Source organism: Chaetodon trifascialis, chromosome 20 (assembly GCF_039877785.1).
Source record: "Chaetodon trifascialis isolate fChaTrf1 chromosome 20, fChaTrf1.hap1, whole genome shotgun sequence".
NCBI classification, from domain to species: domain Eukaryota; kingdom Metazoa; phylum Chordata; class Actinopteri; order Chaetodontiformes; family Chaetodontidae; genus Chaetodon; species Chaetodon trifascialis.
The window spans coordinates 17,546,569-17,677,418 of record NC_092075.1 but is presented as its reverse complement, the minus strand read 5'-3'; the positions used below and the strand labels follow the sequence as shown (position 1 = coordinate 17,677,418).

General features: G+C 42.5%; 5 protein-coding genes across 7 annotated transcripts; 2 read left to right on the top strand and 3 right to left on the bottom strand.

Annotated features, from left to right (window-relative positions):
* The first annotated feature begins 14,886 nt into the window (after positions 1-14,886).
* akna (AT-hook transcription factor) lies at positions 14,887-27,914 on the top strand. Its single transcript, XM_070989081.1, has 21 exons — positions 14,887-15,505; positions 15,736-16,519; positions 16,634-16,937; positions 17,166-17,240; positions 20,012-20,162; positions 20,425-20,525; positions 20,637-20,696; positions 20,780-20,898; positions 21,012-21,162; positions 21,265-21,440; positions 21,566-21,727; positions 21,820-22,051; positions 22,998-23,104; positions 23,264-23,526; positions 23,653-23,803; positions 24,370-24,522; positions 24,674-24,810; positions 25,081-25,266; positions 25,469-25,585; positions 25,798-26,014; positions 26,336-27,914. The coding sequence occupies exons 1-21, from the start codon at positions 15,115-15,117 to the stop codon at positions 26,592-26,594; spliced, it is 4,296 nt and encodes a 1,431-aa protein (XP_070845182.1). The 5' UTR covers positions 14,887-15,114; the 3' UTR covers positions 26,595-27,914.
* Positions 27,669-56,870, bottom strand: stxbp1a (syntaxin binding protein 1a). Of its 2 annotated transcripts, XM_070989082.1 has the most exons (20): positions 56,756-56,870; positions 45,176-45,225; positions 44,350-44,431; positions 44,169-44,245; positions 43,556-43,634; positions 42,662-42,765; positions 40,830-40,978; positions 40,047-40,131; positions 39,784-39,914; positions 39,523-39,630; positions 39,341-39,401; positions 38,939-39,004; positions 38,779-38,859; positions 38,395-38,533; positions 37,615-37,724; positions 37,342-37,443; positions 36,748-36,833; positions 34,524-34,678; positions 32,896-33,053; positions 27,669-29,514 (listed from the first exon to the last, which is right to left on the bottom strand). In XM_070989082.1, the coding sequence occupies exons 1-19, from the start codon at positions 56,790-56,792 to the stop codon at positions 32,944-32,946; spliced, it is 1,812 nt and encodes a 603-aa protein (XP_070845183.1). In that variant the 5' UTR covers positions 56,793-56,870; the 3' UTR covers positions 27,669-29,514; positions 32,896-32,943. The 2 variants fall into 2 exon arrangements, with proteins under 2 accessions (XP_070845183.1, XP_070845184.1); XM_070989083.1 differs by lacking the exon at positions 32,896-33,053 and having other exon boundaries at positions 56,756-56,867.
* Positions 56,871-58,164: 1,294 nt separating this feature from the next.
* On the top strand, positions 58,165-88,395 carry niban2a (niban apoptosis regulator 2a). Its single transcript, XM_070989389.1, has 14 exons — positions 58,165-58,375; positions 64,544-64,674; positions 66,850-66,978; positions 67,069-67,174; positions 67,314-67,481; positions 75,748-75,863; positions 80,775-80,879; positions 80,977-81,139; positions 82,472-82,659; positions 83,887-84,042; positions 84,305-84,418; positions 85,007-85,114; positions 85,754-85,865; positions 85,985-88,395. The coding sequence occupies exons 1-14, from the start codon at positions 58,321-58,323 to the stop codon at positions 86,887-86,889; spliced, it is 2,556 nt and encodes an 851-aa protein (XP_070845490.1). The 5' UTR covers positions 58,165-58,320; the 3' UTR covers positions 86,890-88,395.
* Positions 88,396-88,877: 482 nt separating this feature from the next.
* slc31a2 (solute carrier family 31 member 2) lies at positions 88,878-94,601 on the bottom strand. Of its 2 annotated transcripts, XM_070989390.1 has the most exons (4): positions 94,221-94,601; positions 92,052-92,118; positions 90,971-91,199; positions 88,878-90,209 (listed from the first exon to the last, which is right to left on the bottom strand). In XM_070989390.1, exons 1-4 carry the CDS (start codon positions 94,227-94,229, stop codon positions 90,044-90,046), a joined length of 471 nt encoding a protein of 156 aa, XP_070845491.1. In that variant the 5' UTR covers positions 94,230-94,601; the 3' UTR covers positions 88,878-90,043. The 2 variants fall into 2 exon arrangements, with proteins under 2 accessions (XP_070845491.1, XP_070845492.1); XM_070989391.1 differs by lacking the exons at positions 92,052-92,118; positions 94,221-94,601 and adding an exon at positions 91,324-91,454.
* Positions 94,602-95,330: 729 nt separating this feature from the next.
* arrdc1b (arrestin domain containing 1b) lies at positions 95,331-128,384 on the bottom strand. Its single transcript, XM_070989399.1, has 8 exons — positions 128,196-128,384; positions 111,493-111,603; positions 106,287-106,337; positions 101,957-102,111; positions 101,373-101,555; positions 100,687-100,863; positions 99,268-99,730; positions 95,331-97,998 (listed from the first exon to the last, which is right to left on the bottom strand). Exons 1-8 carry the CDS (start codon positions 128,311-128,313, stop codon positions 97,934-97,936), a joined length of 1,323 nt encoding a protein of 440 aa, XP_070845500.1. The 5' UTR covers positions 128,314-128,384; the 3' UTR covers positions 95,331-97,933.
* Between the last annotated feature and the right edge of the window lie 2,466 nt (positions 128,385-130,850).

Below are 130,850 nucleotides of genomic sequence, written 5' to 3'. Positions count from 1 at the left end.
TTGATGATATTACTTTGTAATTTAGATTTAATTATATTCACCTTGGGGGTCTTGCTGAAGCCATGCTCAATGCAGCAATTATGCCCAAGAGGGGAGTAATGAGACATTTAGAGGACGACACTGCCAAAGACTTTTGCTACACTCCTCCACGCATGCTCACGCATGGAACGTGTGTGTGCATACACACACACATTTTATCCATTTATAGAAAAGCAATTAGGAGATAAGCAATCAGGTAGAGTGAGAGCTGGAGCGAGAGAGAGGAAGAGTGAGAATGAGAGAGATGACTGAGTAACGAGTGAGATGCGATTGTTGTTGCATTGATGATTTGCTTCCTCTCAGGAAGAGTGCAAGCGTGGAGAGGATGTACCGCAAACATCCTCCATGTGTCACTCCAGAGACTCCCATTAGGCTGCAGGTAGAAATATGAAGTGATTTGAGTAATTAATCAAGGTGTTCTGTGTGTTTTGTATGTGTGTTTAATGTGAGTGTTGTGCGCTTGTCTTCAGTTAATGGATGAAAAGAGCAAAAACACACTCTTAAACAAGGAGACGGCAAATAAAGAAGAATGTAAATGTCATCAAGAGAGCTGCTTTATGAGGCACACGAGGAAATGAACTGGTAGTCTGGGCTTTTTGAAGAATGCCAGCAGAGCAGCTCTGTGAGAAATTGCTGTCAAACACTCCTGAATCATTCTGGTGACAATTGAGAGAAGAGCGCAACACATCCGTGCTTTGTTTTTACATCATAGCCCTGCTGTCTGTCTTCAAAATGTCAACCTTTAATGAACAAAAAAACAAATGTTAGGGATGCACTGGTTCATTTTTTTAAAGGTCATACCCATATCCAGTATTTTTTGAACCTATAATGCCCCAAAGTGACCCCGAGAGAAGGAACCAGACTTTCTGGTGAGCTTTGAGTTTAACCGTTCAGTAAATGAGCTGTGAAACCAAAACAATGAGCTAAAACGGGCTATAAAAGTAGAGCTGCAGAGTTGGTGATTATTCTCTGTGGGTTCCCACATCAGATTACGTGCAGTCATTTGATTCATTGTTGACATAAAAAACATTTATTCCTGCAGCCTTAAGGAGTGACACTAGGCTGTAAAGCAGTGTTTTGCTGCCCTCTCTGGTCAGAAGTTTGCTTTGTTGCACCTGTTGTCACTCCCAGTGAAGTCATATGTGTACCTGATTGCATCAAGCCAAGAACTTAAACCACTAGAGTTTAGCAAAAACAGTGTTTTGCAGTCCCAGAGCATCCCTAACAAATATCCAAACTGGGCTTTTGTGAGCTTTCTCGATCAGTAAACACTGAATTTCTCCCTTCATCTCCTCCCCTTTTCAGATACAGTTTCAAATGTCTTTTCAGGATTAGGAGACAGATCTATATTCAAGGACCACAAAAAAATTCTTAAAATATTTCCGTCTGCTGTCAAAACCAGACAGAGTTTGATGAATGTTTCAGTCTCCCTCTGCCTCACAGAACAAGGAGTTAAAAGTAGAGATGCAGCGATTTCACTATTAAGAGCACTTAAAAAGGTCACAGCTTTTAAACCTGTTTTCGATCTCACTCTAAGACAAGAGACATTATGGTATATTATTTTTGGTATATTAGTGTTCTATGAACAACAGATGTACAGGGAGGAAAGTAAACCAGTATAGACGACTGCAGACTGCAGGCAGAGTGAAACATTGCATCAGCATAAAATGCTGTTCAGGTAAGCAAAGGTACGTGTGCTATCCTGAGAGGGACTCCCCTCAAACACAAGTAACAAATGGCTGACTATGAAATGTGACGTCTTCATCAGCAGGAAGATATCTGTTGAGAGCTGTTCTTTACTGTATATGGGCATTTGCCTTTCACGCGTATGTTTTCCATTTCTGATGTTGATGAAGTGGCAGATAACAAATGGCCGGTGACACTGACAGATGATGATAGCTACTGCAGCTCGGTGCACTGTCCTCCAGAAACAGTGTAGCCGACCCAGAATGCTGTGCGATTCCCTACAGCTTTTCCCTATGCTCAAAACAAACCCAAGATTTGAAAAATGTTGTGTCTTATTTAATCTCTAAAGACATGATGCCATTTCAGATTGTGGAAAAACCTGGATTTTGAGACAATGCCACAATATCAAGCTCTGAAAAGAACCTCCTGTGGTTTGGTGCAACTATAAACCAGTGGACCAGCTCTGGTTTTGAACCCAGTATGAGCTTTACAATTCACTGTCTCCACTCTGATTGACAGCTTAAGTCTCACTGTCTTCAGACACTTTATCATCCAGAAGACCATGCTGCAGAAATGATGAAAATATGCTCCAGGACTGGAAGATAAAGAAAGCAAGTCTGTCTGGGATTACAACAGACAATGCCAGTAACATGAAGACAGCATTGAAAATGTCACTTGTGTTTGGTTTTCTTCCGTCACTATTTCAATCTGGGATTTTACAAAGTCTTCAAGATGCCATGGGTGGAATCTGCAAACAAAGCATGTAATGGAGCTTAAAAAGGAGCCGGCAGAAATGACCGTCCTCGAGCATGTGCTAATTCACAATGTGGTCACCAGGTGGGGATCCACATTAGAAATTATTTCCAGGTTCTTGGAGCAGCAGCAGGCCATCTGTGGGGTGCTATCAGGAGACAGAAGCACATGGCTTCCCATCCCTAAAAACAATGACATCACTGTCCTGGAGGAAGCACGGCACCTCTTTTGCCATCTCCAAGATTTCACTGACGCCCTGGCCTCAGAGAGACAGGTCACACTTTCCTCCCTGAAGCCAGTCTTGGAACACATCAACAGTGAGACACGTACTTCAAGATCAATAGGAAGACAGCATTCTCACTAAACAAGTGAAACAGATAATGAGACAAGAGCTGCTGCAGCTGAGAAATACACAGGAAATGAAGAATGTGCTGAACATATCCAGTTTTGTGGATGCCAGGTTTTAAAGGAAGCTTTGTTGAGAATCTGGATGGCACAGTCAAAGCATGCAGCAATGAAAAAATGGCACTTACAACCCAAGAACACCCAGACACAGAACAGCCTCCAGCAGCAGCTCCAGCAAGAGGAAAGAGAAAAGCCTGTCTGGATTGTCACCATGAATCACCACCTCAAGGAAGAACAGGTCAGCAGCAACAGGAAGTGCCATCGTTGTCCCGTCCATCAGGACAAGGTGCATGTGGAAGAAATGCCTTTGTTTTTCAAAGTGGCTGGAACGTACAGTACCTGTGTATCCCTGCTAAAAGCGTGCCTTTGGAAAGGGTGTTCAGTACAAGCAGCCAATATGCTGTTTCCTCAGAGGTGAAGACACAGCACTGAAAATGTGAACATGCTCACATTTCTGCACGAGCATATGAACTGTAAGGACCTCAAATAACTGCAAGTTGTGGACAGACTGACAAACTGACAGAGGTTCTGCAGCCTTTGCAAAGCAAAGAGATCCAGAATTTTTTACTTTATTTTCACCGTTCCTGTATTATGTATAAGTCAAATGCAGCAAATGTTTAAGACAAAAGCCAATGAGATCATTTGTTTAACCATGTTTTGCAAGTTCTTGACTCAGGTCCAAAAGAAATGTGGAAAAACTACACAAATACCAAACAATTATTTTAATATAGCTGATCAAAAGAGGCCTGATGGTCGTGCGGCCTTTGACTCTGATTTCTTCAAGAAGGAAATACTGACATGGATGTTAACAGAAGTAGCTTATATTTAATTCCAAAGAGAGATACATATAGATAAAGATTGTGCAGATAAAATACAATAAAACCTATAATCAGAAATGTGATCTTAGACATCCAGAGTGTTGTGAAGTAAATTAATGCATTATAACTGTGAAACTGGGATTTTTTTCCCCCTTGGATTATGATTGTACCATCAGAACCTTTAAGTGCTGCATCGTTAAAAGGGAGTCAACCTAAAAGTAGTGACATGATACAACTAAAGAAGTGAATCACATGAGATAAATCCACTGTGTGACTCATGTTTTAGGGTTTTAAATGACAGCCTGGACCTCTAAATCAAAATAATGTTTCAACGGTTAAGGCTTTAACTGTAAGTCTAGTCCTGTTGCAGGATTTATATAGCATTTTTGTAGGTGATATTGTCCACTGTATTAAATAATGTGCTCACTTCAACTGCTAACAGATTTAATATGCAGGATGCATCAGTGTGTGTGTGTGTGTGTGTGTGTGTGTGTGTGTGTGTGTGTGTGTGTGTGTGTGTGTGTGTGTGTGTGTGTGTGTGTGTGTGTGTGTGACAGAAGGTGCTAGATAAGAAGACAGAGAGAGATGTTCAGACAGATGAGGAGCTGGAGTGCGTCCTCTCAGTGGAATTACTCTCCGTTAAACAATCTAATCTAGGAGGAATCACAGCCTCACGGATGAAGGCCTTTGTTTTCGGAGCTGAGCATTTAAGCATCACATGCGACACCTCCCTTCAAAGAGGAGACGAAGAAAGGAGGAGGAGGAGAAAAACAAGAACATCTCACCGAAATAATAATCTATCTTCCAATATCAAAGTAGACTTACTTATAAGGCACATGAAGGTGCTTTTCTGCCTCCAAAAATGGAAAGTATGTCAACAACTCCCATGAAAAGGCTCAAACCAGCAACGTGTTAGTCAGGCTCTCAATGCTTTTCTACCCGTCTGTGGCGCTTTTGTTCCTGCTGAAGACTTAAATCTTAAAAGAGTGACAGATATTAAGTATGGGATGTAGTTTGATTTTAAAAGGCTCAGTAACGTCCTAACACAGATGGCACTGTTAGTTACTCAAACAGGAGTAAACAGTGCATTTATTGGGGACTATTTTCTGCTGCAGAACAATACACAATTTGTTGTTCTGACGAGTATTTACAGCAGTTGGACAGCAAGTGTGAGACTGAGTTAAAATGAACTACAATGTGTGAGTTTGTGGTAATGAAGGAACATGTATCCCACCTATGGGTGGCTCAATGTGGCTTACAGATGTGGTTTTAATAGTTTTTGGACAGCAGTGAAGCTGTATGACACAGATGAATAAGATCCAAAGACAGTACTTAGAAGGATCAATTCATTGTTTTGTTGACAAAAAAGAAATGATATAATAATCTTATCCTTCAATAAAAGAAGCCAAACATCCCAAATGAAGAAAAGTGCATTTCTAACCAGTTGCCTCCATCCTGGTGACTTTTTTTTTAAGGTCCCAGAAGGTCCTTTTCCAAGCCCTTACCAAGCTTCAAACCATGCAAAAGATTGATTGATTGATTGATTCTGCAACAAAATGCTACAATAATCAAGAACAAGGTGCAACTGCAAACGTACTGCTCGCTGGTTCAGTCTCTGCAACAGCTGCATGTGTTCATTAATGCCAAAGTTCCCTTAAGCAAGACACTGAGCCCCTGCTCCCTGCTGCTGGCTGTATACTGCTCAGGTGAAATGTAGATAAAAACAAACACGTCTCAGAGACAGTCAACGCTGAATGAATGAAGCTGTACGGGAAAAGCAACAGCTATTGTTACGTTAAACCTGCATTTATATCTTTAGACACCTGTGAAGCAAATGAGAAGTGTCAAGCCATCTCTCCTCATCACAGAAACTTTTTGAGCGTTAACTCCATAATGACCCCATCTTGTAGACACATGTCGATAGCGGCTCGGCCTTCTCTTTGACCTGATATTAAAGGGCCGTCCAGGAGGGAGGGATGATGGAGGGAAGCGATGGAAGCTGCTGACAGTCTCATTAATCAGATGCCAAGACAGAGAGGTGCTGGCCTTGGCTCTGACATGAGACACGACAGCTCAGATGCCGACTTGTTGCTCGTGCTGTGGCAAGGTGCAACAGTATGCCCCTCACCCCCACACCCCCAGCCCTGCTTGCCCACAAAGGTCAGACTTGTACAGCAACCAGCAGCACCTACTGACTCCATTGATAATGTTGTATTGTTTCACTGAGTGTGCCTCCTGCTTTATTAGCTGCCATGTTTTGCTTTTGTTTTCCTGTCACTCAGTCAGTCCATCTGTCTTTTTGCCTGCTTCCAGCACATTTTAACAAGGGATGTTGTACAATGACATGCTATTTATACAGAAAGTGTGTTTAATTTTTCAATAAAGATAACTGCACACAAAACCAACAAGCTGTCTGCTTTTATTTTGAAGTTGTTGCTCACTTAGATGGTTAAAAGTATGTGGACACCCCTGTCCACATTATGTTGCTGTCAAGATGTTTCTCATAGTTTGGACGTTTTAGTTCAAGCAAGTGTTCTTCCAACTTTATGTCAACAGATTGTGTTGGCCCTTTCCTGTTTCAACATGAGAATGCCGCCTCACACATAAAAGAACTGGTTTTCCCAGTTTGGTGTGGAAGAACTTGACCGGCCAGCACAGAGTCCTGACCTCAACTGGTCACTTTTAGACTGAACTGGAACATCGAATGTGAGCCAGACCAGATCACCCAATATCAGTGTTGGCCTCACTAAAGCTCTTGTGGCTGACTGGGAGCAAATCCCTGCAGCCAGGTTCCAAAATCTTGTGGAAAATCCTTACAAAAGAGAGGAAGCTCTTATAGCATTATCACTATTGTCCATGGTTTTGCAATGGACTAACGTTCAAGTGTCCACATACTTTTGGCCACATACTGTAGAAACCACACAAACAGTTCCCTGCCATGCACATTATTCTGTTTGGATTCATTCGTATACTTGCCTCTTGTCTGTTCAGCCTCTTCATAGATTAATTTCAGTTCAAAATGATCTGTTATTGCTGCTTCTGAATTTTCTTCCTTTGCCAAATCAAAGATACAAAAGCAGCTTTCATATTGGAAGTGGTTTATACTCCACTGAATTGTACCATTTTCCAAACCACTTATCTTGTTCAGGGTCACACTGGAGCTGAAGGAGCCTGTTCAAGCACGCACGGGGTCAGAGGCACGATATGCTGGACGGGTCGGCATCCCATCCCGTCTCCAAATGGACTCATGAGTTTGTAGGCCACAGACGACAAAAACACTTTGTTCCTCTTTTTAAAATGGTGAATGTTTTTCTTGTGTTTATGTTGTTTTTGTTGTAAAGCCCTTGAGGCAAATTGTTATTTATGAATTTAGGCTTTACAAATAAAGCTGACTGACCTTATTTATGGAGTAAAAAATGCTTCTGGGTCAAGCCCCTCAAAAGTGAGGGTCCTCTGCTTTACTCTGTTTTATATAGTTAAACATTTAATGTATTTTAATTTTGGCCTTCGGTTGGATAAAGCACTGTCAAGACATCCACTTGGGCTCTGGGAAATTGGAATGGCCATGCAAATTCCATAGATTCCTGGATAATGAAAATATTATTTGGCTGAAGGCCTAATTTCAAATTCACTTAACCTGCGTGTGGTCCAGCTGGACCACTGTGCTGCTTCTGAAATGCTCTATGATTAAAAACCAGCACGTCACCAGCTTGTCTTTCTGACGGCTGCTCTCAAGTGATGATTATAGGCTGCTAATTTTCAGTTGAGTTTGTTTGGTACTTTTCACTTTTTTTGTCATCAGAAAGCAGCTCTGACATGTATTTTTCCTACAGCAGCAGCAGCAGCAGCAGCAGCAGCAGCAGCAGCAGCAGCAGCAGCAGGATCTTCAGCTCTGTCTTTGTATTGTAGTGAAAGCAGTGAACATACAGACTTCTGCCAACTAGCTCTGCCAACAACACGCTGTTTCAGCCCCCAGGCAGTGATCTCTGAGACATGCAGACCAGGTTTTGGGTCAGTGCCAGTGACCATAAAATACTCTGCCAAATAGCAATCGACTGTTTCCTTGGTGAAGGAAAAGTTTGAGATTATTGCAGGAATGTCCTGAGACAAGAGAGGCCTGATTGATGTCAGAAGTCATCTCTGGGCTTCTTTCAGTTCTGTTTCACTATCATTCTGATAGTTGACATGTAATTCAAACGTATTGTTCCAAACCAGGACAAGCAACACATGAAGAAAAATGGGAGTAATAATAAAATATGGTCATGCAAATGTTTTTTCATCATTAAAGTCTGAAAAAATGATGATGAAATATGCACAGCGCTTCCTACATATCCTGCTAACAAGATATGTGGGCACCTTGATATTGTGCCCACATGTAAGCTTGTTGCTCTATTCTTAATCAGCCTAATGCACTGAGTCATTACAAAGCTTCAACATGGGACTTACGTTTTTACTACACAGATTTTGTTAGGCCATGTATAGTGTAGTGGAAGTGTAATAATTTTTGCAGATCATTGACCTTGAGATGACATGAATTACTTTGCTCTCCCTTATACTGTAATGGAGCAATATTGTATGAAATAGTCTGCCAGGATGGATAAGGTTTACTTTTCAGGGTGACTTTTTGTATAATTGTGCCTAAAAATACAGCTCACCTCTAATCTTTTCTGCCTTTATAAAGCAAATGATTTAAGTTTGGCAGTACATTTAATTTTCCATTTAAATACTGAGAACAGTCTGTGTTCTGGTTCACAACGGTGTAATTAAAACATCTCTACCGGCATCTTGTGAATGTGAACCAGTGTACCAGAGAGCCAACACTACATGGGCAAAAACATGTGGAGTCCCAGACGTTACAGTCATGTGCTCACTCTTAAACCATGGCCATTAATCTGCTGCTGGAACATCTCACAGTTGGCCCTACACTCCTCTGAGAAGGTGAGGTCATCCACACAAACCTGGGTAAAATCCTTTTTTCATGGATTCATACTTTATGCATGAGGTCACTGTCATGTTTAAACAGGAAAGATCAAATGATGATTTTTTTATTTCTTTCTTCTGTTTTATAATTTAAAGGTTTTGTCTGGGGAAAAGTAAGGTGGATTGAAGAAAAAAGTTCTTTTTTTTTTTTTTTTTAAATGGTTGTAAAATATGTATCTCTTTGATAAAAGCCAGAATCAAAACTCAAAACTATTTGGATGTTTAAAAATGACCTATTTCTTGTACAATCCCCCTACACAATGTCTTAACAGTTCCTTTTTTAAAAAAAACAAACAAAACAAAACTGATTAAGTAATTTTTTTTTCCTTGTCTACAAACAATTTCATACACTATATCTTTTGTTTCTTTTTCTACTGTAAATGTGTATGTGTACAGATGAAAATCTGCGTTGGACATCCATAAAGATTACAATTGTAAAAAAGAAAATTTCCTCTTTTGAATACAAGCAGTCGAGATGACCGGCCTCTTCTCCTCAGTGAATGATGAAGAATAATTAGGATATGGTGCCCCCTTGTGGCCACTTCTTCAAACCGCAACCGCCCACTGTTAGATTCCCAGTGATCAATCGCTACGTCCTGCCCCGGAGCAACCTTACAACCAATCAGCACTCAGTTCTTGACTTCAAGTGGGTATCAGAGATTTTTTGTCCTGAACTTGGCTTGTCAGGTAACACCACCGTAACAAAATGCACAAATAAATGACTTTGTCTACATTAACTTTAGAGACGGTTAACTTTAGAGTCAGGGCAACTCTCGGAAAAACGAAAAAAATGTAGTCGGTCTGTTTGAAGGAAAAAAAAATGCCTGCAATACCAAGCTCAGGATCTAAAGTTTCTTAAAACTTTGCCTTGGGAAATCACTGAAATCAGTGCCACACTGCTCAAGACTGATAATTAGCCTAAATTAATCTGAAACACAACTTTCTTAGAAGAAATTAACTCATGTAACTCCTTCAGAATTACGGTACCAACACGACGTAGCTGAAAGTCGTCTGAATGCGGGCTGTTTGCGTTTGTTTTGATGTCTAAACGGGGAGTCAGTGACGGTAACGATAACTAAGTTTGAAACTGGCATCTTGTGTGTTAGCTAGTTAGCTTTACGTTGCCGTTACCCACCGTTTCCTATGCGCTACTCCGCAGTTAATAAAACATGCCAATTTCCGTTGTTTAATCTGTAACGTTAGTCTTAAAAGTGTTTAAGTCAGCGGCTAACTGTTGGTGGTGGTTTGTTGTGGGGTGTGTGCCATGGTGACAGGGGTGGGTCTTCTGTGTTAAGTTTTGCGGTTTTCAAGGCAACCGACCCCTGATGCTGCGAAGTCTGCCAGTGAAATCTGAAAATCCTGCTGCTGAATCGACGAAATAAATGCGTCTGTCTGTATCATGAGGTAAGTTTCCTATGCAGTATTGCTGGTACATGTGTTATCAAAGTTACTTTCTCTCCACAGCAGTGTAAATTAGATTTTTCGGCGTGCATTGCTTTGCTGTGTGTTCATACCGTGAGCCCACCAGCCCGGCTGGTTGGACGAGCTTCGGGAGCTACTTGGATGTTGCAGAGCAAGTATCTGTTGGTTTTCTTGAGTTGAGGTTACAGGAGCTTCTGATTGTTTCAAAGCATGAGACATGCGTTTGAGTTCAGCATACATGCCTGCTCTGCTTTTCTGAACGATGTGTGTTGTTGCTGTAGCTGCTCCTCCAATGCTTGTTTGAAGCTTTTTTTTGGAAACTAGATACAGCAGCTCAGAAAATCCACTCCAACTGGCTGCACAGATTCATACAAAGCAATGTGACCTCCAGTGAATGTGCAAGAAGAGAAACTGGAACAAGCTTCCTGTCTGTGTTTTGTAAGTTGAACAGCATTTTGTATGGTGCAGTGCCCTCACAGCAGAGTGATCCAGGTATTTGTTTTTGTTTTATTATTTTTAAGATGTTCACTTCAGTTATATTTTTCCTATTTTAGTCTTTTACTTAAGTTCCAGTCCAGAAGGGACTTTTTTCATAACTGCTGCCCATACCACACCTGGATTAAAAATGCAACGAATAATAATAATAATAATAATAATAATAACAATCATGATTGTTTTCAATACCTCATATTGATGATTATAGACTTTTTTCTTTTCTTTTTCTTTTTTTTTTTTACGAAAATCCAATTTTTTTTCCCATATAACAAAAAATGCCAAGCATCTCAAATGCAAAATTTAATTTTGTCTTAATCTGAAGTACCTGTAAAAGAAGGAATTCTAATAAAGCATAGTCTAAAATCATCAGTTACTTAAATCCGAAAGTATCTGCATAGTAAATGAATATTGATGGATCAATTCATTAAGTCTATAAGGTCTTTAAAAAAAAAATCAAAGTTTCCCAGAACCAAAACGAGTCTTGAAATTGTTTGTTTTGTCTGACCAACAGTCCAAAACCCAGAGATACTGAATTTACAAGGACAGAAAATCATCATAAAGCTGGAACCAGAGAATGTTTGGCTTTCAGGAGTATTTTAAATACTTGTACAGCTTTATACAGTCACTCCTCTCACCCGTCCTCTTTGCGCAGTATATCTCGTGTCCTCAGCTCTTGCTGTGCCTGCTAAGCAGATTAGCTGTCATATCTTAGTCACCAGGCCATCCTGAACAGCTCACTGTAACTCTTCTGTTCGCTGCACTCAAAATTCAGCCCATATCACCCTGTCAAAATCCTTGTAGTGCCCCTGTTGGCAGGGCTGACTGGTTTTGTGGGACAGGGAATGACAGCACAGCAGGAATTCTCCCTTTCTGTCTTCTGTCTCTCTCCCTCTGTCTCCTGTCCCTGCACCTCCACTCCACCTGTCTAGCCTGGATGCAGCCTTAGCTTGCCTGGCAGTCAGGTGATTACGGCCCTGCTGCCTGCCTGCCTGCCTGCATGCCTGCCTGTCTGTCTGTCTGTCTGTCTGTCTGCGAGGAGCTGAGCTAGCCTCCCGTGTCCTGTCTGGATGTATACTGATGATGATTGTTTACAATAGCTGAAGCCCCCTCTGAGGGCTTTAGAGCAGCTTAATTCCCCCCATCTGGCAGCTGAGATAAATCCTTAGTTCCCCCAGGAATGAACAGGGAGCATGAGCAGAGCAACAGGTGAGTTGTTTCTATGCTTTATTCTTACCGAAGAGAAGCTCAGAAATTCAACAATTATGGAAAACCAAGAAAGTTTTTGAATTTGAAAATGGCTTCGATTTCACCTCATGTTTTTTAATGTCTGCTTCTCCTCTGCATTTGCTCAAAATCTAGTGACTATCGGCCACACACTAAATACCTCTGTGTGAGCACCACCCAATGCTGAAAGAGTTTGTGAAAGCTGGCACAACTGGTACCCCAGTTACTTGTAGCAATAGAACAAGTGTTCAGAGCCTTTACTGAATGTTTGTATTATTAGCCAAATGTGTGCAAAATGCCCCCATATTTTAAAATATTGTATATTGTGAGTTTAAAACAGATGGCTGGGTCAGGTGTGTGTGAAAACTGTGAAGACAGTTTAGCATGTCAGTATGAAAAACACAGGTGTGAATAATAAAATGAGCGATGGCTGAATTCCATTTAGCTGCTTCAGTTTCAGGGTCCTGGTGGCTCATTGTCACACCATTATTTACTGGGAAACTTGAGTAGAATGGAGCCGTTCCTAGTCTTATTAGTAACATGCATTTTTGGCCTATTGTATGGCATTACTCCTATGTTTTGGTGCAAATATCAAAAAGATCCTGTAAAGATATCTTACTTGTACAGACATAGACACACATGGTTATAAATTTGAGTCCAAAAACTGCTCAGATTGTCATCCCGCTCTCCTGGCAGTGGTTTACAGCTTGTCTTCAGACCCTGGAGATCCTTGTGTGTTAGAGGAGGACGACAGAAATGAATAAATAATCTCATAATTCTGAGCTGGAACTCTCTCTATTCTGAAGCGACTGTTTTTCTGAGCCTGCCTCTCCGGTTGTTTCTGTGAGTTGTGTGCTCTCATTCCTTGCGGTCTGTTTTAAATGCATGGTGAGTTTGCCATGTCGGCCAGCGGAGACTCGCTGCTGATTTGTGTATGAAAGGGTTGTAGAGGGAGCACGACGTGAGTCTGTCAGTCCCACACACTGGGCCCTGTGTTTGTTTCTAACACAATCAAAACAAGTGTCTGGATGCACAGGAGTGTGTCTGGATTTGTGAGCAGAAACATAGTCTCCGTACGGGTGTGTGTATGTGAGGTTTGTGTGTCGGATACACACTGGAAGAAGCACCAGGCTAATAATCTTCTTGCAGTAATCTGCGACATTGATGAAAGAAGCAAACACACTCGGTGACCACTTTTCTTAATGAGAATCTGAGTGCTGCTGCACACAGTGTACGTCGCTGTCTGCTTGTTTTAAATGCTAATGTCCTCGTATGGTGTTGACAGCAAGCCTCTCTGATAACAACACTTGTTTCTGTCTGTTGCTTGTTATGTTGTTATTATCTTTACCTGCTGATACTGCCTCAAGAACCAGAACAGAATAATGCAGAGTTTAGATGCATACCTTGTTAAATAACTTATTTGTGTGTGATCTGTGCAGCAGATGATTTGTCAACCACCATCAAAGGCATGTTGTAATAGAAAAGTATACATGTGTGCAGTGTGCACATCTCTTGAATATATAGTTAATAAAGACTAAGATAATAATTACATTATGTGACGTTAGTGTTGAAGCACGCTTTTTGTATGAATTCATCTTTGTAGTGTTGTGTAACAGACTGTTCTTGGGGTGAGGCACTGGCAGTGTAGCTGTAACAGTACGTTCAGACTTGTCAGAGATGTTTTATTGCAGATGCTGAAAAGCACAGCTCTCATTCATGGCGTGGAGTTTCCATAGTGAGCGCTGCAGCTCGAGGCAAATACGTGGGGGACTTGATTTGACGTCAAGAACTAGCAGTCTAATCCGAGCTCTGTCACATGCATGATATACTTGTCTGCAATAAAGAATAGAAATGCTGAGTGGTGTGACCTGATAGCGCTGGATTTAAGCAGGGGACAGTAAAATGAATGCTTATCTGTTGTGGAGACTAACACAGAGTTCATGTCACCTTGGAAACGAGTCCTTAAATGCTACGCCTCACGCAAGACATCAGACAGAATGTAACATCAACACCGCAACCCCGTCCAAGTGCTTGATGAATCAAGTAACTTACATGAACGCGCCAGGAGGACATTCAAACACATTTGTTGGCTTTTGTAGTGCAGCATTCTGTCGTCTACAACAAATTAATAACTGCACAAGTAAAACAATTGTCAACACGTTTGAACCCTTTGAAAGTGGTTTGTGTGGCCTGTGAACTGCCCAGTCCACCTGATCCACTTCCACAGCTCAGGATGGAGGCCGAATGGTTGAAGGCTGCAGCATAAATGATATAATTGCTTGTAAATGAAAATGACTTATGTGCTTAATAGGCCAGGATTCAACCTGTCTTGAAAAATTAAGTACTAGGGGGATTTTCTGTGAATTAATTTAATTTTTTTTATGTCTGCAGGATGACTAAGTTGATGTGTTGTGCTTTGATTGCTATGGATGGCATTGCCCTTTTGTTTGAAACGATTGCTGTTCCTTGTGGTAGCGTTTAATCCTATTTGCTGCCCCCTGAGGACTTCACACTGCAGCCATTCATCCTGCTGGAGAATGATACACTCAGTATTTATGAGAAATGCAGTGTGCACAGTGGGACATAGCTAAGAACTGATGTATGGAGTGTAGGTGTTTGTTTACAGAGAAGAACAGCTGTGTGTGAGTAAAAAGTCACTCCATTAATTTAGGAGCAGCTCAGTCTTAACTGCTGGGCTTCTGTCATTTCTGACTTTTAAGAAGTAGTAGTGTCAAAGATCGTGACATGCATATTCAGCAGAAAGTCAATTCATTGGACTATTTGCTGATTTGTTTTTTTCAGCTAGTTGATTAATTCATCTCAGGTTTTAGTCTGTTGTATTACAGCACAGTGTATCTAGATGTAGCTAGAGTTGGACTTGAATCCATGTTCTTTTGGATTATGGTATATTTCATAATGCTCTGTCTTTATGTATTTCTATTCACTTGTTGCTGTACATGCTTGTTTTTCTTGTCCGATGCATTTACTCTGGACACCTCTCTCTGACAGTTTGATGTTTACATAGTTGTAGATACTAAACAGCTGGTACTATTCAGTATTTCAGGTGCTGCACCCAAAGAGACTGGAGACTGAGCGATGAGTCCTCCTTAGCTGTACCTCTGGACCGACATGACCTGCACTCTGTAAGCTTCTGTAGCCATGGCTTTGAAAGTGAACCTCGCTGCAGAGCCAGATCAGCAAGAAACGATGCAGAGGGTTCCTGTGCCTGGCTGAGACAGTGACCGAGGGCAGAGCTGCGACCTGAAGGAGGCGACAGTCAGCTGAAAGGTGAATGGAGACAAGGAAGAGCACCAAAGCGGGGGTTCTGTTCTGGACCCCAGCCCCGGTCCGCACCTCACCCACCAGCTCTGTAATATCTGACGATGTGTGGGAGGAGGAGGATGAAGAACAGGGAGAAAAAGATGATGACTTTGTCAACCAAATGGACGAGAATGGCATCATTGGACTGTCTGAAGCACTGGAGGATGTAGAGTTTGGGGGAAGTCGTGGTGATGCAGATGCAGAATGTAATCCAAGCTTGTACCCTGGACCCCTCACCCCAGAGGAGGCTTATCTTAGTGGGCATGAGAGGGACACACCACCTGAGGAGCTGAGTTACAACCTGAGTGAACTTCTGTCCCACACTGAAATAACAGGAGAGGATGAACAAATACTGTCACCATGTGAGTCTTTGGTTATGTATCATTTAATTTCTTAAAAAGTTTTAATGTTCTGCTTTAAGTACAGACCTCACCACTCACTTTGCATGTTTCAGCTCATGAGCTACAAGTGACTATATCACAGCTTTGCATAAAAAAAGTCAAATTAGAATTGAATTATATGTATTATTATTAAGACTATATTTATGCCTGCACTGTGTTCCCATTTCCACATCTCTCTCTGTCTTTGGCAGGTGATGACTTGATTGACAGCTTAACAGTACGGACAGTGGGTGAGGAGGCGAGGCAGAAGACAGAGGGAAAGGGGACCGGTTGTCTCCCTGAGGAGAATGAAGTTGGAGAGCAAGCGGGGAACTTGAGTGACAGGAAGAGAAAGAAAAAAGAACATGTAAGAGAGCTTGGAACTATGCGTGGCTTGGCTGAGAGCTGTATTTCCAAAGAAGAGACTAAGAAGATGAGCTTTACTCCATCTCGTGGTGCTCACCTGCAAGCCATGGAACCTGCTGGAGCCTCCAGTCATCACTGCCCAATATCCCAGCCTGCCCTGCCTGCCACAGCCCCCACTCTCCCCCACCTGCTCCACTTCACTGCTGAGGAAATAGCTGCTGCTCCAGGGATTGAAGCTGAAACGCTTCCAGAGATGAGCTTCATAGAAAGTCTTCCAGAATCACACAGGAGCCATGTAAGCCTCAAGTCCAGTCCGCGTTGTCCCGACATAAAGCTCAGGGCTTCTTTTCAGCCAGCAGCCACGTTCTCTGAAGAAGTCATGTCCAGTCCTTACAGTGGAGTAAGTAATGGGCTTTTAAAGGGATCAACTAAGTCACATAAGCGTCATGAAGAGCCCACTCCCTCACCAAGGAAGATGACGCAGCGCTCTCCTGAAGCTACATATTCATCTCATTCCCTCAGCACAGTCGGGACAGATTCCTTAAAATGCAAACATCAGAGCACAAGTCCTCACAGAGAGCAGAGGACCCCCAGAGCCAGGAGGAAGGCTGCTGAAGCAGATGAATCCAGGTGAGCCTCACTCACATAACCACAGATTTTTACCACGCCTTATATTGTAGCTAATGTTTGTATGTCATGTTTTTTCATAACAAACACCAACCATGAATTCTATTATCTTTCCAGAAAAGTGCCTCTGAGTTACCGCACACCAGACTTCTCCAACGTGGAGCCGAGGGTCCGTTTCCCCAAAGGTGGCTACAAGCCCCCACAGAGCAGACGTTCTTCCAAGAGGGAGTGTCTGGCACCTGAGCCCCCGCTGGTGTTTAAATCCCCTGCTGACATTGTGAAAGAAGTCCTGCTGAACATCCCTGACGGATCTGCTGCCCCATCAGAGCCTTACAGACCAGCAGCCAGCGCCCCCGACTTCACTGTGCCTCAGGAGTTCAGATGCCGCCAGCATGCCACCACGCTGCTCGAACAGCTGCAGGTACAAGTAGAGACTGAGAGTATATCTACAATAATAGAACTAATAATATCGGGACTGTAATACTAAACCAAACTCCTGCTCCATTCTCTTTCCATTCTCCCCCTTCTTTGCCCAACCCAACCCAACCCTCTTCCCTTTCCTTTTCCTTTCACTCTTCCCTTTTTTCCTCGCTCACATGCCTTCTTCTCTTCCCTTCCTCTTACTTTCTTGTTTCTGCTCTCACTGCAGGAGGACTACAACACACTGCTGACTAAGTATGCCGAAGCAGAGAACACCATTGATCGTCTCCGTCTGGAAGCCAAGGTAATTAATCTAGAAAGGCTGTAATTTATCCTATTTAACGGTGTGTATGAGTGTGGGGTTTTAAAAAACAGTCCACATCGTTGGCATGCAGATTTATTTTTGATCTTTATAAGACACTAACACTTCCATGTTATGAGAAAGCTTCAAAATGATCGATAGTTTATTTTCTCAAACACTATAATTAAATTATTCAGTTAATTTTCGAAACACAGACAGCATGTATACATGTTTAACAGAAATACTGGACTTATGCAATACTTTGGCTTTCACTGAATAAAGGAACAGTCGTGAAAGTGTGAAAGTGAAAGTGAACGGAGTTCATATGTAGTGAGATTCCACTTGCCATAAAAACTCATCACACAATGCGAAAACTTATTTGTCCCATGGTAGTTAAATGCAGATTAGGGTTGTGCACCCCGGGGGGCATCAGCAGTCAGACCTTGCGGTCTTCCTGATAGGTGTACAAGTTATGAGCTCTGTCATATTTCATATTAATTACTTTAATTTTAATATTAAGGGGCGATTTAAGTTGTCTTTTCTAAACATATAGCTCCCGTAAGGTTGAGCAAGTCCCTTTTTCATAAAAAGTTGACGGTGTTTTACCTTCACATTACATACATTTTACATTTTATAGACATGTATGTGTGTGTGAGAGGAAACCAAGACTGACTGTATGTTGATCCTTCTGCCAGATGTTCGAAATAAATGGCGAATTTGCCATCAGTGATGGTCTTCGTCCTATGAGTTACACAACGTAATGAGAGAGTATAACTCCGCTACAAAACTTCTATTCTTTTCAAAACTTAAAATGAAAAGTCATGTAAACCAGAAGCGTTTGAAGTGTGATATTTCTGTGAGAGGCATCACACACAACTACTGCTGAACATGCAAACACAGGCTACAAAAAACAACACAGGGGTACTGTGTGCAGTGGGGGCTCCTCTATAGTCTTTACAGTAATATCTGAGAGCAGAGGCACTCCGCATGCCTGCGCTCACCCTGTAAAGTACATACAAAAAGGGACCAGAATAAAATTCCAGGGTGGTACAGAGAGTCCAAGGAACCAGAGAAAGGTTCCTCTGAAGTAAACCAAGGCCACAGGCCACATCTGTAGAGAAGGCCCTCTGTGACCAAACTATCTGAGCTGATCACAGTCGTCCCTTTGTGTGTGTTTTCTGCATGTGGTTGGTGCCATTTGAGCATTCAGCTAAACAGAGATACTCTAGCACAGCTTATCACTGCCATTGTAAGTTTTTAGCTCGAACATTATCCATTGGTGGAACAGACCATTATTGTATGTCTCTTTCATTTTGGGGCTTTTAAACAGGAGCAACAGAAAGAAGTGCAAAGAAGGATCTAATGAAAGCACATTTAAAAAGGACAGATCATAAAACAAACTGTTCATTCAGATTTCTATTCAAATATTTCTTCGTTTCTTGTGATCCAACAGCCCAGACATTGTTCGCACATCACAGACAGAGGAGCAGTGTGTCAGAGTGAATGATTGGAAATCTCAGAAAAGTGGGATAGGAATGAAATTGATGGGAGGGGTCCAGGAGTATTGGAGTGTTCTGAAGTAGCTCCTTTTGAGAATTATTGGCCCATTTCTGTTGGAGCAGCAGTGCTCCGCAATCAGCACCAATTAAAATCAGCTTACCAGGCTCTCCGCCTCTCCTCCATCTCCTTCACCACAGCAGTGAACCACCATCTGTCTCCCCCTCCCTCTGCATGTACACCATGGCACAGGCAGGGTGGGAGGAGTGGCTTTACACTCAAATGTACTGCTAGATTATCTTTCAGTACAGCAGGAAATGTTCTTAGACTTGAATCAAGGAGTGCCACCGTTTTCTTATTACAGGGTGAATTAAAAAACGAGAAATAAATTCTAGTCGATTTCAGCTCCAGTTCAGTTTCTTTAAGTGGTTTTGCGTGCATCCATTTTCTCAGAGATTTAATTTATTCTTGTCTGATTTATGATCTTAGTCTAGATCTTTTCCTTCTCTCTGACCCATTTTTCCAGTGTCTTGACTCTTCACTGTATAATTAAAGTGAAACAGCAAGTGGCTCACTGGGTTAAACGCAGTTCATGAGCATTTACGTGTGTACATGTGTGCGTGTGTGTGTGTAAAGGAGCTGTTAAGGTCACTTTAAGGTCATTATGATTTACTGCTTCGAGGTCTTACCATGGAGGGGTGTCCATTCATTCTCATGTTAATGAGTTGTGTGTGTGTGTGTGTGTGTTGACAGGGAGGGGAGGGGCGACCAGTGTACGCCGTTATCACTCAGTCCACTTCCACTGTTGGTCTTTTGTGCACTGAGATGGCCTGTTTGATGTTGTGTCCTCACAATTTGCTGCTTCATAAACACTAAAGAGAAAACAGAGAGTGAAAGCACATGATTGTAGGACACTAGATGGGGGTGTTGGCCTTCTGTTTGTTTAGCAAATCCAACTGAATCTGAATCATCTCTATTTTTAGAAGTGGTGTGATCAGATTATTGTTCTCCAGAGTGAGAAAGTCCTTCTAGAGAGTAAATTTCTTATTTAAAACATGTTATATGAAGTATTCTCATCACCAAATGTGCTGTACTTGGTCTAAAGTTTGATCCAAAAATGCTCAGCTCAGTTCAGTGTCCAAAAAGAAATCGGTGATAAGTTGTGCGAGTATATCGACAGACACATCAGTGTAGAAGTGATAAGGTGAGTAGGTGAGCCAATAGTGACATGTCTCATGAAATGTTCATGCTTTTTCTTCCTTCTCATCTCTGATCAGGTGAACCTGTTCTCTGACCCTCCAAAGCCCGGCCACTCGCTGCAGTCGGGACTGAACCAGGAGGCCTCGAGATTCATGATGCTGGACTTTCCTCAGGCTCAGAGAGCAGGGGTCGAGCCAGCTTCTCTCCATCCACACGGCTCTCATCAGAGTACATTCATCCTGTTCAATATTTAGCACTTTGCTGTCAAATTCATCACGTCATGGATCATACATCATTTAAATCAATGAATCCGCTTTCCCTCAGCTGTCTGAGTCTCACTGCTCTCCTTATTTATTGCTCTCCTCGTAAATATTATCACTTCAGATTGTTATCGATGTGCACTTGCAAGCAGATCACCTGGCTTTCATCTATCATTCAGCTGCTGCTAACGTTGCATCGTTGCATCTGTGCCCGTCTGTCAAATAAACAGGAAGTTCATCTACCTGTCCTTCCACAATAAGCTCTGGTCCTGAGGTGGCACAGCAGCCGGCCAAGATTCTCTACAGTCAGGCCGACAAGTTCCTCCAGCAGGTAAAGCAGCAGATATTGAATTACCAACAGGGATGGGCATCCACACAGATTTGCTGGGTGATTGACTGAGGAAAGTAATCAGAGATAAAACTTTTGATGTTCTTCATTCAGCTGCAGATTTTTGATGATCTCCTGAAGTGCAAGAAACTCAAACCCTTTGAGCAGCTGCAGGTAAGGTTTAAGTTTGTAATCGTATAGAACTCATTCTAATGGCCTCCTCGTATTCAACCTAATGAATTAATGCTCTCCGTCAGGCTGTGTCACAGCTTGCTGAGGGGCTGGACTCTTTAGAAAGGGGGTACCTGTTAGCGAGGGATGAGCACAAACTCCTGCTGCAGGGAGGGGCAGAAATCCGTCACTTTGACCCTGAACGGTGAGAGGTTCAAAGATAAAAACACAGAGATTTCATTTTATGTTCTGCACTTATACGCACTCAGTTGTTTCTGTGGGTTTTTTATCATGTCTGTGTATTTCTGTATGTATCAGGGAGCTGGAGGGGCTCATCTTTCAATGTGGGCTACGTGTGGATGAACTGAAGGAGCAGGTAGAGCAGATGCAACAGGAGCAGCCCACCTGTGAGGCTCCACCCTCTCCACCTCCTCAACCCTCCCAGCCATCTTTCCCATCTCGCCCACAGGTGCCATCAACCAGCTCTGTCTCTGTTAATGCTGCGTAATCTGCGTAACTTTAGTGTCTGTAGCGTGCTATGAAATGACAGCAAGATGATATCTCCTTCCAGAGCCCACCTGTGCCTTCGCTGCTTGACCCAGGAGAGGCGGCGGCGGTGGAGGTGAGCTCAGCCAGCGAAGAGAATGACGACGAGACGGAGGATGAAGAAACTCTGAATTCTCTCTACCTCAGACCTCTGAATGACAAACACAGATGTGAACAAGACTTAACCAAACTAATGGATCAGTGAGTGCTGCTGTTTGTCTTTTCAATGATTCATGTGAAAAAAATGATGATCTCAGCATCTTTGCTGTGGAAACAGTTTTATTAATGTCAGGAGATATTATTTTGTTTTTCCTCTTCCTGTGTAGCTACCAAAGCTTCGAGGAGCTTCCAAAAGTTTTAGACCATAGCCAGAGAGAGGGAGCTCCCCTTCCTGCTGCTGTTAGAACCAACATGCAGTGTGGAGATGAGAAGGCGAGAAATGGTTCAAGAGCTGATAACCTGGGAGTCCAGAAGAGTTTTCCACAGTGGTTAGTCTTCAGAGAAAGAAACGAGCTGAGCTGTAGTTTAATCAGCAGCACAGTTATGTTCTTCTGAATTCTCTCTACTTCTCTGTTGACAGTAAATCAGACCATCAGGACTCTCACAGCAGTACACATCGGACCAGCAGGTCCAGTCCTCTGTCACGCAGGGCCTCCAACCCATTCACCATGCTCCCCAATCATCCTCCCAGTAGCAGAAGGAGGTTAGAGGCTGGAAAGTCCCACAGCAGCAGTCTGAGCAGTCTGGGAGAGATCACTGCATTGGAGAAGAGGAACTCCAAACTTCAAGCCCGGAGCAGAGTGCTTTCTCAGGTCAGTTCACATCATGAGATAACAGTCTGTTGTTGATTGTGGGCAGAGTCTATGCCTCAGAAGGTTTTATTTTAGGCTTTTGTGAGTCAAAATCTGCAGCAGCACAACTAATCATGCATTTGCAACAGTGAAACCACAAAACACTGCACCCCCTGATATATGTGTTAGATGTATTAGGAGAGCATGGACAATTTGGTGATAGTATTAGCTTATTAAATCACACCATACAGTTTAAAAGTCAAAACGCTGTGCTAAGTACCTTTCAAGACTCCAGACAGATCAACTGACAAGCAGTCCTGTACATTTGCACATCTAATTAATTTGATTGTACAAAAAGTACTGATGTATGCCGAGCAAGTCAGTGATTGGATGCAGCAACATTTTCATCAACTAAACAGAGATAAGACTGAGATAATTGTCTTTGGAGCACAGAAGGAGAGACAGAATGTCTCACTTTGACTCTCTGTCTCTCATAAAAAGGACTGAAGTTAGAAATCTTATCCTGGAGTCAAATTTGAATTTCAATAGCTGCATCAAATCAGGAACTACACCAAAAAAGACCTAGTAAGGCTTACCCAAGCCTTTATTTCCAGTAGATTGGATTACTAGTGGTCTGTTCAGAGGACTTTGAAGAAAAGCTCTTCTGCAACTCCTACTTATTCAGAATTCTGCTCTGCCTTGGTCCTGACAAAAACTAGGAAATATGACAGTATTACACCAGTTCGAAAATCCTCACACTGGCCACCAGTCACTCAAAGAATTGACTTCAAAATCCTTGCTGCTTGTGTTTACAAGTCACTCTGGCTCTGGGTCCAAATACATCTCTAACATGCTGGTGCCATGAACTTTTTAGGACCCTTTGGAGTATTACAAACAAAGCTGCATCTACATATTGTTGTGCGTAGATAAATGTTACATAATCTTTGTTCTGTGCTGTGTTGAGCAGGATGGGATCATCTCTCCAGAGACTGACAGCGGCTTTGTTGGTTCAGAGAGCAGCCGTCTGACTCTTGCAGCAGCTCCCAGCCCTCTCCACCAGAGGGCCTCAGAGAGGTGAGGAGGTCCAATGCTGCTCCTGTGCCTCCACACAAATTTACTGCACCATAAATTTTACCCCATGTGCCATCCCCCACCCATTACAAACACACACACACACACACACCATTTCTGATCTGTCTTAGTATGTTTGAATATTCTTCCACATTGCGACAGGGTTTCAGCGCCTCAGGAGGGGAACCCAGGGAACTCTCAGACAGGCCCAGTCTCAGCACCATTTCCTGCCTCCTCACCATCACACAGTCGCACGGCTACAGAGCCCAGCGGGAGCTCCCAGCCTGGCCCCAGCCAGCCGAGGAGAACCAGGCAGGGGCAGAGGAGACGCACCTTCTCCTGCCCTCCACAACACTGGGTCAGTCAGACAGAACAAAGCAGGGCCGACAGTGGGACCAGTGAGCTTGAGCTGGAGAATGACAGCAGTAAGTCTCCAAGTTCTGTCCATCAGCTGAGATTGTTGTTTAAAAGAGACACTCAAGTCATTTGTTTTTATTCATGAGTTCTTTCTGACACTGTGCATTTGACCTTCTGCCTGCCCCCCCCCCCAGCTAACACTGTGTCTGAAGACGGACAGTATGACCAGGACACAGAATCTATCAATTCCCTCCACAGCTCCAGCCCAAGCTCCTCCCCCTCTGCACGACATCACCATGGCGATTCTGTCAGAGCACTGAGCTCCAGTCAGGTGGCCAATCGCAAGTGAGTGTGTGTAGGAGGCGCTGCAGTACCGATAGCTGCGCAAACAAGGCCAGGTTTATGTCTCCCTGCAGAGACTCCCAGACAAAATATTCCTCTGATGGATGAAATCTTATTTTCAGATATTTCCTGAAACTGACTATCAATTGAAATGCTGAACCATACTTAATGTTTCAGTCATTATATTCTTTTATGGATTGTATTACAGAGTCGGCTGCTGTTGAATGTGGTTGCGTATTAGGAGGTATTGTTTCGTGCGTGGTGTGGTGTTGCATGACTCATTTCAAAGATTGTGTGCATGTATGTTTGGACTGACACCTGCACATTTTGCAAGCCACCTGGCAAGTTGGTCCCCCGAATATTTTCACACTGCAGCACCACAGCAGTCACGTTTACTACTGTTTTACCTTGGATATGTGTGGTGATGAAAAAACAAAACACATGCACTAACTATAAACATGATCTCCAACTGGATTGTTTCATGTGATTTTAAAGATTTTTTCATATGTGTGTGTGTTTTTTGTTAATTAATTAATTTTTATTTAAAAAATAATTAATTGTTTTTGTAGTGAGGCAATGCAGACTCTGCAGGCCGAGGTGAACAGACTGAAGGAGAGACTAGAAAGGTGTCTGAGACATAACAATCCTCCGCGCTCTGTGAGAGCAGCTCCTTCAGCTCAGGAGAGCTACACTCACCACAGCACCTCTACACCTCGCAGCAGGTTGGTTTTTATCCTCTGGTTGTAGCCACATAGTCCAGCTGTCCTACAGGAACACTGAGCTGATTGAAGCCACAGGATAGAGCTAACCAGTTATCTGCTTTCTCACATCAGCTTCTTATTCATTTGGTTTTCTCCCGTTGGTTACATGTAGGTTTGGGGAGCAATGGAGTGATTTCAGCAGGGGAAGAAGAGACAGACAGACGGTCGATGAGGTTGAGTCTACGCTGAGACGGACAGCGGGAAAGAGAACACCCTCTGCACACAGACAGAAACCACAACATGACATCTGTGAGCTGATCTAGTGATTTATTAATGAATTTACACTTGACCCCTGACTCAGAGCTTTGCTTGGAGGATCTCCATTAATCCAATTTTTACTAATATCATATGTGCAAAATGTGTCCTCCGTGAAGGACAGAGTGAATAAACAACTAACAGTTTAAGAGACATACATGAGCCCTATATATGGAAACATGAGCAAGCACGTTCATCTTAACAAAGCATGTGTTTTGAACAATGCAGCATATCCTTCAATGCATGTAATGTTTCTGTTTTCAGTGACAGTTTCAGAGCCCTGTACAGCCCAGCCTCAGCCTCAGCCTCAGCCTCAGCCTCAGCCTCAGCCTCAGCCTCAGCCTCAGCCTCAGCCTCAGCCTCTGGTGTCCAGATGTACTCAAACATCCACCACAGCACCGACCAGCTGCTGTTCACACACAGACACTGTCCACAGCAGAACACAGCCCAGTAAGTCCTGACTTGAAAACACAGCAATAGAAAGTTGTCTGACAAAACATAGAATTCATTTTATTTGATTATTACACAGTGTTTTCCCATTTCTGATTGTTTGCAATGACGTGGCTGTATTGAGCACACTACAGCAAGATCAAATCTGTCAGAACAGACTGTGTCGACCCTGCTGGTGACTGTGTTTGTGTCTCTGTTGTAGGGCAGCATCCTAGTGTGTCTGCACGAGTGTGTGGGACAGCAGATGAACCTGACAGCAGAAGTGGTCCAGCTCTTCTTTGTCCTCAGTGTGAGTCACGTTACGGAGGGCGACCTGCAGGTACGGAGTTTCCTTCCATCCTGAGTGGGAAATTTGTGTTGTGTATTTTCTTCCATGTGTTGGTTCTTCCTTGACTTTCTTTGAGTTGAGGCAAAAAGGCTAAAATCCACTTTTGTTTGTAATTCATTTGGAACCAGTGTTGCAGTTTTGTCTTGCTTGACTTGTTGTCCAGCCTCCTTAAAGTCTACTTATATTTGTCTTTTTGCTGTCAGTGCCAGTTGGTGGCACTAGAGAGCCGACTCAGTCTTCTCGCTGTCGTCACTGTCCTCTCTGTGGATGCCCTGAACCAAACCAAAGAGTCTCAGACTCCCCCTCACACACAAGCCGCCATCCAGAGTCCCCAGACGGAGCGAGGAGGAGCAGACACTTTGCAGCTGCAGCTTCACCTGCACTGCTGCAGTGCATGCCAGTGTGTCCACCACCACTCCTGTAAGTATCCTGCCCTCTCATCACACGCTCATCACACACATTGTTATCAGAGAATGAGGGTCTAAAAAGACAAAAAGGCTTCTAGTAAAGACCTGCAGTCGACTGACTTTATGTGTGCAGAATGTGAGCATGAGCTTCAGTACATACTACAAAGACAGTGGAAAAATGCCAAAATGAAAGACGTTATTGTACGTACTCATGCTGTGGATGCTCATGGCTATCCATCAGTGCACCAGGAAAAAGAGGAGGCCCTCGCAGCTGCACAACATGAAACAGCTTGAGATGGTTCTTAGATAACAAATAACCTTACCCTCCCTACAGGTTGTACTCAGCGCCCCTCTGCGTGTCTCCTAGCAACAATGCGCAGGTCCACTCATTGTCAGTGGTCAGAGGTCATAGGGAGGCGAGGGAGAGGACGAGACGCTCCCTGTCCGCCAACAAGCGGCGCTCCATCGACGGCTCTCTGAACAGCGCCATCAGAGCCGCTCATCACATGAAGCACACCTCTGGACACATGGCTCGCTCTCTGGCTGCTGGGCTGCAGTACCAGGAGCTGCTGACTGAGTCCTGCAGCTTCTAACATTCAACACCAGCTCAGCTGCAGAATGAGGCTGCCCGCATCACCAGTGAAAGGAGTGAGTCTGTCTTTGTAGCTTTTCTTTGGTTTCCACGTTAGGAGAAAAAATGTTTTTGCTGCTTTTTTTAATTTTATGGAAACATTAAAGTCTCAGGCATAATATTATTTCAGAAGATGTGCTGGCATACATTGAAATGACATACTTTCTAAAATGATGTAGTGCTGTAGATCAGTCTAATAAAAATGTTGTTGATCATATTGATTTTCAAACTGATGAAGAGTTTAGTTTCTTCTTCTGTAGCTGAGAAGTTACAGCTGTCTTGTAATGGCAGTTGAAATGAGTAAATACTTTGAGCTATTTATTGATCACTGTTAATTGATCATGTGAATGTGTTTTTTTTTAGTTTGTATAAGTCTAGAAATAAGTTCAGGAGTTCAGTGTTATTTTAGTTGCCATAGAAACTGTCTTTCTTGTCGATACAGTAGCACGCTGCACTGTAAATCAAATGCCCTCGCTCTTTGCATCTGTTGGGATCAGTTATGGATGTTTACGCAAGAGCTGCCATGGATCTATTTTTAAATGGTCAGCAGCTCATCACACGTCATACCTGAGATGGTAGATATCCTCAAGATTAGTCTGCTTCCATGTTGTTCAAGTCATTCTAATGTATAGAGGATGTGAAATATTGTACAGTATTTTATAATAAGCTTGTGAGTACAACTGTATGAGCCACACAAGTCAGTCTGCTGCACCTGACCAGCTTTATGTGTGTTATTACACATTTATTCCAGTGTGGCTCTATCTTAAGACACAGACAGGACTGCCAACACAAACAGAGAAATGAGAGTTTTTACTAATAAAGTTATGTGTCACATTTGGTTGAAACACTCCGTATAACTGTGGATGTTTTAATTAAGTTTTGCTTTTGTTAACTTCTAATCCTTTTCTACTTTTGTACCATTTTTTCTGAAGCTGTAGGTCTGTTTTAATGTTTTGCAGGGAATCTCTTCAGTTGTCCCTACGGAGTCAAATAAAAGATTTTTTTTTTTTTGAGAATACTGAAAAAGAGTCAACTCTTCTTTTGAATATTTAACATAATGGAAGCCAATTTATTAGACAGCCTTAGTACATATTAGGTACACATGGAAGTATTGTTTGTGCTTCAACACTCGCAAACATACAATCCCAATAAGTTAAACAGTTTCAGGACAGACTAATGTATCATTATTTTTTCTCTGATAAATAATTTTGATATAAATCAATTGATTTGACAGAGTAAACCCTATACAACAGCAAATTATGATAAAAAAAAAAAACACAAAGTCAAGCGTTTGCATCACAGAAAATGCATTATAGTGCAATATACAAGTTGTTTGGCCAGGAAAGAGGGGAGGGAGGGAGGAAACAAAAGTGAAAAGGGGGGTTTAAGGGTTTTTTGCAAAGCCATTCACCATTTGAGGGTTTTTACATTGCACCAGAGGAGGAAACAGACAAAGAAAATATAGATATTAGTTCTTTTTCCCGGTTGACGACTAACAGCTACAGCTAAACATCACAAACACGGCGGCTTCACATTGGCATTTTTAAAGGAAAAGTATCACTACTTCACAGTCAGAAATATCACCAGTCAACAGTGAGACGCTAAAACAGCAACATATGGCAGATACACAACACTACTCAGTGCATGGCCCAATTAAACATCATTACTAACCAAAGATAAGACTTATTCTGACAGGATACAATACTGAAATACAACTGGCCCTTTTTAAGATTATTCATTAAATATCAGCAAGCAACGGCCTCTTCGACATTAAAACGTGAAGTTTCTCTGGAGAAAGGAAAAAGTTGTGTCAAGTAAATACTTTAAAGTCTCAGCAGCCGGAGGAGGGATGAGTCTGAGTTCTTTCCAACATCAGTTAAACCAACATGTAACCGAAAATGTGTGCTTTGAGTATCGAACACCCTGGAAGCGAATGAGTCATTGAATTCCACATACATAAATAAAAATGTCTCAACTTAGCCAAAATTGTGCATAAATTATCTCATTAAAAGTCGTTTTTGGGAGCAGTGGCCACTTTATGGTCATTGGCACGTTGCCATGGTTTTGGCAAAGTGCACCTGACACCTTACAGGATGATGCTTCAGGAGTGGTTTGAAAGGTCGTTTTTAGACTTTTTGATACTCAGAACAAAGGTTTTCAGTTGAGTTTTCGAGCCCGACATGTTAGGAAAAAGCTAAACGCTAACTCTGCGGCTCCCAGAACATCCACACTGGATACAAACACATTAACAGTCCACACAAGTCCAAGCATGCTACTGAATACGAACATCTCAAATGGGCAGGGGGGACTCCTCTCTGATGAATATATTCATATATATATATTGCATGTTGACTGATATGATATATTGTACGACATTAACCTCTCCAACTGCACATCCCTCCTCCACCTGCTTCCAATATAACTCACACCGAGGAGGAAACCCAAAGGCTCAAACAAGAGAAAATGTCTACCTTTTACACATTCTAGCAGGTTTCATAGCATACAATATGACATTTTGGTACTTTCAGTTTTAAATGGCCTTCTGTTCTGATATTTAAACCTTTTTAAATAAGTTCATTTGGTTGCATCCATTGTAAAACATGAGAATACTTGCAACAATTTTATTCTTTGATACAACATATATTTTTTTAATCATCTAAGATGTCTTTTTTTTCTTCTCAAGCAAGATGCATACACAATTAATGTGGGATCTGTGGGGGGGGGGTAAGAGAGGTAAGACAGCGAGAAGGAGGAGGGGCAGAGTTAAGGTAAAGAGGAGAGAGATGTGATCTGAATATTTTAGCTTGTCACTTCCTCGTCTGGTTTGTTCATGGACTTGAGCTGCTCCAGCAGGGTGGTGGGGGTGACGATGCTGGTCGATCCTGGAGACACGCACACGCATAAAGCACACACACACACAAACACACACGCATACACAGTGTTAGATCTGCACGTCTGGAGAGAAACAGTGGAAAATGTGTTTTCAGCTCTTGCTATGAATGCCTACTGATGAGGGCTGCGTCACGTAATGATGAAAGTAAAGATAGAAACACTGAGCAACCCAGAGCTCGAAAATCATAATCAGCATGTGTCAGAGTTTGAAAAACTCATGCTAAAGGTGGGAGGTAACCAACAACTTTTACTGTCCTTAAGCACAAGCTTAAGTGCTGCTCTTTGAGTCGCTCACTCTACAAACACAAACTCATGACGCCATGTTCTATCACATGCAGCTGGACAATATGGAAGCACACAGATCAGTGATGGCACCTCACAACTGTCATGAATCTGAGCTGCAAGAAGTCCTGCAACACCAAGCTGGTCCTACACGGCACAGCCAATCAAAACGTACACATGACCGCGTGGGCCTTTAACTGAAGAGCATCCAGACAGCTGAAACATACTGCAAGAAACAGCCAAAAATACAGCAAAGAAAGGCGAAAGCAGATCGTCTCTACGTGTCATGAAATCCAAACCCAGAGAGTTAAGTCTATCATCTTCCATAAATATGAGTGAAAATGTGGAACTTAGTAACGCTGATAACACAGGGATGAACTGTTGTGACAGCTGAAGACACATTTCAGACACAGTAAACTTGAGAGGTGCTGGAGTAAAGCAAACGTTTTGCCAGATTTGTGCGTCGCTTCGTCGTCAGATTTGCTGCCAGTGGAATTCTTCGTCACCCGAAAGGCAAACAAAACGTTTGATTTACTCCTCACACCTGTTCATCGACAGCATTTGACCTACATCGGTTTGTTTCTGTTGCAAAGCTGCATGTTTCCTCCAGTTTGGTCTGATTAGCTGCTCATCGCCTACAGTCAATCTAAACTTGAACCCGTGCAGGGCTCAGAACAGGAAGTGGAGGTAGTCAGAGGGAAAAACAGAAGAGAAAGAGGCAAGTCCATCTCGAGTTGGGTCATTATGGTGATGCGGGGGTCTTGGGTGTCAGGGGTCGTGGGTGGGGGTTTAGTGTGGGTCACGGAGGTCAACATCGGACTGGTATCGCCTGCTTCTCTGCTGTTCCCCAAACACACAGCTTCGTGGGCCTTTGCGCCCCAGAAACACAACACTGCGACGTTGATCACCAACGCCACCGAAGTACTGCACATGTCGAGGATTAGACCAAAACAGCATAACAAAAACAAAGTCTTGTTTTAGTAAGTGATGACCATTTTGCTCAGGAAGTGTTGAATGCAGCAGTATGAGGGGGAGCAGCCATACTGCTTATGGTGAGAGCTGCTTTCTGAGAAAACCATAAAACCAAAAGTTGGTTTGTAAACGATATCGCTTTAGCAGATTGGTTAGGAATGAGATGGATGCCCAGGAATCCCATATTTTATCTTTGATGGGTGAAAATCCAGCTTTACTGGGAATGTGTGTGGATATTCATGCGAATACGTATTATTTATTACCTCCAGCAAGGAGTTTGTTTCATATTGTTCATATTTCAATACATTTACTTTAAATATTTGCCAAATTCTTGCAGGTGTGGCCGATCTTAAATGCATTGTGCAACACAACACATTTAGACTGCACATGTATACATCAACTTTGAGCAATCCTTGTAAATGTGCACAGCTGCTTTTCCATTCAAATGTCCCAGTGGTAATGAGCCTCGCTCAAAGTTTAACAACTCATGTATCACTGTGTGTATTTGAATGTCGATCTGGACCAGATGCAGATTAAAAACCTCTAAACAGTTTGCGTTATTAAAACTAATTCAGCGGAGCAGGTGTGTGCTCTGTGAGTGCTTCCTAGTTCTGCGCAGGTTCTTTTGAACGTAGCATCTGTTTGAGTCCCTGCATCAACAAACTGAAGACTAATAGTGAGCTAATGGCTGGTGTAAAGGATGGGTCATTGGAAGAAATGTCTCCTATGTTAGGGGAGGGGGGGGGATTAGTGGCAGCTGTTTGACATTAGCGGCATCTTTACTTTTTATCAGGTTGCTAAAGCATATCAGGTGGAACATTGCTACATACCCAGACTCTGTGTCAGCAGAGAGGCATCATAGAGGCCGTGATACAAAGGGCAACTTTTTGGACAACTGAAATGAATTCTTCTGGGATGATTGCTGTTACCTGACTGTTTCCCAACTACGTTGCCCCCCAAACTTGCCCTGTGTGTCAGCACCCTGAACAGTTAATCATGATAAAGATGATCTGTTGCTAATATTCAGCACCCTCTGCGGACGAGCCATGAGCCATGTGAGCATGTGATGGTGGGCTGAGAGAAAGTGACATGGACGGAGTCAGAGGACTGGGAGTCAAAAATAATAATAAAAAAAAAAAACAAGGAAAAAGGAGAGAATCCTTCTTTGAAATCCAAACATCAACTCAAGGACCTGTCCTGAAAGAAACCAGTAAGAAATCATGGTGATTGTCTTTGCAATTAACTACTGTAGAAAATAATCAGACAGTAAAAACTGATAGAGATGGATCTCAGGGGTAGATTAAATCTGGAGTGAGTGTTCAACAGGCTCAAAGGGCCTTTGGGTGTCTGTTGAGGGCTGATTTAATCCACCCAGCTGAGATGATGGGAGGAGGCAGCAGGGATGGGGTCACGACACCCTCAGACATGGCCGCTCAGACTTTACTTTGGCTGTATCCAAATATGTGGACTCCAGGGCCCTCCAGCCTGGGCCCTCCAGCCGGGGCCCTCCAGCCTGGGCCCTCACAGATGACATGGGCCCAGCACACATATTATTTTCATGCTAAGATAATATTATATTATTATCTTAGCATGGACTTTTTTCCTCCAGACAGTTGTAAATGGCTCAGTACTCTTTCTACATGACTAATCATACATGTGTCAGTTTTATCTTCTTATTGTGAATGATTAAAAATCATAGCATCACATTCCTATTGCAATGCCTTGTGGGTAATTAAAAAAGTAAAGTCCACATGAGCCCTCTTGAGGACTTGATGCCTTGTGGATTTGAACTGTGGTCTGCAAGTGGGGTAAAGCTCAGACATTTGGATTCAGCCTTCCTGTTGGGAAAATAGTCAGGTTGCACCTGATTGGATGGCAAGACTCCCATTCTCATTGGATAACTCAACAGGGACTGGAGATACAGGGACTGGAGCCCGCTGGAGCGGTCCATGCAGTGAGGGAAGGTCGGGGGTGCCCATCCCCGAGGGACACAGGGAGGAGGAGGAGGGTGGAGTTACAAAAAACAATACTGAGTGATCAAAGAAGAAGAAGGAACAAGGAGGAAGCCCTTGTGCTGTGAAGGTTCAGAAAGGGCTTCTTTGTGCGGCTGCCTTTACTTTTTTCAGTGTGATTTCTCTCTCCCTCCCTCCCAATCTGTCTCTGCCTCACTCGGCTGAGGGGTCTGCGTCCTCAAAGGACACCCTAGTGGACTCTCGGAAGTCGGGGTGCTGCAGGTCCGATAAGAATTTGGTGGGGGTGAGCGTGTGGGTGGAACCTGTGGAGGAACAGAGGTGGCTTCACCACTCAGCACATGCCACACCCCCTCCCCCACTCGCTCCAGAAAAAACAAAAGGGTTAAAAACAAGCAACCTGTCGTACAGGACACACACAGAGACACACTTGTCCACTGACAGGTCACACACACCATCACACACACACACACACACACACACACACACACACACACACACACACACACACACACACACACTCGCCATGTTGCACAAACAGAACTTGGACGCACAGACACAGAAAAAGACATGGCGCAGCTGCAATTCAAAGACAAGAGTTGTGTTTTAAGACAACAGCTGAAGCAGAGCACAACAAAAACTAACAAGACACTTTCCCATTAATAACACAGACTGGCTGGCGAAGCTTTAACACGTCAAATGAACAGTACAGAGGGGCATAACATAAAGGGCTATTTTAACATAACACATTGCACACAATAGGCGGGTTGTCAGGACTATGGGCAGCTAGGCGTCCACACGCTGCAGCCATGAGCTGGTGCATGAAAGCCAAAAAGGGAACTATGCTGCATGGAGGAGACGTGTTGGGCTCTGTCTGCAAAAACCAACTGATGTGTCAATTTGCATTAAAAAAGGAAATTATACTGACCACATAACACATGTACCACATTACCGCAAGTTATCTTGTATTGATTTTTAAAACTTTTTTTTTGCATGAATTCTAACTTCCCAGTGGTGTGAGATTTCGTCGTTTTTTTGTCCGTGCTGTCAACTTTTGCTAGAATTTTGCAAAAATCAAACTAAACACTCAACAAAGCTGAACTCCAGAGAGTAATTCTTAAAGAATCTCCTCACTTTCAGCTCATGCTTTGATCCTGATATAAGGTCAAATGTGTTGTAAAGAGCTTTATCTTCCCTTTAATGGACTGAATTTGCACTTTTACCTCAGGGTTGGACTGTCCATTCACCTCACGTCCTGTGCCTGCCCCCCATGTTTCTCCTCCCCTCTATCTTTATTTATTTATTTATTTATTTTTTTTTTTAAGCTGTGTCCTCATGTGTCCCTCAAAGGACCTGAAGTCCAGACTGAACCTGCACCTGCTGGTCTGACCTCACATAGTCCTCTGGAAACGCATCAAAGGACATGTACCCTAAAGTAGGATGCAGCTTTTATTAGTTTTCATACTTCCTATAAAACATGGTCCACTCTGTCACTGAACACCAGGATGAAAAGCAGTTTTTGACCGCCCCTCTTAAAGTTGAAACATTTCCGCCTCCTTCAGAAGTGAGTTCTGTTGAACGTGCCACCACACCCACACACTGCAGTAAGGTGAGGAGTTAAACCACTAGAGGGCAGCAAAAACAAGTTTTTCAGGGGACGTTAAGTTACTCTGTGAGGTATTTGTGGGTGTAGCCACGTGCCAAAGTCTACACATATGAACCCTTCTTCCTGCTCTCAGGCTGCGCTCAGCGGCGCCTCCCGTTGCTCCACTCACCAATGATGGCCTCCCACTTCCCATTGGCCTGTGTGACCTCATAGGCGCAGCGCATCTCGCTGAAGGACACGCCACCGATGATGAAGACTATGACACGTGGTCCGGTGCGGTACTCTCCGGGTGTCTTATTCTTATGCCAGTGGCCATACCGAGCACTGCCAGAGCAGAGAGGAAAACAGCAGCATTAACACAGTCTTATAGCTCCTTTTTTCCTCGTCTTGGCATCCTGTTGTTTTTAGCCATTCTCTGAAGCAATATTTTGTGATTTGAGAATGATTTCCAAAATATGGATAAGATTTCACGGACACAAAGATGTGAAATTTTTGATTAGGGCATAATTTCTATTTTCAAAGGAGAAACATCTCAAATTGAAATTCCTGTCACCTCCACATTTTAAACTAGTTTCAGTGAAACTCAGTAGTGTATGTTATTGTCCTGCTGACATAATGAAGACCAGACCATAACCTGAGGTGATAAAAATGCAAAATGCATTGACATCAAAAAGTCCCATAGGTTAAGCTGTCACCCTGAATTTTGCCTCTCAGGCACAGCTTTGTTTCTGGCTACATAGGCTGCTCCTGACTGACCATCTGATTGGAGGTTTGCTGGAGGCTCTGCAGCCTGCAGACTCTGCTCAGGGAAAACATACAGTAGATGATATATGATGATTCACAGGTGATGTGTTTTCAACAGCAAATGTGATGTTCTGTCGTATTACCGCAAAACAGACATGAATGCTGCAAAAACAAGCTATAAACACAATATTATCACATTTCAAGTTGACACTGCGTGTTGACATGTTAGCTTACAGTTGCCTGTTTACACATTGTTTAGTTACAGCAAGCAACAGCAACATTATCACTTATTTGCAGTTGTCTGTCTGGACAGCTGGTGAATTTCACTCTTCTTCCAGCTCTGTTCTTGCTCTCACCTCTCAGGTATCTGTCTCTGTAGCTGCTAAATGCTCCACTGTATTCACCAGCTAGTCACTAATTCTGTTGGCTGTGTGGTGCTGAGCAGGTGGTGTACGGTGGATTTATCAGAGCTTTTTTTTACTGAGCTGCCTGTTTCTGCCAAAAACCACACGGCGAGAGCAGTGAGAGTGAACCAAACAGTAACAATGCTCCTCAGAAAACCAAAACAGTGAGCTGAAAGATGCTATAAAGCTCTGCAGAGCTGGAGGAAATGCAGAGTCGGTGGTACTTCTGTGGGTTTTTAACTACGGTTTTTCATACACACAGTCATTTGTCATTTGATGCATTGTGCACATGAAATATTGATCACAGCCTTATTAAATGAACTGAAGCTAAATGTTCACATTGCACACACGAGATAAGACTCCACCATCAGAGGCTTCATCTGCATCTGTGCAGCTTTCCTTCGGCTAACCTACACGTCTGCTAATGTGATCCTCGGTGCTGGGCGTGTCTGCTTCTGCGGGGGAGGGACAGCAAATGAGGCAGATCAGTTCGTAACAGGAGAGGATTTGATGCTGAATCAATACACACCAGCAGCTTCCACACAGACCGGAGTGAAGGGATTAGTGGAGCTGAAAGTGGCTTCATCACTCCCCCTCACACACACACACACACACACACACATACACACACACGCTCACACACAAGTGGAATTGGGGATATTGATGACTTGTATTCAGGTTAGCTTGGTTACATTTTGGCAGAGTTTGCAGGGTTCATATCAAGCTGATGTCCACTTTGTTGATGAATTTCAGCAGTGACTGGAATGTTTTCTATTCAGTGCTGATCTCATGGAAGAATATATCAAAGATTTTTGTGTGACTGCAGACACTTTAATGAATCCAATCATTTCAAAAGATGCAAAGTAATCACTTACAAAATGTGGAAACTTCTACGAAATAAATTACATAAAAAGTTGAGATTTTTAGATGTTTCTGCTCAGTGTTTTCTCCTCTATCGCCTTTTTTCCTCATTAAATCATATACATGAATTAGTGAATGCCTGAGCTCTCATCACGCCTCCAATTCTTGGCACTGAGATCTGCGTACGGCTCACTAACCTGCCAGTCATCAGTATCACCTCCCTGCTCTCCATTTGTCTCAAGCATTGATCCGTTAGGTTCATCTCCCCTCCCAAATTACTATTGATCTAATACCATTGTTTCTGTCTTTGCAATCCAAAAATGTGTCTAATACCGTGCAATAAGATGCCACGCTGTGCGCATGTGCATACGTATGTGTGTGTACCTGACTGCAGTGGTGCTGAAGGAGGCAGAGGAGCGGGTGGAGATGTACGGGTAGTGCTTGGTGTCCAGCTTATCATCAATGGCATCCTGCAGGGGGACAAACACACGAAACAGATCTTTGTCAGCAATACTGTTAACCTTTAACACACACACACACACACACACACACACACACACACACACACACACACACACACACACACACACACACACACACACACACACACACACACACGCACAACAATAGGGGCTTCACTGTTGTGTCACGTCTCTTAGCAACCATGTGCAGCTCCATCATGGAGGTCCATTGGAGAATTGGCTTTGCACAAATAAGGGGCTAAATATAGTTGATAACAACCAGACTGGAAAAACAGATGTTTGACTGTGCTTGCTGTCAGTGTTGGTCAACTGCAAAGCAAATAATCCCAATCAGATAAAATAGTTTGGTGTTTTTGCATCCGCCATGACGGTTTTCTTTAAGAAAAAAAAAAACAGCGAGGATGCTTTTGAGATGCTTTTTAGACTAAAGAAAGTGCTCTTTGCCTTAAGCATGTTTATGATAAATCAAACACAGAGTCCAGCCCTTGAAACACACCTCCATGATGTCCTTCACCAGTGGTGTCCAGCGGGACAGCTGATAGGTCTGCTCGCTCACACGCTCCTTCCTGTCCAGCTTCTTTCCTCGGCGGAGGGTGGACTGAAGAAGGAAAGAAGAGACGAGGAGGTGAGAGAGAGGAGGCGAGAAAAGGCCAAAAGAAAAGTCAAGGAGTAATGGATCAGACTGAGACGATGGAGAGCAGGGAAGAAAAAAGCAGAGGAGACAGAAGAAGACAAGAAAAAGACAACCGTCGCCTAGTGAGGACCTTACATCTGTGATGATGGGGACGCCCAGGTGAGCCATGTTGGTGATGATCTCACTGTCCTCAGGGGGGATCTGAGCGTGTTGGATCAGCTTGTTCAGGTTCTCCTCCGTAATGCCTGAACACACACACACACACACACACACACACACACACACACACACACACACACACACACACACACAGGTCATATTTTATAAAAAACATGTGTTTACATTTAATATCAGCTCGTTCTGGGATGACGGGGTTGTTCATGTTTCGTAGCTTGAGCGCAAAAATAAAATCATTTTATCAACACTGTATATTACTAAAAATGTCAAGCGATGTCTGAGCTGAGAAGGTTCTTTTTCTGTCTGTATCCTGTCAAACATCATGTTTAGGGACATGTGCTGAACAGCTGGCTTAGTGAAGCTCAAATTGGGCAAGAGTAGATCATTGGTTTCTTCTCTGAATTTGTCTTTTTTAATAGTAATGAGTGAAGGGAAGCAGTGAAGTAGTCCCTTTTGTACTATAGGTGACTATTTTGTTTGTTAATGCAAATGCATCATTTTCTAAAAGGAAAAGTGACAGGACGGATCTGTGTATTGCAAATACCAATACTCACAGGTTTGAGTTAATATTTAAAAAGGCAACCAGACAACAGCTGAAGAAACGACAAAAACTGAAAGAAAAATTAAACCAGAAATAAAACAAAAACAAGTGTCAGCTACAGGTCAGTGGAGCTTTCACAGGGACAGATATTTCACAAGCTTTAGATTCCCTCATGTCGTCTGCATGCTCCTCCTTACCGTTCTTGAGGAAAATGTAGAGCAGGATGATGCGGATCTTGTCATATGTGCTGACGTTGGCATCCAGCAGGATGGGCACGATGGCCCTCATGGGGTCTTTGATCTTCTCTCCCTCTGCGTCTGTGCCCATAGCCAGATCCTGGATGAGAGAACTCAGCTATCATATGTATGCCACTTAAAATGGCCGTGTAAATGCCCGAATTACACCTTTCCAGGGATTATAAAAGCATTTGGCACATGAAAAATAATGATTCCGATCATTTCCTCCTTTAGCTCTGATCGGCTCGTTTCCTTTCCCATCCTCTCTTCTAGTTTCCCTCCTTTCCTGTCTCCTTGTTTCCTCTCATCTCCTGCCTCCCTCTCGCCTCTCGCCTGCCCTCCTACCTGTTCCACACGGCACAGCTTGTCCACTGTTCCCTGGTAATGCTTCATACAGTCCTCAGCCAGCTGCAGATGAGTGGAGTACTGAAAAACACACAACACGCGGGGTCAGCACACACACTGACACACACAGCTCAGCTCAGAGTCACAGAAACACACACACCTTGCTGAGCTCCTTCTGGTACTGAGGCATCTTCTTCAGCATCTGGGACAGATCCCTCATCGTGGTCTGTTAAAGCAAAAGCAGACGATGAAAGCGCGATGATCAACATCAATAGAAAACTAAATTATTATCAGCGAATGAGAGTATTTCTCAGAATGATCCTTTAAAATGTGTAGAAGCTCTTCATGAACACACACCCTGTGCAGCCAAAATCTGACTCTGTATGACTCTTTATTGCTATTTACATAAAATGCTAAATGAATCTACTTTTAACGCTGGAATACCACAAATCTGTTCAGCAGTTTTTGAAGAATTAAAGATGTTCAATGTTATGTTGAGTAACACTATAGTACCCATGTCTTGGCAATACTGCATGTGCTCCTGCAGCAGCCTCCTCTTTACCTTCTCTCCGGTGTTCATCCTCTTGCTGGAAGAGAAGTCCTTCAGCTGACGTGTCACTTCCCTGATGACAAAACGCAAACAGGAAAGGAGAAGCAGTAACACATGAGAGAAAGGTTGTGTCGCTGAAGACGGTATCCAAAGACATATATGAAGAAAGATGAAGCATGAAGAGAAGTACTCACTGGGACACCTCAGCTATGTGTTTGTGTCTCAGGCTCACCCACAGGTCATCGTCTTCATGCAGCAGAACCTCCTTCTCACGAGAGTCTCCGATGCCGCTGGTCTCATACCTGAAGGAGAAAAGACGCATCCTGAGGTGACTGAAGCTAATGTGAATATTTCATGCAAATATAGGCCTGCTGCAGCTTTAACCTAGACCTTAATTAACACAGAAACACAGCCCTCAGGAGTTATCATTGCTCTGTCATTTGTGGTTTTCGTACTTGTAGACGTCGTTTTCGATGGGCAGCAGGTCGTAGCCCATGGCCTGGAAGGTGAGCTCGTGCAGGACAGGAGAGACGGGGTCAAACGCCCTGTCCAGGATGATCAGCTGTGAGCGAGCCTTGTCTGGACCCTGCAGAGAGAAAGACACGCAGATGCAGGAATGAAACGAGCAAAATATTTTGCAACAAGAATATGAAGAGAAAAACAAATCGTTAAGCAGAAATAAAAGGGGACAAAAAAAATCTGATTGTCCTGAGCTCACCTCTCCCATAGTGGGGTCATCAGCTTTGTAAGCGTCCAGTTTGTCCTGAACCAGCTGGGCCAGGGTGGAGTTGTCCTTGTACTCACTGACAGAATGACAGACAGACGGATGGGTGGGTGGTCGGGTGGGTGGTGAGACAAATGGAAGCATATGGAGGTTGACGGAAAAGGACAGGAAGTAAATGTGAAAAGGAGAAGGGAGGAAGATGGACATAAAGACACATGTTGGAACAAGGAGATCAGAAAAATCAAAAAGATGAGAAAACATTTCGATAAAACTACTTTCAAGACATTTTGAGAGCATGTGGGCTGTGTCGCAGCTGCAACTCTCAGAAGACAATGATCTCATAGGAGAAAAATTAATTTCAAATATGCTAAATCAGTCATGAGAGAATTATATTTGATGGCCTTTGAAGTGATTTATGTCCTCTTTTTGTCCTCTGTAATTGAACAGTGATATCTGCAGAGCCTTTGGCTTTTCTGTGCGTGCAGCAGCCTTTTGTGTTACAGAAGCTTCTGACAAAAACAAGCAAAAGTCACATCTTTTTACAAACCATGTGTCATTGTAAGAATACTTACTATGTAACTGAGCGCTTCACTGTATCAAACTGTTCCTCCTAGTACTTCGATAAATACAGGCCAACATCCTGACTGTGGCACCTATGGTTAGCTTTTACACCATATCTGTCCAAATATGCAGTTTCCTGGACCGCTACAGTGCCTTTGGTTTTGGAAACCAGCCTGTACCCACAGCTGCCTCTCAGCAGCACCCCCTGCTGCTCACCCTCGGTATCTGACAGCAGGGTACTCCTTCAGGGTGGCACACAGTGTGGCAATCTGCTCAGCCAGCCTCTCCATCACCGGGTTCTTCAGCTGGGTCTTATGGGGGCTGTAGAAACTGTGGAAGGCGTCTGGATTGTCCAGAGAGTACACCTGCACACACAAACATGTACACAACTTAAACTTTGCTTCTGGTCTGAACATCTGGATTCATCTTTAAAGTCAGGAACAGATTCCACTATTTTCAGAGCCGTGGAGAACATGAACCGCTCTGTGTTCACTACAGCAGCTCGCTGTGGACAGAAAGCGTGTGATCTTGCTGTAAACCAGCCAGTCTCCTCTTCTGTTCTCTTGTTTGCTCTCCTTTCTTTGCTTTTCATCCTCCGTGTCTCAACTCTCCTTCAGTCTCTTCCCCATTGTCCATCTCCTCTCCTCTCTCATTTCCTTGTTTCTTCATCTCTGCCATTTCCTTATTCCTCCACCTCATATCCTCTTTCTCTCCTTTTCTCTTTGCCCATTTTTTTGTTTCCTCTCCTTCTCTGATGTCCTCACCCTTCTCTTTCCTCTCATCTCCTCTTTAAACCCCTCCTCTCCTCTGTCCCCTTTCTTCTATTCCTGTGTCCTTGTTTCACCTCCTCCCTCCAAATCACTTTCACTCCTCTCCTGTGTCATTTCCTTCCTCATCTGTATTTTCTCTTCTCCTCTTCTATACCTGTCTAACTCTCTCCTAGCCTGGCCTGTTTTGTCTCCTCTGTTCTTCCCTTGCTTCCTCTCCTGTCTCCTCTTGTGCATCACTCACTACCACTCCCTCCTTCCACCCCATCTGTCCATGGTCACATGCTGCTCTGCAGAAGGGTCCCTGTGTTGGCTTAGCTACGATTGGCTGTGTGGCTCCTGACTCATCCAATGGGGTGAGAGCATCAGCATGTGGGCGGGGCTATGAGGCAGCACTTTGCCTGAAGCAAAAATCCACCGACTCTGAATTAATCATAGTCGACAGGAGAGAAGCAAAGCATTGTGGGCCAAGCAGCATCTTCAGAACAGTGAGAGAGAGGGATGGACAGGAGGAGAGATGTAGGAGAACTGAAGGGGTGGGGGAGCCAAAAATTAGGAAAAATATGAATGGAGGGAAGGAGCAAAAAGCTTCAGCAGAGCAGAGAAAATACAAGCAATGAGCAAAGACAGAGATGGAGGAACTGCGAGATAAAACAACAGAAATCAGAGAGAGGGAGGGAGGGAGCAAGGGAGGAGGGAGGAAAAACATGTTGGAGGCAGGAATTTGGAAATGCAGCAAGGGTGGAGAAGCAGGTGGGAGGGAGCCAAGTCGACATGACAAATGTGAGTCGTTCTGGAACAGTCTGGCATTAAACAGAGTGACTGGTGAGTCAGCAGCATTATGCCGAGCGACCACCTGAGTGTGTGTTTGTGTTTGTCTTTATCCACTCTAACAACCAATAACCTCACTGTTACTATTCCTGTCTGTGTCCTTTGCAGCATCCCTCTCCTCCTACCAGTCTTAATCGATCTCTCGCTGCTCTAGCTCAAGCTTTCTATCTCTGGATCTCTCTCCGCTTTTCCCTCGCAGTCACTAACAAACAATAAAAAAGGAAGCAGCTTTCATTCATTGCAGGCTAAGAGGAGAGACAAGAGGTGACATCAGACAAGAAAGGGAAAACAATCCAGGGGCATGAAACTGTGAGCTGTGAGAGAAATATGCATATGCACTGCTTTTGTCTCATTTATGGAGACATTTGTATTCTGTTTTTTAAGTCTTTGTTAGAAATCTTGATGCACAAGCTGCATCCACCAGACCATTCTGCACAGCTGGATATTCACCTGAGACTCGTAGGGCAAGAAGGCAATGTTGATCTCCGTCAGAGTCTTGATGGTTTTGGAAGCGCGGCTCTTCACCAGCTCGTTGAACAGAGGATCAGGGCAGGCTGGAGATGGTGAACATGAGAAAAACAGACATTTAAGGAATAATCTGTTGGTGCATCATTCACAGAAAAAAGCACTGAGTTTAGGATATAATGCTAATATCTGCACTCCCTCAAACATTCATCTTGTAGCCTTTTTGGCAGATCAGGTTATGATATTCTCATAGACATCACTCATCCATTGGTTGACAGGATGACAGCAGAATCTTATGTGAGCGCCATCTCGCATTACAAAGATTTACAGTGAAAGGTGGCTGCAGCATCATGGCAGCTCCAGTATTAATTAAGTGAAGCTCATCTATCACCGCTGTGTAATGCAACATCAGGATACTAAAAACCACAGCTGCTTCAAAGTATGAATCTTATCCGATAGGACGTGAGAAATGAGAGAAAACACAAATTAAAAAACATAAATGTGACTGTTCATTCCTCAAATTAACCCATTTAATTAAAGACACACTTGGAATATGACTATAAATTAACAAATCATTAAGAGTGAGCTGGGAGGAAACTGGGGGGATGTGACAACAGTGAGCAGTGTGTCCTCAAATATATAAAAAGATAGTTTTTCTTAGAAAGAAATAGTTACAAAGAGCTCTGAAAACAGCACTAGCAAAGAAAATAACACGATAACAGATTGAACAAAGAGCACAACTGATGATAAGCACAGGGCACCAACGCCTGAAAATGAATAACAGTGAACTGAATTCTGCAACACTATTATTATATTTTAGAACAAAGACAGTGTGTGACATACAGTAGTGCTGAAGCCGGTCTTCATGTGTATACTCACAGTCAGTGAAGAAAACATGAGCGGCCTTGTATTTAGCTGAATGAGGGTCTTTGAAGTCTGCGATGAGGGTGTGGACAGACTGAGGAGACAGAAACAGGCAATCACAGTCAGGTTGGAGAGTTCACACGAGTGTGTTCACTGCAGTGTGTGTATCAGTGCACACTTTATTGCTATGACGTTACCAAAACCTTCAGAGTGACCATTTAAGATACATTCACCAACGACTACAAGAAGGAACATCTGGAAATATCTGTTGAAATCTTTGCTCAATACGCCAATAAAGCTTAAAAGAACTGATCAAATGCAGCGAAATAAAATGATTAATATTGTGTCTTAAAAAAACCCGCATTACATATTTATGGTGTTGCCAATAAAGCTAATTAGAATCTGAATATGAGAAAGAGAGAGAGAGAGAGAGAGAGAGAGAGAGAGAGATACCATGGAAACAAAGAAGTGTGTGTGTGTGATTTGCTGACTGAGTCAACAGCCGTGTGTTTGGACACACAGCAGCATCTCTGTTCGCGGCTAAAAAGACAGACCTGCTGCCATAGACACACCTCTAAATATACACTATGGATGGGGGGGGGGGGGGGGGGGGGGGAGAGAGAGAGACCTTTTCAGTGGGTGTAATCAGGAAAATGGCCTCCAGGCTGGGAAGAGGCTCTCGTCGCTTGTTGATGTCCTCCACAACTAGAGCGGCAGAAACAGACACACACATTTCCAGAGGTGCACGCACAAACAAAAGTGACTGCTGAGAGGAGAGTGCATTGACAGCAGTGACCATCGTTTCTTACTGGTGATGCCTTCTGTCATGATGTCTGTCATCTTGCAGCAGGACGACAACATCCTCATGCTCAGCTGGTCCACAATCAGCGCCTGGCGACAGGAAATAAGAGGGTGACTGTGCAAACGCAGTTTATTACTCACGTGTTGCTAACAATAAAACTGTCTCATTGAAATGAAGAGAGAATGGAGATTACATTTAAAGTGATACCACTAGTCAATTTTCTTTTAATGTGCCAAACTGCATAAACACATGAAATGAAACTTAAATCACGAGTCAAGTTATTGTTTTTCATGCACTGTTTGCATCTTTTCGTTTTGCTTCTTCATCTTGTTGTCTTTGCGTGTGATTTTAAGATATTTCTAAAAACTTAGTAAACTTTGTGATTGTTTGAAATATCCTGCAGTGCTCAGCAGGAACGCTGCGCAGCTCTCACGTCATCATTCAAGAGTGATTCTAGGCCATCAAATATATTTGACTAATAGATTATTTGGCTGCACGTTGCACCGCTCATATTCACTTAAAGAAATGAGAAGTGCTTAGATTGGACCACTGGCACAAAGTGCACACACTCCTGATTTCTGTACACTGTAACTGTATGCTGTTATGACTCAGTACTGCAAGGTGGAGTAAATTTAAGTTTGCGCAAAATCAGCTTAGTTTCCTCTTTAAACAATCTTGGGTTTTATTGTCCATGAATTTTCTCCCTTTGTTTTGATGTTTATTGTTCATGTGTGCATGTGATTTCTTTGTTGTAAAGCACTTTGAGCTGTTTGTCTTGTATGAAAGCTGCTATACCAAAAAAGATTATGCTATTATTATTATTAACTTCTTACCTTCCATTCTCCCTTCTTCTTCACCTTCTTGATAACATCATTCATAATCTCTGTAAGAGAAGATGAAGGTAAAGATCATCAGGATTTTGAGGAGTGCACGGTGATCTGATGAGCAAAGAGGTTTTAACGAATGTAAACAAGGAATAATCATGAAGAGGTGCATGCACGCACGCACGCACGCACGCACGCACGCACGCACGCACGCACGCACACACGATAAGTGCTATTCTCCACAATAAGTTGATTGCCACACTCAGAGCTGAGAGCCACAGCTCCCTCTTATTTACATAAATAAATGAGGACATAAATAGCTGATAGACATATTACGGGGAATATAAAAAGACACTGTGGATGATTGTGTGTGTGTTTGCATGTGTGTGGTTCACATATGGCTCTGTGTCACAGTGCAACATGTGCTCCATTTCTTTGTGTCCTGCTCCACCACACTGACAGCTGACTTCAGCTTCAGCTGAGCAGCAAAAACATTTTATCAATCCATCCGTCCTATAGCCTCTTATTCTGGAATTACTGAACATCAAGGGACCAATAATGGCAATGAAGGCACATCCTGATGTCCCAGCTGCATACACTGATAAGGCTGACCATGCTTTTCATTGTGGAGATCATTCACTGTGGTAGAACAACAAAACTAATACTAGATTTTGTGAAGTCTGCAAGTTAGAGTAATGCTCCACACTTTGACCACCTGCTTGTGTTAATATGCTCTCCTGTTAATGTAAAGAGCAAGAAATGCACTGGTTTCTGCCAAAAACGTGTCCTTCAGACATCCCTATACTACATCTTCAAAGTACTGCTTTAACTTTACACTAGTATATAGTAGAGAACTGAGCCAAAAACAAGGTCTTAATTGCAAGTTTGGTTTATATTAGCTCACCTGACACCAATTCAACTAAACAACTAAACACCACCTACAGTGGAAACACTATCCTGCCCGACTGGACAATAGCATGCATAAGTCAAATATAGCCTCCAGCAAGGTTAATGACCGCAGATCTACACCTGTGGACCTCGATGAGGAGTGAATATAAACGCAGGGACTGCTGGGAGATGATGGTGATTTGTTTCTCAGTGATCTCAAACATCCACAGAGGAACAATAATCCCATTCACCGTGAGGTCACAGTATGATGGCCGTGTTTATGCCATGATGCTGATATTGGCCTGATCACTTTGCCAACCATCTGCCAGCCGTATTAGGATAAATCCATTTAGGGTGAATTACTGTTTAACATCATGCTGGATCGCTGTGGATATAAACCGCTAAGCCCTGCAGCCCCAGCTCAAACCTGAGGCCGCACAGATACTGATGGATTACCGCAGATTAAAAAGGACTCGTACAAAAAGGATTACAGAGCACACATCAAATAAAAACCAGGGATGTGTTCACTTCACTCAACTTCTGTGTTTTCTGCCAACAAAACAACAAAAGGTAAATTCTTTCAGCTGCTGATTGGCTCTTCTCACAGCGAGGGGGAGGAGCTGAACGCCATTGGTGGGATAGACAGATAGGATGGAGAGGATGGAGGGGAGGATATATTGACAGCAGAAGTTATCAATCTGCGAGGACGAGCTGAAGGGGGTGTGGAGAGAGAAAAGGGAGGTGAAAGGGAGACCTCTGCCCAACGATTTGGCTCGTCCATCAACACCATCAGCAGCTGGAGCTGCAGCACTTGTGACAGACAGTTCATGGAGGCAATCGCTTGAAAATCTTTAGTGCCCCTGATTGCTGCAGTTAGCATAAAAACACAGTCATAACTGAGTCAGATCTGAACACACACATGTGGTACACCTCTGCGTCAGACCTGAACACCCCGATTTATAAGACTGAAGGTAGGCTAGACGGCATAGAACTCAAATCCTTTAGTTACGTATGTGAATATAGCTCAGATGTAACTACAGAATGGGCCTTTAAAAGCAGCCTGCGTACTATACGACTGAAATTTGACCGAGTGAATCCAGAAACAGCGACAGACTCTGGCCTACACCTCCTGTGAGTCACAGGAACTGTATCTGACCTCCTGCGGGACATGTGATCTTGGAATAGTACCAATATAATTCTCACTAATTGACGGAGAGATTCCCAGACTCAGCTTCAATCTATTTCCAGCATCTTCTGTCCTGTTCTGTAAGCTGCTGTGTCAGCACAGCAGCAGAGCCAATACAAGCCAAAGCAACGAAAACAAAAACCGACACACGCGGGCTTTTATTTTTTTAAGGGTCGAGAGCTTTGACTTCGGAGCTGCTAACAAATCTGTGCTAAACGCTCAAAGTAACAAAGTTTAAGATTAATGCTGGTTCGTTTTGATTCCTGAAAAGTCGACTTGTTTTTCATCCAGCGGCGGCTCCAGGCCACAGGATGAGACACTTCTACAAAGAACAAAGAAGCAGCAGGGATATCCGTCACTCATTTTCCCTTTTCCTCTGCTTCCGCTTGTTCGATGCAGCAGCATTTTCTGATAAAGCTTTTCTGCTCAGAGCAGCTCCAGTCACTCAACTGATACATCCGTGAAAATTGTGCTTTTTAAGTGATTATCTAAGGTTCAAGATATCAGAAAGAGTCTCTTGCACATTACTGTTGACTCAAAAAAACACAAAGTTTTCCAAAGGGCTACTTTCACACTACACACTGCATTAAATCCTCAGTCTAAAGGTGCACTGAGGAGCAACAACACAACTTTTGCCATCCATGTTCATGAATGAGAGTCATGTAAATAATGAAACTACGTTGATAAAACAGTAAAGTGGACTCAGTCTCACAGCTGATGGGAGTGAAAATCAAAACCACGTCAGGAGGAGGCAGCACTGTGGATTTTTCCACACCGCCTGATGGAGGCACAACAATACAGGAACACACCAGCCAGACAGAAGGGAAGCGACCTGAAAAAACACAGCGCAACAGCTGTGTCAACCAAACAGACAGAGCGCCACACAAACACACACCCAGACAAACTTAGACACACACACACTCCTCAGAAGCCTCATAATCCCTCTCACTTCCAGTTTAACAGGATACACATCCTCATGGCAGTGCGAGGAAGAAAACGAAGACGGAGGAAAGACACCAAGTTTTGTTCAAACCAATAAACTTTAAAGAGGAAAATTAATTAAGAAATACAAATATTCAAAAATGCTGCAATTAGATTAGACTGCAGCAAAAGACAATACAAAAGCAGGATTTTATGACAAAACCAAACTGATCACACTCATTTGATCCCGATAAACGATACTGAGCCACTATAAGAGGCAGGGTGATGTGCTACATGATACTGCTGACTGAGTCAATGCACACAACACGACTCTGCACATTATCCAGCAGTGAAGAGCTGACAGTTTCTCCATTTGCCTCGCGGTTCTCCCCCCTTCGGGGACTTTCACCTATGAGTACATGACCCATTTTTTTCTCTGGATCTCGGCTTCAAAGCAGCATCACCCCTGAGGGAATCTGACACGGCTGATCTTAAAGAGACAGGCAGACACTTAACTCGCACTGATATACCATGACAGCCTATTCCGCTCTTCACTTCAGTGACTTTTTCAACTGTGTTTTTCAAAAAGACACTTGAAGCTTCATTTGTAGGGTTTTTAACTTAAGTAAGCCATTGCAACAAATAAAAATAGACTGTCAGTGTAGTCAGGGTGAGGTTAAGGTAAAGGTTCACCAGAGAGTGGTAACTGGTGACGTGACATCACAAGTCAGTATGGTTTCAACGCTGATTTAAAATTAAATGGATTAAAAAATATGGCTGAGACATAAATTACTGCATGAGAGTACCAATCCTGAAACCCAAAGCTCGTCTTCTTTCATTGCCTGATATTTAGTCTGCAGCCTGGCCAGACAGGCCTGCACTTACATAACGCGACGACCGGCCCCAACCAGCACAAGTTAGAAAAGCAGACAGCAGATCAGGAGGCTGTTATCTCTCTGGCATCCAACATCCGTTTAAGCAGAGGTCACGCAGATTGAGGAGGGGTGCAGGTCACCCAGCCATAACAGGAAATGGACTGATGTGAGGACCCTTTCCCATGATCTGCACCAATGGGTGATCATGTACAGGAGCAAGGTGAGAGTCATGAGACCTGAGGAAAGAGACACCCTGCATGCATGTCTGTATGTCTATATATGTACTGTATATTAATGATAGTGGACTGATCTGTGTTTGCAGTATGCCGGCTAATTCTCATGAAGTTTACAAAAACGCACCATAAAAAATCTGAGCAGATTCAAAAGACATAAGAGGCCACATGAGCCCACGTGACAACAGTGCAGGCATGAGTCAAACCTGTGCGTTTTCAAAGGTGCTGTGTATCGGCTGTTTTGCTTTCCATCCCATTCTGTTTCCATTGTTGGTGGGACTAGGTACACGTCCAAGAAGAGTCCACAAAGTCCAAGTCATGTTGAAAAAATAACAAGTATTTATCAAACACTTCCAACAAAAATAATTAGGGCAACTCAAAGAATGCAAAACTGTATTCCTCACCAAACATTTCCCCCCCACCACCCATTTCCTACTTCCTGTCTATTTAACGTGACACACCTGAACATAGCCCCTCCTTTCCCCATGCAATTCTCAACACAAAAGCCAGGTGGGGTACTAGATAGATAGATAAATGAATACAAATGGAACATTAAACAATCCAAAAGAGTGAGAGTAGAATAATAGAAGAAGGAGAATAACGAGATTAATCCAGGGGCATAATGACATAATGGCTCCAACATGGTGAGCCTAGCAGCGATAACAGAAACAGCCACCATATTAACATGCTTTGGATGTCTCAAGACACCAGATTAATACCTGCTCAGGCACAGAGATCAACCACAGCAACATGCACAAGAAGGCAGACGTTTTGGCCAAGTGGTTTTCAACACACTTGTGGCACACATGGAGTTGTCAGCCACCTCTGTTCACCTGACAGCTAGCAGCTTCTATGAAGGGAAACTGAACAGGCAGTCGGTGATTTGAAGGCGGGCGAGGGGGAATTTCATCCCGTGTTAGCAAAATGACCACAAAGCATCCACCTTGTTCACCTGCCATCCCTCCTCTCCTTTTTAATTGAATATGGTGGTTGTGTCTTCCTGACTCATTGATCCTTTATCTGACAGGTGTGTTTTGGAATCTACGGCCCTGACCGTGGCTCTGAAACATCAGTAGCCTCACTGTGCTGCGTATTGATAAACCCGTGGCGCTTTCCATGGTGCTGACGTCGCAGACGGGTTTGTAATTGCAGACACACTGCTGCTGCCTGTGTAGGCTCATTCAGTAGCATCTGTGCTGCTGAAAAAATACACCCCCAGACCAAGACACCTCCATAACAAAATATTTGAGGGGAGACATCACTACAGATGTAGTCTTTACTATGAGGTTAGGGTTAGGGCCATCCCCCATGTTAAAAATGAACAAATCACCTACATGCATGCATGCTGCAGGCTGTGTGTGGTCTGCAGGGTGTGTTTTCCCTCTGTACCACCTGGATGTCAAAGGGTTTTCCAAACTAGCTGAGTGCTGCTACCAGAGGATGATGTGAACAGTTGACCGACTGGTCAGCGTCAGCATGATTTTAACCAGAAACCAAGATTTAGTTTATTGAGGCTTGTACGTATTTTCATCTATCTTTCTTCAGTTTGTATGCATTGTTACGCACATTTAATGAATGTTACGCACATTTATTCAAAATACTGCATTTATTTCACACACAAAATGCCACAAATTTAAAGATTGCTACCCTTTTCTTGTGGAATGAGGTCAGTGACAACCAGTTGACTGATTGCTGGCTACTGTGCAAAACTCTGTGTTGTAACACTCCCACTACACGCCCCCAGTTAGAATTATTTTAGTAGGTATGATATCACTAAATCATTCTTTTCACATGAGGAGGCATCTTCTTCTTTTCAACACATTTGATTGTGTGAGCACTGACCTACTTACTGCATGTCCACTTTCTCAGAGCAGCAAGACCAGAGGCTCTTTGTAGTCAAACTCAGTCAAAGAGGACATAATGCACCAATGAGGACATTTTAACTGAGAAGTACTAAGAGGTGCAAATTGCTTATTTTGTCAAAAACATAAAGGTATTTCATTAAAAATACTCACACTGGAGAAGCCTGAAGCAGGAAATGTTTGATATTTTTACAGAAACCATGACTTAAAGATACAGTGAAATCAATTCTTAACCTGCATCCCTGCACAAATTTGTCTCTTGGCATCTGTTAAATGTCAGAATATGCGTGCATATACGGTATATATGAAAATATTTCAGACTCATCCTGCACTGTAGGTTGTACACATTGATTTATTCAATCAAATGTCATTTGATGCAACCAGCTAACTCAAATCAAACCTTTTTGGAGGTTTGGAGGTGTGCGTTGGAGTCACATGGTGAAAACTGTTTCCAGGAGAGTGTGGCTGCAGTCTAATTTCTTCATTTCTAATACTGCAGGTGAAGAAGGTGTGGGTGGAGGCCAACAGTCCTCCACAACTCCAAATCACTTCTCCAGAGACTCCAGACTTTCTACAGCAGACACGTTATGAGCGATCAAATGAAATCCCTGCACAAATTCATCAAATCCCTTTTTAATTATACCACAAATACTCCATTTTGATTGGAAATGCAACACATTAGGGAAGATTATGGTGCCCTAATGGCCATCTCACCATGACTTTAAAGATGATCACTTATCAAAATGGTCACTGATTAATTATTTTATTTAACCGATTAATCAGCTAATTGTTTTTGTCTCAGACGCACGAGTGCAGGAAGCTGTAAGAAACCATCAGCTTGATATGAAATTCATTTATACATCCAACAGTTTCTGTTCAGTGCTCAAAAGAAAACCAGCCAGAGAGACCGTACCCCTTTGTCACGTCACGGTCATGTCATGCTATCCTTCCCTTCTTTCTCCTTAATGTGCGTCTGCTTGTTTTGTTTTTGTCACTGGAGGACGAGAGCGTCTCGGCTGATGCTGCTTGGCTTTCGCAGTGCGCCGATCATCTTTACGTGGATATTTCTGTAACGCTGTGTTAAAAATGTCTCAGCTGCACATGTGTGTATGTATGCAAAGGGAGGATGGAGAGAGCAGTCACGTGCTGCTGAGAAGAGTGGGAGGAGGAGGAGGATGTCTGCCAGCTCTGACACAGCACTCTTCCTCAGTGAAAGGGAAGGGGAATTCATTAAGATTATGAGCCGCTCTGCATTAGAAAGCTCTATTTCAGCCGGCCCATCATGCTCTGTAACCACGGCGACATGACATTTTCCATGGATTTATTTGGGAGCCTGTGTGTGTGCGCAGCATGTGTATTTGCTGATGCTACATGGAGCCTCAGGGGCAGCAGGCACTGCGTCAGACACTGAACCCAGACGAGTGTGTGATGCTCTGGTTCAGTGATGCTTCCAAGGTCAGAGGAAAGCTTTGTGCGTGTGAGTGTGCGTTTGTGTGCAACCAAGTGCGTGCATGCGTCCTCCTCTGTTTCACCTTTGTCCTTCCTTCTCTGCTACAAAGGCCTTCACAGAGAGCAGTGAATACACACCAGCCTGCCTGCTGCCCGAGCAAAGAAGACTGAACTGACTCATCACAAGCAATCGCACACTTAAAGGAATGGGTCAATATTTTGGAAAGTGTGCTCATTTGCTTCCTTTCAAAGAGTTAAATGAGAAGCTCAGTATTAGTCTGTTATTAATCTGTGTTTTAGGTACAGAGCTAGAGTCAACATGTGGTAAGAGTAGCTTAGCACAAAGGCTGAACAAGGGGGGAAACAGTGAGATGGGCTCTTTTGGGATCAAAATAAACCAAACCAACACCTTTAAAAATCAGTAATTAGCAAGCTGAATATCATCTGTGCATTCCATACATAGTTCAGGTTTCCACATTCGATCACTAACGAGGGGTTTTGATTTTAACCATATCAAACCAGGCAAACTCACTGTGACACCAAGACTCTGGGAATCTGCCTTGTCACTGCGCCAGGCTTTTGTCTGCCAAGAAACTGAGCTTTCGGCTGAGCCAGGCCGGCTGTTTTCCTCTACTTCCATATATCTGCCACGCTGGGCCGACCACGTCCTGACAGCGGTATCAATTTCTTTTTCTCATTCTCGTCAAGAAAGCAAAAGAGTTTTTCAAAATGTCCAATTAGTGCTTGAATGGTTTCAAAGTCTTGCAACAACAGACAAGACTGAAAGAAACAACAGTACATAAAAGTGTACCCAGTAAGTACTCAGTGGGTGTAAGACTGTGGCATGAAATCACAACATCCCTGGTTCCAGTCAGGCTGCTGTTTCTCCACCTTCGTTTCTGCTCAGTGGGCATATTTTGTCTCTGAATTACTTGCACCTGTTAGGCGACTACAGCATGGTGATCAATCCTTACTGGGATATTACTGCTGAATGCTGAGTGCTGATTTGACAGCACTACATGTGCAGGATGAACATCAAGACCCTGAACAGGAATCAGCAAGTAGACAATGAATGTATGAAAGAAGGCTAGGGCAATTTTACTATATATATACATATATACATATATATACATATATATAGTGAGACTATATCGATCTGCTTATGGTCACAGTTTTGGATTTAAGGGATTTTTGCAGAATGTGACGACATATCTTGATTTTTGAGCTACATATTTCAGTCAATGTTCCGATTTAGCAACTTTATCTATAACAACTTTCACACTTTAGTTTCCCCAAAATGTACTACTACATCATTATCAAGAGAGGAAATTACATATTGTGTGAAACAAGATTGTATCCATATAAGCCACCGTGCCTCTTGAGAAATATAAGGAATAGACGGACCAACACGAACATCAGCACAAGCCCTATATGTATTACACTGTGCAGTGTTCACCCCTGAATGTTAAAAACAGAACATTTCTTTTAATCATTTGGTTGCAATTTACCAGAAGAGCTGTTGTACTCCCTGAGCGTCATCAACACGAGGAGCAGCGCCGTTCTGATTTCAATATCTACCAGCTTGGGTTATTGCTGGCTGCTGAGATCCTCATCATTCAGCTTTATTTTCCTTCTGTTGCTCTCTGGGACTGATGCTCATATACAGTCCTGAAAGGGGAGGGTGAAGCTCTGCTTGCTGCCCATCCCCCTCCTTCATCCTGGCTGCTGAAGCCACTGCTGCAGAGAGGACCCACGATAGTGTTGCCCTCCCTTTTTGCCCCCACCACCTCCACCAATCCCATCCCAGCTTCACCTCAGCCAAACAGGGCGCAGGTGTTGCCTGCTGCGTCCCAGCCTTTACCTACTGGGAAACATGCATTGGCGTTTACATTGTTCTGGAAAAGACGACTCGCACGGCACTGAGCGGCTGCATGTGCCTGCCTTTACTTTTACAAACTGGGTTATGTAATTGCCAGTCACAAGGCCGAAGTAATTAAATAATGCAGAACATTCAAGATTATTTGGCATGCTGTATTGTATAATGCTGTAGGTGCACAGATATCTCATGGCCTTATATCCAGAAATGCAGCCATATTACAGAAAATCTCGTCATAAGCACGATGCAGTGATGCAGAACATAAAATGCAGGTCTGGGCTCACACTAACACTACTTCTCACCTTAACCACTGTATAGCAGTAGGGCAAAGAATATTGACTAATTACCTATTAAATAAAGCTGCTTTAACTCCACAGCCAGGCTGGCCAATAATCCAGTATCATCATTATCATGATAACATGATCATATAATGTTATTGATTAACAAAATTCCATAGTTAAAATCAACAATTCCAACAAACTAATTAAAAATAACAGAATGAATCCATAAAGGTTTTGTTTGCCACCTGTAAAGGATGTTTTTTTAATAACTGGAACATAAATTTGATCACTGTGCAGGTGAATTGGTCTTATTTCTAAATATTGTGACATGATGTAAAAATACATACATTATATTATATAATTGTTTTCAGCCATGTCCGCAATCCTGATGAAGAGTCACAGTTTTATATACCACAAATACCGCAGCAATGTTTCATTCTTTTGATTATATAATATGGCATTGTAAGCTTGGTTTCAGCGTGAATTTACATTTTGGAGATTTAAATCGGTGGTGGTTCAGGCTCAACTCTTGCTCCATGTGGGAGGCCTGATTCTCAGCCAGAGCACAAACCCTTTCACCCTCCATCATGTCATAGGAAAACAATACTGAAAATCAGTGTGACCGAGGAAGTGGATGTCTATGTATGCATGATGGAGCCTGGGGTGCAGCAGGACGGGTGAAAAACGTGATACAGCCTGGTAGGATTTACGCAAATTAGAGATTCATCAATCTTACTGCCAGAGAGAGAGGCGCAAGAGCCAGTGGCTGAATTTTTGTAGTGACATTTGAAACCGAATCAATAAGCTGAACAACAGACATCAAATGAAGCAAATCCTGCAGCACGGGCAGGGCACGATGCCGACGACGAGGAGAACGTGCGGCCGAACAAATGACGGAAAACCTGAGTGATGTATTGGACACCTGGCTCCACGTTAAGCGTTGTCTTTGGGTCTTTGCTATAAAGGCCTGCCTGGCATTGTTACGACCACCAGCACTTGCACCCAGATGACCCTGCTGAGGAGCATCGAGCTGCGCCTCCATGTTCCGGCCTGCATCAGCACCACACACCGACGCTGCCGGAGCATCCGCAGAAATAAACGAGTCTACATGACAAAATCACATTCTGGGCAGTCGAGTCTACAGCGTCCTGATGATTACACAGACTGGGTTTGATCGGTGGCGCACCGCCAGTAAAGGGCATGATGATGATGATGAAGATGATGAAAGGGCATTCGCTGATCGTTAGTGGACGGCATCATGTGTACAGCTAATGCGGAATTTCTTGCGTGGCGACCTTTTTTAGGCAACTTTCTCGTCGTGCATACAATCCGCCATTAATATGAAGCGGAGCTGACAGAAGCTTGATTCAGTTCTGAAGAGCTCCGGTTAAGAAAGGGTGTTTTACGCAACCGATTCATGCTCCATCCGAGGGGTGAGGCACTGCTGAATTCAGGGAATCCCACGGACGGAGAGCGTTAATCTCCAGTCCTTTTAGAGCCAAAGCCATTACATTCGATTATTGGCTGTAATTAGCTGACCGTGAGGAGCACGAGTCCGCCGCATCCTAGTGGAACAGTTTGTGTTGCAGCTTCAATGCAGCGCGGATCATTCCTGAAATCAACGCTGATTGTGGCTAAAAGGACATATGTGGGCTACATTTGCCTCCAGGCTTTCTGCATCCTTCTGGAGAAGGGTGCCTACGTTTTCCGTCAGCGGGCTAAACAGCGCTTGTTAAAGCAATTTCCAGGTCTCCGCCGCTTGAACTGCTATTGCGCATCCGCACCGCAGGAGCCCAACCTGCCTCTGCAGGCTCTCTACAGCTCCCTCACTACACGGCCGTGGTTTACAATAGGGATACAATGGAACACCAACAGCACAACCTTCATCATCACCATCATCACCCTGATGCACAAGCGGACACCCGCAGCCTGGAAAAACGCAGTCACGCAAACAAAACCGCTTTTACGCGAACAAATTCAGAGCAATAAATTCAAAAAAATAAAAAAAAGATTCTTACTTTCGCCGACCACCGCCTTTAATCCGATAGGTGCCATGATGCTGCTGAGTGTTGCACTGACTATTCTCTCTCTGCTTCCTCCCTCTCTCCCTCTCTCTCCCCCCTTCACATCGCTGCGGAGGAGCCTCCGGTTGGAAACGTCACTGCGTATCCTTCCGCATCAGCCTCTCATTGGTGGTGTTTGACGTTTGGATACAACTGCGACTTAGTAGCTTCTCCCAACTTCTTATTTCAGCCTTGAAGGCCACTTGTTCTTAAATCCGTCATTAATCCTTACATCATTCAGGAAAGATAGTTTGTGACCTACCCTCCAGAAACACGCCATTCAATCATTGTCTGTACGTAGGCTTATATAAAGCATGCAGGTGAAAACCCTACAAACGTCTATTTCATGTGTTGACCATGTGTTGATTTCATTTGGCTTTGTTTGGTTTAAGTAGTAATATCATAACATTATTGAATGTGGCAATAAAAAGGCAACAGTGAGAATTCCCAGAGCCCATTGTGATGTTTACATGTTGCTTAGGTTCTCTGAAAAAGCGAAGCCAACATATATTGAGTTTATAGAAATATTAAAGAGAAATACTGAAACATTTGAGACGCTTAAACCAGTACTGGCGTTTTTGCTTGATAAAAGAAATTCATGGGAACGATAAAACCATTAACCATGATGTACTTTATGACATTGAAGAGTAAACATTTGTTGATTTTCTTAATATGGAGATCCAAATAAACAATAAGCTTGCTCACATATTATATTGTAATAAGAATATTCTGAGAAAATTCTAATGGTGAATTCGTTGTTCATCATTGATAACATTGCGCATGTTTTTCCCTTAAAGGTTGACTTATTTCACACCTATTTGCTGCATTTGATATATAAAAATGGAGTGAGTTATTGGATTTGTATCACAGGTTCGCTAAAGTGAAGCATGTGAATGAGGTTTTCTGCAGAGGTTTCAGGCCTATATCAATATTTAACAGCCGAAACACAAAGCGTCCACAAGAGGGCAGCATGCGTCTTTCTGCAGGACAACGCACACACTGGGCATCTATCCATAAATACGGTGAACCGTCTCTCTCACAGTGCAAAACCTCTGATAGCATTCATCTTATTTCAGGCTTAATTCTGGAAGTTAGTGTTTTAAATGTCATATTCATACTGTAAGTTAGAAGTGTGAGGCAGAGTAAAGTCGGGCTGCACACAAGTGTCACTCACATGCAGTAAGTATGCTAGAAGTCTATTAATCTCAGGCCACACCCTTGGCAAGGCCGACTGAACACGTTGGACCAGTGATGACTCCCAGAGGGTGTGTCCTGCCACTGTGAACCAGGCCAGTGTTCACCTCCTCCCGCTCCTCACCGGCGGGGAGTTGTCACCTCGTCTCAGTCCTCCTCCTCTGGTCCTTGGAGACACGCAGCAGCCCTCGTGTCGTGCGTCTCTCAGGAGGGAAGTGAAGCGTTTTATTTGAGACTGCTGGAATTATCACCAACACCTATATTCACCTTAAATACGACCCGTAACCAGCGGATATTTGCAGGATCTGTGAGGCGCTCCTGTAGCCATGGGGGACGTGGTTTCCTCTCACCTGGATGAGGGCAGGCGGGAGATGATTACAGGTAAGAGCAGAGCGCCCCAGCTGCAGCTGAGGGACGAAAGGAGGCAATTTCCCATAAGCTGAAGTTCCTTAAAAAGTCACTTTATTCATATCCGAAACTGAAACTTTCCTTAAAGTTTCTAAAAACTGAATAGAGCTATTATGCAGTCTTTAACGACATCTTTAAGGCAACTTTAATACATCAACTTGTATTCTATTTTAAAGATAATTTATGTATTGATCATCATTCAGTGAGCTTCCAATCTGCTCATTTATTTGCTTTTATAAACTTACGTAACAAATCCAGTGGAACAGCAGCTCTCATTCAGCATGTTTACAGCTTGTAAGAAGCTCTTATGTGCTTTTCTCTCTCTTGGTGTCAGAACTGTCTGAAACTTCATGCTCATGTGCTGGAGATCAAACTATCTTTAAACTGAGCTGTCAGACTGACCTGAAGAGAGAGATCCACTGTGTCAAATTAAATTAAAACAAAGGTTCTCATTCATATCAGTGCTTTGTCGCTCTGCTCTGTTTGAAGAGTTCCCCTGAATCCCATCTCGGCTGCAGGCCTATTTCTCAGACATAATAAGTAGGTTTCCCAAAGGGGAGCATGTTTGTATAAGTTTGGGACTGACTGCTATTTAAGTCTCAGATTGCTCCAGCCTCCCACTGTGAACTGTGCAGGTCTGTGTGATTATTTCAACAAGGCATGGGAGCAGAGGGAAGAGGAGGAACAGTGCTGGAAGTGGCTGGAACACTCTCATGAATCTGAAGATGCTTTCTTGAGATTATAAGAATGTCATTGCTAGATGTAGTTTGGCAACGCGTCCAAGGTCCAAAATACAACTCAGGAAGAGGGAGAAGACTTGCTGGTTTTTATTTTTGAGTTGCCATTTAGGTCCCCCAGACTTGTGCTTTGCAGAAACTGTTGATTCAGTCATTTTAGCCTCAGTTAGGATGTTCTTCAGCATTGCAGTGGTGTTTGTGTGCGTATGCTGGCAGGCGTACTTGCATGTGGAAACCACTTCTGGAAACCAAAGATTATGTTCTTGAGGTCCAGAAACTCAAGTTTCTCTGTTGTTGTTTTTTTGCGAACCAGACAGATGAATACTACCAGAGGTAGGAAAAACATTGTTACATGCCATCTTTATCTTTATAACCTTCTCTTTATTAGCGAGTGGAGCTGGCTCGGGTGTTATCTCATCATCAAAGGGTTGTTAAAGGTGTTGCCAGGTCAAAGAAGCATTTTGTGCAATCTATTTATCATTAAACCATTTCAATCAGAAAGTGCCAAACAACTGCACGCAGAGCCACCATCATTTCAAGTTTTACCTCAAATGCTGTAATATTTTCTGCATGAGTGTGGTTGAGAAAAAGATACACATGCAGAGTTGAGTCAGAGGAGGACGGAGAGGAGAAGATAATGCGTGAAGCTGCAGAAGTAAAGCAGGTAGTAACATGTCACAAGATTAATAGGTGAAACTGCTGTCTGGCTCTCACACACCCTCCCTCTGTGTTGTTTCTACCCATCTTTCTCTGGATCTTTTGCTCTCTTCTTTGGGTGCATGCAAGCATTTACACATGCATAGCGTAACAAATAGCATGTCTGTAAAAGTCCTCTGAATCACAAGTAAACACTAGTGTTCCTTTGAAAACGCTTTCATCTGTTCACTTCAGTCTTTGGAGTGGGTGTGCACTTTTATGTGTGTGGATGTGTATTACTGACGTTGTGGGGACATAAATCTGATTGCATAGTCACAGTGTGGGGACTCGCCTTCCTTTTTGGAACAAAATGCAAGTCCTCATAATGTAACTCATTGAATTTTAGGGTGAAGACTTGGGTTTAGGTTAGGGTTCAGGAAGTAGTGCTTATGGTTAGGGTAAGTCTCCAGGAAATGAATGTAAGTCAATGTGCTGTCCTCTGAAGCGATGGAAACACAGCTCTCTTTGTGTGTGTGTGTGTGTGTGTGTGTGTGTGTGTGTGTGTGTGTGTGTGTGTGTGTGTGTGTGTGTGTGTGTGTGTGTGTGAGAGAGAGGACTACAAAGCATTTCTGCATTGGGACCGTTGTTTGACGTGTGCAGCTCCCAACAAGGTGATTTCTTCATCCTTGCTGCCCAAGCATACTCTAACAAAATGATCTCCTCCCTCGTGAGCCCACACAACACAATATGCAAACACATGCACACACACATGCACACACACGTACAGTACAAATGCAAATCATCCGCCAACACAGTCCATGTTTATCCATCCGTAATTGTTTTTATTTCATAAGAGGCAAGGTTGTGTGCTTGTTTGTCTGCAGGCTAATGGAGGTGTTTTCTCAAATGTGTGTCACAGAACAAGACTTGACTTTAAAATGAGAACAAAAGCAGGGCGTATGCCAACATTTCATTTTTCAGTCATGCATTTTACTGGTTAATAATAATAACTGATGTTTCTGAAGAGATTATTTGACACATTTCAAAGTTGTTATGCTTGTTAAGAAGAAGAAGAAGATATACTTTATTAATCACCGCACACACATGCTACAGGGGGCAGACTGCACACACGCCATGCTTAGTAAAATTATTTCTCCGCATTTGACCCATCCTGGTTGTCCTTCTTCGGTGGGCTGCCAGCCTACCAGCGCCCGGGGACCAGTTCCTTTCGTCACCATTGGTCAGGGGGTGATCTTCTTGCATGTTTTTAGTGGGGGTTGTTTATGGAGGATACCCCAGGTGAACACGGGGAGAACATGCAAACTCCACACAGAAAGGCCCCTTTCCTCGAGCAGCAGGCACTGAAGGCATGGTGGAGGACACACCCCCGGCGCCCACAGCGGGAATCGAACCCAGGACATTGTAGCTGTGAGGCAACAGTGTTACCACAGTTCCACCGTGCCACCAAGTAATCCAACTCTGTGAAACAGTTGTCACAGCTGCTTTTGTGTAGCTGGGAATTTGCTTGCTAGTGCTATTGGATTACAGGGATGTACAGTTTTCAGGTGAAGCTGTGATAACCCCAACAAAGCTGAAGTCCATACCTTCCTGCTGGCTTGCATCTGTTTTAAAATCAGTGGGTTTGAGAGTCCAGTTTGGGACTGCAGAATTGCTTGTCTGCTCTTTGCAGATGATGTGGCTCTTCATCAGACTGTGACCTTCAGCATGCACTGGGGCGGTTTGTATGTGATGATGCTGAAATGAGAGTCAGCACCTCAAGTGCGAGGTCATAGTTCTCTGCTGGAAAAGAGTGCATTGCTCCCTGCAGGTTGGAAGTGAGATGCTGCCCCGAGTGAAGGAGTTCAATCTGTCTGTCTTGTTCACAAAAGAGGGTAAAATAGTGAGTGGGAATGACAGGTGGACTGACGCAGCACCAGCAGTAATGTGGACGTTGTAGCAGGCCTTTGTGGTGAAGAGTGTGCCGAGTCAGAAGGCAAAGCTTTCAATTTACCAGTCGACCTACGTTTCATCTCTCACTTACGGTCATAACCATTAGGTCATGACCAAAAGAGTGAGATCATGGTTACAAGTGGCCACAGTGAGTTTCCTCTGCAGGGCGACTGGACTCAACCATCCAGATAGAGTGAGGAGCTCAGACATCTGAAGAGAACTTGAGGTGGTTCGGAATATCGTCAGGATCGCTCCTAGGTGTCTCCTGTGGACATTTTCAGGGTATATCCAACTAGTAGGAGGCCCTTGGGTGGACCTGGAACACGCTGGAGAGATTTGGGGCATCTGGGAACATGTCAGGATCCACCAAGAGGAACTGGAAAATGTTGTTGGGGAGAAGGATCTAAGCTAATATGAAGATGTACTGTACATTACATGTCATCTTTCCCAGGTCTCTAAGGCTGTGTTACAGTTATTTAGACATTTATTTGCAAGCAGCATGGCTGTTGGTTGGTCTGTTGTTCAAACGCTTTGTACACGCTCTGTTTCAAGCCAGAATGAAATAAATAAATAAATAAGCTGTAAGCTATAAAAGCTATAAAAAAAACTAATGAATACCTGCCTCTGCATCAGTTCCCCAGTGTTTGAGTGAAGGTATGATTGTGTGCTGGTAACAACATTTCTATAATTATTATCAGTCTGTTCAGGGTTGATGATGACATCATGAATCTGGGAATGATGTTGTAGGCTCATTGATTTCAGGTACTTATGAGGCTAGGGGGCGCTGTCATTTTTTTCTTTATGGTTATTCAATGACAAAAAAGAGTAGCAGGAACTAGCAAGTGAAGGGGTGGAGGGACATGACAGAACTTCATGACATGCCTGTACAGGTTGAAACAGAGGGTTCAGTGTGTTATTTATGATGTGGTCTTTGTTCCCAAATTCCAATTTCCAAGTGCCCGAAAGGCTGTCTGTGTACAGTTATCCAGTCTGTTGACTTTGGCAAAGCAAGACAACCAGTGGAAAGTACCGACTCTCTGCACATTTGGAATGGGAGCCCCCTTAGCTAGCACTTATCTCGTATGTTGCATAGAGTGTTATCTGATATCCGCAGTTAAAAAAGAAAAAAAAAAGGACAAATTATTTGAAACCACAAATACGGATCTCCTCAAGGTTTTTTTATCTTGTGCATACAAGAAAACATGCAGAATCTTGTGTATGTATATTTTGATTACACAAGATCCGTCTGCAAAGATAGAAACCAGAGAAATACAAAAAACAAAATCCTAAAGCTTTAGGCAGTCTTTTGTCTTAAGCAAGTATGTTTAGAAATCATGTTATTGATGACAAAACCTGTGTCAGATTTAACAAGAGCGTTCCGAAACTCATATTTATTTCTCTAAATAACAAGCTTCTAAAACTTTGTTGAATGGATGATAAGATAAACACTAGTGCTGATGCCACACTTGAGTTTCAGTGCAGATACCAAACAATACACCTTGCTTTGAGGACTGCAGCATTTTCCATTCAAAAAAACAGACCAACCCTCTCAAATGTTAAATGCTATCTAAACACGAGCAGACGTACAAGAAGTTAACGTTTTAAGGTTTGATGGTCAGCCCTTCTGAACAGTGGATTTCAGAGGAGTATTTGTTCAGGCTTTCTCTCACTCCTCTCCAACCTGCTCACCCATCTCCTCCTGGTATGACACAGTGTTTTTCAGTTTGTGTGTCCCTGTCCCCTGTCTCCTCCACATTCTCTCCCTGTCTATCCTGTCCTGTCAGCTCTTTCCTTCCTGCTCTCCCACTGCTGGCCGACTCCAACACAGGAAGGATCCTGTGTTGTTTCTTCCATAAACAGATCATAGTCAACACTGTCTGCTGCTGACTGAGCCAAATAAACTGATCGGTTCACTAAGTGACTCTTTCAGCCCTGGAATGTGGGAAAAGCTCATGTCCCCTCCAGCAGGCTCTCGGACTAGTCACTAAGATGCTGCTTGCAGACAGTGGTTGAAAAGAAATGCTGAGTCAAGCTGTGGAAGGGTTAGTGTGCAATGGTGGAAAACATTGATTCAACCTAATTGACACCCATAGGGAGACTCCCTGCTCTTCCTTTAGTCTGTAAAATGAATGAAAACAGTCCAAAATAATTGTCACCATTTCCAAGGTGATGTCTTCAATCCACTTCTTTTATGATAATCATTATTATCAATTCGTAACACATGTAGAATGTTACTGTTTGATTAAACTGTGCAGCCAGACAAACATTTGGTCTTGGGTGTGAATGTAAATACATCTGAAATGACATTTTAAAGCGAGGGAATATTCAGGAGTCTGTCATCAGAATGTCCTCATTCGCAAAGCAGCATTTACATTCAAGTGTCTTTTGACTGCAGTTAACTATGCAAAAGCTTTCCCTCCTGATAATGATATAAAGTGCTGATGGTGACACGTTAGGCATCTCTGTGTTATGTGCTGCATACGAGTCACAATGTTTTCTTCCTAAACGGCCCACTTTAAATTTTATTAGATGGTACTTTTCATGAAGAGCTGATAGTGGTGGTGAAAGTTGCGTCCTTTTTTACATAGTGAGACATAATATAAGACAGCATGTCTTTACGGCCTCCCGTCTGCACTAATAATTAACACAAATTTAAATTGCAGTACTGATATGTTTTGAAAAACTTTCCCAAAATAGAGTTGATGAAACCCTGCTCAGAGGTTCATGTGGAAATCAGCATGCTGTTTCCCTGTTATTTTTCTCTATCTTTAATATGGATGTTTTCTGATCTTGTGTGTCTGTGTGTGTCCCCCTGCAGCTCGGACCAGAGATGTGATGAAGGAATTTGGTGACGTGTATGAGCAACAGTACACGGTCGCTCTCTTCAACAGCATCCGCTTTGAGATAGAAGGAGGAGGAGGTGCGCAGTCGCAGCTGCTTCACAGGAAGGCAAGTGCATAGTGAGAAATGAGAGGTTCACACCTGCTCAGCAGACGTAATGAGACAAGACTGGATTTTAGTTTTTGTAATTACAAATAAGACATAATAACATTTGCTATCATGACTTTAATATCACGTGAAATAGGGTGTTAAAGGAGGATTCCAGTTTATCAGAACCTCATTTATGTTGATTATGATAAACATTGTACCCACCAAAGTAACTGATGACAACTGAAAAAACATCAACAAAATGAAGTCATTCGGGCAACAAACACAAACTGTGTTCCTCCAGATTGTCTAAAGCATTTTGTTTGGAGGTAAATCTGAGCGTGAGCACGTGCAGAATGTCGGTAATGACCCCTTATTGTACAGGAAAACAGAAAGAGTGTGCACAGCTATGATAGGGATGCTAGGTCAAAGCTGAAACAGGATGTCGGTCTGTAAACTCTGAGCTATGTTTATAATGGACAGTTTGGAGAGTGATTTCACTCATCGCCTTGTTTTTCTTTCCAAATAAGTCAGGCTAACCTGAGTAATCATCCGGCTGTTTGTATTTCTTAACCCATCTGACAACTTTTAGTGACGTCGCCATGTTTCCAGATACAAGCACTCAATTACCGACAGGAGCGATGGCCAAAATCTAAAAACGAGTTGCAAAAACAGATTATTGAACTTCCATCTATTTAGATGCATCTTGCTGTGAGGGATGAAACTTCCTGTCCTGCAAGAATTTTCTTTTTTACCCCTCATGTGATTTGCAAATTGAGTAATTCAGAAATTTGACTGTCATGATCAAAATATACCATTTAGCATCGCAGCTTAACCAACTTGAATCTGTCAAGCCTCCTTTCTGCCATCTTTGTTACAGAATGTTTCTGAAATCTAAGGTGGACAAGTTCCCACCGTTGTTTAGAGCTGAACCATTTGTGCATAATGTAAACCTCAGTGTGGGCAGATGGAGCTTGATGCCATACACGAGGTGTGAATGAGCGCATTCTTGGGGTCTGTGCACCAGGACATCACCTAACAAGCGAGCCCTTGGCTTTACCGTTCTGTACGTCTTGTGCTCTTCATCTCTTTGTTTCCACTTTTGTTCATGTTTTCAATCACTGAGGGAAAAGTGGAGCACATTTCACACATGAACAGAGATGCTGTTTGGGTTTCTATTTCAGCAGTTCATTTACTCTCTTCGCTGCGTGGAGGCCAGCTGCTCGTGTGCGCTTGTGACAAACGTAAAATTATGCACATGTGAACAAACACTTTGCAAGCACATCTGAATACACACAGGAAGCACAGGGGGCTTTTCTTTTCTGCAGATTTATCTTGTGACAATATTGGGCTGCAAATATGCAATAATATGCACAAAAATCCATCTAAATTCTGGATTAAAATTTTATTATTGCACCACCAACACTGTACTTTAACCCCTTGTAATTTAATGTAATGTCGTTTTTTTTTTTTTTTTTTTTTTTTTTTACCAGATGTCTTTCTAAGCTGGTCAAACATTTCTGTGGTTATGAGTGTTTCCTTACAGTAGGAAGCCAAACATTTGGGTGCATAAGTACATGAAATCTAAAACCTGTTTAAACCGATTACATCCTTGTAAATTTGTATCTTGATGTATAAAGGGTGGATTAATAAAAACTTAGTTACATTATCCTGAGGTCTACCTCAGGTCACATTATGAAGGATCATCACTTTATTCCCGCTCTACCCTGTGTGACTCAGCCACTCGTGCACACAAAATCCACACGTGCTTTAACATTTTCCAGCATCCCAAAAGCAGAAAACCTGTTTTCTAACACAAGCACCTCGTTATGTTCCGGCTGTGCTACATCCGTCTGTCTCCTTCGTTATTTCCTTCCTCTCCTTGATCTAAAGCAGGAAATCTGAAAACAAAGTGGGTGGTGTGTATCCTTGTGTAAACAGTAGCACTAATCAAAAATCTCCACCTCTGCCTATTTGGAAGCACCAATTAACCTTGTGGTCTCTTGCGTAGTGAAGGGAGATCTGACTGAAACAATTTTTAAATTGTGGGCAATAAACCCAGATTTTAATGAAAATTGCTAATAAATACAGCCATTTACAAAAGTACCAAAATGTATGCATCTATTATGCTTTGTATCACAAAATACAGTGCTAAAATGTGCATTATGCTTCAGTGCTGTCTCTGCCATTTTTCAGGACCCTCTGGCAGGCCGCTCCATCTTCTCAGGGAGCCTCTTTCAGTATCTGGAGGAGAATCGAAAGTGGAGGAATCGCTTTGTGTCTGTGCCAAACAGCTACACCATCAGCCTCCATGAGAGCAAAACAGTGAGCGCTCTTCTTACCCAACTAAAAGGCTGTCCAATTCAGTGGTCTGGGCACTTATGTTAAAACATCTGTTTGACATCTCTCTAACAGGCACATGAACGGGGCCTCCACCCGAAACTAACCATCAACTGCGCTGGGTACAAGGCCCTGACCTCAATGGAGGAGTACTTGGAGCTGATTAATAGCAGCCTGCCAGGTGGGAAAGACAGACTGAGAAAGTGATGAATATATAGTAAACATGGCTAAAAATGGTTGATAAAGTATAGTGTGTCTGAATTTATTCTACTTCTACCATGTAGTTTCTCATTCTTGTTCTGTCATGTGACTCGTTGTAGGTATCAAGGCCAAAGTGAGCAGTAATCCGTTTATCAAGTGTGCAACCCAGTTCCCCCTCATCCTGTGGCACCCATACGCCCGCCACCACTACTTCTGCGTGATGACGGAGAAGGAGCAGAAGAAGTGGCACGCTGTGCTGCAGGACTGCGTCAGACACAGTAACAATGGTAACAATACACACAAGTACACAATGACTTCACCTGTGCTGAAGTAGGAGTGAAGCAGTGAGACTACTAGAAAGGTGAAGTGAATGGCTTTCAGTTTATTTACTGAAAATTGGGATGAGCCGGAGAGACGATAAATCAATGAATTCAGTTTTTCAGAGTTCACAGAACATGTAGACCATTTGAAGAGCAGCAGCGTTTTTCTCTCTGTGATCCACCCTCTACAATTAGTGCCTCTCTATCATTGTTCAGGCAGTTCAGGCGAGGGTGTGTTTGAGTGTGTGTCACAGTGTGAAGCCTTTACATGCCATCCAAATGAGCTGGTTGATCTGCGAATGTGAGGCGCTGCAGAAATGATGTGTTTTTTGTTTGTTTTTGTCTTGGTGCGACATATTTTTGCGTTTAGATCAGAGCGACAAAATGTTGGAAATTTCACAGCCCAGGCAGACAATCTACGTCACTCCAATAATGGGTGCAGATTGTGTTTACTCGACTGAAGAGAGAACCAGGCTTATATTTGAGACAGGTTTTTAAATCTTAATTTACTTTTGATCATGTTTAATAAGAAGCTTTAATTTGATGTTTCTGTAACCTAAACTCCTGCTGCATTTGTTTCACAATGACATCTTTCAGCAGTACAGAATATAATATGTTCATTGATTAGTCGATCCATTGCTTGTAATTGTTCAACAAAAGTGTTAACTACCCTCTGGTGTTAGCTTCTCAAATGTGAGGATCTGCTGCTTTTCTCTGTTTAAATTGTTCTAACTTTAGGTTATGAAGTGTTGGTCAGACAAAACAAGCATTTTGGGCTCAGAGAAATTGGGGTGGACATTTTTGAAAAAGTATTGTTTATCTTAAAATCATTAAAGAATAGCATTTTAGACTCTACTGTAACCACTGAGCCGTTATAATACATGTCATCACTGTAGAGGTTAACTGGCCCACTGAGAGGCTTCTTCTAGGATAGAGGTGTTTGGGGAAATACCTCTAAAATGGGAGAAGCATCAACCCCTGTGACAAGAAGTGTCACAAATCCTAAAGACCAAGCTTATTACATTATAACACAATGTCTTCATCAAAAGCCTGAGGAATGTAGTGGTAGTGAGTTTCTGTTTTCCCCTGTTGTTTGAGATTTTTTTTATTGTACAGGTCCCCCAGCCTTTATTTGTTTGCCATCGTTATTTGAGTGCTTTCATTTATGGTGACAGTATGTTTTGGAAGACATGTGATGTGTTTTAAAGTTACTTTAAAATGAAGGGATGTTCTCTTGACTTGATCTGTATGAAATGTTTCTTCTTCTTCTGGTGTTGAGACACAGTAAGCAGAGGCATGCTGAAGGATATGCCATCATAGTGTAATCAATGTTTTTGCCATGTTGTCATGCTGCATCTCTCAGTTTGGCAAGACTACTTTGAGCAGTGGCTTTGGCTTTGTGTGGCAGAATCTGAGGTGGTGTAAATGATTGGCCTGCTTCCAGGCCTTGGCCACATGGCCTGTTCACTGCGAATTGCACATCAGTTTTTAATTGGCAGGCATATTCAAATTTAATTTCTGCAGTACAGCATAGGGAGTCCATTCTCTGCCTTTGTTTGAGGGGAGTCAAGTGACATTTTTGTGGTTATGTGCATGCATGCACGTGTACGCGAGTGCATGAGCTCACATTCAGTGTGCTTCATTTAGACTTGAGGCAGAGTGAATTAGAATGAGCGGGAACTTTAGCAGAGTTGAGATAAAAATACAAAACTACAGAGATTCAGCGATAACAAAACAGCTGCTGCAGTGAATGTGATCAGGCTTGTTTGGATCCTGTTGGCTGAAAGGCAGGTGGTGTTGACAGAGAGTGTAGATTGGGATTCACCGATACCACTTTTTTTCATGTCATTCATACTTACATTTGAGTACTTGCCGATGCAGAGTACCTTGCAGTTCTAACATGCTCAGCACACACAGACAGATGCACACACTTTGCTATGCAGTAGAGTGGGTTTTTTTATGTGTCAGTGTCTCTTGGTGGATGCATCGAAGATTACCTCATTGTGCTGATGTTGTGGTCTGTTTCTTTGGTTGAAAGCCTCTGAAGCACGGTCACTGCAGGAGTCACATCTGATGTCAAAGCATCAGAGGAGCAGATCACCAAGTAAACTCTTAACAGAGAAGAAGAGAGAAGGTGGATGTCAGAGAAGCAGCGGGGAAAAACAGCATGTAAAGCTGGAATATTTTCACATTTTCACTGGATGTTATGAGTTTTGAATAGATTTTCCTGGTAAAACAAATCTGTAATTACTGGATAACAGAAACTGTCTAAAATAACTCCAGCCTGCTCACATTGCTCCTCCTCCAAATACCTGCTCAACTGATCAGAGGTTAACACTGTGTTTCTGTACAGTGGTACTGGGTGCAGTAGTATCACAGTAATTTGACAATTACACATACGAGCACATGCACACAATATTGGACTAGATAGCCAACACTGGTAATAAAAAAAATATTGCTGTGCCCCTTATTCTAGATCAAGGTTTGCATACAAATTATGACTTTATGACCATATCTATAAGGTTTTTATTTACACAGTGCTGAATTATTGTTGTAAATAAATCTATATTGTTACATAAAACAATAGTAGTCCACAGTCTGTCCACACCTTTACATTATGGCACCTAAATGCACTGTGTCTGCAATATTAACAAATCTACAATTTTTATGACTTGAAAGATACTAATCATGTCCGGTCAATACATCTAGCTTCTAGCATCTTCTAGCCACAGTTTATTATGCCAAAATATGACTTAAATTTAGGGAATAATAGATACTAAATACTAACTTAATACTAATAAATGATGACAACAAAGCACTAAGATCCACATTCTTTAGTGGGTGAAAGATTTGTTCCGACTTTACCGTAGCAGACCCTAATTTTCAAGCACATACACATACAAATAAGTGGTTTTACATGTCTGTGGGTGTGCGCGCATAATTATAATACTGTTTATGTTGTTTGAGCTTTTAGGCTTCAACAGCTTTCCTCATATGAAAGCTAATGTAAGGCTACATTATCTGTAATTGTGTTTTAAGTGATTGTTAGGCACAAGGAATCATCAATCATTATTCAGCTCAGTCTTCAAATCCCTCAGCAGCTGCAGAAAGATGAAAGCCAGTGTGCACTGGACTTTGCCTAGATGTTTCCACTCTTAGTAAAAGCATAAACAATCCCATATCATGAGCGATATGACTAAACTTCATACCATGTCTGAAGCAATGTATGAAACAACACGCTGGCTCTAAGCTCATCACAATGCTGACAAAGTTGCACAACCTGATTCAGCCTTGTTTTGGACTTAGTCAACTATTAAGCCAGCCAACAGTGTTTCCTGAATTCAAAGCGTGCTGACAAAGCTAACTGCTGTCTGTCATCGCTTTTCATTAAAACAATACACTGCAAGCCAGAAAAATGGGCTTCATTTTTTCAGTTCTGGAAGGTCAAAATGAGCCAAGGGGCAAATAAATTAGAACCAAAAACCAGCTTTGGAGCCTGTAAAACGAAATCGGCCTCTGTCTGTATCCCGTCTAGCTGTCCCTTTACTTCCTAACACTACCTGTTCGGACATGCTCAGTAAACACTGGAGTCCCTGTTGTACATTCCAGCTGTGAGGCTGGGCTGCGGGGATATGTTGTAAGGAACAGAGTGTGTTGCTGTTTGACTGAGGCTGTAGCTGGTGTCGGTGTGGATTAGCATTCATGTTTTTAGCCTGTGTCGACACGCCCAGTCTCACCTCTGTCATGTCGGTGTTTTGAGGAAAACCAGAACGGATAAAAGACTTTTCCTGGGAGTGATAAATGGTTTTAAGCCTGACCCCTGACCCCTGCCCTCTCTGCAGTTTCTTTTACTCACTGGACTCAAACATATGTAGACATTTACACGTGCTGTACATGCCGCCATTTCTGACGGGGCAGATTTTAAAATGTTGCAGCAGTTCTGTCTGGATGTAGAAGGCACATGAGGCTCGGTGCACAGCGTCAGGAAAGTCATGGAACAGAAAATGTTGCAGCACCAGGAGCTTCATGCAAAGCAGTCTCTCAGCTGAACACTGACAGTATTCAGCTGGCTTTGATAAGTAAAAGCCACAAGTTAAATGTTCCCACTTACACACCGAAGACCTGTTTGAATCCACTAAAGGTCTTCTTTCATCCTGCAATAAAGTGATCAGCTGCTGCTTTGCATCACCTTAACGGGATGAATTGCAAAGCAACCTCTTAATCAGCTCAGTTAACAGGTGACCTCTTGGCACTGTCAGCACGTCAGTCTGGATGTTCGCACCACAGAGTTAAGCCAGAAAAGTCCAAAAGGCAAGGATCTCAGTGGATTCACAGTCATCTATTTCATTTTGAAACTGCAAACATGTGTACCACTATAACTTTGAGGTTAAAGTTGAACCAGGGCGGCCTTATAGCAGACAGTTTTGGCAATAACTTTACTGTTTACCTTTTTCACACTTCAAAATAGGTACAGTAGTTTGGGTGGAATGATAGAAATTAAAATCTGACTGCTCTGGATGCCTGACCTTTGTAAAGCTGTGTAAACTAGCCTGGAGTCACCATGTCGCTTTACCTCTATAATCAACCTGGTTACTCAAATATAATGACTGAAATTGGACCCAGTAGGCCTAGACTGAAATTTTCCATGAAGCTGCAGGCCACTCCAGATATCATAGTGTCACAATAAGGATAGGACTAGGATAATAAACGATGATGATGTCTAGCCCTGAGGCAATTTATTTATAGCTCAACTTGCTGACTGACAGACAGAATATGCTTTTGCTAGTTCCAGCCTCCGAAATGTGAGGACTGGCGGCTTTTTCTTTAATATCGTTGATAATTTGATATCTTTCGGTTTTGATCGAGCAAAGCTTTTTCCAATAATTGCTATGATTCATTAAGAGATTCACTGATAATAAAGATAATGATTAGTTTCAGCCCTTTCAGCAGGCAGCAGTTCAGCACCCAGGCTGACAGTGCATCACATTAGTAGGCAAAGGCAGCTCCGAGCTGCCACTGGGCCACTAGAGCACCATCAATCACGGTCAACTCTCCACCCACACAGCCTTTAAAACTAGCCAGCAGCCCTCTGCTCTGATCAGACCTCAGACTAATTCCACTCAGCAAGAAGAGACCTGCAATGGGTACATTCAAAGAACCATAAAAGAACATTTCACCTGAGGCTTAATGGTAGCAGAGCAGTGTGCTTCTCAGCATGCTGCATGCTAAAATCTGCTAACATTTATGTGCTCCATGGTCATCTTACCAGAAAACACAGAGTATATGTAAAAATATACAAAATACACTAATACAGCGTGTCCAGCCATTCTTTCATTTACATGCCAAAATCGCATGTTAGTACTTATTCAGTCATGCATTTGTCATGTCTGATGGTATGTTTCAAGTAGTGTTTATTGTACTGCGGGTTTGGCTGGATCCATAGGGCTGCACCATATGGGGAAATCCTACTCATGCATGTCAATGGGAGCAGCAGCAGTGAGAGGATTTGAAAGAAGTGTTTCAAAAGTGCGGTAATGTGAAGGCAGGTGGCCTGAAGTCCAATGAAACAAATGCTTAATGGGTTCTAAAAAAGTCAAATCTATTTAACTCAGAGAAACGCACGCACACATTTGTGGATGTGAAGGCCTGGGAACTCATTCACGGCTGCTGCTAAAATCCCACCAACCAGAGTGTGGTGAGCAAGGCAGGGAGGGAAATGCCTCAAATAAAGAGACCGTGGTAAGTGCTGCCACATGTTCTATTTATGCACACAGTGTGCAGAGAAACTGTAATCTGTCCCTTGATCTAGCTTGGTTCAGACACAGAGAATGTGTAGGGGTTTACAGAACTGGCAGATCATCAAAAAATATTTTCCTTTTTCTCTCGACACTAAGAGGAAACTTCTCTTGTGAGCAACAAGCTAAGAGTGGAGAGGAATTTCACTTGCGATCTGGCTATAGATTGGGCCCTAAACATGTTCAAATTCCTGGTTCCATATTTATTTTATACTTTGCTTAGACTTTTGCAAATTGACATTGAAAGTCTGCCGAATTAGCTGTTAGCAGTTCCCATTTGCAATGTACCTTTGGATGTACAGACAGCTGTCATTGGATTACTTTGATACTAGCACGCAGTAGCTATGAAGAGCATCTTTTTAAAGATTTCTAAGTGACTTCATGGATGTTTATTCAGAATGGACAAAATAAATCTGAGATGATGCCTTCCCCGAAAAGTGTGTTTCACTCAATCTAAAAGTATAGGTATTATGTCTGTGTGTTAACATTTGACTCAGTAATGACTCAGAGGAGGACAATGTTGTTTGACTCTTATTCACCTCACCCAGTATCTCTGCCTGTCTTGCTGACTATTGACAATGTGTTGTTCGAAGCTGAACCAGGAGCAAATAAATATCAGATAAATATGTATGTAAGTTATGAAACTCTCATTCATGCAGAGAAAGTAAAACACCAAATAAACTATATTCAGGGGGAAAGCTGGTTGGTTGACTGCTTGGTCACGAACACTTTTAAAAGGCCGTGAGGCTGTTGTTGACATTATCAGTCGTGGGTCTTGAACTGTCTGGTAAAAGGATAATAAACCATCAGTCAGCCTGCTGCTGCATCCCTCAGACACTTTTCACTGCATTTGACCTCCAAATGATGGCTGGTTCCTTGCCAAAATGGAAGCTGCTATTTTCCCACTGCGCCTCTAACCATAGTGTCCAGTGAGTTCTCATGAAAACTTCAGAACAAGTTGACACAGCGACCCTCAGCCTGCCAGCAAAGAGTTAGTGAACCAGGAGCAGAGACGGCTTCCTGTCTGGCTCTGCCTCTCCCCCTCCTCACTCCTTGGTCACTTCCTGTCTTTGTCAGCCTCCTCTGAGTCACAGACTTACAGCCACAGACAAAACAACTTGACAGCCACTCAGGCAATACAGATACACACATGCACATTGAAGGTTGTGAGTAACAACCTTCACATACAAAATCAGATTATCACTCAAGCATGCTGGGTAAACAATCCATTCAGTCATTATGCAATACAGGAGACTTCTGCATTCTTGTCTCCCATGTGTTGGCACCTCGAGAGGAATCAGCCTCACAATACAGCAAGAGTGGATGCTGTAATTTCCAGAACAGCCTCTCCAAACAATTGCATGGGTGTTTTTTGGGCTGGACATGTCATTAGATAATCAGTAAGTATTCCTTTCGCCACTGGAAAATAGAAATACTTAAGTGGAAACTGTAAAAAGCACAGCCGTTACTGTGTTTTAAAGTGTTCAGGCCCAACGGAAAGCTAAAGCGGATGGATAAGCTTTTTTTAAAAAGTTATTGCTTTTATTGTTAAAGTTGTGCCACTGGTTATTATCATCATACACGATGGTCAGCAACACTCCAATAAGGGCTCAAAACCTGTCCTTTCATTACACATTTGTGCATCAGGAAGCCTGGCTCCTGTTGCTAAAGCATCATCCACTTGTATTTGAAGAAGGAAGTGCTGCGAAGGACAAAGAGCTAATTATAGAGATATTTTATTCCATACACCTGTTTAGACTCCTTTGTTGGGGATGTATGACTTTCAGCACCCAGTGTCCCCTGTGGCCTCGAGACAGGGAGAGAGGCAGCTCTTCAGCTAGTGAAGCATTTTCATCACTTAAATGCAACCACATGATAGGAACAAACTTCCTAAAAGTGATGCACGCATGCTGCTGAGTTCTTTGTGAGCTGCCTCTATTGTCCTGACAGCTGGGAGGGGCAGTAACTATGGCAACCACATGAAATCTGTCCTCCAGAAAGGCAGCGTCTTCCTGTTTTGAGGGATGATGCAGCTGTGTGTGATGGGGGCCGAGTGTGCGTGTGCTGTCGTATGCACGCAGCAACTGTTGCTGAATATACAGCTTGCCGAAATTATACTTTGAGAGCGTCTTGCAGAAGTGACTCAGATGTTATGGAAATGGTTGTTAGTGTGTTCATCTGCAGAGGCCGCAGATGTGTCCTCACGTTTGTTCATTTCATACAAAGTCATCGTCCATTCAGTCGTTGCAAAGTATTCTGAGACTGAACTTCAATACAAAGAAATCATAAGATGCAAAAAAAAAAAAAAGCATCCCTCTACTGGCTTCTTGCTACTCAGATAATTTCAAATGTCCAAATGTCTTTTCTTTTAAACAGTGGAGAAGGGACTCCTGTTTTTGTAATGTTACCAAGCATCTGCTCTTTCCTGCTCTCAACAGGTCTGTCAGAGGACCGCACTGTTCAGACTCCAGCCTTCACTGATGCTGTGAGACTTCACAGACAAGCCAAGGGCCACTACGGGACCTGGGACATGATGTGTGGAGAGCCCCCACAAGTAAGTCTCAGATTAATCGCAGTACAGATGTGTCCCCAAGTCTGCATACCTAGATCATAAAGCAGTTCCCCAAGACCTGTCCTATTTTATTTAGATTAAACATACTGGACTTGTGTGTCCTTAAACTCGTCCTTGTTGCCCGCTGGCACAGTATTTACACGTTGCTGCTTGTTTGACGCCAACTCCCAGGTGATACACTTGGAAATGTTTGCGCCTGAATGCAGCACTAGTTGTGGATGACCTCATTTTGGGAGGTTCCGCACTGCCTGCAAGTTCTCCGAAAGAACCATCCAGCCCCTGATTCCATTTAGGACTGAACACAGGACGTAGCATGTGTGCTGCAGGGGACAGTTAAAAGATTTTAAGGAACAATTTCCAACAGTTCCTGTGAGCACCTGGCAACAATGATGGATCATTTCTCAAAGGCAGGGCTTTTTCTCAGTGAATATATAGCTCAAGAAAACACCCCATTTACATTCATGAACACACACCCTTTCTTATAGTACAAGAATGCACCTACACAAGAGCTTCAAAGAGACTGTCAGCAACACAGCCCCACCCCTTAACATACCAGCATTCACAAGGACACACACACACGTACAGACACACACAGTTGATTGGGGTCTCTGAATGAGTCTCTTTCAGCCTCCTAGTGCCTCCCAGTCGCTCTGTGTGTTTATGGCAGTCACTTTTTCTTCATTAATCTACATGTTTCCTGTCTGTTCCAGGTTTTCTCTGGTTCCCTAAACATTACAGTATTTACTCAGCTACATGGACATGTTACAGCTACAACGATCAATATGTTTGTCTTAACCACGGATCAGATGTGATATTATTAGTGTTGGTACAGTATATGTTTTTCAGCTTGTTGCAAAGTGCTTCTTCCGCAAGTAACCAAAAATCGGCTGAGATTTAAAAAGGAACATTTTGTCTCGTTTGCAGCACAAACAGAAGCATTGTTAGTTCTCTGTCTTTAGATGATTACTCGATAATGATTGGAGGTATTGATGGATACTAGTATAATTCAAGCAAAATAAAATACATTTATTGTATCAATTTCATTAGTATATCATATGTGAAGACACCGTCTCATTATACTAACTCACAACGCCGTCATCTTCTCCCATTTCGTCTTTGTCACATGAAGGAAAGCACATTTCTAGCTCATATTGGCAGGTACAGTTGACTAAAGGGTAATACAGAGGAATACTCTCTACCTGACAAATAGCTAACTTGGCCTCAAAATGTTGTCCATTTCTTAAAGCAGATTTACTGACTTATATCTTCCATTCAAAGATACATTCACACAACATTTAATAACATAACTTGAACACTAAACCAGAAATCAATCATTTCTTTCTCCGAATAGTTTTTCTTTTAACAGGTCAGCTTTTTAGTATATATTCATCTTTAATTCATCCTGTTTTTCTGTGTCTGTCCTTGTTCTTTACTGGGAAGAATGTCCTCACAAGTCCAGTCGAGGTGGTGGTTTAGTCTCTCGACCTGAGTGAGTGAAAGTAAATGCCCTGTGTGTGCGTGTAACAGCTGCTCCTGCCAAGGACACCTCAGACACCTCTGCAGTAACCTGCTCCTTAGATGTAGGTGTCAGAACTGTGTGTGCACTTGACAGATGACATTGGTTTTGTCTGTACTGTCCCCCCTGAGCTGTGTTCATCACATTAGATCTAGGAGTAGAACTGGCTCCTGACAGCATGAGGTGTTGTCCATTATTTCTCATTATCCAGATTCATGAGAGCACAGTCTCCTGCGTTCAGCAGAGGTAGATTTGTCACCACATTCCTGAAGTCGTAGTGGTATACTTGTCTCTGCATATCAGCTGCATCTGCTTTTTGGATTTAAGTTCTATGATCTGGCTACTGGTTGGCACACGTAGGTGTCGGATCTCTAAGTAACCGGAGTAGTCGCCTGACACTACTAGATCAGACTGCTTCTTTTACTTGCCACAGTCTGGAAGGTGATACATTTGCTCTCATTTGGCCATTAGTTTTGTTACTCTGACAATTGTCTGTTTCATTGCATGATTGAGTTTCCTTAGGTCTGCACGTCATTGGACCTTTTTTCTGTTACCAGGACCATAGCAGCACACCACTCTGTGGGTTGTGTCACCTTCTCAGTGATGGCCTCCTCTTTCATCTAGTGCAGCTCCTTCTTAATAAGTGGCAGTGGTACACATATGGCAGTGTGCGCTGTTTATGGCTGAGCATCTTCCTTGAGAATGATTTTGCTAGCAGGCCGCTGGCTCTGAACACAGTGCAGACATGCCTCAGTCTCTTCACTAGACCCATTTTAAATGCTTCTAAGTGAGCAAACTGCTGATCATTCCTTTATCCACATACAGGAAATTGCATTGTTTGCCTCCATTAGAGAGAATTAGGTCTGAACAAGCCGATCCATCTGAGCTTGCCCGCCAACAGAAGGTGTGTCAAAAGGTATGTTGGCAGGACCCAGCCTATAGTCTTTAGGGAGTGTCAGCAATTTCACTTATGACAGTCACATCTGCAACTGTATCTATCTTAAAGGTTAAGGCAACATTTCCAATGTCAAGAGTAACAACCTATTTATCTGGGTTACTGGCACACTGACTTCCACCATGAACTGAAACTGTCCCATGCTGTCTACAAGTTCATCCAGTATTTTGGAAGGACACACTGGTGCCCTGATGTCCTCAGTGCACTTTTTACACTCCACTCTTAAAAGCAGTACATTTCTTTTTCTCATAGCGTTGGTTGCCACACCACAGTTCTGCTTGTTCCTTCTTCTGTCGTATTTCCTTTCCTGTGTTGCTCCCTTCACCATCTCCCAGTGCTGACATGCGGTTGGAACTAATTTGTTCAGCAACTTGTGAGGAAAATGTTCCTTTTGCAAAATATCCATATACGTGTGGTCAAAGCATGAGATGTTTCCTTCCTCCAAGACACCTGATTCAAACGATCAGCTCATCATCAAGCTCTCCAGAAGCCGGATAACGACCCATTCATTTGAATCAGGTGTGCTGGAGCAGGGAAACAGCTAACGTAACAACATGCAAGGCGGGGGGGGGACCAGGACCAGGATCGAAAACCACTCGCTATTAAGCAAGTTAATTTTAGCAATTACGTGCTACATTTTTTTATGGAACCACGACATCAAAATACATTTTTTCTCTAGAGGGACTGCTCAGCACAAAGAGGGCGAATGGGCTGTTACTTGGGTAACTTCATCCCAGCCTTATACACATCCTTCAACATCCTCCAGTGTTATCAGTAACACCTCTGCTTTCCCTACAATGACAAGTCAGAAAGTCTGCTGTGAAAAGGTCTATTAGCACTGTAATGGGATTTCTTATTCATCTTCTCTGTTCCTTGAATTGTGAACCAAATGATTTCATCTAAGCACTCACTGTCTTGAAGCCATCTGATTAGGTGTGTGTGTGTTAATCTGCTGACCATGACACCACAGATGTACTCATCTACTGCTTAAGGGAACATCCTGCATGATCAAAGCTGCTGATTGATCATATCCTCACTGAACAATACATTATGACGTGCCTATTGTGCTGACATTGCTCTGATGGCATCGTCATCCTATTTACAAGATAATGTATTGTGTATAACCTGACACCTTTCCCTGTTCTTGGCTCACTTCTTGCCATCTCTCTCGAGACAGCAAGGAGAAGTCCATCTGCAAACGTAAGAATAAACTCCCAGAAAGACAACGAACGACTTTGTGTGTGACATAACCACTAACTGGCGGTACTGTATATTGTATGATAGCACATTTAGTGCTTACTTACTTTGTGAAGTAAAGCACAGTTAGAAGAGTTGCCTGGAGTATCTGGCAGATGTTGCACCTTTTCAGCAAAACATATCGAGTGCTCAAGCATTTTCAGCCTGCTGTTTTCAGGCGCCATTCTTTTCTTACTGGACCGCAACAAAGTGGAGCCAGCCCTATAAAAAAGAAAGTCTATTCCTGACTTACTGAGTGAGTGGTAAAGTTACACCATTGCTTGTTCAAATACTGTTTTGTTCCCCATTGGCCATTGCTTTTTCAAAATGAATAGGCATGCGAAGTCGGATAATAGCTGTAGCTGTTTTTTTATTTTTTAAAATTAAGTTATATTAACAACGAATGTGCTTCTTGGGTTGAACAAGTTCAGTTTTCATGGCCTACAACAAAGTGACACAAAATACACTGAAGAATGAGGTATCAGAGCAGGTAATGTCACAGCCACCAACACAACAATAACGCAGAGAAAACACCATTTAAATTAGTACTTCCAGACCAGTGAGCTGTCAGACAAACGGTCCACACTATACCTGTTGTTTGTCAGGTGTTAATGTTCCTCTGTGTGGAAAAACTACTCTGCTTTTGTCACAGCCATTCATTACCCAGCAACATGTTTCACCAAATATTTAGTTTAGCTCAGTTAAAACCTCATGGAGGTGCTGAGCGTCGTGTGTGCGTCAGTTGTGTGGGCAGTGCCGCTAAAAACCGGCTCCCCTGCTTCTCCGTGTCCAGCTGTGAATCACCCCACTGTATCCATGTAACCACAAAGGAAACTTTTTAAGGTTTATTTTTGTTTTTCTTTGGGCGGAGATATTGGCTGTTTTTTGACTACACCTCTCGTGTAAAATTCCCCATTTGGCACATGCCGTAGTAAAGTTAACATCCTTAACATCCACTGGTGAAGAGTCGGGACTGATGTTGCAGCTCACAGTACACACTAAAAGGACTATTAAGTCAATACAGTCAGTCTTTCAGATGTATTTTAACCTTATACAAGGCATACCAGGCAGGATCTCTTTTATTTCTTTTTCATTTTATTTATTTACACATAAAAAATACACTCATTACAAAAATACATATTTAAAGTGTGTAAATACATGAATACTGTGTGTTGTGTGTGGACAGATTCTGGCTAATCTGGTGATGGAGACCCTCCACCCAGAGTTGAGAAACGTGATTGGTCCTCGTCTGAAAGGAAAGATGCAGCAGAAGCAGAGGAACTGGATGCTGGTGAGCTCTTATTTTACTGCGCAGTGTACTGCAGACATGCTGCAGAGAATCGGACCAGTCCAAACCAATTTTGTTTTTGAACGACTCTATCCTCCAGATCTCTGATGCAGTGTACAAGCAGGTGTTGTCTCAGACCACCAGTCAGTATGAAGCGCAGGTTGAAGCCTGTGAGGCCCAGAGAGTTCCGCTGGACACCAGACTGCGGACCGACATGGACCAGATCATCACATCTAAAGAACATGTCAGCAGCAAGATACGAGGTGACCAAAGAGCTTCTTTTGGAAAATGAATCTTTCCATGTTGACAGAGTACTGAAGACATGATGAGTTAAATTCGACAAATGAACAGAGGATGTTCCATGGTCCTTCCACTCATTTGGTTTAAAAGTATATCTTAACGTATAACCATTATATTAAAATATTGAAATGGCTATGTTTCATTGTGAAGCATGTCCTAACTACACATTGATATATATAGTAATTAAAATGCACTTTTTAACCAAATGTAACCCAATTTTAACCCAGATACATACCAAAAGCTAGAATGAGTAAGAGAGCTATGGTTTTATGAAACAAAATAAGATGCAGGGCGCATCTTTGGAGCAATGATGAATTTAATGGTATATTAAGACAATCTACTTCTAATTTAACATCACCTCAGTTTACCTACTTCCACATGTCCAGTGTGCTGTGCAAAGGGACTTGGTTCACTTGGTGCTCGCTGTGCTGTGTAACACGATCTTCCGACCTCAAGTGCACGCTTCATTGTTTGCCTCATTGAGATGTAGCTGTGGTTTCTCTGGTTCAGGGATTGTTGGCACAGTGAAGCGATCAGTCTGGTCACTGAATAACGCCACACTGCTCAAGTTTCCAATGAGTTTGTTTGGACGTTTGGCACTCACAGGGCCTTTCCTCTGTAACTAAACATCGGACATTTTCCAGCTCTTGTTAGTTGCTGCCCTCATAATTTTCACTTTGCTCTGTCACTTGCTCATTCTATTTAATTAGTTGGCTTCTGTGGTATCCGCTGTTTGATCAGTGAGCCTGTCAGGTTTCTATTCAAAAGTTAACTTGGCACCAGCCGCTCATTTTTTCATGTGTACTTTTTCCAATTGAGCTAAAGTGGCTGAGCTGCATTCCATCACCTGCATTGTACGGGCCATTTCTGACTTTATCTACAGATGAGGCTCGAAACTAACTGCACAAAACGATGTAGGTTCATGTTACTTGAGGATAATGCAGATGTTTGGCAGTTGTAAACCTAGCCGCGTATTTTATTTTGCCGGTCTCTTTTAGAGCAGATTATGTTACCTACAGTTGGGTGTGTCTCAGAGAATGAAAGCTGCAGGGCTTCCATTGAAACAGCTCAAGCATGTTTGCTTAAATGTCATTTCGTTCTGGTATGAAACAATACACTGCACATTGTGATTACATATTTACAGGGCTCATCTGAAGTCAGAGCCATGCCTCTATTTTTCCTCTTGCCTTGACTGACTTTATCATCATCTGGAGTGTTATGGCTTTGCAATCTGCAGCAACTAACCATGAGTATGTTTTTTCTTCCTTTCTCCATGTGTTGCTGTGGGCATGCAGCTCTGGTGTTGCCCAAGGCGGAGCAACTCCTACGCACCAGTGTTCAACCCTACATCAACTCCATCCTGGAGGCCCTGATGGAGCCCACCAGCCGCGGTTTCTCTGAAGTCAGGGAGGTTTTCTTCAGGGAGCTGGTGGAGATCAGCAAGAACTCGCTCAATGGAGGGGGCAAAGGAAAACTAGGAGACGTGAGTCATGTTCTGCTGGCTGCAAATCTTTCCTTTTGTTTATGAATGAATGCAAGGTATTAGTTTGATAAGGGTGTTAAGGTGGTTCACAGTAAACTGACATCCACTAATTCAATTTTTCAATTTAATTCAATTTTATATCACAACAAAAGTTGTCTCAGGACACTTTCCATATAGAGCTGGTACAGGCCGAGTAGACGTGAGTCTACATGAGGTGAGGGTAAAGTTACTGTTACTGTTTTGTATTGCTGTGCACCTTAAAGCTGCATTCATTTATTTTTGGCCACCAGGGGGCAGAAGAATTCCACAACATGCTGACAAAAACACACAGCACTGATATATTATCACCTCATAAAATTATGACTAATGTGTCGAAACCAGTTGAAGCTGTGAAGTAACATACTCTGCGGGTTTGTCACTTAGACCCGTTGACCTTAAACATAGCCATCGTAAAACAATGGTTTTACAAAATGTTTCTTTATCCAATCATGTGTTCATAAAGTGGTGAACCTCGCTCCATCCTTGTTTGTGAATGACTGAGCTTTTCCAGGACGCTCCTTTCATATCCAATCATGATACTCTCACCTGTTACCAATGAACCTGTTTACCTGTGGAATGTTCCAAACAGGTGCTTTTGGAACATTCCACAACTTTCCCAGCCTTTCGTTACTCCTGTCCCAACTTGTTTGAGTATTTGTCAGAAAAAATAATGTGACTTAGAGCAGCTTTAACAGACACTCTGTGACTTGCATCATCGGCTGTAATAGGAAATCCACCAAGCCCTTTTTTCCCCACATCTGGTACTCGTGCTGCTTTTTTCACACAAACCTGCTTTGCGTGATCAGAGACTCACGCACAGACAAAAACCTGACTCAGCTTTATAAATGACAGGGACAGTCACAATGACTTACTGGGCTCTAACTGGGTCATATTTACTCCCATTAAGACTGAACTTTAGGTAGAGACTATAGCTAAGGTGTTAATGTGTGGAGTATTGCCTGACTTTTGGCTAATATAAAATTAAAAGACTGCATGAAAAGACTGTGTGTGTCTGTGGACGCCTTGGTCATGTTAGTGCTAGTCTTTAATTAGAAGTCAGGGAGTGTCCACAGATGTCCTCAGTGACTGGTCCCGAATGATACACTCAACCTTTTTCTCTGCTCTTATTTCTCTTTGTGTGATGTTTGTAGTACCTTGATCATCCTCCTCTATCTGTCTTCCCCCCAGCACATGGACAGGCTGTCCATGCTGGCCTTCCATCCGGTGAAGATGCAGAGCTGCTATGAGCAGGTGGAGCAGCTCAATCTGGAGGGGCTGCAGCAGAGGTTCGACGTCTCCAGCCCCTCAGTGTTCGTCAGCAGGGCTCAGATCCTCATGAGGGAGGTAAGCTGCTTCAGCGATTTAATGCAGAGAGTTAACAAATACCAAAGCTGTGTCAGGATGCCTGAAAACACTCCCTAGTTCCTAGTAAGACAACACACATCAGCAACCTCTCCTACCTGTGGTGATGTCTGTACTGACACCTGCTGGACAATAAGAGTATGACAATTTGTAAACATGAATAGCGAGCTTAAACTACTACTGTCGCTACTACTGTCGCAACCATTGTTGTGCTACTCTGTAACTTTTCTTGTTACTCTGACAGCAAATGGATAATTCGGTGTACACATTCGAGCAGCTGCTAAATCAGTCTTTAGAGGCCCAGGGAGAAGACGACATGTGCAAGACCATCCAGCGATGCCAGGACAGGGTTCTCAAGGTAAAATAAGAAACATAAACAAAGAGACGTACTGTTCTGTAGTAGACAAACAGATGGGGAGATGGATGGAAGGAAAGGTCAAGTGATGACAGCAACCTCATCAGAAGTTTTCACTATTTTAGCTACGGCACATTACAGAATAAAGACTAATACTAGGAAACAGACTTTTAGGATCAGGTCCCTCAGTCTCTTAGTCATATCTAGCCATGCAAATGGTTTTATTAGAATAATTTCAACCTTAATACAGTGAACGTTACTAATTAATTAATTTGTGGCTCTTGCAGTATTAAAAATTACTTTAAAATGTAGATATTCCAGTCTTGCTATGAGGAATGAGACATTGCTGCTGGGCCTGACCTGCTCAAAGTCTAATAATATAAGTCTATGTGAAATTCATTCAGTCAGGCAGTATCTGGATATACAGTACTGCATATTGTATTCATGTCCAGGAGGAAACTGAGGTTTCAGCAGACGCAGAATAAAATGTTGGAAGATGTAAATTGCTGAGGTAAATATGATTTGTGCAGTGAGTAGAGAAGCTATTGTGAGTCAATGAGCTCTACATGTGTTTCTGTCCTTCCCTGTCAGAAATATGATTATGACAGCAGCACGGTGCGGAAGAAGTTCTTCAGAGAGGCTCTGCTGCAGATCATCATCCCATACATGCTGCAGCAGCTCTCGCCATCCTGCTCACCTGTGAGTAGCACCCAACACAACTCATATCACCTTTCCTTTATCATTTTATACCCAACTGCATGCATTACAGTTTACCATATGTTATTACAGTATTTGCTGTACAATGACATAATACTCTCCAATTTCCCCAGTCGGCTGAAAAATGCAAATCAGTCCAATTGCACAGAAAATATGAAACACTTGGCAGTTGCCTTCCTTGAATTTGAGGAAAGTGACATTCAGCACATAATAATAATTGTCATTAGTATTGTTATGTGCTGTATCTGAATCAAGTAAAAGTTTGGTACATTTATATAAATAACTATATGTTGTTGTATTTTATTCTAATTAAATATTTATATATGTGTATATATATTGTGTAGGGGCATCAACTTGCATTTCATTGTGCAACCCTATGTTGTAAAATGAAAAATCAATGAACTGTGGTGTCTTACTAGTTAACATCTAAACCATTCATGTATGACCCCTCTGACTTTGATTTAACCTCTCCTGAAAACACATGCATGGATCACCAGTGATGCACGCTAACTGATGGCATCAGAAACATCATATCATATCAATAAGTTGCTAACTGATATGTAGGCAATGCTTTGACTGCTGGAAGCTTCATGAGCCTCATCTCTGACCCTTCATCCCCAGGAGCTGCCTCGCTTTAAAGAGCTAATCTTTGAGGACTTCTCCCCTTTCCTGCTGGTGGAAAACATGTTTGAGGAGGTTGTACTGCAGTCTGTCTCCAAGGACATAATGATGGGTGAGGGCATGAGAAACACAAGATTTAGAAATTAAATTTCCCTAGGCAACAGTAGTGGCAGTTAGCGTTGGTATTTCATGAAAGTACATAAAGGCATCTGGTTTTCTTTCTTTTTCCAGCTGTGAAGGAAGCAGCTGTCCAGAGGAGACACAATCTGTACAGGGACAGCATCATTCTGACCAACAGCGATCCCAACCTGCACCTGCTTGGAGAAACCCCTCCGGTGGACTGGGCTTCTAAATTTGGGGACGATGAGCTGGAGGGCTCTGTCGATGGTGGCGGTGTTGAAGGAGGCGGTTCTGGGAAAAGACGCAGGCAGGTGGTGTCCATGATCCAGCTGGATGGGGTGCCTCTACCTTATGAGTCCTGCCTGGAGGTCCCAGGCGTGGAGCTCATTCCTGAGGAGGCTGCCGAGATGTCTGAAGGCAGAGAGGGGGACCAAGAGGAGGATGAGGACGAAGACCTGCCTGAAGACCCTAAGTCTCCTGACAGCGTGGATGAAATCAGAGGTCTGATTAACCCAGTGGTGGAGTTGGCGGCTGTGCCAGAGGAGAGCCAGACTGACATGACCGACAAGACGGAGCCAATCACGGGCACCATCACCATGGAGGATGGGGTAGAGGAGGACGTGACACATGTCACCACCATGGTGGACAACGCCCCCAGGAAATCTCCACGAGACAAGTCGTCCCCGCACACAATTCTGCAGCAGCTGATGGGAAGCAAGAAGCAGGAAGCTGATAAGGAGCATCAGGAGGAAACAGCCATCAAGCACGCCATTGAGGAAATAGAGATAGCGGTACAGGAAGACGACAGCGAACGAGCTGCTGAGGTCTCTGCACCAGAGTCTGATTATGAGTTGTCACCAAAGCCACCACTGGCCAAAGACTCACATGGGGACAGTGGCTTCCAGTCACCGACCAGTGAGGCGCTGGACGAAAGTGAGCCTCAGCCAATCACAAACAGTCTGAACGGAGAGGACAAAATTATCGACCCGGTAGAAGTGGACGTGGTTTTAGCGTAGGAAGACAATCGTCTGAACATATCTGTGAACCTCGGAGGGAAACAGCAGAGTGTTGATGACATGTGATGGGAGAGAAGTAGAGTGGAAGAGGATTGTATAGCGCCGCCTTTTCTTTATTGTTGTTGATATTGCACAAACCAACTCTCCCATGCTCCCCTAGACTTTTTTTTTTTTACATTTCTTTGGTGATTGGTTCCTTTTCTTTTTACCTTAATGAATCTTAATGCAAGTTTTCTTCATATTTTGTATTTCATATTGAATTTAACATATCTGCTTTATGTAAGTCAGGCTCCTGTATGCTAATAGGCTGCAGATCCGTCACAAGGATCAGGGATTTTAAAGTGATAATCCACTTCTTTAAATACACAGAATAAGGGACAATAAATAAACAAAAACTACATCTAAATTATTAATGCTTTCTGGTTAAATTGAATATTTGTTTATATCAGTAATGTCTGTCAACACAGCAGGAAATAAGGCCTATATTTTCTCAATATATGTTGCATTTAGTTCACGGATTATACCTACAGATGAGGCCTTGACTGCACTGTGGGTGAAGGGTTCTCTTTCATTGTCACAGCTCTACCTGGGCAGCAGGGGGTGCTACAATCAACCTTTAGATGTTGTAGGGGGATCTGTTTAAAGGACCAATGTGTGTGATTTAGTGGCATCTAGAGCTCATTTTAAGGTAACAAAAACACAGTGATTTTTAGTTTCAGGTGATTATACACTAATGAAAACATAAATATGGATATGGTTCAGATTCAGAAAACTTTATTGATCCATGCAGGGAAATTGCTTTCTGCCAATAGATCCCCATGAATCCGACACACTGGACCTTTAAGTATTTAAACTACTATTTTCTTTTTAAATACCAGTATCTATTTTTGTAAAACATACTTTTTTAAATACTAAGTTTGTTTACTTTGAAAGCTTTTCCTGTATTCGCAAACGGCCTTTATGTTTCAACACTAGATATTTTAGTACAACCTGTCAGGAATGAGTCACACCTCCACTGTGATTAGACAGACAAGATGTTTTAAACTTTTTTGACAAGTGTGCAACAAAACAACCAACATTCATTGTTTCTCTTTACTTTGCCTTTGGGCACCGGTGACCAAGATCTTTATCTTGTAGGATTTTGATGAACTTGTAATCAGCGGAAGCTATCTTTGTGGCTACGAGGGATTTACTTAATGTCGGCTTCTGTTGGTGTTTTTCAGTTTTTTCCCCATTTAATTTTAAGTACATTGACTCAAACATGACAGTGGGGGAAAAAAAACATCTTCTCTAATTAAAATTTTCCTATCATCTTAAATGTATGTCATTTGGATGAAATGTCTTTTACAAGTTTTATCTTTATGTAAAAAAGAATAGACAGTATCATTGAGTCTCACCTTGTGGGAGAAACTTGTTCATTTTAGGGAGACTGCAGCCACTGGAAATCACGACAACACACTGATGACACAGGTGTTCTGTTATTCCAGGTTTAATAAAGTGTAAATATTGTTAGATTTTATTATAATACAGGGAAATGTTGAATTTGATATGGGAGAATGGGAAAATTCCATTGACTTTACATTTATGTTGAATTCCATGCTCTGTGGTTGTCAAACTGACAAAATTAAGTGCAAACATATCATTTTACATCTACACTTTATTAGAATTAGTACCAAAGGACGATCCTCTGCAGTTACATATCGGCTTCTTTCTGGGGCATTATCTGAAACGTTGACACCTGTAACATAAAGTGTTTGTGTACCATCTGCAGTCAGCAGAGCAAACTACAATCTAATGTCAGATACTGAGAAGACAGTTGCAATTCTTGTCATCCTCTCAAAGTTTCATAAGTCAGCATCCTGTTGTGAAATCATCCACTGTCACTGTATCCAAGCACATTTTATATTCATACCTAAGACCCCAGTACGTCCAATGGAGGACCACTGACTGTCACCATCACCTGTTTATTTATTATAAAACCTGTTTGGTGTAAGCAGCTCAACTTTTGTTGTTTAGTGCTTTTGTCTTCTTGAAATACATCAAAAAATAAGAATGAATAAAACTGTTTTATCAACTTTATTCTTTATCTTTGTCAACCAAGTAATTGGAGATTTTTATGGTGACAGAAAACCATCACTTGCATCAGTATACCACCTCAAGCTATCAAACATATTTGAATGTTTCTACTGTCAGAATCACTGACAGAAATGTAATAGATAAATACATATTTCAGTAGAAAACATCAAAAGGTCAGTTCCAAGGCACTCAAACTGTTTTTTCTCTGTTGCTTAGTGGTTTGTCAGTGGCTGCCACACAGCTCTCATGATCATCTTTCAGCGACCCCCCCCCCCCCACACACACACACACACACACATACACACATACACATACATGTGTGACCTCAGATGACACAAGAGAGATGACTACAAGCTCTGATCACATGATTCAGTTCCTGAATCTGTAAATCTCAGTTCCAAGTGTGAGTCTGTTTTTAGGTTTCACTCCAAAACACTGCAAAAAATGACAGAAAATCTGCCTGTAACACTAAATATGTCGTTCGCTCCACTCACAAAATGTTGCTCTTTAAGCCGTCAAGAACACAGAAGTCTTCAGGGTGAGTTTCACTTTAAAGTTATAGTAGCGCTGTCTTATCAGCGTTGTCAGAGCTCTCCTTTTCTCTAGGATTAAGTCTCATTTTTTTCATCCGTAGTGTCAGAACACCTTGAATTGTTCAGTAAGGGCTGTGTGGTGGCTGTGCCAGTCAGTCAATGTTGCTAAAAAAAAAAAAAATTACAGAAGCAGTTGAGCTTCTGCTGCAGATGTTTCAAATGCATTTCTCCTGTTTGAATTGATTGTATTTTTAGGACAAAAGAGGAGTTTAAGGAAGCGGCACTCCCTCCAGAAACAGAACATCATGTCCCTTTAACACAAAAGGTTACAAAACCTTAATTATAAAATTATGCACATCGTCCTAGCAGTCAAAGACAAATGTTAGAAATTTGTATGTCCACTTAAAGCGTTTTAAAGTTAACAACTGAGTCCGGAGGCCAGAGACCAAAGCGAGAGAGAAAATGATGACAGGAATTAGTCAATCAAGTAGTTTCTTTTTTAGTATCCAGAGAATGTGATCCCTCTGTCTGAACTGTCCATACCATCAGGCCTGACCCAGGAGAGGAAACGAGATGAAATAACCAAGGACAGAGCCCACAATGACCCCGAGGAAGATCCAGGTGTTGTAGGACATGACACACAGCATCAGCATGTAGCCCAGAGTGACCTGCAGTATGTGGAGGAGTGTCTGGATAACGTGCAGCAACCATCTGAACAGGAAGGAGAGGAAGGCTCGAGTTACACTGGGTACAATACATCACTGTGAGAGGATCATTTCCTCAAAAGGTTTATTCGGTGAAATGGGGTGAATTCAGGTTGTCGTAATGAAGAATTTTACTAGTCAAATACTCGGGTTGCATATTGTTTTTGGGTTCAATCACTGTGACAGAGCAGGTGGCACTTGAGGGAAAGGGAGGTCAATGTTCAGCCTTGCATACATCCAGTGTGTGACGAACACACGCTCGGTGTGAACGGGGGTGCACAGATGCACACAAAAACACACATAAAACCGCACACAGCTACGACAAAAAGCAGTGGAATGATATGAATTACAGCAATGACTGCAGAGACTGCAAATGATTAACCTGCAGCACTGACAACTGATGCTGAACTCTGCATGTTTGACTTAGCTGGGTCAAGAAAGCACTAAGATTAGAAGTGCTTTCATTTATAGAATTTCAGGTGGTTTTCTGTGGAAGCTTATTGCTGCCAGTAACATAAAAAATAAAGAGGAAAAGTGAGCCATGATTTTAAAAAAGCTCACAGTAATTGACTTACTGAGTTAAAATTCTGACGTAAAAAGTTAAAGTTATGATGTAAAATTCAACATTGTTTTGTCTTTTACTGGCCCTCCATACCTTTCCAGCCTCTAGTGTCCCATTATTTACATTTTACAGTCATAAATATATAAAAATACATGTTAAAAAATAAATTAGACTTGGACCTAGCTGTATTTCACAAGGACCCTGACCTGTTTCTGGTGCTTACAGCAGGAGGCTGTGACTGAATGGGAGTCAGCGAGGATTCAGAGGGGCTGCTCTCCAGCACGGAGCTGCTGTCGCTGCGGGAGGACGGAGGGATGGCGTACGTACACTGAGGCTGGGCCAGCTTAGACCGGCTCCCCAACCACACCCGCAACACTTTGAGCACCTCGTAGAGGACCGTCAGCAGCAGGACCACAAACACTGACAGCACCATCCCTGAAGACACACACACACACACACACACACACACACACACACACACACACACACACACACACACACACACACACACACACACACACACACACACACACACACACACACACACACACACACACACACACACACACACACACACACACACAGGCATAGCAGGGAAGCCTTTTGTGCTCTATGCTTTTCAAGTGTAAATAATATTTATCATTATTATCAATTCATGACCAAAACCCCTTTTTCTTAGAGAGTGTATGAACCAATGCTGCCTGAATACCAAGAACTGGACAGCCTAAACACAGAGATGGAGAGCTCTGACGGGCAGCCTGGTAATTCATAATAATAATCAATAATAATCTGCTTAATTAGACTTTCATTGATGCAAAGTTAAAGTGCAGAGGACACTGTAAGGACATGAAGCGAGCATTACAACGACCAGAAGCTTGACATGTAGTCAAGTAAAAAATAAAGTTTTCTATAGTCGTCAAACTGAGGTGCAGCTCAAAATGAAGGATTATGTTGCAGGTTTTTCGGAATCTTCTGGCATTGTTCTGTTTTTTACCAGGCCAGTGTTTGAATCCTCTGTAACTCAAGCTGACGGCCGCTGCTCCACCCTCCTCATGGGAAAAGCCTTCAAACTTTCCACAGGCCTATATTAAACTAAGCTGAAGTTTGACGTGATGTTGTATAAACTTCTGAGCAATTGCAAAAAACACAAATGTCCGTTGGCACAAAAGTGCGGTACGTTTTAAGCAGAAGAACTGGTTCTGTGGTGTTTATGACAGATGGGAGTGATTTCACAGACATGATCGACTCCTCTGAGGTGGAGACGCTATCTGACACTTTGAGGCTCACCTGCAGGCCCGTGCACATCCCAGAAGTTAAACAGCAGCGTCACGCTGCTTGACACCCCAAAAGTCATCTAAAGAAAAACGAGAACAATATTAAAACTCCGAAATGGCACAGACTGCTTGTGAAAGTGGGACTTTTTCTGAATAATGTTCTGCTCCTGTTTCTGTTTCTTCAGCTGCATTGTCTGAGGTTAACACTCCATGCATGCAGAATTATCTATTTTCTTCCACACCACATTCAAAACCTCCTCTGTTCATCATATTTTTTGGATTCCTTAAATAAGAAAATCCAATTTTACACCATTCCAGACAAATATCTATTCAGCTCATCTTGCCCCACCACTACAGGTTGTATTGTCCCACAAAAGCACACTCTGTTCTGGCCTGCTGCTGTAGATGTGTGCCTGACAGAGGAATGTACTGTTTGTGTGTATGTTACTCAGGCTGCCACGCAGTGCCTGCCAAGCTCTCCCCCTTCATCCTCGCTTATTCCCCACCTGTCCTGGCATGAGTGTCTCTCATCAGCTACACACTGGTGAAGGTCTAAATGGTGTAATTGGACAAATTTCAAGATGTCACCTCAGGCTGTGAGAACAAATGAGGTGCATTTCTCTAAGTTTTACGACACTTTACAGACTAATAAAAAAATGCTTGAGTTCTGGTCCATGACGGGAACGTTAATGATCATCAGTCATTGCACCAGAAGTTGGTCTAAGTTGTAATTTTGAAGTTCAGCTTCATTTCCTCCTCCAAATGTCTTGTTTGTGTTTGTTTAAGGCCTGTTGGGTCGACTCACTGCTTCTGTCTCTTGCCCTGCCAGACCTCTTTCAAGTGATGTCACCATCTTCCCAAATCTCAGCAATTAACATGGTGAGTACAATGTCACCGTTAGAGACGATGACCAAACCTAGAAAAATAAGAGCCGATTGGATCCCAGTTATCTTTTACAGAAAGAAAAGTCTGTCGGGGGAAAACGGGAAAAGGTGTTTCTGCAGAGGAGTGGGTTCAGTTTCCTCTGTTCCACTAAAATCCAGTTCCCTTTGTGTCAAAGCCACAGACACGTCTCTCGCTGAAACAGAGACTTGTGAACAGCGGAATATGGTGAAAGGTCAAAGCAAATAGTGTAAAAGTACTGTAAAAGTGCAAATAGGAGTATCAGGTAGCTTGATAACATCACAGAGAAAGACAAATATAGCAAAGTTGAGTCAACATGCTAACTCGAGGCTGGGCAGGGTGATCATTGTGAGCTTATCTTTCAAACCGCTGCAGAAAACCAGATATTTGCTCGCCAGGTGAATGAGGCAGCAAACGAGCAGAGCGATGTTTCTACCACAAACACTCTCAGAGGACCTGCTGAGGACTGTCTCCATGCTTTCGCCTGCTTCAGCCCACATGCACTTTACATTCGTGCAGACGTTTCACCAAACTGCCAGCTTTTGGGTGTCATGTCTGCAGCATGTGTGAATCAACTTTAGCAGAGCCAGCTGAGATGAAATGCTCTTTTTCTGGTGTGACAGCCTAAAAAATAAAGTCTGGAAAACCTAACCACAACATAAGTGATTATACAGTTTGTCATCCAACAGCAAAATTTTACTCTAAAGACATTTATGACTGGCTGCTGAAACACAAAAGGGCAATGGTTCACTTTGGAAAGTGTCATGTAATACTGTGACGCACATGATTTAAATGGGTTATATGTAGGCCTGGACAGGAACAGGATATTATCAAATATTAACTTTCAGTGATATCAGATATGATATGATTACCCCCTGTTTTCACTTTACAGAATGACGATACAGCAAACTTAACTAAGAACTAACAAATTATTGAAGAGTTTAGTTTCATGTAGTGAGAGTCACACTTCAGTGATTTCAGCCATACTGCCAGCTCCCCAGTTAGATAAATTCTTTAAAAACTTGCCAAAAGGTTTCACAGTGTTCACTCTGGGGCAGGTATCATCAACCCCCCCCCCCCCCCCCCCCCCCCCCATCATGAGATGGATTCATGATGTTCTCTGGGTTTATCAGGGTCTGCTCCCCGAAGTCCACACCACTAATTGCACATACTGACTGACTTAACGCCGCACTACAGAAATATTTCAAATGCAGAAGAAATTATTCAAGTAACACATATTAAGTTCACGATAATGTGAAAAACTAGAAACACAACTTACGGACATCATGGTGAACGTGCTGAGCGCAGGCTAACACACAGTTTCAGTGGTAAATGATTGTCCATTCCCCACTTTGTTGTTCGAGTGCAGTCAAGTAGGAGCCATTTGTCAGCTATGCCACAGTGCTGCCTCAGACCCAGCTCCTCGCTCAGAGGCAGCCCCGTGACCTCACAGCAAAGACAGAGGGCTGACGGTTAGTGGAGTCTTTCAGCAACTGGACACAAAGACACACTGCGGCTAAATAATGCAAATAGTGGTAAAAGTGCAATTCTAGTCGTCCGGAAAAGCGAGATGTTATCGTCGACATCGAACATGGTAGGTACAACCGACAAATATGTGCATTTCTAAGCAAGAGCTACGCTAGCTAGCGTTAGCCGAAGAGTGCAGCGATATGTATAACAGACGTGACGCATGCGCAGCATCCACCATTTTTAGCAACAAATATTTTGATCACGTGACAGACGGAGGTTGCCGAAGGCGTTCGTAGCCTTTCGGCTACTTTCGCTGTGAACAGCAGAGAGGCGGATTCACAGCTGACGGCTGAGTTCAGCTTTTACTGGAGGGAAGGTGTTTGTTATTTTGTGAGAGCTTTGTTGTTTGCTATCATGTTTTTACTGTGGTAAATATTAATCCTTATTCGACACAGTATTTACATTTTTGGAGACTTCAATATACAGTTATTGTTTAACTGTGCATTGTGGCATTTTATGTCCCTCCTTTAACATACTTCCTTAAATGTTCTTTGAACCTGTCTATTTTACACAGAATACAATCTCTGCAGTTTCTGTAAAAATGGATGATGTGCTTTGCTTTGCCTTGATTTTCGTCACCATTGGAACAGCTTTTACTGGCTGTCTTTCCATAGGAGCAGCCATACTTTTCATATGAGTATGACAGTTGAGAACTTCAGTCACCAGTTTTTCCTTTTGAGGATTCTCACATCTGTACACATATTTTTCAGAAATTAAAAAAACATTTACATGTAGATCTAGCTATGGATCAGTTGTGTCAATGCATTATTTAATCTAAAATAAACTATGAACAAAATAAATAAATAAAAAAAACTATTTGAGAACCACAACACTCACTCTGTTCACATCAACAACAAAACCTTGTCATATAATTTTATTGTTAAACTGTACAGTTCAACTTGCACTGTAAGCTGAAATATTACATTGACTGATTGAGGTGCTACTATTAGTATCTGCATACTGCACCTGTAAACAGTTTATGAGTAGAAAAATACAAAACCAGACACCACTCATCAGTATGTGAGGAAGGAAGAATGAAAAGTAACACAGAACAAGAGGGGCTTTGTAAAGCTATAGTACCTTCTGGTGGAGAAGAATTCAACAGAATTAGGATCGATAAAGGCAGCGTGAAATGACTTCAGGGAGCTGCTGCTACTGCAGCATTCTTGGAGATGAGAGGAAATTGCACATATTTTATAAAACAATATTAAAAACAAAGTTCAACAGGTCCAGTGTCCTTGCTGTTTTTAAAAGCTACATCTGTATACATCAAGTGCACTTAGCACAGTCCACAGGAGACAGGACAGGAAGAGCTGCACGAGCACTTCCTGACGTCCTCCCTGACAGAGAAGGAGAAAGTCCATCACAAGCTCCTGGAAGGGATGGCGGGAGTCCACTTTGTCTAAGGCATGCATTCAGAATAACACAGAGCCAGAATACCGTAGTTCAGATTTCTAACAGTAAGAGCAGTTTGTGGAAGTTTCAGAACTGAAAAATAAAAGCTAGAAAAGAAAAATACAAAGTGTGGACATGGCAGCATGATCTACAGTGAGGAGCCAACCGGCACAGTTTTCTGAATTCACACAGCAGACTTTGAGTTTGTACTACAATGTGACTAAAATAAGACGAACACGTCAAGAGTCACGCAAACGTTTGATACAGCAGTTGTGCTTAAGATTTTCAGTTGCATTAGTTTCTCACAGAAAAGTACACATTCAGGCTGGGGACATGGTTGAAATCATTATGAACTGATGTTCACAGGAATAAATCATGTTCCACTGTTTTACATGAAATCAGTCTGTTCAAATGTGCCAAAGAAAAGCTGCAGTCACTCATTTTGATAGTTTTTAATTCCAACTTGCTCAGATGAATTAAGATGAATTGGAAGAAGTTAAAATATTGAATTATCACCCCGCCCTTGTACACAGACAAAGAGAAATGTCTCTAACAGACAATTTAAGACAAATGAAGTTTGAGTGAAAACAGAGCTCAGGTGAACTTTGCATCTTGTCCAAATTAGCTCTGTTTTACACACACACACACTCACGTACAGTAGATCTGCACTCAGAAACCCAAGCACTCAAACTATAAAAAGTGCTGTGCACATGTGCATTTATCATCTGTACCAAATGAACATTTCAGAGGATTCTCATCTCTCTAATGTAACACTAAAAGAACGTTAAGGCAACAAACAGCAGAAAAAACAAAATAAACAAGATGTTAATATATACAGCAGACCCCCAGTCAGTGAATTGCATGAGCAGGGACTCTGTGAAGTATTTCAGTTTGCGTGGTTGATTATGTTAAGCTCCACTTCCAGGGTAAGTTGAGATAAGCTTGTACCACTGATGACCACTAGAGGGCAGAAAAAGACCGCATCAGTGGTGCAGTCCTCATATCCAGCCGCAGGAAAAATGAGCCTAATCTGCAGATACACCGTCCTCTGAATACAAAGCTGGTGCCAAAGAAAACCCCCTCAGCTATAGAACACAAGGTGGTGGTACAGAGATGATACATAACCTTCATCTCAGATATATAGTCTTATATATTCTCTTTTTGTTGAACTGAATTTTCTTACTGATCTCCTCAAGAAACAAAACATTTTTAAACATAAAAATATAAATATTCCAATTGGTCAATTAATGTCAATGAAAACCAGATTTAAAACTACACTGACTTTGTGTCACTGGATTAGTTTGTTTCACTCTTTAAAGCCCCTTCGTGTAGGACTCTGCCCGGCAACCTGGAGTGGTATAGTAAGAAAAAGACATTATAACAGACAGGAATGCATGTTGCATTACACATACACACATAGACCACCAATTTTCACTGGGACTGTCTCAGATTTCAAGATTTCAAGCATCAGAATTTAAAAATGATATAATGACAGAAAGGTCCTACACACTGGGGTTTTAAGTAGCTTCACAGACAAACCAGAGCCTCTAGCAATGAGCTCTCCCTTCAACATCCAGCATGAAGACAGCTCCGCCCTGCTGCTGATGAGGACGACTGAGACACAAACAGACAGCGGAGGACCACAATAACAAGTGCACAATCGGAACAAGACTGCAAAAAAGGCCAACAATTGATCTCGTCAAACACGAGCCTTCAGCAGACCAAAATCATTTTCAAGGCATCACAGATGCAAAAATCCATTGACAAAAAAAAATAATTAAAAATTCTGTATGATGATCCAAAATACTTCTCTTAGGCACAGTGATGGTCACCCATTCTGTCTGACACTACCTTGTGGGACATGAGGTGAAATTAAAACTTATATTCAATATAAGATATGATCCCTTTTGACGTATTGGAGGACGAAGAAACAATCTTTGGGGTGTTCGGGGTGGAGGTCCGGTCCATCCTCTTTAACCCAGCATGATTCTGTCCTGATTTGTCGAGAGGCAAGTGTACACAGGTATGGGTGGGTGTGGCCATGATGCTCCATCACCGTCTTCTTCTCTACTGTCTACTGCTGAAGCTGGAGTTGGCGCTACTGCAGCTTTCCTCGTAAGTGGGTGGGGGCTCTGTAACACAAAAAGGCAAAAAAAAGTCAGTAATACAGGTGAAGCTGCCTACAGCTATTGTATTTCTCTTTATGCCGGTTTACCAAGCTTCCTATTAAATAAACTTCAACTCATTCAGAATACAGCAGCCAGAGTGCTAACAAACACTAAAAGGTCTGAACATATTACTCCTTACCTATCACTTCTCCACGGGCTTCCAGTAAAATATAGAATTGATTTTAAAATACTTCTCATTGTTTTTAAATGTTTTAATGGCCTGACACCCTCCTACATTTGTGACATGCTTACTGATCACACACCTGAGAGGTCCGTCAGATCATCAAACAAAGGGCTCCTCAGAGTACCAAGAATACACCTCAAAGCAACTCATGGTGCCTTCAGCTATTATGGTCCCACTCTTTGGAACTCTCTTCCTCATGAAATTCGGTCAGCTCCAATAGTGTCTTCTTTTAAAACCAAGCTAAAGACTTTCTTTTTTAAACAAGCTTTTAATTAAGGTTCCCATGTGAGAGTACTTACAGTTGGTTTGCCAAAATGAGAAACTGTATCTTTTTCATCTCCTATCAAATATTGTTTGTCTCCTATCATCCTTATTCTAATCCCATCTGTCTTTTTACTGTGTCGATACTGAGTGTTTTATCGTGTCCTTTGTCTTCCTGTATCATGTAAAGCACATTGAGTCTACGCCTGCCGTATGAAATGTGCTATATAAATAAATTACTTACAGTGTTTTGAAATCTGAGATTTGGCAACATGTTACTGGGGTTTTCTTCTTAAAAACAGGTGCTACTAATAACATTAACAATGGCTCTGTTCTGTTAAAGCGTCCATGTACATCATGACAGTGTGACAGTAAGCCAGCATGCACAATACAAGAACCCTAAATGGAATTCAGCCACCACTGATTCGATCATTTGGAGCTGCACTTTTCCTACTGCAACATGTCAGAATGTTGTCAGCGTCTTCAGTGAAAATGCCTATTTAGCATTTAACAACAAAACTGATGGAATGAACAAAACAACCTTATAATAAAAATAATAGATTGTTTTTATTGTTTAATATGTGACTTGAGCCAGATGATTATGAGATTACCTGTGTTTGTCTTGTTTAGGTCATAACACCGTCACAAGCGTGGACTCCTGACTCAGCATTAGTCAGGGTTCATCTGATTTTGCACACTGAACGTCAGACAACTCATTACTTGGTTTGATTTTGAGACATAATAAGGACGATACTCAAAGAGGTGTGTGATAAGGACCGAGAACTCACCATGAGGGTAGTCCCAGCTGCTATACTCTGGAGGGAGGATGAGAGAACAGGAAGTGGGGACAGGAGTCACGTTTCCCTCGGTGAAGAAAGGTATGGTGGCCCCGGTGGACACACAGAACAGTGGAGCAGATGCATCAGGCCGTCGGTGGCTGGGAGGAAGGGCTGCGCCGGGTGCGTAGCTGAAGGCGCTGGGGGACATGGTGACCGGCTGACCTGATGGATCCTGCTGAGAGTGACTCTTGGTGGAAATCTCCTCACTGGCCACGGCCCCTGCACACAGCCCCTCCTCGGGCTCCTCCTCTGCCGGTGGGGCGCTGGGTGTCACGCCAGCCGCACAGGGCACCATGGTTGCGCCACAGTGGATTGGACTGGGGGGCATGGGCCTTGACGGAGACAAGTTCACAGCAATGTTCCCAATGTAGATAGGCAGAGTGACGACTGCATCTGGAGATTTTAGTGACACCTGTAACGCAAACATGGCTTAGAAAAGGAGCGAGGGCCTCTGTCAGATTTTAAATGACATTTTGTTTGAATCAGTATTAGCCTGTATCAGGCTTTTCACAAATTATTTTAAAGGTTTTTGTTCAGTAGGAGCCAGTGGGCTGGACTAAGGCATCATTGGTTTTGGTGTTTTCATGGGATTTGAGGACAATAAGAAAAAATAGAAGCATTATCTTTTGAATATACTAAGTAAAGCAGCCCAGCCGGACCTGTGAGACAAGTAATTTCAGTTCAATCCTATCAGCTTTAGAAACACCTTGTTTACTCACAGAGACCTTACTTGAAATTAGAAAAGACATATTTAGCGTTTTTAGACCCAACAGTGACTACCTGAGAGGAACTGCTCACAGGGGAGCTACCCTAAGATACCTTCAAGGGCTGTTTTCTGTTCTGTTTTCTGTCTATACCAACACGTATACTGAGGTGACGCAAGCTGGTTCTTCAAAACATACCACAATTTGTCTGTATTTGGTTCCATCTTTAAAGGCTACCGTCTCTAGCTGTTGTTTACACTGCACACATTTTACACAGGTTTTTAAAAAAACAGATTTTGGTATCATTTTGACAATATTCTTACATGTGTAATGACTTCAGAAAGAAAAAGCAATTGAATATTAAATTAGAGAGGGACAGTACTCTACAGTGAGTTTCCAATGAGTGGGTGTCATTAGCAATTCACTGGATTCACTCAGGAAGCGTTGAATACAGTAAACAAAGATATTATTCATCAGCGTGTCAAGAGCTGTCCTGTCAGAAAACAAACCAGGACGAGCTGAAAAGAACATGTGCCATTATGCGTTTTTTTGTCCGTTTCTAGAGCAGTAACGACCCCTAACATTAAACAATGCTACTTTACATATGCTGCATCACTTGAAGAGACAATGAACGTTAGAAGGATTAGTGTGCACACTCTCTGACCTGAATGAAATAGTCAATGTCTATGAGGCTGCAGCCGGCCAGCGCCGACTGAGGAAGAGGAGGGACGATGATCTGCTCTCGCCACTCTGCGTGCTTTCCCGCTTTCACTCCGGCTCCCTCCACCTCTGCGATGGTCCGCAGGTCAAACACAGGCCGTTTGGTCTTATAGGTCACTTTCTGGAAAAGAACACAAACATAAAAAGATGGTGACTTCAAACCATTTCACCCACCTCTGGCTTACTGCAAGGAAATGTGTTCCTTTGATATAGAAAAAAATCTCTAATACAGTTATCTTGAGGTACAGAGAGACTTTATGTGCACCCACATGAAAGGATTAGCTCTATGAATGGTTATGTTCGAAGCTCCGGAGTCCCAGCAGAGATTTATTATATGTCTCTCAAAGGTCGATACCTCTAAAATGGAAATTTCCGGGGGGCAGAGCACACTCATAATAATGGTATTCGGGATTGGTCAAAGGCTATAAAGACACACATCTGAAGCTTGGAGAGGTGAGATGATGTTAATGGCATTTGTTAAGTGCTGTGGTTCTCATTTTTCATCTTTTATTTAATGATCTATTTCCCTTCGAATACAACACCTAAAAATCCAATTCAGAAAACAAGTGAGCCTGTTGAGAGAAAGGTGTGTAAAAAATATAATTATACTGATTATATTCAATAATCTACCTGTATGAGACTGGCGAGTACGCATCCCGTGTCCTTCCCAGACTTGTTGTGGATCTCAGTGGCTAACTTGATGACCTGACCAGGGATGTAACCCCTCAAGTCACTGCGAGCTTTCAGCATCAGCGTCCCCGTCTTCACCAGGAGGTAGCTGAACTTCTTAGTGGTCACAGCGTAACTTGGATGCTGCGGAGACAGAGTCAGAGGATAGCTGGTTGTTTGTGCATCATTAGTGATTAAGAAGCCTCATTAGCTAATGGTGTGCTGATAATTTATTCCTGCTTAATTCCAGAGAACCAAGAGACCAGGAGAGAGTGTGTGATAAGTAAGTAATGCAGCAGAGTGAAGTAGAAAATGAATTAGATCCTGCTCTGCCATGAAATCAAATAAGCCTCGACCAAGACAAAGGTTGATCTAATGAAGAGATACATTACAGCATTTCAAAGTTCCCTCTTCTCTTCTGTCTCTACTTTATTCACCCCTCGGTTTACTCAGCAAGAACAGAACAGCAGGAATTATTGTGTGAAGGAAGAAAACGAGCATACAGGTAATTAAAGAATAGGCAGATTTGTGCACTGAACACTTACTTCAATGTCGGGCACCTCATTGAGGTTAAGCAGGTTGAGTAGGTAGAAGGGCCTCTGGGCTTTGTAGTCCTTAGAGAAGCGGGGCGTGTCAATGGCCGCCCTCACACGGTAAATAATCTTCCCAAAGGGTCCCTCATAGGAAGTCGGAGCAGCAGCTGAAGAGAGATGGGGAAAAAGACAGCACAGACATTAGTTTGACTTCAAAGACATGTGAAAGATGGCTGAATCCCAACATTTGCTTTATTAATCAATAGGTCACAAAAGTAGCACTTTTTAAATAGGGGTTTTACAACTTGCAATAATGCGATGTCTGAAAAAGCAAGATTCATCAGGGAAGGATTTAAAAATATTTTATTTTCTATTGTTACCAGCAGGGGAAAGACAGAGCTGAACTCTTCGTCATTATTCATGCAGACCTCCATCAGAGCTGAAGTGAGCAGAATTTCCGACTAATTACTGCGCATCTCATCTTGAACTGAAAGGACACTGATTGTTTTTGTGACTTGAGGAAAGGGCAGTGAGGGAGGCTGGAGGGACGGAAATTTAAAGAGAGCGAGCTAAAAAATAATTATTTGGGAAAGTCGCAAAGGACGTCTTGACATTATGACGGACAATTTGCAAAATAATTCCAAAACAGGATGTTCAAAATGGTGATTAACGTGTTGTCAAAATAAGAGCTGAGCCACTCTCTCACCCTCTTCTACTGTGTCCGTTTCCCCCCCGACACTCATTCAGATGTTAATGTCACCGAGGCAGGCGGCTACTCCAGGGACAAGTCTGCTGCTGCTGTCAATAAGAATTAGCCTTGAGAGGTGGCTTGTTGTTTCGCTGCAGACAGCTTGGTAGCAAAAACAGAGCTGAAGATGGACCGACAGGGGCAGACTACAGCAATAGGATGACTTTCCCTGGAGACACAGCTCATTGAGCTGCTGCTGGCTGCTGAAAGAGGAAGAGGATTCTCCAGACTGACTTGTTCCTTTGAGCTCAGGCAAAGACCTTCCTCTGACTCTCTGAGCTGCTGCTGCTGTACTTGAAGGTCGTTCATGGTCCACAGAAGACAAATCCTAATGACTTTGGTGGTCCCCTGACTTCCTTTCATTTCTTTGTGAAATGTCTCAATAAGTCCGGGATGTACAACCACGACATTTGGTATGAACATTAACATTCCCCTCGGGATCAGTTGTAATCTCGATGGTGATCTGATGACTTTTGAATTAGCACCATAATCAGGCCCAAATTTCAGTTTGTGCAATACTTTGGTTTATGACAAAATACCTCCAAAGCTAGCTGTACCTTATGTTTAGTACTGATTAGCAAATGCTAGCATGACAGTGAACATGGTAAACATTGTCTGCTTCACATCTTTTGATTTGTCAATCACCACATCAATGCTTACTTCACAACCAAGACTGCAAGTAACCTTTTTTCAAACTGTGCTCAAGTACGCAAGTAACATAAAAAACAGGTCATGATGTCAGGAAAGGCTTTTTCTTTGCTAAACAAGGAAGTAAATTGGTCCTGTTTGGAAGTAACCCTTTATGTGGTTTCAATATGTCTGGCTTGTCAGGAAGAGCAGGCCACATTTCTCAGAAGTAGTTTGTACTGCAGCCAGAAACACCTCCACATCCCACACCCTCCTCCCTGCTCAGTACTGGTGTTTTGAAATGTATGACAGTTTAATTTCATCAGAGGATATTTGGGGATTTGACAGTATCCCTTGTCTTCTGCTATGGAATCAGATAATCATCTACTCACTGGTTATTCTGTTTATTTCTTTGAAAACAAGGATGTTATGCAGCTGCTCATCTACACTTGGTAAAAGCTCACAGCAGGCTGTTAAAGTCTATCACTTGTTTTCATCTACTTTGTTCTCTCTTCTCTTCCTCAACTCGTTTATCATGTCTCTTTGGAAGGAGGCCATCCACATTCATTTTACCCTATTTATCCCTCCCTCCTTGCACTGACTTCATCTTAGCCCACGCCCTCCTCTTCTCTTTGAATTTCTTTGTTCCTGCAGTGAGAAATGATCAGGCCAGAACAACACCTGATGCCTCGACTCCAGATAAACGAGCCAGGCCTGTCAGAGGAAATTCTGTTAGTCACGTCCTGTACCGCTTTGTTAAAAAAGGTCTATGTCACCTCACATATGGCTGGACTGTGTATGGTCACTGTGCTCTGTTGTGTCCCAGTGATATTTGTTACTATTGCTTTAAGTGTAGTGAAGCATATCACATATGGTTAAGCTACACTGGAGTTAAAAAATGTTAGAAATGCAGCTGCAATTCTTTCCATTCATACCTTCAGATGTTTGATTTGAAAGAGAACTTACTCTAATTATAACTTCACCTCGTCTTTCCATTCTTTCTATTTGCAGGACATGCCTTGGTCTCTAACTCTGTTTTGTATGAGGCACAAACCACATCCTGCTACGCCCTTATCCATTCCTTTAATTAGCTGAAGAAAAAACATCCAAAACGTTTCACTGATCTCTCTTTCTCGTCAACTTTCATCATTTTTGCTTATTTTATAGCTTTCCCACAAATTAAGAAAGCAAAAAAGTTATCAAAATAACAGATTTACCATAAATGAAAAGTGGCAGCAAGATATGAAATGTATAAAAAATACAAGGTATGTAACATACTATCAACTCACGCTAGTTGCTAATATTTTTTCTTATTCTTAATCAAGGCATTTATAATTTAGATATGCACAAATGCACTCTCAGATACCAGTTTATTTAGTACACTTTCCTAAAATGAATACGGTCTAATACAAGAGTTGAGCCATAAATCTGACTATAATGAAGGTTATAATCAGTTTGTTCTGAAACAGTTTCAGAGAGGTGTTAAAACATAAGTGTGATCTATATTTGAGAGCAGGCATAATATCAGAGACACCAACATGATACAATTCAACAAAATGGCCATAAAGTTGAATTAAGACTAAAACAGTTTCCATAAAGGTAGAATTTACTGACTGCATTCACACTGCACCGTTATCCTACGCACAGTGTACAGTGCTTCACAACCCCTCTCACTCATCAGAGCACACACTTTCATACACTCATGATGGCTGAGCTGCCATGCAGTTGCTGACCTGCACGGCAGGAGCAAACTGTGGTTCAGTGACTTGCTCAAGGACACTCTGGCACAGTGTTAGGAGCTGAAACAGGAGCTGACAATCTGATAGCTGGACCGTAACTGCCATAGCTGCATTACAGGAAAGCACTAGAACTACTTTTTCAGTATTTATCATGGGTTTATGTGAATTCTTCACTTTTTACTTGCCTTAAAAGCAACTTTGAAGCATTACTGTCAGTGCAAACGCTCCAACACACATCTAAACAAACGTTTTGGCCTCTCTCTCTGTCTTTGCGTATGAAATGTTTAAGTTAATCAGTGTTCACGTGTAACGTCTATCATTGTACGTACTCTCTATGTGCTTTGATGCTAACATGTTTTCATCTCTACAAAAACCTTGTCATCATCATCTCCTCCTCAACAAATCCTGTGTAAAAAGTCAGGATTTGTTCACTCTTCCTAAAGACCTGATGTGGTACAACTCTTTTTTTTTTTTTTTGAGATATTTAAGAGCATGTCAGTCTGTTTGCTGTACCAGCAGGGGACATTAGGAGGCACTAGATTCTCCAATGAGCCACTTATCACTGCAGTTAACATGTCCTGTGCTGTTAGCTCTCAAGTCTGAGGGCCTGAAATGAGGGGAGGGCGAAGCATGGGGGCATGAAGACCAATTAAACAGTGACTGCACAACAGGAGAGGGAACTAAAAATAACCCGCACCCCCACTGTGCTTCAGCCCACGCCTCGGAGAGTGTAAGATACCAGACAGACACTGTGTGCCCTCACAGGTGGCAAGCATGTTAAACCAATCTTTGTGTTATTTGCACGGCTGTGTCATTGTGGGTTTTTGTCAACTAAGTCTACGTCAACTTAGCCAGATTTCGAATGTGTTTGTGAACAAGTGAGGTGTGGAATAAAGGCGCATTATCAAGTTAAGGCAACATAATTGGCATGTTCCTCTCGAATCTTCTAAACATTAACTGCGTAATGGTCCTTCACAGACCGCTGGTATCACAGATCTCCATGTGTCTGCTTTGTGTTGCAGACAAAGGACTTAGGGCTGAACACCTTGTAAGTACACATGGAAGAAAAAGTCCAGCGTTATCAGTCGTTATCACACCTGCATGCTCCTTTCACTGACGTCATCTGGCCCAATGATAAAGCAGGGTCAACTATTATGGGAACTGAGGCTGTGGACCCAACATGAAGGAATGAGGTTAAGCGAGTCATTGTGGTTAATCACATACTCACCAGGAATGAGAAACTGGAAAGGGAAATTGTGTTCGCCTGTTGACAGAGTTCCTGTAAAAGAGGAAGGTTTATCAATTACGCAGTAATAGAAAACAAATAACAATTACTGCCTGGTGGTTTATGCTTCCACAAACCAGTCTAGCTGCATTTATATCCACGTCTGTCCAGATTCATATATGTTGTGAAGACTTTGAAGGAATTATAAAAAATGTGTATTAAAAAAATTATTTAAAAAAGTATTAAAAAAAGCATATTTTTTGGTGAAATGAAAGTGATCACTATTTTTACATGTATGCTTCCAGTGAATAATCTCCAGTGAGAATCATTTTGTCTTCACTTAGAGACTATTTTACAGGGAGCACAGAGGACTGATAGAGAGCTTCATCACATGGCGCACCGACAATCACCTGAAGCCCAGTATCAGCAGAACCAAGGAGTCTGTGCCCAGTGCTTCAAATATGGATGTTGCTGCACAAAAGCAACAAACTGTTAAAAGGTGGATGCTGCACACACATCTTCAACCTGGCAGCAGAGAAGATCTACACAATCGGCACTGTTTCAAGGTGGACGCCTAAGATTAGTGTCACTAATTCAGTATCTGACCAAATGGGAAATATGCTCACAATCTCCCCTTCTGACCACCAAAATCACATCAGTTTGTGCCACATTTGAAGAAATTCCCTCAAGGCATTCAGGCGACAGACAACCCAAAAACATAATGCCTCCAGTCACAGCTGTCGCTGGCTCAGAGGCAGAAAACTGCTAATGACTTTTTTACAGGTACACTTAGAATGACAATTCTCAGAGTTTGGGAGCTTGGTATCCCATTGTAAACGATGGCCTGTGGGCCTGGGCCTGTGGGGCTCACCCACTTTCCCAGTAGGATGGAGTGTCTGAGACAAACCAGCTCTTGCTGTTCAAAGACATCTGGTCAGAGATGTCTTCTGTAGCGAACGAAACTAGCAACTGAAACCAATCAGCCAGCATCACAGGAAGTGATGAACTGTTGGTTGTGTAGCTGGCAAAGTTGGAGCATTTCTCAGCAAAGTTAATCAATGATTTACAAGCACAGTGAGGCCAGCAGTGATCGACCCAAGACTGAGTGCATTTTTCTCCTGTTACAACATCTACAGGTCAACAGCATTGTACCCGGTCCGTCCTTGTAGATTAAAGGCTGCTACATTTTCAGTCGGGGAAAAGGGATTTTCCTACTGAAGATGCAATTCTTTAGAAACTGGTCACACATATATGACTCATTTTTTAAGCAAGAATACATAACTTCCTAAAATAGCTTGGCACTATAGTTTGTAGCACACATTAACACAGTAAATTGAGCTCTGATGTCCCACTATGACTGTTGATGTTGACAGTCCTGAAGGCTGAAATGCCATCTGAATAACAGAGAAATGCATAGCCAGAGTGTGCGGTATTTTTCCCTCCTCTCAAATCAGGACAGACCATACTTAAAAGGATTGCTGGTTTTGGTCTTTTTATAAGATTTGTGAACAATAATAAAAATAGAATATCACCAGCCTTATGCTATAATTATGTTGGCATAAACAAAGGTATCCAGAAACTCACGCACACTACAGACATAAATGTGAATTAAAATGTATTTTTACGCATTATGATTCGATCAAGAAGGAAAAAAAGAAAAGCTGAGGTGCAACAATGTTGATCTGCAAACTTTGTATTTCTGATGTTATCAGACAACACAGGGTAAAGTGAAGCAGACCTTAAGAATATTTTGTCTGAATAAGAACTTTTATCCTTGAAACAGAAGCTCTTTTATCTCAGTTGGTTATTATGCTGCTTGCAGTGTTCATATATGGCACCAGCTGGCTCCAGTACTCCACCCAGAGAGCATTTTTAAAACTTCTGCAAAAACTCTTTGCAAGTGTTTTCTTGTGTTTTCTAAGCTTATCAGGAAGCCTGATTCCAATGTTTCCACTGGGCTCATTTTATTCATTACACACTCTGTAGCTCTGAAATCAGTAATGATCCACTCATTCAAATTTGGCCCTTGCTGTATTAATTACATACTGTAATGAACATTTTTCATACTTGTTTACTTCACAAGCTCAATTAAATTGAGAACAAGAGCACCAATATGGGCTCTTCCATCCCTGACACACTGAGAGCACCTTGAGCCAACCCTCTAGATGAGCTGACAGCCTAATTAAATTCTACTAGACAGCATCATGTCTCACCTCATTAGGGAGAGGCACAACTTTTTCCGTTGGTCTCGGTTTCCTGAGCTGTGTGTGTTCATTTGCATCATGTTTACTGCTAGAGGAAACAGTCATGTTCTGAACCAGCACTGTGCAGGCGCTACTGCCACTTTGTATAATCAACTCCAGAGAGCCTAGCTAACACAGGTACAGACAGAAAAACTTTTTAAAAGCACAATGAAGGAAAATGATGACGAAGGTCAATCATAGAGAATTCTAATCCATTTACCTGCTGCACTAATGACTAAAATGAAGACTGCATTGCACTGGAGGGACAAAGCAAAAACATCAGTAATATCAGGAATCTGCAAGTCAAAAAAGTCCAAAAATAGTTTAAACTGAATTAATAAATAACTTGCTGTTCATAGTCCCAGGAGGATGACCTGTAATGACTCTGATGATCAGATGACATTTAATCTGGTGCCATCATGAGCACAAAATGCCAACTTTTCACAGAAATGATCTCCATGGTGCCAGTTGAAAAGCACCACGGGACCTTTGAATGTGAACAAATTAATCATCTTTTAACTTAAAAACAATAACAAAGAGTTGAAATTCACAATGTTATGGTAGATAACTAAGATAATTTATCTTACAGTATGAGTAATAAACCCAGAAATAATGACTCTGAATGAGTGACTGCATTGTACCTAATAATGCTGCTCAGTCTGAGTTTTAAGTCTGTCCTCATTTAGAACTGACAGACAACAATACTGTCATGACTTCACTTGCAGAAACTGCAGTTCTGATGATTAAATTCCTTTTCAAACACAATGACAAACAAATACTGTCTGTGCACAGACGTGCAAAGTACCATCAATCATAATGTGAAATACGAAAACAAAGCAAATGCTATAGTAATTCTGTCTCAAGCACAGTCTAGATATTAGGCTGCCTGTTTCTCAAACAAGTCTCCAGTGAGACCACAATCAAACTGCTGTCCCACTGCAGTTAGAAGGAGATCCTTTTTCCCTGAAGGTCATTAACTGAGAACAGTGACAGGATGAAGAGTGGACGCTGACATCACGTGTCTTCACTCCTCTAACCGTCAAGCATCTATGGCATACCACATTATCAGTCACCCAAAGTGAGCGTCGCTTTTTTTGTGAAAGAGTGTGTGTGTGCGCGCGTGCGTGTGTGCGCGTGCGTGTGTGCGTGTGTGTGTGTGTGTGGTGGTCCTCTGTCACCCTTCCTGTCTCGCTCTCCGTGTCGCTCGGCCCTTGGGGCCATAGCAGCCCATTTTCGGAAGAGAATGGGATGGGGGGAAATGGCAGAGATAAGGGGGAGCACAAAGGGAGGGTGTGTCATGAATTATTTATGTCCTCCTCTGTTTGGAGTGTGGTTTCTCTGGCATTTTACCACACGCTGCGTGAGATGCTGAATGAGTTTTACTCTTGCGTCAAAGATATATGAATTTGCAAATATGTTAGTATGGTGGTATTTTTTCATTTTATTTTTTACTTGTCATATTGACTACTGCAAAGTTTTTGTATGTCAGAAGGTGTGTGCAAGTAGTCAACAGTTGAGGTTTGATACCCACCCAACTGGTTTCTTTTGCAGTATTACTCATCATTCAGCAAAGGCGTACCCTGACTTGTCGGTAGGGGTGGGAGATATGGCCAAAAACTTTTATCACAGCATGTGTAATTTCATAGCATGGCAACAGCATATATCATGATAGAGTAATGGTTCTGTACATTCATTTAAGAAATTAAGAAATAAGCAGGGTAGCAGTACATGCACTGTGACTGACACTGTATAAATACAGCTTAAGGGAGAGTTCCTGCGATGGAAACAGTGTTGCCAAATCTCTACCAGTGGATACATTTCTACCATCACACAGCATATACCGTCATATTGCCCAACACCTCCTGGTGGTAGGTTTACCACACTCATACTGACCATTTGGCACCCTGCAGATCATGTATATGTTTTTCCTTTCTAAATCGTTACACAAGACATGTACTCATGAAAGTTACCTAGAAAATATACCTGTCATAAATGTTTTGGAGTAAAAAGAACAATATTCTCAGCTGAAATGTACTGAAGTAACACTTCAACATTCTGCTGTATAGTATGCAGTATAACAGTCCGGTGTACACTACATGTTGAAGAACACAGTCCTGAGGGTTAATCATTGAACTCTTTCTGGGTGTTTTAACCAGCATGAATTACATGCTCTCATGACTGACATTAAGTTCCACAGTGGAATTTGCATTTTCAACAGATTTCATGCATGCTCGGCACATTTCACCTCCTGGCTGTGGGCTTTATCGACAACACATACAAAAGATGGAAGATCACGCTCACAAAAAAAAGATCCTATAAGCTCTATTTTCAGCGGGTGAGCGGGGCCTCAGTGCAACACAGCAGGATGGTACCCTGAGACTGAGGGAAAAAATCTAGACCTGTCCTCTGTGGAGTACGTCCAGGCTTCTCATCAGACACTGCTGGACACTGAGGACCATGTCTCACCTCAGGGAGGCAGCATGCAGAGAGGCAGACTGGAACATCCCTGCATGGGAGTGCTACTCTAACTGACAGAGGCTGTAACTCCTTTCTACAGGGCTGTAAAAACCTACTGCTGCCACAGTGAGATTAAGCCTGTTGCAGCAGATTTCCCATAAACCAAATGAAGTGAAAGGCAGGAGGCTTCAGTCACATCATACAGTGATGTTATGACAGGGAGCTGACATTTCAGTGCTCTCAGAGGGATAAAACAGTTTGTTTCATATACAGGATTTCCAGCAGGGTATAAAGTCACATACACGTGAAAGTGATGTATTGCTGTTAAAGGACCATACTGGTGTTTTTTCAGGTTTAGATGATTTAACTTTCAGCATTGGTTTCCATTCACCGGAGTGCACATGATATGAATTATCTAGTAAGTAGTGAGCCCTCAAGAGTGTACCAATATGAATGAAGATAAGAGCAGCCGGGAAAGTCAGAAAAGTGTCTGCTCTTGGAGTCATCACCTTTGTCAGCAAGAGACAGCGTGCTGTTGAAGTACTGCTCCTCCAGGGTCCACGCGCTGTCGTTCATTTTGTTGGAGATTCCACATGAGCCCTGACAATTCACCTTGATGGCTGTGAAAAGAGGAGGGAAAGCAAGAGTCAATCTACTATCACAAAGAAATGGTCCGAAGTGACTTCCAACATGGCCATCAGTCTGCAACTAATGCTTATCATTATTTATTCATCTGCAGGTAAATAATCACAATAGGCGATGAGCTGTGTTTATATCAACAGATGAAGAAGAGGAGGAGTAACTTAATCAGGGTAGTTGGGAAACTAAAGCAGTTTCTGTAAGATGCTTCAGGCTTGACTGATCTGGATAATGGCAGTGGTTGTTCATCACCTATTGCCTCATGTTAGACCTGCGTTTTGCTGGGATGATGATGCGGTAATGCTTGTGATCAAGCAACAGGTTAGATAAAGATGAGGTCATATTAAGATTAGTGATACTATAGAAGAAGAATGCTGAGAAAATGTGTTCTTTTTGTCTATTTTGCTGCCAGTGGATGAGGTTAACACCAGAGCTGTTCTTCTGTGCTGCTGCTGCTTTGGGCACAGGAAATGATGTTATCGTCTCCTCATGCTTGATTCAAAGATATCATAGATAGCATCATTTTCACTCCACACAAGCCTTCAAAAGTTCACACTGGTGCTGGATATGTTCTGTGACAGACATCAACAGACCACCAAAAATACAAATAAAAATAAATAAATAAAAAATAAGAGAAGTGAGCAGCAGGAACAGCACTGCAGCTCTGCAGCCTCCCTCTTTCTGTATCACCCCTCCTCTATCCCTGTTGTCTCTGCTGATCTGTCTGTGAGGAAATGAAAACCCTCTGATAATGCACGCACACTCACATACACAAATACACACAAACCCACCCACACACACACAAACAAAAGCACATACACACTCACAAACAAACACAAACACACATGCGCGCGCGCACACACACACACACACACACACACACACACACACACACACACACACACACACACACACACACACACACACACACACACACACACACACACACACCATAAAACTGTGACAGAAGCCAGAGGATTAAACAGAAAGAGGGCCCAGTCTCAGTGTTATCTCAGCATTCTGATAAGCAGACAGACAGACAGACAGACAGACAGACAGACAGACAGACAGACAGACAGACAGACAGACAGACAGACAGACAGACAGATAGATAGCTAACAGGGCTAAGTATCAATGTTTTGTTCCAGTGTTACACTTTACTTATACATCTCTTTTTTACCATTTAAAAAAAAAAAACTAAACTTCTGAAATGCATCAGTAACAGCTGTGTGACATTACTCCGACAATACAGAACATAAAATGATCAATGCTTGTGATTTCAATCAGGTAATATGTAACAAGAGAAGAAGGTAAACAAGAATGAGGACCCAACCAAGAATCAGGCGACAACTCCCTGTGCTTGACAGTAGTGATGGGTGACATGGATAAATCTTTTATCACAGTCACTAGTATGTAGCAGTATGTCATTTTATATGGTGAGGTATATGGTGTGTATTGTGTGCACATTTTCTACTAGTTTGACCTTTTGGATGTAAAAGGACATCACTTTGTCATTTTATTCTTTGAGACATTTGTGTAGCATTTTGCCACATTAGCGTACTAATTTGTGAGCTATGGCCGTTGTGTGTGTGGCCACAGTGACCTTTGACCTTTGACAACCAAAATCTAATCAGTTCATCCTCGAGTCCAAGTCAAAGTTTGTGCCAAATCTGAAGAAATGGGATGGACATACGTAGCGATGGCTGTCTCTGGCGTGGAGGCAAAAAAATCCACAGGCTCTGATGTCAAAAATATCATTCCACAGATTGTGTTTGACCAATCACAGGCTCACACCCACGTAGGATACTGTGCTGGCATCACAGAGCGCACGCACACACACACACACACACACACACACACACACACACACACACTCTCTCTCTCTCTCTCTCTCTCTCTCTCTCTCAAAGTGGCAGATGGCTGTGCTCGCCACACCGGCAGGACTGCTGGCACAGTCTGAGGGAAGGGGGAGGGACCTGTGCTGCCGGTAAAAACAAAAACTAAAATCTGCAGCTCACAAAACAAAGCGGTGCCCTTCAGCCACGCAGACTAACGTCCATTTATTTGGTCATTAATTAAACCCTGCAAGCTGCTGCTTCAGCCATCTGTCTCATTCATGGGCAAGAATAATACCTTTGTACTCCACATTAACGCACCCTGTGAGCTTTCTGGGGCCACTGCACTTCACAGAAGCAACATTATAAGTGTAAAGTACACAAACATGACAGAAATGGGAGTCGTTACTGTGACAAGATATTGTTTACAGCTGTCCGCTCTGGAAAAGTGAAGAGCTAAGCCCATGAAAGGTCAACGCAGGGGTAATCTGTTAATATCCCCAGCAGCAGCAGTAGCATCAGCAGCAGGAAGAGCGGCTGTAGCAGGGCTGAATAGTGAATAGTTGTGTCATAAGAGATGGGCTGCTTTGGCCCAGAGACTGGCTGTCTGCCGCTGAATAATGGGCTGGCCTCTCCACAGACATATGGAGCCACATGGACCAGGAGTAGTTACGATGCGTTTGATGAGACGCTCATCCAGACATGAAGGGGATGTCACAGAGAGCAGCTGGAGTCCAAAACTTAGCCTTGAGTCTTTTACCTGGTTCTGTTATAACCTCATGGGATTTTTGCAGAAGTCATATCTACATACACACAAGACTCCTCTCCTTTAGAGAGAACTATGTACATGTTATAGTGCAGCTTCTGATTCATATCACAACTTTGCAAGTCACTGTGGTCTGGCAAAGCTCAATATGCATTTACTCTGTAATTGCTGATCCAAATCGGCTTCCAGATCAATCTGAGTTCCAGATTCTTGCTAAATTTGAGGTCTGTGGTGCCTAGTTCAAATAGTTCTTCAGAACTAAGTTTAAAGAGTGAAACCCTGAAGCTGACAGTTTCCAACTTGCCTACTGCACACCAGTCGCTACGGATCAGACTTTGCAACTGCCAGCACAGAATCTACGCCAGGGGCCAGCTCTCTACAGAATAAAGCACAGCCTGAGTGAGACTGACACTCAGTAGTAAGAGGGAAGCCGGCAGCAGAACATGCTCTGACTCAGCAGCTGCCTGGATTTGTTGCCAACACAGTGGCATCTGTCCAGGTCCTCCCCACGGTTCAATGAGAGTGTCTGTAGGCGGAGGTGATCCTGGTGCTACTACTCATGAGATTTTACAATTAGACTGTGTGGGCAGACAGATCCAGGAGAGAAGCTGTAGTCAATAGTGTTTCTACAGCTCTGTGTTTTATTGTATCAAAGCGTTGTCTGATGTGGGTTGCAGCAAGGTGTTGGTGGGTCATGGAGGATGTGGGTTGAGAGTCAAAGGTGCAGTATCGTTGAGTAAGTAGATAACTTAAGATGTTGAGCACAAATTTTTATCCATTGTGCGTCTGTAAAGTATATCCATTTAGGGCAGTTGGCTGGCACAATGTCCCAGAAGAGATGAAAACGACAAACAAAAGGTGCCAGAAGATGAGAAATGGACTTGGTGGAGGGAACACAAGGAGTGGAGTGTATCAGAGCATATCATCATGCTTAGACCTGGCTTGTTAATTTGATATTTGTCAGTGATGGTGCTGATACAATGCCTGACTGTTGGTACAGAATCTGATTATTTTTTTGACACCTTACTTTAAGAAATTTTTAAAGTGTTTTGTTTTGTTTTTTTATTTAACAAAAGCCAAACTTCACAAATGTTAAATTGTGTCTGCACACAAGCAACTGAAAAAGAATTAGATAAATATTCTAAAAGCAGGGATGGGCAGTATGAAATGGATTTTGCAATACTGTTACTACCATGATAAATGTGTTAGCATATTAAAAATAATGTACTGTGGCTGCAAAAACATACAGGTTGAGGGCTACTAATGTACTCTTCCACGCATGTAGAAGGTAACATTACGAGCAACACATGCCATCTTCAGTGTTGTTTGCTGCATGAACCAACACAAAAGTCTTCATCTACTCTCCCAATCCCAGGTGATGAAGACCCACTCGATAAACTTGATGGAAATGTCCCCACAACAACAAGAGGAAAACTCTTCTGCTATATGTGGACCAACATAAAGCAGGACTCACTCTTGAGCTTCAAAATTGATTGATACCGGCTTCAAACTTAGAACCTGCAAATGTTGCCGTTTTCATTTTGCTTTACTATTTATTTTGCTGGTTAGCCTGCAGACTTTGGCTTTAGCACGTCCCTGTTGCTATATTTGCATAAAGTTGGTTAAACAAAGAGTCTGAGTCAGAAATAAATATGGACTAACTGCCTGAGCCTTGTCTGCCTCAATTTGGTGCTGACCCAATCAGAAGAGATGTTATGCAAGTTGATTAACTTGTTATCACCATTTATTCAGACTTGTCCTCTGACCTTAAATAAAAATCAGCTGCACACCTTTGAGTGACAAGTTTGAGAACTCCTGCTCTACGGCCTCCTTCCCATGAGGGTATTGATGCTACTTCAACACTTCTCTTGCACCTCTCCCAGCCCAGGAATTTTGTCCTTCAGGGCATAATTTCCTGAGAAAATACATGCCAGTTACATAATAGAAATAAATAAAATAGAACTGGTTGTTTGGAAAACTCTTTACAGAAATACAAAAGTCTTTCTTTACAGAAAATTATGTTTGCAGCCTTGGCATGCATGACATTGCTAAACGCTGAGTGAGAATTATTACTTTAGCAACAACTGTTTAACTGTTCCTGGAAAAAAAAAACAGTTTCGAAACTCTGTGGGATAAAACCATTCAGTCTGAGCTTGCTGCCTGTTGCATCAGGACGTGGGAAAAATGAGCCATCTTGGAGGCTGGTGAGGAAGCATGCAGGGAAACTGGGCTGATAATCACAGTTCCTTATTTTCACTTATTACACTGAGTCTAGTTTCAGCTGACAGCTGGAAGCACAAAGGAGCCTCAGTGAGTTTGTTTAAGGTCTGAACTTTACAAGAACAAGGCAGAACGGGAAACCCTCGACCTCTCAGACGAAACAAAAGAACTGTGTCTTTACTACGACTAGGATATCAAGTGGGTCAGGAGTATGAATGAGATTGGAAAGGTTGCTTGAATTACTTGAATTGATCAGCATTCCTCACATGCGCTAAATGGCTCCTCGGACGTCATTACATTCCAGCATAATGAGACACAGCGACTCCCAAAGCAGAGTCTACTTGATAAGACTGGACTTGACAAAACCTGCAGCGGTTCAGACCGTGGTCCAGTAAGCTTTGCTGGTTTGTTACAACCAAGGTGGTAAGGTAACAATGAAGGACCTTCATTTTTAAACTACAATTTTAAACAATTATGTATTTGTCAGACCCTACTTGTCCAGTATTGAAGGACAGATCCTCCTGTGCATGCATTATCCATGGAGACAACATGCTTATGTCCTACATAATGATACAGCAAAAAGATGACGAGAACTTTGTTTACTTTGTTTGGTCATGTCTCTGTAAGACTCGTTTTACCAGCAAGGTCAAAGCTCAGACAGAAAGGCTGTTTCCTGAAGGAGTTCTGAGAGAATTATTTTTTCTTGCTGCATTAATAATAGCTGTGAAGGACAGCGAACAAAATGCGCTGACAGAAACCACCGAGACTTTGTTGCCTGAATATATCTAAAACCTTTTGGTTTCTTCCACAAACTCCAGAGGTCACAGCCTTCACTCTGTACCTCAGGACATGCAAGTAATCCGATGCCACACTTACTACCTTCATTAAATCTTTAAGCGCTGCAAACAATTAGTCCATCTCTCTTTTCCACCATCTCCTTTCCTTGTCTCCTTTCTAATGCCCCTCAATGAGACATGTCAAACGCGGCCACCTGATCTTGCGATCTATGACTGCTGACGGTAAGGGAATCCCCCGCAGCAGAACAGCAGCTGAGCTGTTCGTTCAGACATGTCCTGAGTTACCTCTTCGTCATATCAGTAACAAACAGAAACGTTGCACTGGGAGTTGCTTCAGTGAAAGGAAGATAAAATAAATGCACATCTTCAGGTCCTCTATTAGAGTTTTTCAACTGTATAATTTCAGGAACTAAGAAGCCACAAGAAGAGAATACAGGAACAACACTCCGCCTTCTTCCTGCTTTAATGGTGGGAGTAAAATAGATGGTAAAACAATGAAAATGTTAAGTTAAGTTTCTGTTTCCACCTATATGGGAGATAGGTTGAGTCGAATAACATCCAGTACCTTTTCCTATCCCTAATACTGGCAACAACTAATGCTTGCTTGCCATTTGAGTTGACCAGTCAATTACTGTTAATACTGCAAACTCCATCACAATAGTTTTCCTCTGTCAGCAAAGTACTCCATCCTTAAAAGGGGCCACATGTCTGCTCCGAACAGTTCTTACTTGGCTACCCAACATCCTTTTCTGTATCACATTCTTAAGCTTGGGAATGGAAAGACTGGTGGCAAATTAAAGGAGAAATTTAAATACATATTTGAAAAAATGTAAGAAATGCAGATGCTTCCATGCATGCTCAATTCATAGCTTGAGGAGTATGAAAATGAAATGTGAATTATACGCTATGACCTTCACAATCACCAGATGTCAACCCAACTGAGCACCAACGAAGGAGTAAGTTTTAAATAAACGGTGCTCATCCCTGCAGTAGGGTTTTACAAACTCAGGAAATGTGTGACGTTGGCCATGCCAAACTAGTTCTCATCACTCAACAGTGTTCACTGGTTGCTGAGAAGCTTTGCACACTTCAGTCAGATCAGTTTATGATGTTTGCATTGCTGACTGCACACCAATCCCGGCGTATGTTTGCATGCATGTGTAAGAGGCTTATCCACGTAGAGGTTACATCATAAAACTACCAGCAGATGTGTAATCTGTACTCTGCACAATCTCTCCCAAGTTCACATGCCGCAAAATGTCCACATTTTACTGCATTTGCCTAAAATCCAGACATCATGACCTGAGGACACACATGCTGCGACTGTATTACAGATTTCAGGACAAAAGAATATTTAAGATACCTTTAGCAGCTAGATTAGCACCTGCTTTTCACTGTATGACACTGAACAAAAAGGGAATCAGTCTCTTAATTCTCTCGATATTTCATTGTCTCGATATTTGTTTGAGGGTTGCTTAGGAAATAAGATATGTAAACACTGCCTCTCCTTCAGCTTAGGATCACTTGTGATGGTATCTATGTCAGCAGAAACCTACAGTTAAGCATTGGCTTCTCCCATGTGGCAATAAGTGATGTCCTCAGTTGACCTGATCTCATTTGTCTGTCAGACTCAAAAGCAGCCCAAAGTCTGGGTGGCAAAAAGAAGCTTTTTTTTTATTTTTTTTTCTTAAGATGGGTGTTGCTGAAGTTATTTCCTTAATCATGACACTTAAGGTCACAAGATCTGATTGTTATGAATCATGATGGACCAACGTTTAGTCAGCAACTCTCTTTGCATTCATAGTTATTGTATTTTGAAAGTGTTCCACATGAAATCATGGTTTCATGTGGATGACTGACTACATTTATTCTTTAAACTGACCGTCACCTTTGTTTGTCTCCAGGTACATACTTACAGTGTGATTCATCATTTAGTATCAGCTGAGGCCCAAGAGTGACCTTCAGACCTCTGCTCACTCCCTCTCAATGGAACAGTAATAGTTGATTTTATGATATGAGTGTGTTCGAGCTGCTACACCATCACTGACACCTGCCTCATCAGTACAGTACCATTCAAAGATTTGGGCTATTTGTGCTATTAGCAACCTTTCAGAACACATGAACCATTATCATGAGGTAAACCTTGTAGCCAAGCAGCTCCTGAGCACTGCAGTTGTTTCACTCAAGGCTGACACGGAGCAAACACAGTGTGTAATGGACAAACACATTTCTAAAGGTTTTCAAGAGTCAAGGGTGACCTGTCATTTTTGATTCAACAATAGCAGCTGCCCATGGCCCGAGGCTTGTAGGAAACTGTCAGGACAGCAGGCGTCAACCTTCTGTCTCCATTGAGCCAGTGCTAAAAAAGTGACAAAAAGAATCAAACACATATTCAAACCATAAACACAATTTCCTTGAAATGTGCCCACATGCTAACAGGCCATACTGTGTTTATAGCAGCGGCACTGTCACAACCACAACACACCATTTTGAGTCAGAAATCAGGAGCAAAATGGAAGCAGCATCAGTGAAAAAAGCAGAGAATTTCTTTTTCATTATCCATTAATCCATTGATAATTGCTTAATCTGTACAGTGCCAAGAAACACAGAAAAATTGCTTATTTTGTCCAACCAACAGTTCAGAACACAATGATATAAAACACAGAAAGGCAGCAAATCCTCACATTTGAGAAGCTGGAACCAGAGAAAAAAATAACGATTAATCAATGAAACACATTGCTACAGATTCATGTTCTGCCAATGGACTGACTAATCAATAAATCATGTAATCATTCCAGCCCTGAATACAATTACTGTGTGTATATAGTTGTATAGTTCCCTATGATTATTCCCATTATACGTCAATTTACATTTAATTCCTGGAGATTTACCCTAATCCTAACCATGATCACTACTTGCCTAATCCTGACACTAACCTTAACATAAACATTACCACTGACCAAAAATTGGGATTTTTTGGGACTTGACTTTTGTCCCCAGTTGGACAATCCATTCCCAGTATTTAGTCTGAAATGTGTCTTCAAAAGTAGGCTATATCAGAAAAACAAGCAAACACACAGGTTCACCTGTAAGTATGGACTCGAAAAGACATAATCTGCACGTCCTACAGTTCAGTTCTCACGAGCATCCACCAAAACCACATCCTGTTTGTCTGCAGTCTTTAAGACTATAAAGCCTTTTTACAATCTATATTTAAAACTGCATTTTCCTTGTAAAATCTCCATTGGATTAACGTGGAAGCCACAATAATATATTTTTGGCCTCTTGGGTCAGAATTATCCACAGCTAGCAAGAAAAAACACAATTTTGAGAATAAATCTCTTGCTCATGCTGCTATGTGTTCTACTTTCTTCACCAGTTGAGCCCCAAATTTATCTGTCTGCTGTTTGGTACAGGGCGTGTAGAGTATGGTGGTGTTTATCAGAGCTGGTATGCTAAAAACAGCTGCCTGCTGCTGGAAATGGAAGCCATGAGACTCAACTGGACATTAAATGTAGTTTGAAACAAAGGACAAAAAGAGACTTTGTCTGCCATTAAATGCCTGTTTTCATATTACATACAGTCTTAAGTGTGTCAATAGAAAAACAGTGATCAGTGCACCTTTAAATTGAGGCCGGACTAAGATTATCTATGTACTACGTGGGCCTGCAAGATCACATTGCGCAACATTTCACAACAAACCAGTATTACCATAAACCAACTTATCAGTGAGCTGACAAGTGTTCTATCTTTAGTTTCTTTGTTAGCGCTAATCAACATTTTGTTCCATTTCCATGGAGGAGTGACATCCTCTCCGCTAACTCCTTTTAGACAGCATAGGAAGTGGGACAGCATTTTAGAGGGAGGAAGCAGAGGAGTGATCTGGGGTGTGTCTGTGCTTATCAGGGGCAAAGAGACAGAATCCTCTTATAATAGACCTAAATAAGCAGCCGTGGGGTTGGGCTGGGTGTTTGTTATGAAGGTCAATGGATAGTTATTATTAACATGACTAAGTCCAAGGGGAGAGGGAGCAGGTGGTAGAAAGATTTCCAGCTGACAGCGCCACTTGTACAGGCACAGTACACTGACTGATGAAATACATGTGGATCAATGCCACCCAGCCACACTGAAGGGCAGCAGAGCGAATGGAGTCACTCTGAGTCACCTTTATTCTCGCTCAGTAATCATGTGTCACGTTCCTTATTTCATGACAAAAGACACCAAAGTCAGAGGGATTAAAAACCCTTTTTGTTCTTCAGCCAAAGATCATTTATTCATATGGTGTCATCCTTTGTAACAAGCAAGTCTAGAAGGACAATAAAAACATAAGACAGAAATCGGGTACTCCAAAATATCTAATGAAGCAGTAATTAATCATACAATGATGTATGCTGAAAGGTTGTGGCAACCTATGAAGGAAGAAAATGACTTTTTGCTGTAATACTATTGCAAAATAAATGCTTCCAAATTAAACGTATTACTATCATTATTAGCACTATTATTAGTAGTAGTAATAACATTAGTAGCAGTGGCACCAGTATTAACAGCAGTATTAGAGGTTGTTGTTGCAGTGGTAGTAGTACTAACAGTTGTAGCAGTTTTAATACTTGCAGTTGTTGTAGTAGGAGTTGTAGTAACGGTAATATTAGTAGTAATAATAGTAGGGGGCCTGGTAGTAGCAGTTGCCTTAGGAGTAGTGACAGCAGTAGCAGCAGTAGTAGTAGCCACCACAATAGCAGTAGCATGAGAAGTAGCAGTAGTAGTGACAAGTAGTAGTACCAATAGTAGTACTAGTAGCTGTTAGAGTATCAACAGTATGTAGCAGCAGTGCAAGTAGTACTAGTAGTAATTGCAATAGTCGCGGTGCTAGTAACAGCTGTAGTGGTGGTAAAATACCAGCCATGAATACGTTTAAATCTATAGTTTAATATATTGTTCACTCTAATGTATTTGGAGGCTGACGTGTAAAAACCTGTCTTCCTGATGTGTCAGTCCTCTGGCTTCAATGCAGCTCTTGTGTTTTTCAGACAGATCTCTTATCAGTCGCCCTCGAGGCTGTGATGTCATGATTTAGTCAGGGCCTGAGTCTAGACGGTCATACAGGAAAGCCGGCATGCAGGGAGGTCTTCATGAGCCAGAAGACAGAGAGAGTCACACACTGCATTCATTGATTTGTGCTGTATCCACTTCATCTTGGTTTTCTTAAGATTAACACGGTGTTTGCCTACACTTCAGATGAAGTCACAGTAGTGACGAATGAACTGCTAAAACAGCATTAATCCACCAATCCCTTGTGTGGTGTCCCTGAGTCATCTGACATGCCCACTGTCAGTTCCTGTGTCAGCTGCTGCAGCCCCCCCAGAGTGTTACCTCAACCACACAAAGCCTCATCTGATTCCACCCATCTCTAACCATAACCGACACATGAACTTTTCAAAGTAAATATCTGCCTCTCACCCCCCTGCGTGGTGGTCTATCAGAGGCCTGGGACTTTGAGGGTGCTGCACAGTATCCTAGCTGTTCCTAGCTGCACTTTTTCTCTCAAGAGACCTCAGATGTTGTACCTGGAGCCACTCTTCCAGTTTCATTATTTACCACTTTGATGTGTCCAGGGTTTTTAATGAGGCCGTTTTTAAGTTCAATTTCAAACGTGAAGGATACTCATTTAAAGTCTACATCTGGGCTGTGTGCAGTTTTCAGGGGCCTAAAATCGTATTTTCTTATGGCACTTCCAAATAACTTCAGAAAAGTATTTTATTTACCACTTTTATATGCAGTATAGCAATGACGCTGCTGAAATAAAACTCAGAAAGACTGACTGGCATGTGAGGTGCATTGTTTTTGGAAACATGACTCACAACATACAGTCTCTAGAAGGGTATGACTCAACTTCTTCCCATGGTCTAGAGTTACAAAAGTCAATAAAAAAAATCATAATAAATTGTGATACTGAATCACAATACTTGATTCGCAATAGTTAGACTGGTCCAAGTATCTTGATAGTTTTTCAACATTTCCAAACTCAACATAAACTAACCCTGATAGCATCACTGCCTCAGACTTTAGAGATCTCCCAAACAACACAATTTAAAAAGCACAAAGTGTGTGTGTGTGTGTGTGTGTGTGTGTGTGTGTGTGTGTGTGTGTGTGTGTGCGCGCGCGCGTGCGCAAGAAAGAGCGCATGTATATACACATGCCTGTGGCCAGCTTCCTGTGAACCTGAGGGGATGTCTAGTCTTGTTTACATAAAGCCGGTGGTTTGTATTACCACAGATGATGATTGGGTTACAGTGAATGTTTGTGTTTCTGCTTTACTAAAAAGTAAGCTGAGATCCACTGCTGTCATCTGAGATAGAAAAGAACTACACACCTAAACGTCTCATTTACACATGCCACTCTTTTAAAGTCTACTTAGACATACAGCGAAGATAAAGGTAAATAAGACTACAAACAGACAGAAAGACAGAGCAAGTGGACTTTCACTCGAAGTGATTCATTTCCTGTTGAACTCGCTGCTACAAACCTGCTTGCTTTTCACTCATGCATAGTCACTGCAACTGTACATTTGATTTTTGAATGCTGGAGTCTGCTGCACAAGTAAACTGTCAATACAGGTATGTCCCACATGAGATAAAGTGTCCATATAAGCTGAGTCCAAATAACAACATGTCCTGTATCAGGTGACTGTACATGCTTTTAAGAGCCAGGAGACTGGCCAAGACACAAGAGACCAAGCCAAACAGACAGGTTGGCTACGCCTGCTACATCAGATCTGTAAGTCATTAACACCTATTTTCCTTATTAAACAGAACAATACAACCATACAGCTTCCATCTTGGTTAGTCTTTCCACTGGTCCAACAATCACGTACTCTGGATTGGTTCAAATAAACCCTTAATTCACCAAGTCAGAGGTGAAGTATTCTCTCTCTACACACTGTGTTCCCTGCTGCCTCTCTTGGGTCTTGCTCATTCTTCAGAGGCAGACCATTAAATTAGCAAAATAAAATCTCGAAAATGGGCCCAAAACAGCCGGATGGACTCTGTCAGTTGCCAATAACCGATATATTTGTCCAGTCCGCAACCTAGCTTCTACTAATAAAGGTTCAACTGGGTTGTAGTGCATGTTCAACATTATGTGTAAGTAACGTGTGTAGTGACTCATTCAGGCGCTTTCATTCACGCATTCATGACTCTGCTTGAACGACTGGCTTTGTAAGGAAGCTAATCAATGGAAATACTGTCTAATGGTCTCCATCATTAATAATAGAGTGCAGCTGAGACTTTGGCCTCTACAATATTCAGCATCTCAGAGAGCTTGTATCTGTTTATTAATATCCCTGTGTATTTATTTCATCATAAGACTTGGTAACTGTACGCACCTGAATGCAATGTGAATAGTATACTAATGATCCATGCTGTTCATATGGTGCCAACATCTATGTAATGGATAGCCTGTGTGGCATATCAACACACATACACACACACACACACACACACACACACACACACACACACACACACACACACACACACACACACACACACACACACTCAAAGGACATTTTTACAGGTTACAGGGTGTACGATGCAGATAGTCCTTCCCTGAAAAACAATAATAGTGCTGCTCTTTGGCAAAATATCTGTGGAGTATAATATCTTTTCATGGGTAGTGTGCACGCTTATGGCAGTAAAACCAACAACTATGAAGAACTCATGACCAGTGAATGGAAGAGGAGAGGGAAAGGCGGCTGGACCGGAGGATCTGTTGACCATTAACTTTCTGCTGATTATCTACTTTGAGCATTTAGTCCCAAATGTGTTCAAGGCAAATGTTTGGTGATTTTACTGCTCTTCCTCAAATGTGCTGGATGTAACAAAGACTCTTCAGTTAAACAGGTTTGTTGATGTTTGCATTGATTAGATATCCATTATTTGAGGGAAAATGGTTTCAAGAAAATGGCCCCAGGAGTGTACCCGCTCTTAATCTGTATCATCATTGTGATTCAATGTATGTGGAAATGGCTTCTCAAATTATTGGCATTGTGATCTTCATCATCAAATTAATGAAAGATCCATAATCAAATAAATGCAGGAAACACATGAAATGAGGAACCTGCTCTGACAGTATTCTATTCTCAAGACAGAAAAACAGGAAATTCTCACACTCGCACAGAGTAGACGAGAGCACATTTCCCTGCTTCAGCATGATTCAAACTGTCTGATTGATGGAGTCATCAGTGGCCGTGGTTGAGAGGGGTGATGTCATTAGACATATAATGCAGCCTCTGCATTTACAGTACATTAACGGACACGCTGAAAGCCCGAGATGGAGCCCAAGTCTCCTCTATTGGAGTACCTTCTCCCAGAAGTCAGACATCTCTAACGGACAGACTTAAACAGACACAAGCAACACCACCTCGACTTCTTAAAACACATCTTCACAGGCAGCTGAGTGACTGAGAAATACAAAGAGAAAACGCTACATTTTCGACCATCATCGCAGATTTGGTTGTAAGAACAGACATAATTATTGTTTTTGTCAAAAGGTGCAATTTCACCCAAAAAAATGTGTTGCAAGTGTTTTAACTCTTCACCTCCCACTGCCCAGCCTGCCAAACAAGACTGCTTGTACTGTGAAAAGATACATGAATATGAAGATGTAATGTGTGTGTCGACAGATTAAACTTGCGACTTGCATCTTCTCTGTCACTGTGGTAATTTTCAAAAAGAATGCATGTCATAAAAATAATACTTTCAAAGCACTTTTGTAACCCAACTACTGTTTGTAGGACTGACCACAGCTGTGGTGGGTGATAAAATGTTAAAAGAGAGGCAGCAACACAGTCACTTGACTTTAATGATCCTGTTAAAATGTGTTTAGATTTCTGGCCTTTGAAATGTTCATCTGCCATTATCTTCTCACACATTTAAAAACCACTTTACTTTGAAATTAGGAATTTAGCATCAACACGCTTATTAAACGTGGCATGTGTCAGCACGCACAGTACTGAAAGCTGAAAACTGTGGTTTTTTACACTTCACCGCAGGTGTGAAATCTGTCTTCTTATAGATTACAGAAAAATGAAACTGGAATGGACAAACCAGTAACAGAGACTATGCATGTGCTTGCAGCAGATCCCAAACCTCAACAACATCAGAATCTCTCCACATGCTCTTTTCAGCATCTCACAATACTTTCATTGAGCTGTTGAGGTGGCACGGTGAGACGGTGGCGACACTGTCGCCTCACAGCTAGAAGATCCCGGGTTCGATTCCCACCTGGGGTGCTGTGGCACTGAGGGTGTGTCCACCACCATGGCTTCGGTGCCTGCTGCCCCTTATCTCGAGGAAAGGGGCCTTTCTGTGTGGACTTTGCATGTTCTCCCCGTGTTCACCTGGGGGATCCTCCATAAAAAATGAACCCCCCCTCTAAAAGCATGCAAGAAGATCACCACCTGACCAACGGTGACAAAAGGAACTGGGTCCCCGGGCGTCGCTGTCGGCTGGCAGCACACTGTTCCTGGTCTGTCGCGGAGGAAGGACTACCAGGATGGGTTAAAAGTGGAGGAAGAATTTCACCAAGCATGTGTGCATGTTCTGTGTAGTGTGACAAATAAAGCATGTCTTTCTAACCACCAAGTCCTGCGGCTGTCTATATGCTCCAAGGACATCATCACGGCAGCCACCACGGCATGGTTTAATCTGGTAGTAGCGCCTGGTGTCAGGTACACACTGGCTGCATCCGTGTGACCTCACAGTGTAACAGAGCTCAGCAGGCGCCCTGACCTCTGCTGTAACGCCATCTGCTTCAGGTCAGCCTGTGCATTATGGCAAATTAATCTCACTGTCTGACAAACAGGTGGAAGTGCTGCTGAATAACTTAATACTCAAATTGTCCAAAATGTTTCTTCAAAATATGAAACTGAGGACAAACTGACATGTCTTTTCAGTGACAAATGACATGTTCCTTTGTATCTGCACACATTTAAAATGAAGGAAATGGAAAGCTATGTGATTGTAATGCCGCAGTCATACATTGTACAGATGCTGCACTGAACTAATGTACAATGTGAATCTGTCACTTTCTGTCACATCCTGATGATGAACCATTGTTGCCAGAAATCATTCATACCCTTACCATCATAGCACTTTGCAGAAGCCATCTTTATTCATTAGCTGTCCTTGTCAATTCACATACTTCTGTCCCAGACTCCCTTTTTAGTTAAAGTTGATAGAAGACAAGAATCCCCACAAGGATCCCTGACACACAATAGATTCTTTGTGTACTTCCATGGCAACTCCAGAGGCTGCTCTCCACCTTTCTAACCTTCTTTCATCCCTCCCCATTATAAACTACTCCCACTAGTTTGATGTAGGAAGTAAAAGCTTTGGAAGTCCTTCCACCGTGTCAAAATGAGGGGACTTTTCAAGACAAATACGCTTTGATAAAGCAATAAAAGTGCCTCACAACCTGTTATTGTGCTTTTTCAGATGTCTTCCACCTTCACACAACATCCCCCAAACAATTTCAAGGTTTCGTCAAAAACAATACATGGAAGCAACATGTTGCAAGAAGCAGGATGTGATTCAAGACGAGGGTCTCAAACGACCTGCACGACCGAGCGGCACCAGCCCCGAGAAATGAGCCACAGCACGGCGGCTGCTCGAGCTCATGTGGAGGGTGGAAACGCTGCGTCCGCTCCTGGCGCAGCACCACCAAAATCCGGGATGTACGCACCAAATTTTTCACGGTCACAGCATGAGCCGTCAAAGCGACGGACAGACAAGCACACGGCTGTACATTCAGTCCTCTGCTCTTCTTCTCGTCCACCATCACGGAGGAAAAGTTTATCTACGTCGAGCCTGCGCCGCGCGCTTCGCTGAACCAGACGGTGAAAGACACGCTGGCAAAAAAATGTTCCTCTGTTGAAAACACGTTTCAGGGAAGCTTACCTTTGTACTGCAGCGAGTTGCTGGTGCGTATTTTCACAGTTCCGCTTATGGACTCTCCTGGACCGTAAACCACCTTGTTGTTGGTGAAAGTGATATCAAATTCTTGAAGCTTTCCCATGGCTCCGCTCTGCGTCTTTGAAAGCAGCGACCAGGCGATGCTGCGCTCACCTGCTGCCGCGCGCCCCCCCTCCCCTTAGAGACCAGTGACGTCACCTTGACTGCCCATTGAATGTCATGGGAGGGATGAGAAGTCATGCACCTTCTGCTTTATGGACTCTCCAGTTTCATTCAGTCCAGGATCGTTCTGGATACAATTCTCAGCCATTCAAAGTGGATGTTAAACCTGCCTTTAGCATGTCATTGCAGATCTCAAAATGGAGGCCTGTAGTATGATAAATTAAACAAACAAGGTTTAAAAAGGTTTACTACAAACACTAACAGTTAACAAACCTTTTTAATAGCACGTTTTTAATAATGTGTAACCTTTATGTATAAAGATATGAATCTATGCTGACAGCAAGAAAGAAAGAAAGAAAGAAAGAAAGAAAGAAAGAAAGAAAGAAAGAAAGAAAGAAAGAAAGAGAATTTGATTTAGGAGTACCATAAATGACCACATAAAAACTAAAACATTATAGATGTCCTTAAAGTATACGTGGTCAAAAAGTTTCCAATAACCAAAAACCAAAGCAGCCAAAGAAGTGTCACTGAAAATGCAATCTTTATCCTGTTATAGTTGAAAGTTGGACACTGTAATACCCCTGAGCATGCAGCAGGTGCAGTTTCGGGTCTGACTGTGCAGCTTCTGAAAACAAAAAGGAAGGACGTTACTTCACACTTTCTGCAAAATAACATTAGACACATTCACCACCCATCATCAACATTACAGATGTATTTCCAGCCCTCATGAGACCACATGACTATCTTTTGTTACTCACGGCTGGATTAACCTGCAGGGGAGACCCGGGGGAAATAAAGAGCTGCTGGGCCCCTGTAACACCCCCTTTCCTCTCCCTCTCTGTACAATGTGGGCAGCTTTTCTGTGCTGGAATTGGAGCTGGCCCCAGAATTGCTGTGTGGTAATTTGATTAAACACAGTTTAATTTAAGAGTATGCAACGTGGGAGCACAAAACTGAAGTAAAAGGTGTATTAAAACTAGTCTTTGATACAAGAACTCCTCTCATGATGGGGCCTCAAGATCTCAGCATAATACCAGTAGTTGTGTTCTTTGCCAAGTTGGTAATGGAGCCTGACAGTACTTGTGCATGGACAATGAATGAGTATGAGGACCTCCACTGATACAGCAGTCTCAGTTTACATTATTGCAATAATATCCATCTTCAAAACAAGAACACCCACTTAACAATTGTGACTGTTGCATTTGCATGTAGTCCACGGTGTCATAGTTCCTCTTAGTTATTGTTAAAGGTCACCTCACCTCTCACCTTGCAAGCATGTGGGAGAACCTATGGTGGCCATTCAAAACACAATTCTGGGCTACTGTAGAAACATGGCAGACTCTGAGAAAGAGGGCTGCAGATCAACCCTTCTCAACCTGTTCTCTATCTCTCTGTAGAAGTAGTCTGTCTATCGACTCTTATCAACACTACACTCATAATTCAAGGATTTTTAGTCTGCATACCTGTATTTTGATGCAAGACACTAAATGCAACATGAATAAATGTGCATGTCTCACAGTACTTCCCATAACTTCCCATCTCTATGCATACTTCCTGTCTCTGAAAGTACTTCCTGCCTCTGACTGTACTTCCTGTCTGAATGTGCAGCATCAGCTGCTGGAGCAGATGTGACAGTTATGGTGGCTGTGGTGCATAAAAAGCTCACAGTAAAAGGTTACAGTTCTCATCCTGGACCTTTAACAGCTTACATTTACCAGAAGACCAAAAAAAGAAGCATCAAACACAGAGACAGACACAATAAGTCTCTCTGCTCTCTGTCTCTGTCTCTCCGTCATCATCTCACCAGGCCGCTCATATTCCTGGTAAATGCTCTGAGACAGATGTTTCCATGACAACAGACAAACACTACGGTTGCCAAGTTACTGCCTGTATCCATGGAAATCTGGTATGCGGTGGCATCTGATCAGGTCTCAAGAATCCCTCGTTTTGTTTTTTTTTGTTTACTCATGTTGCAAAAAGCTCCCCTCAAACAGCTTGAATAATGAGTCAGTTTGACGCTGCGAGGCACAAAGTGTGAGGATTGTATGTCAGGAAGTAATGGGATAAGATGCTAACACCATATGTCAAATACACTGAGCATCAGGCTGAGGCGAATCCATGCCAGTACTGAGAGCACACAACAACCTCATTCATCTGTGCCTGCAAGCATCTTATGTGTGGTTCTTTTTGTGGTTTAATGCTTTCAAACCACATCTCTCTCATCCCTTCTTTAAGTACACAGATGGCTCTGCTCTGCTGTGACACTGACCTTTTGTCAGATGGCTGTGACTGGTGAATTACAATTGTTTAAATGTACTGTCACAGTGAGACACAGTGACACAAGAACTATACCAGTGGCTCCACCAGGTGGACATTTCCGAGAAGCTATTTACATCTGTGACAATAATGTAGTGAGTTTGACTCGATGATTGTTGTCTGAAGTGTTTTGCTGTACATTCAATAGAGAAGTATCTGATA

Bases quoted from the DNA above. Each gene is read 5' to 3' on its own strand.
- akna (XM_070989081.1), top strand. From the start codon at position 15,115: ATGGAGACAAGGAAGAGCACCAAAGCGGGGGTTCTGTTCTGGACCCCA. The intron at 20,899-21,011 runs GTGAGAGGTTCA...TGTATGTATCAG, and splicing joins CGTCACTTTGACCCTGAACG to GGAGCTGGAGGGGCTCATCT. The intron at 26,015-26,335 runs GTAAGTATCCTG...CCCTCCCTACAG, and splicing joins GTGTGTCCACCACCACTCCT to GTTGTACTCAGCGCCCCTCT.
- stxbp1a (XM_070989082.1), bottom strand. From the start codon at position 56,792: ATGGCACCTATCGGATTAAAGGCGGTGGTCGGCGAAA. The intron at 44,432-45,175 runs GTAAGAAGTTAA...TCCTGTCGCCAG, and splicing joins AGAAGAAGGGAGAATGGAAG to GCGCTGATTGTGGACCAGCT. The intron at 37,725-38,394 runs GTAAGGAGGAGC...GTGTGTGTTCAG, and splicing joins CTACATTTTCCTCAAGAACG to GCATTACGGAGGAGAACCTG.
- niban2a (XM_070989389.1), top strand. From the start codon at position 58,321: ATGGGGGACGTGGTTTCCTCTCACCTGGATGAGGGCAGGCGGGAGATG. The intron at 58,376-64,543 runs GTAAGAGCAGAG...GTCCCCCTGCAG, and splicing joins CAGGCGGGAGATGATTACAG to CTCGGACCAGAGATGTGATG. The intron at 80,880-80,976 runs GTGAGCTCTTAT...TCTATCCTCCAG, and splicing joins AGCAGAGGAACTGGATGCTG to ATCTCTGATGCAGTGTACAA.
- slc31a2 (XM_070989390.1), bottom strand. The intron at 91,200-92,051 runs GTGAGCCTCAAA...GTGTGTCTTCAG, and splicing joins GGATGTGCACGGGCCTGCAG to GGATGGTGCTGTCAGTGTTT. The intron at 90,210-90,970 runs GTCAGGGTCCTT...CTTCCTGTTCAG, and splicing joins GCTGTAAGCACCAGAAACAG to ATGGTTGCTGCACGTTATCC.
- arrdc1b (XM_070989399.1), bottom strand. From the start codon at position 128,313: ATGGGAAAGCTTCAAGAATTTGATATCACTTTCACCAACAACAAGGTG. The intron at 111,604-128,195 runs GTAAGCTTCCCT...CTCTTTTCACAG, and splicing joins CAACTCGCTGCAGTACAAAG to CCATCAAGGTGAATTGTCAG. The intron at 102,112-106,286 runs GTGAGTATGTGA...ATCTCTCTTCAG, and splicing joins TTTCCAGTTTCTCATTCCTG to CTGCTGCTCCGACTTCCTAT.